The following is a 144179-nucleotide window of genomic DNA, read 5'->3' as shown; positions in this document are numbered from 1 at the left end:
GCTTTTGCTTCCATCCCCACTATCTTCTTCAGTTGTTTCTAAACTGCTTCTGGGAGCCCTTGTATTAGTATATGATAGAATATTGCTGGTGTTTTGTCCCATTGTTCTCTAGTTTCCATACGCCACTTCTCTTGAATTTCCTGGATATAATCAACAGGATCTTCGTTCTCACGCATCTTGCGTGAGGTAATTGCTCCTATGTCTGATGTGTCTGGGTACTGTACCCTCAGCGCTTGCCATAATGCATGTCTGCAGTTTGCGAATGGTGCCCCATCGTGTGATGTGTTTGTTATTGTGACCCCGGGGAAAGCTGCTCTCTTCCAGATGTCATCTGCTGCATCCCCCAATATTGATATTAGAAGGCCCTTTACATCCCCCACTGCCAGTTTCTGTCCTGCGGTGTGTTTTTCCATTTCATATATCCATTTTCCCGCACCTCCACTTAATGATGGGAGCCTGCACTTTATATTTTCCTTGTCTGCATGCTTCCAAGGGACGTATTGTGGTCTAACCCCTCCCCTCTCCAGAAGTGGCATTAAGTTGTGTCCTGTTTGGCCCCCTGGGTTCCACACAATCGAATCCGTGCACCCCTCCTCTTCTTCCCTGTCTTCTACATCGTCGATGGGGTCCATATTTCCCCTGCTCGTAACTGTTTCTCCGCCATCTCTTCCCCTTCTTTTATCATTTCCTTTATTTAATGTGGGCGTGTGTATTCGTTCTCCCTGCCTGCGTCCAGGGAGGTCTCTAAGCCTGCCTGCATAGGGTGTCAGTTCGTGGGGGAAAGGCGCGAGTTTAGGTGGGCATGTTGCATGTAATGAGCGTGAGGTAGTGGAGCATGTTGGACGGGATGGTGAGGGTGTCGCCGCACGTGTCTGCCTTTCCGCCATTCCTTGCTCTTCCTCCTCACTTCCCTCCAGTTCTTCCTTTCTCCTGCAGATCCATGGTGATTCCCTATTTGTCCGGGTGATGTATAATTTATCTAAGCTTTCCCTTTCACTGTTTCTTCCTTCCTTCTCCATTCCTTCTCCTTCCTCACTGCAAAAGTCATCCATTAATGGCAACCCCCAATCTGTCTTTTTCCCCCTAATAGTTACTGTTTTTAAGTCTATTAGATCCGCTCCTCCCTTTTCTTCTTTGCCAATTGCTCCCCTTTGTGCTGATGTTGTTGCTACTTCTGTGTCTCTGTATACATACCTCCTTACTTCCCTCTCCCCTCTCCTATTTTCTCTTTCCCCTTCGTTTTTCTCTGCTATTTCTCTACAATTTCCTCTTTCTTTTTCAATTCCTCCATTACTTCACTACTCATCTTTTCCATTATCCTTTCTTCTTCTTTCTTCCTTTCCCATCTCGCTCTTTCCCGCTCTAATATACCCTTTATCATCCTCCCTTCTTCGTATTTCCTTGTCGTTTCTGATAGTAATCTCCTCTTCCATATTTCCATTTCTTTTTCTTTCTCTTCTTCCTCTCTTTTCTTGTCACGCAGTGCTGCTCTGGATACCCTTTCTGCTACTGCCTTCACCCTTTCTGCTTCTCTCTTTTTCTCCTCAGTTCGTTCCCTCATTTTTTCCAACTCATTCTTGCTTTCTTTCCTTTCCCGTGCTCTCTCTCTTTCCTCTCTCTTTCCTCTCTCTCGAGCTGCTTGATCAGTGCATTCTGCTCATCCCTTAATTCTGCTAATCGTTCCTCCAAAATCTCTTCCTTTTGTCGTAACAGCTCTTCCCCCTTTCTTTTCCCCTCTTCACCTTTCCTTTCACTCTTCCTGGTGTTATCCTCGTCCATTTTCCTTACTACCTCCTCCTCTTCTTCTGTTAATGAACCTCGTAATTTTAATAATACCTGCGCAGCTACCCACTCATCCTGTCCTATTCCTGCGATCTGCTCTTCGCCAATCCCCCCATCCCCTGCGGGCATTTTCGTACCAGCTGATCCCGTCGTACTAGTCTGCTCCCTTCCCATGTGGCTACCTGTAGCTGTATATGGTGGCGGGCTGTATGCCGGGTTCGAGTACCCCTCAGCCGCCCTTAATTGAACCATGTCTCGTAGTTCTGTTAAAGGATATAACCCCCTTCCTCCTTTTTCACTACCTTCACTAGGGGTATATTGTCGCTCTGTTCCTTTTCTATTTCCTTTTCGTTTATGTTGTTACTCTTCTTTCCTCCCTCTTGTCCGTTCCCCGTGTTCTGTGTGCCTTCACTCTCTTTTTTCCCATTCTCTCCTTCCTCCTTAATCTTCTCCTCTTCCGTTGTTTCCCCCATAATGAACATTCCGTTTGGTCCTGGTCGGGACCCTTGGAACATCCTCCATAAGTTAAACACCTCCACGTGGTGTATCAACTTCTTCCCCTTGTATGTGTTATGTAGATGGGTTAATAGTGAATGTTGGGTATATGGATCGAAACTGCCATTAGGCGGCCATGGTGTCGTCATTTTGTTGTCCGTCCCCTGTGTCCATTCTATGCTATATTTGATCAGTTTCTCCCTATGGGGTGACAGTGTTTTACATATGTGCTGTAGCGGGGTAGTGAGGGTGTTCCCCCACCCTCCCGATCCTGTCCCGTATGACATAGTAGCTCTTCACTTGTTATCCTTCCCCTATTTGGTAGCGGTTATCTTGCTAACAGTATACGCTATACAGTCTTAGATCTTTACCTGGCCCTGTAATTTTGGGGACTTGTGATTGTCCGCTAAGGAAAAATAGTAAAATATAGCATTTGCATTTGTATATTCTTTTCTTTCTTTTCTTCCTTTACCAAACACCTTTACGGCCCCCTGCGGCCGAGGCGCACGTAGCCCCCTGCGGCTGCGTGCCCCGTGTGACGTTCTTATACAACCGTCCCACTTTCTTTTACCCCTCCTCCTCTTTCTTCACTTGCCGTGGCCGGCGTTCTCCGTGCGCAGCCACGTCCCCCTTTTCACCTTCCCCCCGATCAACTCGTTACCGTTTATCTCCGTCTCCACTCCCTTACCATAATTCTCTTCCCCCACCACTCTCCAAAAGAAAAAAAAAGCCTTGTGTTTGAGATATCCTATGAAAGCCCTACTGGTGACGTCACCGATCTCTTCAAAAACTACTGGTAAATTCTTTACATGTTTTTGAAAGTACGAAATACGCTTGCAATCTACCCCCATTAACCCCACAGCTGTCTTCCTGTCACGCCTGGAACAAGGTAATCAACAATATAATCGGACTGCGCACGCTGCGTCGCCTCGCGTGTGATACGCCCCTCGACAGGTGGGCTTAACCAGCCAATTATCTTCCGTATTAGGCAACCAGTTAGCTACCGCCTACAGGGAAACAACATCTATCTATCGAGTTTCCTGCTCGATCAATAGGGATCCTCATCTAGTCATTGATCAATAATCACCAAATCGTAGGAAGCCGCACTCACACACACACCCTTACACGTGGTCGCGACCTAGGCCAATCAGTGTCTACGAGCGGCCGCACGTGATGTTTTCGTGCTCCGCCCCCTCCTCTTCCGTAACGTAGCGGACTGCTCTCGCACTTGTCCAGCTACCATTCACTTCACCGTCAACACTAATTTATCAACCTTCGCCGCACAACTGTGTAACACCTCCGATTCCCGTATTCAATTCCTCCCCCCTCCCTCACAATTTCACATTGCTTGTTGTGCATGGCATACTCACCAATTTCTCTTGATGCGGGGCCGCTCGACTGTGTGCACCCCTCCAAGCGGCTCGCCACCTCCCCTCGTCTGGACCACGTACGTCTAGACACTCGCCAACCGCGGGCGGGATACTTCTCAACCGGCTCCCGAAGGCCAATATCCGGATTGCGCTGTCCGGTCTTCTCGCAGTTCCGCGATGGTCCCGTAGTCCTCAAAAGGGGGCAGCGGCAGAGGGGGCCGCGCCGCCGGGCGTCCTCGCAACCGGAGTACTCGGAAAAATAAAATAAAAGCAGATCTTAAACAGATCTCAGCGGTGTCTCCAACTTGTCGGGGGGAAATTCTCCCAGGGTCGGCTGGGCCGTCCGCGGACCTCCGGGCAGGGAGGCCACAACTCCTCCCGTGTATCCCAAAAGTGAGTATGAGGCACATGCAAGATTCTGCTATTTATTAAACAAAACAGCAGGGATGGGTCAAGGATCGTACGCGTCCGTCCTGACACTCTCTCTCCCATCGTGGGGCTCGCAGGCCCTTTTTACCTTAGTATGACGCGCTACTTGCGTCTCCTGGGAAAGTTAGCAAAAAAACCTATCGCCACTCTGGATTGGTTCCTCGAGTGGTAGCGTTAGTATAGCATACGTATAGAGAACGTTGTTAGTGGTTGAGGGTCAGTCAGGTGGTATACTTGGGTTGTCCCTTCAATTTGATACATGAAAATTGTTACATGAAGACCCCTGAGGATTGGCTAATGTTAATGGCGTCAGTGATAAGAGCCCCATGTTCTGATTGGTCCACTCGCGAGCCCCCCAGTCTGGGACCATCGCTGTTCCCAGCTCGCGGTGCACCTGTCATTTGCAACAATGTATCACTATGGGTATGTGCAGACAATGTGAGGATTCATTCATATGCTGGAAGGCAGACTACTCCCACCGCCGCAGATGTCCATTGAGTCGCTTAATTGTATCTGCCTGTGTCTTAAAACGTGGGATCCAGGCGCCTCCCTCCTCCTGGGCCTGGCACCCTGTCAGGTTCGGCTTGGTTACGTGAGGAGAGACCGTGGTTGAGGAAGAATTCTGCACATTTAATATTGCATTTTCCACTGTGGCCTGGCTTAATTTGCAGGTGTGACCTTGGCGTCGGCTTGCGGCATGCGAGTTTGCAACATTGTGCCCTTGACTGTCTGCTCTCGCCGGGCCCATTCTGCAGGGTCAGCAACTGTACTCTTGCTCGTTCAATGTTCATGGAGGCTCTTGCTTGCGGCCTACTTGGGCCTGGTGCATAGGTGGAGACGTTTGATGCACGGCACTTTAGGTTATGGTATCATATTGCTGTATCCCCAGTATCATGTCTTTGTTATATTTCTTATTGCAATGCATGGGTTTAGGAGAAGCGTGAGCAAGCATTTTAGATGAGTTCATTGTGCGTCTTGCGTTTCTCCATTTTGAAAAACCTATGTGAAAAATAATAAAGATGCGCGTCAGTGGGTGTGTCTGTCACCTACGTCATAGCACTGAATATGTTCTTCGTGTGGATTGGTGTGGGAGTGTCCAGAGTGCATGTTTGGACGGGTGTGCTGACCGTTGGCTAGGTCGTCATGGCATCTCTAACGATGTGTTCATTTACTGTTGAATGGTTCAGTCGAGTTCATCCATGCCGCAGGTGTCGGCATGGGCAGGGCAGGCTGGTGGGCACATCCGTATGTTCCTGTACCAGGGTATTAGGTCGTCTGGTAGATGGGCAAACTCCTCTCGTGGCGGGTGTCTGGGCCGCGATCCTCTAGGCCAGGGGTGTGAGGGGATTGGTGGGAGCCTTTTGTTCCATTCTCCCACTTCACAATCAGACCTAATGTTTTAAATACAGTCTATTATTTTTCCTAGTGTACGCCAAAACAGAAAGATACTCTCACTGTAAGTCTCACAAGAGACCCCAGCTCCACTTAGAGCCATTTGGGAAACAGGGCGGTGGGAGGGGTCATTGTCATTCTACAAAATTGACAAATTAGATAACATCCACAGGTTTGCAACAATTTTATCAAATGCATTATCACTTCGAGGCCAGCAAATATGGTCCAGACGTCTAACAAGTGTGGTCTAGAACTTAGAAGTGTGTTCAAATGCACTCTTTTGCCTCTGAGGTTGCCGGAATGCTGGTACCACTACACCTACCATAACAAGTGTTTTCCAACATTAAAGCATTATACTTTCTCAACCCATGTGTGCCCTTCCGCATCCATCCCACTACTTGCCTGTGCCAGCAGTTGCTGCAGCACCAAACATGTGACATGGAGCAGCAGCAGTGTGATGGGCTGGTGGTGGGCTGACCTAGGTCTAGCACTGAACTGGCGCAGGCCGCCCGCGCACTTCGGGCGGCGCCGCACGTCCGCATTGCGGGCGGCGCTGCGCCCGGCATTATGGGGCCAATATTTTTTGGGCACTGGCACTTATTTTTTTACAAATTAAGCACTGTCTATATGTATATCTATGTGTATCGATCTATGTATCTATTTAGGTCGGAATACAAATTAGGTCCACCAAAATTGTCTTGAGTCAGCCGAAGGAAGCTTTTTCCCCACTTGTTTATTCATGTTGCTCAAAAAAAGAGTTGAAAGGTGTCTGCCTGGCTAGAAGTTATCTGATTTCTTCATTTTATTTATTGAATTGTTTTTTAATAAAAGCACGGATGCAGGATTCGAACCTCTGTTGTTCTGCATTGCTTCTAAGACCAGCGCGTTGTCCCTGTGATATACTCTGTTCACAAGGTTTGGTGTTGCCATCATCAGGGGCGGCCATAGGGGCAACAGCACCCTGGGCGAATTGGTGCCCCCCCTTCCCCTGCGCGCCCCTGGTCAACAGGGGGCGGGGTCAGGAAGTACCACTTTTTTTTTTTAAAACCTTCTCGCTCCGGCGAGGATGTAATGATATGAATAGGGTGCATCAGCGCCCTGTTGTTGAATGCGCTCATCAGCCGCAGGCGCATTTGGTAACAGTGAGGCACCTGCCATGCCTTCTGCCACTATGCAGCTCGAGGGAGCCCTTGAAAGACTCCCCTGAGCTGGCGTGGCGGGGGGCTAATGGCGCCTTTTGTTGGTGAAGGCGCCCGCGGAGGAGGGGTGCATTTGGTGACAATGGGGTGCTGAGCACTCTATTGTCATTGAATGCGCCTGCCGCCGTGGGGGCATTTAATAGCAACAGCCGGCCTGCTGCGCCGTCTCAAGCTACGCCAGCTCGGGGGAGCCCTTGAAAGACTCCCCCGAGCTGGCATGGCAGGGGGTACCCAGGGGGTGTGGCGCCCCGGGCCATCGGCCGGCTCACACCCCCCACCCCCAAGGCTGGGCCTGGCCATCATGATAATCCAATATTTCTTTCAGAGCAGGTTTTTTTCCCACCTGCTATTTTCAGTATTGTTGAGTGACAAGGGAGAGTCTTTGTAAAATATTGACACGCTGTCAGTCAATCCGTGGCCAGAATTTCGACAGCGTGCTGCTGTCGCATTTCCCGTTTAGGGCTTCACTGCGCATGCTTGTCGCGTATAATCAGTATTCTACATCTGAGCAAAGCACCCCTCGCTTTCAACCTTTAAGGGTTCCATGTTGCGGTTCCCTGTTGCTAATCGCAGTGCGACTGTCATTCAGATTTCGTAATTTTCTGCGTCTGTGAGATGCGTCAGTGATCCGGGATGAAAAGGCTTTTCAATGCCAAGACACAGTAGCTTATTAGCTGCAACACCTGCAAAACCAAATGCCTCCCGACTAATCCTAGACTGACTGCCAGCCCTGTAATCATCACAACGTGCAATTTAAGTATTAACATTTCTGAAGCTTGCAAACAAAACACAATTGGGTTTCGTAATCAGACCACATGAAGGACTGGGGGAAGGCACACCCACACTACAGTCAAATTGTAAGGGGAATGGCACAACTAATCTGGAAGTCTGACAATTTGGAAGCACATGTTTCGTGTGTTCTATTTCCTAATAACTTGTCAACTGTTAAATACATGGGCTTTAGAAATCCTGGGCCAACATATCCGCCTATGAAACAAACAGCCTGGTTGTTGGCTATTTGGTGTAAAAAAAGGACTTGACAATTGTGTGGTTTGCCCAGGTAAGTGATTCGTGAGGTTTGGGCCGAATAATAAAGTCAGGGAACGTATGGTTTGATTTTGTCATCGATCCAGTGTAGGTAGAGCTTTAGGCAGTAGGTTGCACAGTAGTGGAGGAAATAGGCTTTAGTTGAGGGATAGGTAAAAAAATAAAATAGGATTTAGTTGTGGGATAGGTAAAAAATATAAAATAGGATTTAGTTGAGGGATAGGTACAGGTACAAAAAAAAACAAATAAGATTTAGTTGAGGGATAGGTAAAAAAACAAATAGGATTTAGTTGAGGGCTTGGTAAAAAAAAAAGCACTGGAACAACTACTCTGTGTGTCCCAGACATTTCTGCTGCCCTGAGCCAGCATACTTCCACCTAGCTCCCCTTCCTCCTGTAAAGAAGCTGCATGTGGCGGAAGACTCCAAAAGTGCCATGGTGTCTCTGAAATCCAGTCCGGTTAGACCCACCTGTCACTCATCACCACACCCAGGATTTTCCACCATTCGCCAAAGACTCGGACCCTGTTCCTGGCGGCTCTGGAAAATAGATCAGGGGAAACCAAGATGGTGCCCATCACAATGAGCTGGCATTCGTCTTGTCTCAGCGTGCATGAATGCGCCAGCGGATAGGACCCGGTGTTTTACCTAGAGGCTTCTCTGATATGGCCCAAGCTGAGATAGACACTTTCCTGCACTTGCGTGTACTCAATGTCACTAGGCCCAGTAAGATCATTGTTTTGTCCTCCCTTGTTCCCCTCCCTTGCCTCGTCGCGCTCTGAAACACTTGTGTATGAGCGCGATACAAATAAAATATCATATCATATACCCCGAAATTCCTGCTACAGATTGCATAAAAAGGAGTCACCTCCAATGCTCCCTGCTTCATTGGTGCTCTGGCAGCAGGATTGGTTTTGTGTCCCGTTGCCAGGACCTAGCTTTTCTTTCTCCCATGCTTACTAATTCTGCTGTCCAAATAACAGGCGATTGCTGGCAGGTGTTGCTTTGTCATGATTCTCTTATTCCAGTACCTTTTGGACCTCTGAGCAAGGTTGCTCTACCTTTTCTTAATTTTCTTGCATGCAAATTCAATCCACTTCTTGCCAGAGCATGATAGACGGCAAAGTCCATAATGGAAGCAACCATGGGGAATCAAGATGCTGGGCAATCTGGGGATGTATTGGATCCATTGAAGAACATGAGAAATTGCTCCTGGAGAATACTCAATTGAGACAAATGGAGCAAATGATTAAGACTCGAGTATAACAGGTTGCCGCACATCAATGTTCAGTGGCAGTCTCGGGTACACTTGTGTGCCATGATACATGTCCAAAAACCTATAAACCTTTGTGATTCAATACAAGATACAGTTTTTGATATATTGAGTCCATGCACTTGCCACAACCAGGCCAAGTTTGCATGTGTTCTTAGTTTAATCACTGGGGATGCAGCATTAATGGCGACGATCTACCGAGCATGGCATGTTGAGGGACTACAAACAGTTTTAACAAGAATTCAGGATCACATTTGTGGGAGGCTATCAACTTACACCCGAGATGCCGATCTTTTTGATCTGTTACAGGAAAGTGTGAACTTAAAGACCTATACCACCTGATTTTATTATATATCAGCTGGTTCCTCTTGGATTGAACTGGCAATGACCACCGAGTTCTAGAAATGGCTGGGAATGGACATCAAGAATACGTTATCCATTGTCGACATCTGTCACGCTCACCTGGTCTCCACGGGGGAGCGCTCGTGTTTGAACGATGATGTCTGCACTGGTGTTGCTCTGCTTAACGGAGGGTGCTAGCTCGTGTCTTCCCTTCGTTCTTGCCTCAGGAGATGTTCGTCTGCAAGTCGAAACAAGATTTTAGCCAATTGAATGGAGCTGGTTTTGGTTTTCCCCTCCTTCCGATTTTCCCTTCTCTTCCTCTGGCTCACCTTGGTTTTCTAATGGGCGAGCTCTCCGTCCTGCACACTCTGGCAGGGGCGTGGTTTCACAGTCTTTCCAGGATCTAGTTACTTCACTGATCCCATGGAGATTGCTGACGTGGAAAGGCCGGCGTAAACTGGTAAGTCTCTATTCCAATAACTCCTTGAAATAGCTGTCTTAAGTCTTTGCCCGAAATATCTAATGTTCGTTCTTGTCTTTCAGGTGCGGCTTTTATGCGGCTTTCGGATGATGGATGACTCTCCTGATGATGATGAGCAGGATTCCAGCTGGTAAATATAGCGCTGTGCGGGGCGCGCTAATTGTTCGCTGTATTTAGCTTTCCTTGCTGAATGCTACTAACCTGCTTTGTCTGTACTGTAGGTGTGTCGCAGTTCCAGGAAGATGATGGAAGAGCCGCTCGATGGGTTGAGTTGCGGCGCGATGCTGGAATGATGAAGAACTGCTCAATGGAGTTTCTAGAAGTGGCCGCTTTCAGGTGAGTAGCTACCCAGGAGGGTACCTTCAGTTCTGCTCTTCTCTAGATGCGGCGGTCCGTGGGTAAGTAGAAGGCGAGATGAGGATGTTCTTCAGGTAAGGCCTTCAATGCTTTTCTAACACCTGTTCTTCTCTTTTCTCAGGTGCCGATGGAAGGAAGACTCGGGACGCGCGTGGCAGAAGGGAAGCAAGAGCTGAGCTGACACTGTGAGCGTTACGCTGCAGGAGTGCAGAATAACGCGAAGCGTGTTCAGTTTGCTGGGTGCAGTTTAAATAGCCTTGCAAGCAGTCCCAGGAAAATAGTCCCCCTTAACCGTATCCTGTCTCCAGGTAAAGTAGTCCCAAGCCACATCCTGTACTGAATGGCTCAGCCTCTCATAGCCAAGTATATGGCCCATGTATTTAGCACCTACCATTAGCCTGGCGCCAGGACTGAGTCCAGGTGAGCCTAGCTGGGGCCTGGGAAGTCCCCAAGGAAGCCAAGGTCCGGTGGGCTCACCAGTTTCGGGGTTTTAGGAGCATGCACCATGACAACATCCCTGAAAGCCTCTTCAGGCAGGTAGATCTGGCTATGGGTGTGGACACCAGACTATGGGAATCTAAAGTTGAAAGAACAAGAGGGACAAAAAGGTTATGATCATGCAATTGACATTATCTTCATCAACCAAAGGAATTTCAGAGATTCATCAACTGCCCCCCGCCAGAATCGATGGAGCTTGAGTCCAGCCAAAGAACCCCATTAACTTCAGAAAAGTGGGAGAGCAAAGGAACAAGTGTCTGCATGCATTGTGGTAAAGTCAGATTCTTCATCTGGGAATGTGATTAAAAATACAGGGAAGCACCTTGATTCATTCTTGAATTGGGCCAGTGGATTGGGCCGGATAACCTTTAATATTCCCCTGCTTGCCAATTCCTCTAACAGTAGGGTCATGCCACCCTTATTTCTCCATTCAAAACCAGTAAAATGCCCAATCAAACTCCTTGTTATGTTAGACTCAGGGACTGCCAGCAACTTCACCAATGAGAATAATGCAGAAGATATGGGTATATATTTAATTCATGAAGATGACTCAGACACATTACATACTGTGGATTGATCATCAGTGTCTTCAGGGCCTAATATCTATAGGACAGAACATCTCAAGATGTAGTGGACACAACATTCTTGGTATATTTAGTTCAATGTTACAGCACCACCACAATTCAAGAATATTCTGGGGTCACCCTGGTTGACCATGGATAATCCTCAAGTAGATTGGACGGCATGCACCATGAGGTTGTCTTCCCCATTTAGTACTGACCATTGTATCACTTCTTCAGCAATGTATCATTAGACCAGGGTGGAAGCCATCTCCAGATCATTTATATCAACACCAAGCTTACCTATATAAAACCTAACAAAATACCATATGGATTTTCAGTAGGTGTTTGATGACAGAGGCAGTACAGTTACCACTACTTTGGGAACATGACTTTCCGATAGATCCATAACATGCAGGTATAATATCCTCTGGAAAGATATATTTACTTACCAAAAAAAGAGTAGGAAATCCTAAAACAATGATATTCAAGAAAGTCTAATAACAGGATTAACGCAAGTCCCCAAATGGGGGTTCCTCTCTTCTTTAAAGGAAAGAAGGGTAGAGGTAAAATGCCATTTCTGGACTACAGTGATCAGAATGCAAAATCTATGAAATCAGTAACTGCTTTGCCTCAACCCACCTGCGTTGGGCAAGGTAAGAAACACCACACACACTATATCTTTGCGGTGCATATAATCTGCTGAACATCCGAGAAGGTGATGAGTGGAACACCACTTTCAAGACACAACAGGAGCCCTTTTAATATCTAGTCATGGCATTTGGACCATGCAACACTGCTGCCACATTTCAAAGATGTGTAACCCAAATAGTTTAGGCCCATCAAGATTTTTTGCTGGTAATGTATCTGATAAACATATATATGAACTTTCTGGATGAAAAAACACAGGTTCAACATTCCAGAAGCAGCCTAAAAAGAGGTAGGGAACACCAGCTGCATGCCAAACCCCCTGAACGCCAATTTCACACCATATTTGTTGAGTATTTTAAGTATCTGCATTCAGCTGAAGGTGTTCACATGGACCCTAAGTAGATGGGAGTGATCTCAAAGTGTCCAAAAACAATTAGTGTTAATGAAGTACAAATATTTGTGGGTTTCATAAATTGTAATTGATTATTTATAACACGCTTAATACAAAGAGGTTTCTAAGCACGGACCGGGGATCTAACCTGTGTTGCCCCTGAGCTATCCTCCCGAGACAATAAACCTCTATAGACGTTTTATGACCCACTTTGCTCCACATGCGACTCCCATTACTAAATGTGTGAAACAAAATCTACTCTTCAGTTATACTATGGAGATATCATAAGCCTTTTAAGAGATCAAACAAGCCTTTGATCAAGCTACCATGCTTTAGCACCCAAATACAATCGGGACCAATTACCCAGAAGCAGATTGGGCTTACCAATAGGCGTGGTATTGTCACACCAACAAACTACTACACCTTGCCTTCTTTTCAGGAAAACTCAGCCTTGCCAAAATGAAGTACACCATACTTGAATAGGAATTCTTTGCGTAAAAGGAACCCTACAAGTCTGAAAGACACTGCCCTTCCGGTTGCATACAATCTAACAAGAAGAACCTTTGAACCATTTAGTATCTGAACCAGTGACTGTTGATGTGGTTGTTCATCTTTTTCAAGCTCCATTAATTATCACTTACATTCCTGGGTATAAACGTGACAGGAATGATGCATTATTAAGGAAGTATCCTTTCACTCAGAGACTGGAGGCCTCCCTAAAGTTTATACCGCAACAGATAACAGCTGTGCATTCAGACAAATTCATCACTAAAGTCTGCAGAAGCATAACTATAGGGAAAAGAAGAGTGTTCTCTTATGAGGAAAACAGTTGTTTGCTCAGACTGTAGAATTGCAAAAAAAGGTAATGAAGTTGACGATAAGGTACTGTGATGAATCAAGGGTATTCGTCCTTTCTCCCCACGGGGGAGCCCCCAAGGGCAAGGGAGGTGAGCCCGCTCCACAAGACCCTCCCTAGTGGTCTGGGCAAGTGGAACTTCAGTGGAAGAGACTCCCCCTTAGGGGATAAGGACTGCTGTTACTGTGAGGATATCCCTAAATCCTGCACCACAGCAGCTAGATGGGCCTACCTGCTATGAAGAATACTCTTAACATCTGGGTGTTTGGCTGAAGACCGTGCTGAAACAAATTATTCTGGAAAAGGAAAGGAACCTGTCTCTTTAAGTAGAGATGCATATTTAACTAGGACATGTAGGCTGAAGAGAGAGAGAGAGAGAGAGATAGAATCGCAAGCAGGTGAAGTACCCTGACATCATTATACCTTGGTGAGGTGTAGCCAAGGTGAGCCGCGGAGCCTGTGCCTTTCAAGCAAGCAGCAGACGTCAATCCGAAACGTGGGAGGCCCAGTGTTTGCGAGAACAGAGAAGCCATTGTGAGCCAGGAGAAGAGAAGCCCAGGTCTGGTGGTGGCGTGGACATGATGACCTCGTGGTGGCCAGTCTGCCAGGTGAACCACGCCGAAACCATCCCAGAAGGGAGTGTGCGAATCTTCCCCAGTGCCCGCTGCTGTAAACCGCAACAACGAGAGAGAGAAGGTCGAGAACAGGAAACCAGCGATATCAAGAAGCATGAAAACCAAAGCAGAAGGAGATGAACCAAGCGAGTGCTGAGCCCTACCATCCCAGTGACCATCCCAGTTAGACACATGAGCTACTGAACATAAAACCCTTTCACTGGTGTCAAAACACGATAAGGAGAATAACAAACCAGAAATAAAAATGATTACGAATACCATGGGAAGAGGGGAAAGTGCAACATGACTTTAGAAGTGAAGAGTGGAGAAAGCTAAAGATAAAGTCCAATAATTACGAATGGTAAATCAAAATATCCTATGAACAAGATAAGAGGAGAGACAATCAGAGTGAGAAACCCTAGGAGAAGGGAAAGGCTGCATTGGTAACAAGGCATACTCAAGCTAAGGAAGCATCGGTTACAAGGCTCAGAGAGGCCTACAAGTTTAGCCCAGAGTATAAGGAAGTGTATCAAGGAGAATTGTTAAAAACCTATCCCGAAGGAGGCAACAAAACCCTAAGAATGTTCTGAACGAATTAAAAGAACGTATCCAGGAGGTGTCAAGAGATTGTTGCAAGGAAAACATTGGATTAAAGAGGAGACATTTCTATAAGAAACCACCAAGAGAAGAGAGATATTCTCTTGGTCTCATTTAAGTTAGTTAACATAGTGGTAAGGTCAGTTAGTTAGTTTGGACTGTGGACACATTCATCTGGGACTTCCTGATGACCGACGACCACCTTTAGTTTATTTAGATAGGCATGGATACCCGCTAGCAGTAGGGAAAGATAGGCCTTATTCTTATAATTGTATTAAACCTCAGTTAAAATGTCCTTAATGTTTCCACCAACTTCCAACCCTCCACAGTACCCTACGTGCGATGTAGGGAATAAGGTAAAGAATGGAATTGATTCAAAGACACTGCTGGTTGTTGCCCTTGATAACCAATGCTTGAGTTATGTACAGAAATGTACCACCTGTGTCAGTATGAACAACTTCGAGAAAGTTATTAAAGGTATGTTAATGCCTCTACTGGACTCAGCCCAGTCATGCAGCCATATATCCATAGATCTGATATCAGACCTCCCTGATTCTCAATGATGTAAATGTATAACCATTGCAATAGATTACTACATTAAAGTAGCCCAGTTTATTCTTAGAAGTGGTTTATCCTCAGAGTTGACCCTGGCCTGCATGTTTATGGACCACATATACAAACCTCCTGGATTACTAACCAAAATAGTGTCTGAAATTGAGAGTTCCCTTGTAACCATGGAACCTACCTACTGTAATATTGTAATACTGCAATTGCCTGTGTAACTGTCTGCCTTTTCCTTGCCTGTTCCTATGTAACTTTGTATCCAAGCGAATATTCAGTAACAGCTCCACGATGCCTCAGGGCCGTTGCGTGCTTTATAAATTCAAATAAATAAATGAAATAAAAATAAATCATGGAAGCTAATTCATAGCCACATTTTGTATAGCTTTTTGTTCTCCACTATAATTGTAGTGATAGCTTGTTTTACCAGCCACTATGCTCAAACTAGCGGGCAAATCCAGTTTTGGATCCAATTTTGGAGTATTACCTCTGCTGCTTTCAACAGGGCAGATGGGAACAGTGGTTGCTTTGGTTGTCCATGGCTGAATTATCTTACAATAATAACCTACACTGGTTACTGGGGATGCCTCCCTTGTATTGTCAGCAAATGTATCTTAATGTATTGCCACCTGCTGCTGCCAATGAGCATATCATACAGATGCAAGAGGTGCAGAAAAAAGCTTAAGCATCTCTTCAACAAGTCAAGTGATGATGGAAGGCACACGCTGATAACCTTGATTTCCCACACCAGAATTTTAGATTAATCAACCTTAATGTGCCGGGAGGATAACTCGGGGGCAACACGCTTGTCTTGGAAGCAAGACAATGCGAAGAAACACAGGTTTTAACTCTGGCCTTGTGCTTAGAGACTAGACTCTGGTATTTGGCGCATTATAAAAGACTTAGTAATTTATGATATGGCTGGATGCAAGAAATCTGTCCATACATCCATTCAACAAAACGTTCTTCCCCAGCTATGCAGGGCCAGAGGATTCACACAATGCCTATTAACTACATTTCCTGAATGGAGAATCCATCCAGTGTTCGATGTATCACTTCTAGAATCCTGCCACATCCTGGCAACATCCCACAAGAGTAGGATAACATTCAAGGGATACGCCACACCTTACTCAAGGGGAAATTGCTGGAATACCTGTGGACCTTGGAGTACGCATGGGAATCAATGAGGAGTATCAACACACCTATTTTATTGGCATCATGCTACAAGCAGAACACTTCTCCACTCTGTTTTTCTATTTTGGGCAACTCGCACATTGGAGCTTGGAGGGTGTGGTGGTTTCACAGTACTGAACCATGGACCCACCAGCGGCCAGTGGGTGGCTTTGTGCCTTGGGCACCTCGGCTAGCACCAGCACTCGTCCACCAATCTCTGCTCTGGCAAAAGAAAGTTCTTGTAGCGCACTACTGAGACTTGGTTGTTATTTCTGCCATGGCTACAAATGTGACTGTCCAAACAACAGGTGGCTCTTGGAAGGCTTCTTCTATATAAAGAATACTCGTGTTCCAGTACCTTTTGGACCATTGAGCAAGTGCACTCTATCCTTAATTTCCTCAATACAATCCCTAGTCAAAAGAATGTTTCAGTTTGCTTCTTGCCAGGTTCCATCATTAGGATAGGCCATGTTAAATGACTCCTACTTGCCTTGCATGACACAGTGCTTAAGCCATTGTCAGATAAAGGAGACCAACAACACATAATAGAAAAGGAGTGTGGGAGCCCCTCTACTGAGAGTGAACATGATGAGGCCCGACTAGGCCGAAACACGTGTCTGGGGTTGCTGATGGTACTATGGTTCAGAGGGGAATTTTCTAGCATTTTGGTTCTGTACTGTCCTTGTGGGTGGGACCAGAATTCTATTCAAATGGATATTTCTCCTTTGTGAAGGGTGCAGTGAGCTAAAATGTAGCTGTAGACCCCTGTGAGTGGGAGATATTCGATAGAACAGGGTATTTGACCCATGTTCATTCTCAGTAGAGGGACTCCCACACGCTTGTTTAATTAACAACACAATAGTTTGCAGGTATATTCACTGGATGCAACTAGCTAGTGTGCCATCTTTTGTAGTCAGATAAAATACATTTTGTTTGCAAATGAAAAGTCTTAGAATACATTTTAGGAAAGAGTGTATTTGCTTTGTGGCCAGATCAAATACTTTTTGCTGGCATAGAAATTACTATTTGGAGGCAGAAGGAGATTATTGTTTGTGACTAACACAATGTGCTATATTTTTGCAGCCAGACAAACTTCTTGTGCGTTAAAAAGTTTCAAATCAAGCGTGTTGGATTCCTTTTTTATGAATTAAAAGCCTTCAAATTCTTTTTAGGCAAGAGCGCACATTTAGTGCCTGTAACACTTTTTGTGGCCAGACCGTACATTTGTTGCTCGCATAGAAAGGTCTTCACCTTCTTTGGAGGCCGGCATATATTATATCCAGTGGGCATAACTCAGTATGCTATCTCAATAACCACTTTGGCATAAAAGCATGCGCCATTGCTTGTCAGATTGAGGAGAAGAGCCTAATGTACGTTTGGAGGCAGCAGCAAGCAGGAGGTTAGATTTAGTGGCTATAACTCTGTGCAACATATTTGTGTCCTAACATCATTTACGTGTTGCTTGTGTGTGTGTGTGGAAAAACCTTAGAATTCTTTGACGTTAGATTATATTCAGTGGCTGTAACTGAGTGTGCTGTTTTTGGTGGCCAGACCCAGCACTTGCCTGTGCATAGACACGTCATATCCTTCTCTGGAGGCAGGAGGAGATTACATTAAAACCATTTGGAGGGGGGGGGGCATGCAGCTAGAGAGCAGCTGCTATTTGCATCCTGGAGGATGGATGTATGTGTGCTAAACTGAAGGCATCAGTGCTACATTCAGCAGCACCCGCTGTGCAAGAGATAGCAAGCAAATGCTCAGGTATTGTGGTCAGAGGAGGATCTTGAGCTCATTGTGTCAGGGGGAGAATGTAGAGAGGTGCATATTTCCTCTACTAATGGTTTACAAAAAAACATACACATTAAAACAAATCTTTAAAATAATATAGGTCATTCGAAATAATACAATATACATATATCCATTACTTGCATTCAGTTACAATCATAAATAAATGCACCTAAAGACATAATCAATGATACCTCTACATTTTAAAGTTCTATAGGAAAACCTCTCCATTGACATCTGCATTTTGTACAAAGTAACCCAAAAAAGGCCCTCTCGGTGCTTCAGTGCTCTTATAATTAAAAAAAGGAATGTTTTAATGGGTCTGTGCTATTCCGAGATTTACAAAAACCTATGGGCCTCATTACACGGACGGCGGTGGACCAAGGTGCTGTTAGCACCTTGGTCCATGCCGGTAAAATACCGGCACCGCCTTGGTGGAAAGGAGAATTACCGCCCTATTCCAAGGTTGGTGGGGTGGTAATTCCCCCTTCCCCCATTGCCCTTCCCTATTCCCATTTTTGCCCCATAGGGCATAATGGGAATGGGGAAGGTGCTAATTACCGCACCACAAATTGCGGTACCGTAATTAGCTCCATGGTCCCTTTGCGGGTTGGTTTTTAACGCCTGCAAAAAGCAGGCGTTAAATTCTCCAACCCGCAAAGGAACCTCGTAGTCGTACGTAATGAGGACCGGTGTCGGTTTGCACTCATGTGCCAATGGACCCCTCTCTGGTGCAATTTGTGTCATTTCCAAAATGGAGTGGAAATGTGAAGAGTGAAACATAGCACAACCGCCATTATTATCCATTTTTGTAAAATGTTAAATGCTGACCACAGATTATGCTTTGCAGGTTGCAATTCACAGTGGATTACTATGGTTCAAATGTTTGGTGGATTCCCTAGGAATCCTCTGGTTTTCCACCAGCATATAAATGGCTGCCTCCAAACTCGGGTCCGGGTTCCCTGAATGGGGAAATACCAGGCCATTCCGACTTTGGAGGGCCCGGTATTTCCCCATTCTGGGAACCCGGACCATCCCCATTCCCATTGAGCAAAGAGCTGGAACTAAATCAGGCCTCTCTGGGATGGGGATTTACCCGTGTTTCAGCCGCTTGCAATATCCCAGTAATACCAGCATTAACGGCGGGATACCAGCAAACTCATAATGAGTGCCAATGTCTGTTAATTATTTTGTTGGTCTTAATTGTCAAAAACGTGCTAGCCTTGGGAACAGGACAATGTTCTGAGATATGGCTTTGATATCCAGACAGACGCAACCCTACATCTTCAAAAGTCAATCGATTGACTATCCAATAGCACAGCGAGTAGAGCCTGCTGATGCAGGTTCGAATCCTGGCAAGGCCAAACTCAGCCTTTCATCCTTCCGAGCTCTATAATTGAGCACCACACACCGTGGGTAATGATAAGCAGCGCTCAGATACCATAGGGTTTGTAGCGCTATATAAATGCTAAATTATTATTATTATTATCACATGTGCATAATGTTATTAACGCTGCGTAGTACAGTACACCGCTTATAAGCTGGACGAAAATGGCATGAAACACTGTATGAAATCATAAAATTATTATCATAGATACAGTGTTTCTGTAAAACATTATGTTACGCTTTTCTAGTCAGGATCTGGTTGTCACCATAGAAAGAAACCGATTGCCATCTTATTGCGGTGCAGACATGCTTAAAGTCTCTGAATGTGATGTAGGCTACTCTCTTCAGGGACTGCAAGTGGTGGCTCCATGTACAAGCCGGCCAACACCTTGTGGCATCTGCTGTCGAAGTACACCAATCTAAAAGGAAAGTCATATGAATGCCTTGTCGATTATTCAGCCGCTTTTGATTCCGTCTGAATTGTGGGCGCATGGGGTAGATGGACATTTGCTCAGGCTATAAAGATATACATGGAGGAAACTAAACTAGAGTCAGAGTGAGTAGTGACAGTTACTGCAGCTCAAAGATTTCAATGAATGATGGATTGAAGAAGGGTAGTGATCTAGTGTCACTCTTATTTATTTATAGGGAGCAGTAACTGTAGGTCAAAGATTTCCAGGAATGATGGTTTGAAGAAGGGTAGCAAGCTAGTGTCACTCTTATTTATTGGGAGCAGTAACTGCAGGTGAAAGATTTCCATGAATGGTGGTTTGAAGAAGGGTAGCAAGCGAGTGTCCCTATTATTTATTTATTGGGAGCAGCAACTGCAGGTGAAAAATGTCCATGAATGATGGTTTGAAGAAGGGTAACGAAGTAGTGTCACTATTATTTATTGCCTACGTAGCTGATCTCCTGAGTTATTTCAGGAGACTGATGCATTGCTCCCACAAATCAAAAAGAAGTCAGAGATGAGTGCTGATGACGTCACTTACCTCTCTCAAACACCAATGGGATTAAACAAATTGATAAACTCTTTGGATGACTTTTCAAAGTGGAATGGGCTAATGATTAATGCTGAAAAATGAAAACCGTGTTTGGATGGGATAAAGTTAACAAAGTCAGTAAATGGCATTTAAATGGCATGACATCAGGCTGGGAGGATAGCTCAAGCGCAATGTGCTTCCCTTGGCAAAAGCAGGATGCTGGGCTCATGGGTTCGATGTCCTCACCTCGAATGGAGGAGGTGAGGTGAGAGAAATGGAGAAAAAGAAGTAGGATAGCAATGGACACGCAATGGGAAAAGGCAATACTGTTAGAGGGGAGGGGATACAACCTGCTTCTAAAGCAGAACATTTTCTGTAATGTCAGATTCTAATACATGTTCGACTGGTACTAGAGATGGGCAGTGCATGCTCATGGCTGCCTTTGGAGGTTTCTTCAACAAACCGAGTTTATGAAATGTCCAACCTTTTGCAGAGAGGATAACCTGGCAATTGCCAAGTCCAAGAACATAGAAGTAGCAGCACAGAGAAATGGCCGTGTAGAGGTGTGTCGCTTATGACACAAAACATATCAAGAAAATCTGTGAAATATGGACTCTTTTAGTAGATAAATTATCAATACAATGCTACAGTGTTCCACATCAACTGTTATTGACTGGCTTGGCAAGTGTTTTTTAATTTTATTTGCATGGCTTACCTCCAGGTTTGTAATTCTCCAAGGAAAATCACCCTTTGTGTCCTTAGAGAAGCGTCATCACAAATAAAGGGTGCTTACCTTTTACAGAACAACTTCATTCATTAGACATTCTAAAAGATAAAGGTTCTTCCATCAGATGCACCTGGACGCAACACTGACACACAGGTGTCAAAAGTCCTTTATTCTCAGGACAGGAAAAGACAATCCGCCTCATTATAAGTTGGGTGGTGTGGTAAAATGTGACAGTAATATTGTATGCCACCACATTACTGCACCGCGCAACTATGAGCTTGGTAGTAAGTTGGAGGATTCACCTCCAGCTAGGATCGGGAGGTAAATCTGCCCCCTTTCTGCCAAATTCCAGCGGAATTGTCGTCGGTGGAATTACCGTCACGGTAATTCTGGCGAAATCCCCAATGGAGTCCAATGGTAAATGGCGACTTACACTTCCACCATCACTTGTAATTCGGCGATAATACCGCCGGACCAAGTGGCAGTAATGGTATTACAGTTTGGTGGTATCTCAGCAGATTTACCGCCGAAATACCACAGAACTTGAAACGACCCCTAATGCTTGGAATAACTTTTACTCCCCTGCTTTAGAAGTGCAGACTGCATACAGCCATTTAATACGATTGAGAATAGCCGGGCAGATAGCACAGTGAGTAGAGTGCTCGCTTTGACATCTATGCAGAGCCTGCTGAAGCAGGTTCGAATCGGCAGGGCCAAACTCAGACTTTCGTCCATCCGGCTAAATGAGCACCAATAAGCAGCGCTCAGATACCTGAGGGTTCGTAGCGCTATATAAATGTTAAATTAATATGAAAGTGAATCATTGTTTTGGTGTGTTATGCTGTATTTTCAGAGCGGCAGCGTTGTATCGCGCTTCAGGGGCTAGTAAACAGGAAGGTGCTTCTTGGCTGTATCGCTTTAGCACACCTGAGATACCTGGTGCTATTGGAGGTTTGGGTTGACAGGGTAATGGAAGCTGCATCACAAGGTTGGACCATATCCTTCATATCGACGTCATTTGGCACATGGTGAAATGTAAACATGTTCCCCATTATGTACATTACATTGTAGTTTTCAGCTGCATTATAGAAAGACACTAACGGTGGTCGAAAAATAATGTAGTGTAATACACTACTGGTGCATTCTCTTTCATTTTGCACTTTGCTATAGCACTCACTTGTCTGTTTCCATCAGTATCGTGATGTTTCAGTCAATGAAATAATATTTGCGCTCTGTGCATTGTTTACACCATGTTAGCAAATAGCTATATAACACTGTGCTACCCAGAGACCACCAACAATATATATATATACTGGCTCAATTGAATCAACCTTTTGTTGCGCACCTGGCAGACTATGAGCCTCGTTACAAGTTTTTCAGTACCGGTAAGAGTGCTGGTAATTCCATGACCGGCACTTTTACCGCACTGCAAAACTACAAGTTTGCCGGTGGGGGTCACTGAATTACCTCCGGCTAAGAGCTAGCGGTAAATCAGGCCTCATGGGGATTTACCGCCCTTACCGGCACCTGTAATATCCCGGAAATTCCAACAAATCCGGCAGCAGATACGGTAGGTCAATTTGCCGTTATCCCACCAGAATTACCGCCCGCAAACTTGTGATGAGGCCCTATGTATTTTTCCGTCTTTCACCACTTTTTCAAAGAGGTGATGAGGTATTTGTTATGTTCATATTATGAGCAGCTGTTTTCAAGTCCAACACAAAAAAGTACTTTAGTGTCTGTACAACTGGGAATTGAGGGCACCGACACTGCGCGCTTGCCATCACATCCTGCCAGGAGATATCAAAACAAAAGCAAGGCTTGATTCCAGATCCAGAGCCTCGCAGAAAAGGTGCGAATTGGGAGACGCGCGAGTGATGCTCTAATCTGGGGCAAGGCGTAGGCTGCCTTGGCCTGTCATGCTGAACTGCCTTGTCTTGCTCTGCTGCGTTCAGATATAACCTCCGCCTGCCTCGCCTTCCTGTACCTGTCACTTCCAGTCTCGCCAGGCTCGCACGCTGTTCAGTCGATTAGAACTGCCGCAGCTTGCTGCCATCACAGAACGAAGGCAAACAGGGCTCTGTGTTTGTCAGAGCCAGCAAACAAAGAAAAGGGCATGACAGGAAGCGACATTACACTGTGAAAGGAGGGAAAGTGGAACGTCTGGCCAACCACGAGAATCTAATACGTCAAACCAAATAAGACAACAAAAAGGTTACAAAAGAAATCCTGCTGCTTTCAGTCACAAGGAGTTCAATCTACCATGGCCGGGTGTACACGTGCAAAGCAAAGGCTTATTCTGCATGTCTGTAAGCTCTTTACGTTTTGCATTACGTCGCTTTGTGTATAAATAAAGACACTGGAGATCATTTTAAATAAATGAGTAATTTGGTGGCGAAGAGCCGTTACTTGTTGACGTACACGTAGGCGACATGCGGCCGCCAAATTTACGGCATTTGCACAACGGAGTGCAAATGTGCAGGGCAAAAGATGGCATACTGTGCAAAGTGAGTAAGCGTTACCTGGAATGACCGCGACGCTCACAATTAAGCCCTGCCTGGACTAGCTCGGATGTTGGGCAGGATTTCATTTCGTATGTGCACACTGCTTACCATGCAACTTGTGATTCTGCTGCCTCTCTTCCTTACAAATGGCTCCAGCGTTTAAACTGGAACGTCTTTTTCATGCTGGCGCACATGCTGGAGATCCCTATAGGAGATCCATAGGGATCCATTGAAAAATGCAGCCTGCCGTGGCAGGAAGCGCTTACATTTACAAATAAACGCTGTCCGACATGCTTGTGGAAATAATACCCATCTATAAAAAGAGGGGGGTGACATGATCTTGGAAATTTTTGTAGCATTTCCTAATTGGATTCTGGGGTAATATTTATGCCAAACCGCTCCTTGTCCATCTGAATGATTTGATAGATGGAACCAACCAAATCAGTCATCTCCAATCAGGTTTCCAAACCAGCGTTGCACTGTGGACCAGGTATTCAGGTTACAGCTGCTTGTCCATCTGTGGAGGATGTATCGACCCCGAGATGGTATTCAACGAGGTCCACCACCGCAAGCGATAGTAAGCATTGATTAAACTTGACATCCTGCATCCGTTACTCTGTGTCATCTAGTCGCTTTATTGCAACAATGAGGCCGTAGTAACATGGGGTTGAGGGGTGGGGTGAGAACCACATCAGCGTTCAAAGTGGAGAAAGGTGAAAGACATGGGTGTGTGTTCTCGCACCAATGTTATTCAATCTTGATATCAATGGTGCCATTAGGGCTGTATTAAATGAGGCGACAGATGCTCCTACTCTCGGCAGGGACAAGGACCCAGTACTATTCTTTGCTGACGACACAGTGCTGATTTCACTGACCCCCGTAGTCCTTGCAAAACAAGTAGGAATCTTTACCTCATTTTGTGATACGACTGGATTGAGTCAAAACAAAAGCAATGGTTCTTAAGCAAGGCTTAACTAAATGCCCCACTTTTAAACCAAAGATCGAGGGTAATCTAATTGACCAAGTTTGCTCCTTTCATTATTTAGGCATTGGACGTGTTGACTCAGGCAATTGGTATAGACAGGTGGACAAGTCCAATGTTATACTGAGCAGGTATAGTGCTGTTCATGAGATCTCATGGGTTCCATGTGTTAATATCCCTGCAAAAATATCGCCATACAAAAATACTCTTCATAGTTTTGCGGTTATATTAGGGCATGGAACCTGCGGGGCACACACCTGCAACCCCTGTATTCTTTTAAAAGGAGCGGGGGACACCCCCGCAACCCCCGCTCCCAAAAAACCCTAATATTATCCACACTAATAATATCGCCTATGGCTGTTCCCGACGACCATATATACGGCGATATTTTTGTTGGGGATAATATCACCTGATACCATCTCACGCTAGTGGTGCCATTAAACCTGTACTCAACATCTGTAGACACCAGGCAGCAGTTTTTGGTGCCGGGATCTGGGGCAATTGCCCCATAAAATCCCTAGAGGTCACTGAAAATACCTTTATTAAAAATATTCTGGGTTTGCCCGAAAGTACACCCACAATCCAACTGCACGAGGAAATGGGTTTGAATTATATTGGTCACGAAACTGCAAGCAAACCAATCTTGTACTGGGTCCGCCCTGGAGAAGTACAGAGATGCCCTCTCAGTTTTCCTGGGGCAGGAAGGTGGCCGTAGCTTGCCATGATGCAATTATATAAAATCCTCTTTACTTAATCTAGGATTTTAAAACTACTTGACATCTCCAGAACTGACTAATAGTCAGTGCAAAACACTAATATCAACTGAAAATCGAAACAGGGCGATAGAGGGCAGTACTACCCAGAGCTATACTCTCCCGACTGCCGTTTCCTATTGGGCTTGCAAGCCATTGCTGGGCTATGAGGCACACCTGGAGTACTTAAAGCGGCACATACACTAAGACGTGACACTCTACCTTTAGGCACTCCTATGTTCAAATGGGGTCTTACGCCAACAGATTTCTGCCCACATTGCACTGGCACTAGTGAAACGGAAGGTCATTTTCTGTTGCTCTGCCCTACATATAAAAGGCTGAACACTCAGTATATGAAACCAAGACTGCACAGAGCCAGGACATGTTACCGCAGCAGTAGCTGCATGTAAAAGAATGGAAAACTGAGCATTTGTCCAGGCCGTGCTAACTTATGTATTCCCGGCATAGATCCTGAGAAATAAATCGTGTAATTAGGCCCGCCAATGATCCTAACATATTTTAAATAGAATTGATCTTTTATTGTGATGACAGATCACTTAATTGTTTAGTAATTGGGCGATTTATTATTATTACTCCATACTGTAGAAATGTGTTAATATATTCTTGTATTATTAATTGACAATTCTTACACATTTGATATGTATTTTATCATGTTTATTCAACTGAATATAATGTTTTACACATTTCTATTTGCACTTTATTACCTTCATTTAATTAAACATTGTAATGGTATTATTAAAACTCACTTTTATGGATTCCAAGATGGCGGCGATGCGGAGAGGACGTGCCTGAGTTCAGCTCCGTCCTCTCCTCTCCAGGCCGTCACAATAATGCACATCAGTTAGCCGGCACAGCAGGACGGAGAAAAAGCAACACCATCTGATAGCCTTGGAATGGCGGAAACAATATCCAGACAGACGCCAGTCCTTGAGCCAGGGAGAAGAGCCAGTCGCTGCCACAACCACAGCGTGGTCTGATCAGGAGCAGCAGTAATCAGGCCTAAAAAGCTTTGAAGAAACGGGCGGGAAGAGGCGCCACCTACACCTGTAACTGCCGACACTAGCGAGCAGACACCAGAGAGCTGGGCCAGCTAACCCCCGGAGAAAGCTCCAGCAGCAGACGATGCCGATGAGCAGGTAACCAAGGACACGGGAGCATGACACAACAACTCCAGCCGAGGCCTGCAGCCCCTCAACGGGACGCCATCGGAGTGCAACAGAGGCGGGCGACCCGACCAGCTGGGGCCCGACACCTACCAGCAGATCAAAGCGGACACACACCACGGATTGGGAGCCGAGCCGGAGGGGGCCACCTACCCGACTCGGACCCAGCCAACATCAAGGGGGAGCACAGGAAACAACCAGAGGGCCCCGGCGGACAGATGGACCCGCACAGAAAAGAAGGTACGCCACAACAGAGGTCCGGACTGGGGGGGAGGAAACAGAAGGGGCCATAATCCGAACAAGCTCAAGTTGAGCTCAGTAGACTCAATCTTCCCCCCAACACATATGAAGCGAGGACCAGGGGGGCGGTGTGAACCGGGCTCCCCACCGCCTACGCACTTCCCCCCCACGGACAGGAGGGAGATATCTCATAACAGAGAACCCCCACTTTTCAGCAACCCAGATATTAAAGGGGAAAACAGTCACGAAGGAAAGTGAAGATTGAGGAACGGGCCCGGCCGGGGGAGGGAACCACAAAGGGACCCAGAAGCCGGATGCCGCAACAAACCAAAGGCACTGGCATGCTATCTGGTGCCCCCAGACAACGCTAAAGAGGGGAAGTCTCATCCCATTGAAAAAAGAACCTAAATCCTCATATAACGCCTACAACACTCAGTGCTAACTTCACTGAAGACATTGGGAAAAGGAAATAAGCAGAGCCACCTGATAATCCTGACACATACAGGTCCAGGACTCACAGGAGGTTCCCGCCACCCAAGGGGATCAGAGAAAGGGGGAGGCAAACCTCCCCCCCAAAAAAAGGGGGCCATAAGAACTCAGAGCTTCACCAAGGGGAGGAGGACACATCGAGGTACAGGGCCACGTGGGAAAAATCATACCTGCATCTATGTCCAAATCTAGAGGAAAACTTGCACAAGCTACCCCTCAAATACCTCAAAAGAAGCAGGATCAGTGTCTGCTACAACTGTGGGGTACAGAAGTAGCGACCCCCTCGACCTCCACGAGGAAGAAAAATCAAGCGGCATATACAGCAAAAGAGGGAGCAGGAATTGAATCCGACAACATGGCAACTAGGGAAGACATGAAAACCTGGTTCAGGGAATTCCAATCACAGTTTATGGCAGCAATGCAATCCCAATTCAAGGCAATGAAAATGGACATGAGAACAGTGGTACAAGAACTCAAAACAGAGATATCTAACCTTGGGGAAAGGACGGACACCCGGGAAAAATAACGCAAAACCTTGACGAAGAAGCACAACAATATGCAGAGGCCCAGGAACAATTGCAGACACGGACCCACAACCTCGAGTTACAATGTGAGGACTTAGAAAACAGATCTAGAAGATCGAATATTAGAATCAAGAACATGCTGGAATCTGTGGAGGACAGAGATCTGAAAGATGCAGTCCAGCAAGTATTCAAGGACATCCTCGATGCAAAAGACTAAGTTGAGGTGGCAATAGATAGGGTGCATCGAGTGGGCCCAAAGAGTACAGGAGAACCAGAAATGAGACCCCGAGATGTCCTGGTTGCACTCACATCGTACCCCCAAAAGGAACAGATCCTGCGGAAAGCCCGTACAATCGATCATATCAAAATGAATGGCAAAGACATTCAACTACATCAAGACCTGGCACAATCCACACTGCAGAAACGCTGGGAAATGGGCCCAGTAGTAAAAGAGCTACTGTTAAAGCAGGTCAGATATAAATGGACATTCCCATTCGGACTCTTATTCATGTGGGAAGGGAAACAAAGGAGGGTCACGTCCTGTGAAGAAGGGAAACAGATATTGGGAATACAAGATCAAGATGAACCCAGAAAAGGAAGACCAAGAGAAAGGCCCGCCCAAAAAAGATCAGAATGGGAATGGAAGAGAAATGACAGAAGAGTGGAAGGGCCAAAGGAGAAGGACTGAAAAATTGAAGAAGAAACCGAACACCAAGTACCACAGAAGTTTCGAGAACATAAGCCTCTCCAACCTGCTCAAAAGACAGCAAAGGAAAGAAAGAAGCCAAAGCACCACGACCACAGGTGCGGTGGAGGGGAGGGAGGATAGCTGGAACACCACCTGGAATCTAGAGGGTTTTAGCACACTCTACACAAGGTTACCGTGGGCATGGCGCTGACGGCGCAATGCCCGAGCGGTCATAGGAACCAGAGCCCACCTCAGGGCAGTTGAGGGGTTGGGGGGGGGGAAGGGACAAGTTGGGGAACACATCATTGGGGAAGGGGATGAGGACTGGGAAGTACCATGAGCAATGGGGACCACAACGAGGCAGACTCTCAGATACACAAATCTCTAAAACACCATGGGGATAGAAATACTGACATATAATATCTGCAGGTTAAACTCCCCAGTAAAAAGAAAGAAAGTCAAGCATTTTGTAAGGCAAGGCAAATACGACATAATCATGCTCCAGGAAACACATATTAAAGGACAGGACAAGAATAGGATCAGACTGAGAGGGTACAACAAGATATCACAGGCCAATAATTCGGGAAAAAAAGCAGGGGTCATGATCACAGCCAAGGAATCCCTCAACATGCAGATAACGCACACTGAGGCGGATAAACAGGGGAGATACCTATTCACTAATGCAAAAATAGAAGAGTACACCATTACGCTGGCAGACTTATATGCTCCATATACGGGTCAGGAGAGCTTCCTTAAGGAAACCCTAGACAAATTGGAAAGATTTGCAAAGGGGAACATTATACTGGGAAAGGACCTGAATATTGCATGGGATCCCCAGCGGGATAGGTCAGGACCCAGACAACAGGGACAGGGCACGGCATCAAAAGCACTAAAACAAAGAATGTCCAACTTCGCGCTGGAAGATGTATGAAGGCACACAAATACTAACCAGCAAGGCTTCACATATTTCTCACACATCTACGGCACAATGTCAAGGTTTAACTATCTCTGGGCCTCGACAGGTATCCTGGGGAAAATTCGCAAGGTAGAAACAGGCTCCGTCTCACTATCTGACCACGCCCCTTTGTGGGCAGAAATTGCACTGATCCCAAGGGCTCTGAGACTATGGAACTGGTGAATCCCAGAGGAAATAATCAGGGACCCAGTGCTAGGGAATACCCTACGGGAACATATTGAAGAATACCTATTGTTCAATAACACACTCGAAATTTCCAAAGAAATACAATGGGAAGCCCTGAAGGCGGTCACCAGAGGACAGCTAATCGCACTTAAAACCCAAAGAGAGAAAAAGAAATCCGAATGGGAAAAAGAACCAGAAGCTAATATAACTAAAATCCAGGCCGAAATAATGCAGAAACCCACAAATAAGCTGCAAAGAGCACTGAGACATGTCCAGGGCCAACTAGACTCCCTTCGTACTAAAAAGCTGAACAACATCTGTTAAGGACAAAACACTGATACTACATAAAGGTGAATAAAGCGGACACACTACTGGCCAGACAACTCAAAGGGAAGACGCAGGACAGATCAGTGAAGGCGCTGGTGGATGAGAAAGGGCACAGGAAAACGCAAACTGCAGATATTGGGAGCATATTTGAGCAATTCTATCAGTGCCTTTACACTTCAGACCAACCTGACGAGAGTCGGCAAAATAATTATCTAGAAGGGGTAAAACTCCTGGTATTATCGGAAGCAGTGAGACAAATTATGGAAGAAGACATTACACTGGAGGATGTCCAAACAGCAACCAAAGAACTCCCCAGGAACAAGGCCCCTGGCCCAGATGGCTTCACCGCACAATTCTATAAGACATACAGAGACATAATAGCCCCGGTCCTCACAGCACTATACAACTCCTTCAAGGATAAAGGGAACATCGCCCAAACCATGAACGAAGCAAAGATGTTGGTGATACACAAACAAGGGAAAGACCCACAAATCGCAAGTTCATATTGACCGATAGCCCTCATAAACCAAGATGCTAAACTGTACACGAAAATATTATCCACTAAGCTACAACAAGTACTCCCAAAATTGATACATCAAGACGAATCCGGGTTTGCCCCAGAGAGACAAACACACAATAACATCAGGAGGGTCATCCATCTGGTAGAAAAAACAGGAATAACACAGACCCCAGCAATACTTCGGGCTTTGGACACAGAGAAAGTGTTTGACTGAGTAGAATGGTCGCTCCTCTTCCACACGCTGAGGAAAATGGGAGTAGGAGACAACTTCATAAGGATGGTAAAGGCAAATTACAATACCCCCAATATTAGAGTGGCTGTGAATGGAACCCATACCAACAAAATCAATATTGGAAGGGGAACGAAACAAGGATGCCCGCTGTCATCCCTACTATATGCATATTTTTCTGGAACCACTACTGACGCGAATAAGGGACAATCAAGAAATAAGAGGCATAGAAATGGCAGGACGTCTCCACAAAATCGCAGCCTACGCAGACAACATGCTGGTATCTCTCGGGGACCCAGAGACATCGCTCCCAACCCTAATGCGAGAGATTGAAACATTTAGCTGAGTGTCAGGATTAAAAATCAATAAACAAAAATCAGAAGTCCTAATATTGGCGGGAAACACCTTGCAAATTCTCAAGGCAGTGACGGACCTGCAGCTGAAAGTGGCTAATACAGGGATTAAGTACCTGGGTATCACCCTGACAGGGAAAATTCAAGACCTATATGCACAAAACTATCCCAAAATACTACAACAAATAAAACGTGATCTGACCAGATGGAATCCCCTGTCGATATCATGGTGGGGGAGGATTACGGCCAACAAAATGACCATCCTTCCAAAATTGTTATACCTACTTCAAGCCATACCGATGAGGATTCCACCAGCCTTCTTCAAAACCCTAACTAAAATCACCATGGTTTTCGTGTGGCAAGGGAAAACCCTGGGAATATCGTCAGTGGTGCTCACGGCTCCAAGGAACGAAGGAGGCTGTGCACTCCCACACTTCAAGAAATACTATGAAGCAGCACAGCTATGGGTACTGAAAGAATGGATTCCAGACAACTCCCAGAAAATATGGGTGGCACAAGACCGAGCAGTGGCGACAAACCCACCAGATATTTGCTCTGGCTAGGGAAGAAATATAGACATCCTAACACACAAATCAGTGAAATAATGAGGACTGCGCTAGGAATCTGGGACATGGCGACACAGAAAGGAACACTAACCAAAGACCCGGCCCCCTTCAGGCCCCTATTTAAAAACCCTGAATTCCCACCGGGAATGGAGAAAAACGCATTTCAGAAGTGGGAAGAGGCCGGATGTAAAATGGTAGGAGATATGTACCAGGATCAAAAGATAAGCTTGTTGGAGGATACCAAGACTCTGCTAAATCTGAACATCAGTGACAGATACAAATATGACCAACTGACCCATTGGTTAAACACGCCCAGAATCACAAAAGCTTCAACACGAGAGTTAACTCCTTTCGAACAATACATAATGACAAACACCGGAACAAAAAAGTTTGTGTCAAACACCTACAAATACATACATACATCGGGGGAAGAAATAAAATGGACATATATCAAAAGATGGGAAAAGACCCTACAGAAAACGATACCCAGAGGACACTGGGAATATATATGGCGAATTATACCAAAACTAACTAAGGCAATACAGACAAAAAAATGTGGATGAAAATCCTCTTACAATGGCATTATACACCAGAGAGACTCCATCATATTTTTCGTAACTCCCTGAAAAAAATGCTGGTGGGAATGTGGAGGGGAAGGGGACTGGCGACACGTCTGTTGGGATTGCCCGAACCTACATCAATACTGGGAGGAAATCCAATCACACATGAAACTTATGTTCCCAACAATGCAGACAATAGGTGAGGAAGTATGGCTGGGTGGACTGTGGGACCCCAAAGATAAACAACTAAGCAGAACACAGAAACAGAACTTCATGGGCCTACTGATAGGCACGTGGCTAGAAATAGCCCAAAAATTGAAACAAAAGAACCTGCCCCTAGCCCTCGACTGGCTAAGGAGGGTCTGGTCACATATAACCATGCATATAACCATGGAGAGACTAACATACAACATACAAGGACTCCATCAAAGATTTTGAGACGACTGGGGAGTAACACTTGAACACCTCCAGAGTGACTACATGGAGCAGTGGTGCCCACATAAAATAGGAATATTGGACATATTTAACTGACAAGGTGAAGAAAACCTCGGTCAGTACGGATGGCTCATTGAAGATCCCGGAGGAGGGAGAGGGGGCAGGGAGAGGGGAGTTGGAAGGGAATGTTATGAGTTACATGTTGTAAAACCAATAAAAACAGTTTAAAAAATAAAATTTAAAAACTCACTTTCATGGCTTTCTGCTGAATAAAGTACAGTAAACAAAGAATTGTAATTGTGAGCACTGCTTGCCATGCAAGGCAAGCAGCACTCACAATCGAAAGTAATCACTGCCAGGCATGCAAGGCAGAGTTTACTCACTTTGCACTGCGAAGTACAAATGTGACGGGCAAAAAGTCAACATACACACATGTTTGCTGCATTTTACCCTTTACATTTCCACCCCTCAGTGCAAATGACCAAAATGTAAAGGTGGGGACCCGCTTACGTTACAGTGTAAATGTAACTGGTCCTTGTCACCAAATTAAGGGGCACTTGAAAATGAGCCCCTGTATGTGTTTTTAGTTGTTCATTGTGACAAAAGCGTGCTATTAGATTCATGCCATCAGGCCACACCGTAGTGTACATGTAATCCATATTGCCTGCAATATACCCTTGCGCAGGGTGGTGTGACTTACAGATTGTGTAACACAGGGATATTGATGAAATATCAGGTGAAGTGGGTGTTTGCAACCAAAATGCGGAGGAGGTGAATGCAACCAAAATAGCATTCTATGCACTGGCAGGTATGCCAAACGTAATAGGTGCCCTTGACTGCACCCAAGAGAAGCTGGTAGTCCGGCATGCTGTGGTGGCAGTGTACTGCAACAGGAAGCTCTACCATTCCCTAAATGTCCAGATGGTGTGCGATGCAAGCAAAATCATAATGCATTGTTGTGCAAGATTCCCGGGCTCCACACATAATGCCATGGTGCTGTGCAACTCCACGCTTCCCCGCTATATGGCACAACATGCTGCACAACGTAGCTGGCTGCCCGGTAAAACTAACCACATGGTCATGAGAGGTGTTGATTGGGGGAGGACCACAAGCACAGGCAACCTGTCTGCTGGCTGGGCCATGAGGGGCTGTTAATTGGGAGGGGGAAACAAGCACAGGCAACCTGTCTGCTAGCTGGGCCATGGGCGGTGTTGATTGGGGGTTGTGGGGACCACAAGCACAGGCAACCTGTCTGCTGACTGGGCCATGAGGGGTGTTGATTGAGGGGGGACCATAAGCACAGGAAACATCATTAGACATGAACCACAGGTACAACAATGCACCACCCTGCAGTCAAAATACATGAACGCAGCAAAGTAAATCACGGGTCATGCTGCCATGCCTGAGCTACATCCAACTGCACACAGGGAAATCTCAGTCACTGCACCCACCCCACAGGTACACAACAGACCGGTCTACCTGTCCAAACACCGTAAGGGACACTTGAAAATGCAATGGGTCAAGCATGGAAACTATTGCAATCATCAATCAGTTTCCACCACTAACATATGATTGAGTGGTGCAGGACACATCCACAGTACCTCATTTCCACCATGCCAGTACCCATCCAGCCTTCTCATAGAAACGTTACCCTTCACCGGCGGGCCATACCACCAATGTGAATGTGCCTTAGTCATATGGGGGAAGGCGTTGATGGACATGTACATGGTGACATCAAGTAGTCAAATGCATGATTTGGAAACCACTGTGTATCATGAAGCACATCAGGCAAATGTGTCACTATGCACTGCACATGCATAGTCCATTTTCATTGGCAACATAAGCATCAGATGTAAGGACATCATAGACCTTTAGACCTCATTTGTGTGAGTGCTGTTTCTGATGGAAAGGTCCCGGAGACGTGAACGGCGCCCATACCCCCAACCATGGATCATCCCTAAGTACACTTATCTGGGTCTTTATTTAAGGAACATGTCAAGTGCAGTCATGAATGATCTGTTGCATGTAATCATGAACACTGTACAGGCAGACTGTACAGGCAGTGCTCACAAGGAATGACTGAATTAATCACAAGTACACTTTCTATTGCTCCCATGCAGGTGATGCTGGGCATCCCCAGAAGCTGTGGCTCCTGACCCCCATCAGGCAACCAGTCAACAGGCATGAAGAGGACTACAACCGTGCACATGTATGCACTCACGATTGAGCAGACTTTTGGGCTGTTGAAGGCCCGGTTTCGCTGCCTCAGCAGGTTAGGAGGGGCACTCATTTACGCGCCGGCGAAGGTGGGCAGGATAGTGTTGGAATGTGCCATGCTGCACAACATGTGCATCCGGCGCAACGTACCCCTGTTCCCTGACATGGACCTGATGCCACCTGAAGATGAGGATGGGGAAGATGCTGGAAATCTCCCGCAGCACAATGTGCATGAAGGACGTGCGACACACCAAGATTTGATTGCACAATACTTTTGCTGGACTAGGGAACACAAGGCACTAGGAATGGGGCATACTGGGCACTGGACAAAAATAAATTGACACACACTCAAGAAGCATTGTCCAGTCATGTGTTTTTCTTACTCACACCAGCTGTATTGATCAGATATTAACTTTGTACATAACACCATTACTTAACGTGCACCACTATCCCAACAAATTGACCCCACTACCCCCACCCCTACCCTACTGACTCCACTGCAACTTCACTACTACTCCCTCCCAAAATGCACCTTTGAGTATGACTACTCACGCCCCCTTTTTGGAGGAGGGGGTTGAGGGTCTGTGCGGTGTAAACATTGCATTGGGTGACGCACGGGGCTTGTCTGTGAGGAAATGGCCGTTGTTGTGCTCGATGATGGAGTGGGTTGGGGGTTAGTGTTCACATTCCTTTGCTCCTCCATAGAGGTCACCAACTCTGTGATGGCCTGGGCCATCACAGCCATCCGTTCCCGCATGTGCAGGGCCACGCGGTACATGGCCCGGCTGACCACCCTTGCATTATCCTGCAGGGCTTTCTGCATGGCCTGCCGTGTTGCTTTCCCGGCTGCCATTTACTGCCTCACCATGTCCGGCATAGCCTGCTGCCGCACCTCCATGCGTGGCAGCCACCCCTTCAGATCCCTAATGTGTTGTGCAGCAGGTGCAGGCACGGGAGGTCGGGTGTGTGGGCTTCCAGGGCCGTACACAGCTTCCTCCATGTTGCTGTCAGGGCCACTGTCCTCCACTGTGCTGTGGCCACCTGATCCATGTACTGGTGTGGCCTGAATGGGTGGTGGTGTTTCGGAGTCCTCGTGCTGGCTGTGGCCTGGGGGGTCAGGCACCTCCGCCTCACTGTGTAGGGCAGATTGAGCTGCCTCCCCCTGCTCACTCTCCACAGTAGAATGTGGCTCCTCCAGGTCACTGCCAATGGGGACTCAGGCCCTTCCACTTGAGGTGGCTCCTGTGCCCCAGATGTGGATGTTTTGCGGGGGGCCTTGGTGCCAGGAGTGCATCTTGGCTGGGTGTCCTTGCTGGCAGCTGTAAGTCTGGCCTGGGTGTCCTTGCTGGCAACAGTAGGAGCCTTGCTGGCAGCAGTAGGTATGGGCTGGAGGGGCCTTGCTGGCAGCAGTAGGTCTGGGCTGGGGGGCCTTGCTGGTGGTAGGTGGTTTCTGCTCGGCCTGCTGGCCAGCCTGTGTGTCCTCTTGGCTGGAGGGATGTGGCGTGGAAGCAGTGGCATGCTTCAATCCTGCCCTTGAGGTTGAAGGCTCCCGGCTGGAGGCGTTGTCTTCACCACCGCGCCGACGTGCAGTGGCTCTCTGGGATGTTGGGGCATGTTCACCCTTGCTGTCTGTTTCTGTGCCTGTGGGGGACAGTGAGGCAGGGCATTAGTCATGGGTCATCATACATCGATGCTAGTACATTCCGAGTCATGCGCATTCTCATGGACATGTTTGAGGGCCAGGCATGGTGCATACAGGAATGGGAGTGGGGCGTGCAGTGTCGGAGCATCCTTCTGGTGCAGCCATGTTATGCATGGTGTCTGTTGGATGGCCTACAGATGTCTAGTGGTTTGCGTGTTGTGGCCATTCCACAGGGGCTGTGTGCCATGTGGTATTCAATTGTGTTATTTATGTACTCACATTCAGTATGTAGATGCATTGATGTGTACACTACGCGTATGGACATGGTGGGTGTGTCAGGGTTGCAATTGGCAGTGGTGATGTGTACATCGTGCCATGAGATGGCACGGTGTTGAGGCCTGCATCTGTACAGTGATGTGTATGTGTGTGTGCGCATGCAGATGGTGTTTGTGTTGGCAATTGGGGACTCATGTGGGTTGTGTCAGTGGGGTTTGTTGTGTGTGTCTGTGGCAGGGACATAGTGGTTATGTCGGAGGTGGCTTTAGGTGCGAGGTGATGTGGCATGTATTTGCTCCCATCTACTTGCCATTTGGACTTGGCCATTGGCATTGGGGTTGAGGGTGTGTGGTGTGACTTTGGTATTACGGCAAGGAAAACTCACTATCATCATCCAATGTTGCGACACCCATCTCGGCTGTCCCGACGCCCTCAATGTCCATCATGTTAAGCACAGTGCTGCACGTCTCCTCCCATGGGGCAAGTTTGATTGGGGATGGCGGTCCATCTCCTGGCTACAGTCAGCAGAGAGGAGGTTGCAGTCCCGCAGACAGAGATCGTCCCACCGCTTCTGACAGTCGCAGATAGTCCGGGGTGTTGTTCCCACCACAGACACCTTGCAGGCCAGCTCCTCCCACACAGCTTTCTTGCGCAGTTGGGCTTCCCGGCGCAGGTCGGCACAGAACACGACATCCGCCTGTTCTACCAGGGTGTCGGCCAACATGTTCAGTACAATTTCGCGGAACCTTGGTTTACGGCGCCGGACGTTGCCTTGTCTGATTGCCATCTTCCTCAACTTGCTTCCTGGCTGATCTGTTCTCCGGTTCAGGGGCTGTGGACTGAGAATTGCAATGGATTGAGTTTTTGAAGATGGCCGCCGGTGCATTTCCCTTTCCGGCATGATGACGTTTCCGGTGCCGGTATTACTGGCATTGGGGTACCGGTAATTACAGCATCATCTGTGCCGGTGCCTGCGGCATCGTGGATGCCGGTATCGAGGGTTTGGGGGACGTTTAACGGCATGCCTGTGCTATCGTTACTGGCATGATGGAATGCGCGTGCACGCTGACTATGAATCTACCGTAGATTCCGGCAGCAGTGCTACATGGACACAGTAGCACCGGCATGCAGATAATTTCATTTTTTTACCGGCTAACTCGTAATGAGGCTTAATGTGCTTAGGTGCTTTGCCGGTAAGAATCATAACATCATCATCCTGAATAGAGGTTTTATGGATTTATTCTTTGTCTGGGTCTTTTATTTTTAGGTCTGGCTAGAGAACGATTTCACTCTCACACAGGGCCTTTGAAGGGGTATAATTTGGGGGACTTTTGTATCTATTGTCTGTTCTTTGGAGCAGCAAGTACCCCTAATTGGTCCTACTTCATAGCTCAAGCACTTAATTCCATTTCTTAGTGGTAGTACCTTTTAACCTCCCACTTAAACTTCATTTCCCCAATACTTAACTCTGGGATGTCCCCCACCTCTTCCCATAGGTACAAGAGATTATGGGGCATGCAATAACCATTCTTGAGCTGGGGGATATAGGGGTGACTGCCAACTGCAGACACATTTCAAGAAACTGATTTAGCATATATGCCTTCTCCAATCTTATCTTCCACGAGACCTATCTCCACCCCCAAATGACCACCTGACACCCAAATCTATGGGATGTGGAATGGTTTGTGCTGGAGATATTATTATTGTGTCTATGTCATGGCCAAAGGCCCCAGAACACAAAAACATTACCATCTAGTGATGGGGGCAATGGGTCACTTGACTGTCTTATGTCCCTTTGGCACCTATAAACACAGGGGCCCTGGCTGGGATCAGTCCTGGTGCCTTTGGCACCAGGCTCATATAGAGATGTGAGCAGGAACACTTTATTTCAGGGCAGGAGTGCTTTTACTTTATTTCAGTGCAGGAGTGCTATTACTTTACAAGAACTTTCCATGAGCTGAAAGCCTTTATTCCAGAGAACATCCTCATGTGTTGACTCATTGGGTGTGGCTCCCTAGGCCTGGTCTTCATGTGCTGACTCATCGGGTGCAGCAGGGTGTGGCAGGCAGGCTGAACCTGGTGGGCATGGCTTCAGAAGCTCAGCTATATAAGCTGCTCCATCATTAAGGCCGGTGCTTCGCATTACTGTGCACTTGCTTGCAACGTGACGCTCAACGCCGCTTGGACCAGTTTACTTACCTTTGAAACCAGGCGTTCTCCTGCATACTCACCTTCAGGAAACTGGTGCTTTATTGCTTCATATGTAGACTCATCTCCTGACATCCACTGATCTTGATCCCAACGCCGCAGCACCACACGCCACATCCACAAACTCAGACTCTGTGAAGAAGAAGAAAGACAAGGTTAGAACATCTGTCCTAGGGCCGCTCACCGAATTTGTACCCTGCACGCCCACTAGGTAACAAGTTACCAGCTACTGTACCTCTGCAGCTTCGTTCCTCATTCCCTCCGGCTGTCACCTCGAGCTCCGCAGCTTCTGCTGGGCCGGCAACATCACCTGCAAGGGAAGAAAGCAAAAGAGCAAACGTCAAAAGTGGACAGACATCAATACAAGACAATGAACTTTACAATACAACAAAAACAGATGAGGAAAGACGAAGGCAAACAGGAACACTTAGCTTAAGTATAGTGGCTTTGTCGCAGCCGGACTGGACTGCCACGTGCAAGGGACCAGTGAAGAAACTCCGTCCAGATCATACAAGCGCCCCTGCCAGAAGCAGCAGGACGGAGTGCTCACCAAAACTAATCAACAGGAGCAGTCCCGAACAGCATCACCTATTACCACCAGTCACCACATAAGTGGAGGTGGCGAAGTTGGACCCTTGCAACCTCACCCCTGGGAGGGCTGCAACCATTTCCCAACGTCTCCGCAGCAGAGACCAGGTGAGCGTAACAGTCTATGCTGGCCACTGGTATCAATAATAGTAATGATTTACATGCTCCCAGGTAGAGATCCCACATTAACCCCACCAATATGTTGTGAACAGAGTATAGCACAAGGGCAACGCGCTGGTCATGGAAGCAAGACCACGCAGGGCAACAGAGGTTCTAATCCCGGATCTGCGCTTCAAAACCAAACTCACGTACAGTATTAGGGGCGTTTATAAAAAAAAACAATAAAATAAATAAAGGAAGATGGTAGGAAGAATTACATTGTCCCAGCTAAGGCTTATCCTGTACCACAGAAAGCAGGTTACATTGAGCCATTGCATTCGCTCATTTGTGCCTGCTTGCCCACTCAGGATTACGATAGCCATGGTAATGTATAGCTCTTGCATTATTGAAGTGACCGTCGGGCACGTACAGTAATTATGTTGTACGTTGTGATCAGTTTGTATTGTCTTCCTCTTTGTTCTATGTTGTACCTCCAAATTCACAGCACTTGCCCATTCGGAATGTTCCAATGCCTATTAAGAATGTCAATTCTGTTTGCCCATCTACTCTCCTTCCCTGCGTTGCAGCGCATTGAAACACTTGTTAAGTGTATAGGCGCTATATAGATGGCCAATAAATAAGCAATACTCCCACCACTCTGCATAGAGCACATGTTGAGGGGAAGGAGTGCCATGCCAAATTAAGAGAGGTGGCTACGGTGGGGACATGTACTTACTGCAAGAACAGAGCAAAGGAAATCTAGTAGCCCTCATACTGCCGGGTCCGGAGCGCTATAGAAATAAATAAACATAAACATAGTAGTTTAGTCAGTTTTAACATTGATTTAAGACTTGCCCAGGCCTTAATTTAGCAACTTTCTGATGCTCTAGACACCTAGATAAGCTAAATCAAAATGACAAATTATTGCATCCTAGCGAAAGATCCGAATTTCTAGATAAAACAAAGAAAGACTCCCAAGAAGAGGAAGATGAGCCATGGACCATCCCAATGACCCTTGCTCCCAAAGTTGCCTATAACTCTAAGAATGTAGTGGTGGTGGTGGAGGTGGCTTGTCGCGCCTCAAGCATCCACTCACCTCAAGCATCCACTCACCTCAAGCATCCACTCTACTTCTCCCCGCTCTTCCTCACGCATCGGACCCCGCCCCACAGTACCATACCCTACTCAGCCACTCTATCTTACCCACTCTAAACCACCCCACTCTTCCTTGCAAGTTATAACTCACCCAGTGAACCCATCAATCTAGTCTAGCACCACTCTGGGGTACATCACCCATTATACCTCACCTAATTATCAATCAGCCTTGATGTGCTGTATGAAGAGACATGGAACCTATGAACCGCAGTAACATACTCGACAGTAATCGAACATAATGAAGGCATAACGCACTGCACCATTTGCATTTCTCAGAGCAGACTGGCACTGGCAATGTCCTCTTTCTGCAGCAGTGTGAATGGCTACACTTTGGGGGTGGGGACTCTATTTAAGGAAAACCCCATTATTTTGTAGCAGTATGCTGGAATATTTTAGCACATCACGGCATAGCAGATCATGGTGTGAAAAATATCAAAAACAGACTAAGAGAAATAGGGGGGAGAGGCCATCCGATTGGCAATGGTGTATGCTATACTCTGTCACTGATATTGTAACAGCATATACAGGTATCCAGGTTGCAGGCAGGATAACATGCGTTACTGTAAGTTTCAGTAGAAAGGAAGATAAAAACAGACGAGGGAGAGAGACCGTGGTGCTGCCACAGTAACATACTCTACAATAATAGAACAATTGGTAGACAGTACAGTACTTACTCGGCTGAATTGTTGAATATTAAGCACTGTGTTCTTCTGTGTCACCTACGAAGGTTTGGTGGGTGTCTTTCTTGGGCATCAGGGCCCATTTGTGCTTTGGGGTTGGTTGTGGCCTTCCAAGCTTTGAGGCGATTACAGTGAACTTTGCGCTGTAGGGCACGTGTCTTGTAAAGGTTTTTTTTTCATCATCTCAGAAATTCTGGATGTCTTGTAAAGGTTATTTGGTTCGATGGTAGGAGAATTTTACAGTACGAAGTGCATATTACCTTTTTTTTTATCGCATTCGTGACAGTGTGGGCCACAGTGGGATTCATATGCTAATTGTGACAGGCGCACCCCAGTACAAGCATGCAGGTGGCATGGAGCCTTCAGCAGGAGAAATTACTTACAAGTGAAGTTCTTTCTCAGTTAAATTCAACATGTGTTTTCGGATTACAGCATCCATTAAACACAAAGGCATCACATACACATAAAAACATTAACAATACACATTACACCACACTCTAAGAACACAGCATTACCATTATCAAAACACTCCACAGATATGAATACAAATACGGCGCAATAAGACCAATTTACTTAAAACGATTAAAACAATTTCTATTCATATAAAACCCGCTTTCTCAAGTACATAGCTCTTTTCAGATAGGACAGGAGAGCCCAGGCGGTCAGTGCTGATATTCTGCCATCAAGTGAAAAAGTAAAGCGGGCCTATATTAGCGGATATTGGTGAGCTTAACAACCCATGGACGTCATTTAGCGGTTGCAACTGCGGCCCCTGAGGTCTCCCTTGCTACCCCTGTGGTCTCCCTTGCTACCCTTAAAACAAAAATATTTACCAAACAAAATATATTTTTATTTACATTGAGGCTCATGGGCTGTTTCGGTTCTTGCAGTGCTTGTTGACGATTGGTCGAAAATGTCCTGCAAGCTGAGGCATGCGGTGCACCTAGACAACGAGCATTTGTTGCCGAAAAGAGTTAATGAAGAACTTTGGCCCAGCAAAGGCGTTGAGTCATCCGGCATCTCCGCGGTCTTCGGGGGCGGGATTCTCCTCGGTCGTCGGCAGTCTTGACTTTCTCAGGCAGGACAAAATCGCTCGACGATGATGAGCAAGGGAGTCCTTGGATCAAATGTCTTAGGCAAAGGAGCAATGCAGCTCCAGTCATCGGCGGCGGTCGTCGACGGTGATGGACGTCAGTGTCCGGGTGCTTCACTTCGTGATTCTGCGGCGGTCCCTGTCTCCAGTCGGCAGCCTTTCGAGGGTCTGACGTGCATGGAGTTCTGGCAAAAGAGCAGCGGGTGCATGATGGTCCCTTGTAGCTCGGGAAGAGGTCTCCGAGCCAGGTCCTCGCTTGGATCAGTTCCTTGACAGTCACTCAGCTTTCAGGTTACCGAAGAACAGCAGCAGCAAATCTTCTTCTTCCAGTGGGCTTCAAGATTAAGCATCAAGTATCAACTTCAGCTTTTGAACGATTTCCATCAGTGAGAGGCTCCCAGATATACTGTTGATTTCCCATTCACTCTGCTGGGTCACACTCAGGCAACCAATCATTCAGAAGGGCATTCAGGCAGTCAGCAGCCAATCAGGCTCACAGGGCATTCAGCCCATTCTTCTCCATCCAGACACTCACAACACAGAATGTGGATTCGGACAAGCACTCTGCCTTTCAGAACACCACACTGCATTCATACCAGTTTCAGGCAGGGCTGTCTCAGTCATTGAGTCAAACACCAGATACAAGACACCCACAACATGAAATGTGTATTCGTCAAATACTCCAGTCACCCAGGTCCCACCCCATTGGCATACCCGCAACATACAGTTATTGGGAAGGCTCCAGCCAGTCTGGCCTGGATTTCCCCACAATACCATATATGGAACTTCCACCCAACAGCCAGTCAGGGGAAAGGGACAGAGTCAGGGCTTCCCGGGACTTCGGGAATACAAGGTAACAGGCAATAGAAAGCAAGACGCCACAGGGGCCATCTTGTTTCCTATCAGGAATCAACTGATTCCAATGGCAGGGCCTGGGTATCCCAAAATGGAGGATACTCAGAGCACCTGACAAATTCAGCATGGAGCTGCCACCAGCCCATACCCTGCTCTATGGGCCACACACAGGTGCCCAAAAACATACTGTAGGGGTACAGTCATACTTCCACCCATGAGTGCCATAAGGGTATCCCAAGGGTCTGTTTACCAAACCAAAAAGAAGAGCCGCACCGCCAGGAGTCCCACATTAACTCCTTCCGGAAAACAAGATAGAACATACATGATGAAGCAATAAAGGACAAGGATAAGGAGGCCCTGTCCCTCCAATGCATTTCCAGCATCACAATAGGGTTGCGTGCTCATTTGCCCATAGGCAGAGCAAAAAAATACCTGGAGCAGTAGCCCATTGGAATTCTTCTCTCACAGATTCCTCAACAGATAGATATCCCTTCCAACATCAGCTGCTCGGAAAACATTTTGACATGGGGCGTAGTGCACCTGGACTCGGCAGTTGACCCCTCTTGACTCGAGGTAGCAGGTGTCGACTTCGGATGTGATGTTGGTTGTCATACATATACTGAGTCAAGACAGCCCGTACCTCAGAGGAAAGTGAGAGCCAAGTTAAGGTCCCAGTGTGGGGCATCAAAAAGAACAGGCAGTAAGTTATTCACAGGCCCTTCTTGAATTGGACCGTAACCATGATTGTAAAGAAGCATCATTGATCCATAGACCTTTTGAAAACAGACAAAGCCGCCAAGTATCCTTTGACTGTTGCAGCCTGAAGGCCTGATGAGGCCAGTGACAGAAGGAACGCCATCACTGCAGATAAGGTTAATCTCGCTTTCCCTGCACCACGCCTCAAATCTTCTCCACTTGCACACGTACAGCGATCTTGTTGATGGTCTGCGTTCAGCCAGCAGCACCTCAGTTACCTCCCCTGAGAGGTCCCAGTCATCATATCTCATCTTCTCAAGAGCCACGCATGTTGATTCAGAGACTTTGGGTTCAGGTGTAGTGCTTGACCTTTCAACTGGGATAGGAGATCTGGCGGTCGAGGCAACCAGGGAGGTGGGCAGATGACAAGTCCAGGAGATCTGAGTAACATGTTCTCCTTGCCCATTCCAGGGCAATCAAGATCCGGGTCTATTGAAACCTCTTCAACCTCCTGAGAACCTAAGGAATGACGTGAATCAGAGGTGAAGGCATAGTGGAGGTTGAAGTCCCACTCTTCTTGGAACGCCTCCCCCAGTACACCTCTCACCGGGAAATCCCTTGAGCAAAATTGTTTCTGCTAACTGTTGGATTCTGTGGCAAACAGATCCACCATCAGGATACCCCACTGAGCGAAGATCTCCTCTAGGACTTCATGGCACACTTTTCACTGCCTGCTCAGATCATCCACCAGTCCATTCTCCATCCCTATCAGATGTACTGCAGAGACCGAGATCTGATTCTCCAAAAGCTAGAACCACAGCTACATCGTCTCTCTGCAAAGGGGGAGGGAGCACACACCTCCCTGCTTGTTCACGTAGTGCATTGCCACTGGATTGTCCATCATATTCAGGACGTGTTTACATTTGAGAGAGGGCGTAAAAGCTTTCAGAGCCAACCTATTCGCTCACAGCTCTAACCTGTTGATGTGCCACTGGGTTTCTTTTGTTGAACAAAGGCCACTCACCTGCAAATACTAGCAGTGAGCGCCCCATCCCTTCAGAGACGCATCTGTGAGCACCTGAACTGGGACCACAGAGGCCAGAAAGGTTCCCCTGCCATTATGTTCTCGCTGCAGACCCACCAAGAGAGATCGCTGACCACCGACCTGGACATCTTTAGAATGTCCTTTAAGGTGCCAAAGTACTCGGGCCATTGACCTCGTAGCATCCCCTGCAGAAACCTTATTTGCAGTCTGGCCTCTGGTACTAAAAAAATGCAGGAAGCCATGAGGCCTAAGAAGTGGAGGAAGGACCACCTGGCAAGGTGGTGTGGCTCTGGAACATTTGAACCATCTGTCTGACATTGGCAACTCTCTCCTCGGGGGGATAGAGCCTTTCCACCCAACTGTCCAGGACCCCGTGGATGAACTGGAGCCTTTGTGTTGGTGTCGAGGTCAACCCAAAGGGGAGCACCTTGAACTGGTAGTGCGTGTCCCCTATGAAGAATCTCAGGAATTTCCTGTGCTTGAGGTGGATAGGCATGTGGAAATATGCGTCCTGGAGATCTAACGGAACCAGCCAATCCTGATGTCTTGAGAGGTATTACCCAAATTGTATGTTTAAAATTGTTCGAATGAACAATTGACCGAATTTAAAGGGTCACAATTGACCGAATTTAATGGGTCACAATTGACCTTTTCACAATTGACCAAATATATATACATATCGGTTTGGTAATATATATATATATATATGGAATAGGAGCTCCAGGAAGAACTGTGAGCCCTGCTTTAGAAGTACCTCCCAAGCAAAGAGAATCAGGCTGGTATTCCCGGTATTTCCTGGTACCCAGTAAAGGGGAAGGACTTCCTCATATCTTGGATCTTAGGGCCTTGAACAAGTCCCTGAGAAAAGACAAGTTCAAGATGGTGACGTTGAGAGAAATGTTCCACGCTCTCAGACGGTTGTATACGAATTGTTCGTTTTACAACTGTTCGAATGACAATTGACTTTTTCACAATTGACCGAATTGTGAAGGTCAATTGTACCATATATGTGGGGGGAAACCCCCCACAACCCCCCACCCAACGCCAAACCCCCCAACACCTAGGTTTCCCCCCACATATATGGTACAATTGACCTTCACAATTCGGTCAATTGTGAAAAAGTCAATTGTCATTCGAACAGTTGTAAAACGAACAATTCGTATACAACCGTCTGAGAGCGTGGAACATTTCTCTCAACGTCACCATCTTGAACTTGTCTTTTCTCAGGGACTTGCTCAAGGCCCTAAGATCCAAGATATGAGGAAGTCCTTCCCCTTTACTGGGTACCAGGAAATACCGGGAATACCAGCCTGATTCTCTTTGCTTGGGAGGTACTTCTAAAGCAGGGCTCACAGTTCTTCCTGGAGCTCCTATTCCATTTGCTGAGGAGGTGGGGGTGGTCTGTCCGGAGGCCTCTTTGGGAAAGGCAGACAGTAACCCCACTGGACGAGCTGAAGGGCCCATTCATTGGAGGTAATCTTCCGCCATTTGGGCCAGTACTCCCCTATCCATCCTCCAACCAGTGCAACATGAGGGGAGAACTCAAAGCGGCTTTTATGGTGGTGCCGAGTTAGCCACTGATGCTGCAATCTGCTGGCCCCAAGAGGCTCCCCTGCCCCTTGCGGTGCATGGGAAATGCCTCTGCCCTTGCCTTGGCTGCAGGAGCTGTGCTTTCCTGCCAAAGGGATATAATGTATGTACCCCCGTCCTCTAGAAGCAAAAGTAAATGCAGGTTTAGCTGGCTGCTGCACAGCTAGGTCCAGTGATTTTGTGGCAAGTTTTGAGTCCTTAAAATTTTCCAAGGACTCGTCGGCCTTCAGCCCAAACAGATTCTTGCCATCAAAGGCAACATCCAGCAACTTATTCTGGGCATTAGGCGAGAAGCCTGAATTATGGAGGTGCACGTGTCCCCTTAAAACAGTAGCTGACCCCATTTATCTTCCGACACAGTCAGCAACGTCCAGGCCCCTTTGCAAGGACTGCCCAGCCACCTCTTGTCCATCATCCACAATCCTTAAGAAGCCTTCATGCATATCCCCTTCGGGAATGTATTGAGAAGCTTTGGGGTCATACTGCCCAATAAAAACACGTTTTTGGCCAGAGCGTCAATTTTCTTACCTTCCCTATCAGTAGGGAGAATGAAAGTTGATGTGGACAGCCCAGGATTGAGCATGGCCACCTCGACCACCAGCCACTCATAGGATGAGTGGTGAGGTAAACTGGATCTCCCCTTGGCGGCCTATATTTATTTGTGAATTTGGAATTCACAGAGGGGAGGAGGTGGTACAAGGTCTATGCCACAAGGCGGCTGTTACGCTCGCCTGGTCTCTGTGGAGGCGTTGGGGCACGGTTGCAGCCGTCCCGGGTGTGAGGTCGCTCGGCTCTGACTTCGCCCTCTGCGCTTATGTGGTAACTGATGGTAATAGGTGATACTGCGCCTGCATGGAGAATAGGGGGCGTTAGTATGCCAGTTTGTGTGCCTGATCCCCTTCCAGACCCCTTCTCCCAAACCGTGGCACCTGTGGGATGTGCTGTCCCTGGAAAGCTCACCTGTTGATTAGTTCTGGCGAGCACTCCGTCCTGCTGCTTCTGGCAGGGGCGCGTGTATAATCTGGACTGAGTTCCTTCAGTGGTCCCTTGCACGTGGTAGTCCAGTCCTGTTGCGACTAAGCCACTATACTTCAGGTAAGTGTTCCCGTTTGCCTTTGTCTTTCCTCATCTGTTTTTGTTGTATTGTAAAGTTTGTTGTCTTGTACTGCTGTCCGTTCCACTTTTGATGTTTGCTCTTCCCTTGCAGGTGATGTTGCCAGCCCGGCAAAAGCTGTGGAGCTTGAGGCGGCGGCCGGAGGGAATGAGGAACGAAGCTGCAGCAGTACAGTAGTTGGTAAATTGTTAATTAGGGGGCGCGTGGGGTTCAAATGCGGCACGGCTCTATGACGGGTGTTCTAACCTTGTCTGTCGTCTTCTTCACATGGTCCGAGTTCATGGATGCAGAGTGCGGTGCAGCGGCATCAAGATCACTGGATGTCAGGAAATGAGTCTGCAGATGAAGCGATGAAGCACCTGTTTCCTTCAGGTGAGTATGCAGGAGAACGCCTGGTTTCAAAGGTAAGTAAACTGGCCCAAGCGGCGGTGAGCATCATGTTGCACGCAAGTGCACAGTAACGGAAGCACTGGCCTTAAGGATGAGGCAGCTTATATAGCTGAGCTTCTGAAGCCATGCCCACCAGGTTCAGCCTGCCTGCCACACCCTGCCACACCCGATGAGTCAGCACATGAAGACCAGGCCTAGGGAGCCACACCCGATGAGTCAGCACATGAGGATGTTCTCTGGAATACAGGCTTTCAGCTCATGGAAAGTTCTTGTAAAAAAAAAAGCACTCCTGCACTGAAATAAAGTAAAAGCATCCCTGCACTGAAATAAAGTGTTCCTGCTCACATCTCTATATGAGCCTGGCGCCGAAGGCGCCAGGACTGAGTTCAACCAGAGCCCCTGTGTTTATGGGTCCCAAAGGGACATAAGTGAGTCAAGTGACCCAATGGCTCCATCACTAGATGGTGTAGGTTTTGTGTTCTGGGGCCTGTGGCCATGACAGCAATCCCCCTCAAGGCCCCTCTCATGGGTGGTTTCCCCCCTGGCCCTAGTTTAGTGGGGTTATTGAGGTGGAACTGCCTGATTAATCGTGGAGCATGGGCCTTCTCACTGGGTTCCCAGGTCCGATCTTGGGGTCCATAACCTTTCCCGTCTATAAGGTAGTCTAACTTGGACTGGACCATCTTAGAGTCTAGAATCCTTTTAACTTCATCTTCTGCTTCTCCTTCAACTATTTTGGGATCCGGTGGAGTATCAATCCGCGTACCTGGTCTCAATGGTTTTCGGAGGGAGACACAAAACAACGGATGGATCCGCATGTGGGCCGTTAATTCTAATTTCATGACCGCAGGGTTGATAACAGCCTTGATAGTGTAGGGTCCCAGATATCTGGGACGGAACGCCTGTGGTCCTTTCAGGGGGATATTTTTGGATGCTAACCAAACCTTGTCTCCGACTTGGTAGTTGGGAGCTTCCCTTCGGTGTCGATCCGCAAACTGTTTCTGTTTCTCTTTGGCTCTGGCAAGATGCTCTGCTGTTTCCTTAAAAACCTGGGTGATGGTTGTGTGTAAGGTTGTTACAGCGGGCATTTCTAATGATTCGAGTCGGTCGAAAACGGATGTCATGGATGTCGACCGTACACCATGTAGAATGAGCTTTGTCCCGTACTGGTGTGAATGGAGTTGTTATATGCGTATTCTGCTAACCAAAATATGTCTTTCCAGGTATCCTCAGTTTGTTGCAGCATACACCTTATGTATTGCTCGAGGGTCGGGTAAGTCCGTTCCGTCTGGCCGTCGGTTTGGGGGTGATGGTTTGTAGATAACCAGAGGTCAATTTTGGCAATTTTACAACACCTTTTCCAGAATGCGGAGACAAACTGAGTTCCTAGGTCTGATATCAATATTGATGGGAACCCATTAACCGGACGATCTGATCTAAAAACTCGGTAGCCAGAGTAGAAGCAGTTGGGAGCCCTTTCAGGGGAATAAAGTGGGCCATTTTGGAAAACAGATCTACGATGACTAAGATGGTATTGTATCCGTTACAGGAGGGAAGGTCTGTAATACAATCCATTGATAGGGTATGCAAAGGTGCTGGGTGTACTTCTAAAGGACGTAGCAGACCTGCAGGACTTTGTTTTTGAGATTTGTGTTGTGCACAGGTGCCACAGGTTGCGATGAACTGGACAATGTCCTTTCACCAAGTTGGCAACCAGTAATTTGTGTTTATTTTAGCTTGGGTTTTGGCTATTCCCGGATGCCCTTCTACTAATGAATCGTGATAGTTTGCGATGATTTGATTCTGTAATTTCTTATCTGGATGTACAATCGTCCTTGGTAGTATGGTAGGTTGTCCACGATCGTATACCATTCTCCCTTCCCTAGCCCTTCCTGTTGCGCTGGTGGACTCATCAAGTGTTGCAGGTCAGATTTTAAGTTGTCTAGAGTGGTGGTTGCAGCAATCATGCCTTGGATTCGTCCTTCAGGGATGATGGCCACGGGGTCTGGTGTAGTGAATGCCTCTTCTCCCTCACTCATGCGAGACAGGGCGTCCGCTTTTCCAAAGCGTACTCCGGAGCTGTAGGTGATGACGAAAGTCGTATTCCGGAAAGAAGAGAGCCCAGCAGAGTTGGCGTGATGATTGCGCTTTAGCAGTCTTCAGATATTGTAGATTGCGACGATCCGTGACGACGGTGACTGTATGTCTAGCTCCAAGAAGATTACGACCCTGGCGCTAAGTGTTTAACGGCGCTGTAAAAGGCTGCGGTGCTGTCTACACCTGCCGTTAAAGTAGGGACCCGCAAAGGGACCTTGTGCTAAGTACGGTACCGCAATTTGCGGTACTGTACTTAGCGCCTTCCCCATTCTCATAGAGCCCTATGGGGCGAAAATGGGAATGGGGAAGGGCCATGGTTCAATGGGGAATTACCGCCCCGCCAACCTTGGAATGGGGTGGTAATTCCCCATTGAACCATGGCGGATCCATTACAACACCGGCACCAACCATGGTGCTAATAGCGCCATGGTTTAGCGCCGGTGTTGTAATGAGAGCTAATGTCTCCAGGCTTTGAACACTGCCTTAATCGCTAGCAGTTCTTTATCAGTGATTCATAATTCAATTCAGGGGCTGAAAACCTGCGAGACCAGAATGCCACAGGATGCAACTGACCTGTTTCGGGGTCTCGTTGTGACAGGACTGCTCCCATTGCTATGTTGGAGGCATCAGTTTCGACCACGTATGGTAGTTCTGGTCGAGGATGCCGTAGAATTTGTGCTGTGATAAATGCTTGTTTTAGCTCCTGGAAGGCTTTCTCTGCCTCTGCGGACCAAGTAAATGGTTTATTTTTCCGTAGTAAAGAGGTGATTGGGTGGACGATCAGGGAGAACCCGGGAATGAACCGGTGATAAAAGTTGGCGAACCAGAGTACACTCTGTACTCCCTTCATGGATGTCGGTGAGGGTCAGTTAAGGATAGCATCTACCTTGCATGTGTCCATTCGTAGGCCCCGTGGTGTGAGAATAAAGCCGAGGAATTCTACCTCTGTCACATGAAAGAAGCATTTCTCCAATTTGGCATATAGCCGGTGTTGCTGCAGTTTCTCCAAAACTGCCCGGACATGGTTTGTAAAACCAGATTGTATGGAGAAGCCTGGTTTGATATCATTAGAGAATCATTACCCATTTAGGGATCCAGTTATCCATCATACATTCTGATTAATAGTGACATAAAGTAGTGACATTAGACTATCCACATATTATGTAGCCATTTGCATTTGCTATAGAATGAGGCCTGTTATATTTGAAGTTCCTTGGCAGAGACATGTAAAGATATGTTGTTATAAGTATTATGTATGCATTAGAGACACGTATGAGTGTGCACTTAGAGTATGCATTGAGTCTGTATTATAGATAGTGCTTGGAACGAGTGAATGCGCTAGGCACTACATTAGAGAATAGAAAGCATGAGGCCTATGATTCTGAAGCCAATCCAATGAGGCAGAACAGAAGCACCGCAGCCTGTGAAAGTTGCTTTGAGTTACCCTGGAACGAGGAATGCGTAAACAGTTTGGCTGTTCAGACAGAGATAACGTGACTCTAGTCCGAGTGGAGAAGGGAAGCTGGCTTTATTATCAGCCTGCCTGGCTGGTGTTCGCAGACAGAGATGATGGGGCCCTGCAGGGAGTGCTTTGCCTCACAGAGAGAGACAGAAGAGAGGGATTTCAGTGGAGTGAATAGAGGAATATGGAGATGGATGGTATGGGGTAACACATAACACTGTTAGCATGTACAAGATAGGCTGAAATGTCACAATGACAAGAACACGCAGTGCATCACAGAGTTTTAGGCACTGCTCAGATTTAGAAATGCTGACAGATAGAGAGTGCATTTTGTTTTAGGGAGACATGTAACCATAGAGATTTATGTACGTCATTGAATAGTATATCCAGAGATGAGGCTTCATCCTGCTGCTTCTGGCAGGGGTGCTTGTATGATCTGGAGCAAGTTCCTTCACTGGTCCCTTGCACTTGGTAGTCCAGTCCTGTTGCGACTAAGCCACTATACTTCAGGTAAGTGTTCCTGTTTGCCTTCGTCTTTCCTCGTCTGTTTTTGTTGTATTGTAAAGTTTGTTGTCTTGTATTGCTGTTCGTGCCACTTTTGATGCTTGTTCTTTTGCTTTCTTCCCTTGCAGGTGATGTTGCAGGTGATGTTGCCGGCCTGGCAGAAGCTGCAGAGCTCGAGGCAGCAGCCGGAGGGAATGAGTAACGAAGCTGCATCGGTACAGTAGTGGGTAAATTGATAACTAGGGGGCGCGCGGGGTTCAAATGCGGCGCTGCCCGAGGACGGGTGTTCAAACCTGGTCTTTCTTCTTCTTCACATGGTCCGAGTTCGTGGATGTGGAGTGCAGTGCTGTGGCTTTGGGATCAAGATCACTGGATGACAGGAGATGAGCCTGGAGATGAAGCGATGAAGCACCGGTTTCCTGCAGGTGAGTATGTAGGAGAACGCCTGGTTTCAAAGGTAAGTAAACTGGTCCAAGCGGCAGTGAGCATCATGTTGCACGCGAGTGCACAGTAACGCAAAGCACCGGCCTTAAGGATGGAGCAGCTTATATAGCTGAGCTTCTGGAGCCACGCCCAACAGGTTCAGCCTGCCTGCCACACGCTGCCACACCCAATGAGTCAGCACATGAGGATGTTCTCTGGAATAATGGCTTTCAGCTCCTGGAAAGTTCTTGTAAAATAAAAGCACTCCTGCACTGAAATAAAGTAAAAGCACTCCTGCACTGAAAGAAAGTGTTTCTGCTCAAATCTCTATATGAGCCTGGCACCAAAGGCGCCAGGACTGAGTCCAGCCAGGGCCCCTGTATTTATGGGTCCCAAAGGCACATAAGTGAGTCAAGTGACCCATTGCCCCCATCACTAGATGGTGTGGTTTTTGTGTTCTGGGGCCTGTGACCATGACAGCAGCGATGGGATCAGCAATGACTATATTCCCCTCATGGGGGCCCCCTCATCCAGAACATCGGTCATATCATATCCTAACAAAGGTCTGGCTGGGGCACTCCAACCGTATTTTGGAACTTATATGACCATAAGGATGGGCTTGTTGGGTCTCCACATCAGGAAAGGTTTCCAGGCCACTTGCATACTGCCGCCCCTCTGTGAAAAAATCCTTACCTCCAGAGCTTGAATACGTGCGCTTGAGGCCAAATGGCTCTTGGTCATCATTGTCACTGAAAATTGTTGCCATCGTGCCCAAAAAACTGAGTTTAGGACTGGGGCGCGTATGACCGCTCGGGCTTTGGCACCGACAGACGAATGCCTGATGTTGTTGATAACGGCTTCATCATCCTGGCAACAGTCGGCTTGGGACCAGGGTCTCAGGGCACCACTGGAGTCTCTGGAGCTTTCAACTTTGAGGTGTTGGCCGTACCCAGAGCTGCTTTCTTAAACATGTCCAACATCTGCTCTTTAAAGACCTCCCACCCGGCCCTAGATATAGGCCATGAAGCTGACTTACCGCATTCTTCTTAAGAACTGGAATCATGCCTGCGTTGATGATGCTGCTTCTTTTTTATGGGAGGAGTAGGATGATGAATGGCTTGTTAGATATATTTTCTGGAGGAGTTACACCTAATTCTGTGCTATTTTGTTATGGTGGTAAATAGTGGTATTTTATTGTGGTATAGTATCTCTTGTGATAATTTGTTGGTAGATTCCCTTTTACAGTGGTAAGATTTTCTTCAGAATATAGTCTTAGAAATGTTCTTTTTCTACCAGGATTACTCACTGCACCAGACGCTGGACTTGGTACACTTAGTATGTAACAGTATTTCCACCCCTCAGCTTCTTATGTACAATACTGATGTATGCTCTAACAGCCAAAGTCAAAATATCTATCACATTATAAACAAATAATTATACACACGTCAGTCACTCCTACGACTCACTTATTAGGAAAAATCCTACTTCAGATGTTACCACATGTGGTAAAAATGAATTACCAACTATGGTAAAATAAGCCGGTCCCCTGTTGAACCTTTACATGCTAATAAAATGCAGTCATGTAATAAAAAGACAACCAGCTTGTTTCCAAATCTCTATATTTATATGTAATGTTGAAATTCAAAGCTATTAAGACAATTACATTATGCGATACAAACTACGTGTGCATAAGAATGCAAAACGCTTTTCATTAGAATGTTCGCACAGATTACCAGAACCAGCTGTGCAAAACTTACATCAGTGTGAATGCCTTCATGAACATTTGAAAACGCGTATGCATAAAATATTGATAAACACTGCATATGAAACAATCTGCTTCCCTATCTGACTGTTTGCTAGGCAAACTGAAACGTCCTCACTCTTGACCTATATTACATAGAGCTGATGGCGATAACTCTGTCCCAATTTGGCAGGGAACCCAGGGTCGCGCATATAAGCCCAGTGAACTGCCCTCAACTTGGGAGTCTGGCAGCCTGCCATCTTGCTGAAATTCCCTCTGAATAGCCCGTCTCAGCATTCAAAGATCCCAGGATGTCTGTATCAGGGTGTTTCTGAATGATTGACCGCCACACCCACTCATAGTCCCTTTTATAATTTCCCCCTATCATTCAAAAGAAATCCTTCCCCTCAAACAGTTTATACCACTGAACCCCACATGGTTTCACTGTTGGACAGCAATAAGATACATTTCTTTCCTTCGCTTCCTGATTCAACAACAGTGTTTTTTAGCAGGGCAGCATTTTCATCTTTGCAGCTTGCCACACAAGCTCCAACTTCACATTTAACCTAATCTAAAAGAGCATTTTCTAAATTCATTTTCAGGTTATTCTCATAAAGACCAATTTGCACTAATTGTTATTAATGACCTGTAACTCACATCCCCCCAGCTATTCAGAGCCCCCAGTTATTCCTACGTTTCCCTCCTTTTTTTACTGCTGTGATCAAAATGCATGTGTTGTTCCCAATTAAATCACCCATACCTGAAAATAAATTTGAATGGATCGATCCCCAATCTCTAGCAGTGGCGTATATTCGCATTCTAGCCCTTGCTGCCTCATGGATTCATTTAGACATACAAATACATCAGAATCTTTTATCTATTGTCCCTTTCTGTATTTTAATGCTATTGTAACTTGTCTAGTAAATGCAGGAATGGTAACATCCTTTCTCACCTGCAATTCAACTGCATAGGGTGCCAACTGGGTGCAATGATAAGCTTGTCTTTTGTCCTCAAATTCTGGTGCGTCCCCACCTAACCTGGACCAAACCTTTTGATTTAGATAGTGTAAAACCCAGTGCTTAATTTGTGGGGGTGGTTGCCGGCACTCTTTTTTGGGGACCAGAAAATGGCTGGGGCACGTGAAATTACTTTGTTTGTTCAGTTTCCAAAGTTCCAAGATCATAAATCATTCCGAGTCTGCTCTGCGGCTCTGCTTGCAGTTGCAGGCCTTGGCTGGCTGCTGGGCCTGGGAGTATAGCAACAAACAGCCAATGGAAACCAACATTCTGTTGTTACTATGCAGTATTTGATACATTCTGTATAGTAACACAGAATGTACAGTTTTCATTGGCTGTTCATCTGAGTCTCCAGCCAGTGAAATGACATGATGACATGTGGGGGTGGATCACGTGGGTCTGTTGTTGTTGCCGAGGCAGGCCACCTTCACCTCGCGAGGCACACCTGCTTTGTTAAGGCGTGGCGTGACTCATGAGGAAGGAAAGGCTGCCCCTGCACGTATGTCCCGTGCGCGGCATACTTGCAGGCAGCTTAAGAAGGCTTGGCTGGCTAGCTTAGTGTGCGGCGTAAATTCAACTCAACTCAGTAACGTAACAGTAAGTACTAAACCCCACACCCCCCTAACTTTAACTGCGGCCGGCCGGTGTGGCACGCTGTGGTGACTGGCGTGTGCAGGAGGCAGGCAGCTGCTTGCCTGCTCCGTTCGTCGTGTGCTCGCGGCCACCGCAGGCTCAGGATTTGACCCGAGCTGGCAGGCAGGCCGCAGCGCAATGCGAGCAGAGCGGTGTTATGGCTGCTGCTCTTAGCATAGTCCTAGCAGCGGGATGGTACGGCAGCTGGGTGTGTGTGAATGTTTTCTGGGCTTGCCGATGGGCCTACCCTGCTCAAAAGGTGGCTCGGCAGGCAGGAGCGACAAAGGGTTAAACATTAGTTACGCCCTGGGTGATGGTGAGGGGGCTGCGGGTGTTATTTGGATAACCCGTGACATCTGCTTTCCGGGGGAATTAATTAGGCTAGCGCGTTAGCCGCGTTAATTTAAAGCCATGGTGTGAATTGGCCGTACATGGGCAGTTGGGCATGGCTGGCGCAGCCGCGCATTGCATTTGATTATTTATGTTACTGTAAAGTTGATGGCTAGTTGCGCATGGGACATCAATAGCTTAACGTGTAGAGCATCAGTCTATCAAAAACCACATGCAGGGTTCGAGCTACCTATCATCAGGCATGTCGCATTTGGCCTCCGGGACGCACGCCTTTTCAGTGTTCTGCAAATGTTTTATAAAAGGTGCACCTGTGGGTTTAGCCCCTCTCCCCCCAAACATATGTATCTTGACAATGATATGTTGGCAGTTAAGCTCAGCTGCTCATTTTCTCCATGCTGCGCAGCCATTGCAGGAATAAACTTGGAATCAATTTTTTTTTTTTTTTTGCAGGCCGATCGCCATACTGGCTACTGGTGGCCATGAACAAGACGGGCGTTTTTAATTAAGCTCTCTAGCAAAAGGAAACAAATAATGTTGTCGGACTGCAGTCTAGCATTGCAAATTAATTAATATTAACGCATTAATATCCGTCACCTCGATTAAGGTAATATGGGAAATGGGCTCCATAACCGTAGTTTCTTTCGAATTCAATCGTGCATGGGGTTTGTTATTACAATCACTGTAGTGATGACTGGGACACTAAGTTACGATGTTTCATTCGGATGGCTTTGCGCCTGCTCTCATTTTTCATTCAGTGTTAAAGATCCCTTCTTTGGTAGGATTACACGCGCGGGGCAGAGAGGCATGTAGAGTTTGTTCCCCATAGGCGTCACTATGTCTTGGTGTGATTTATTCACGCTTGTTTTTCCCAGCTGGTGTGGGTGCCTAAGTGGGGGTGGGGAGCACGCCAGCATAGCACTAAGTGGATGGACACCAAGCCACACAAGTTTTAAGACCATTTAGCCATATGGATTACACCAAGGGGGTTATTGCCAGGAACTGGAATGAGAGGGGTTTATGTGCTGGGTTACAATACATGCATGGATTGTGATTTGCTTCGCTCGTTGTTCCATCCAATGCGGTGCACAGGAACAACAATTTTATTTGGCACAAGTTTTTGTGCTTAAGGGGCTTTGGCTGGTAAAATAGCTCAGTGAGTTGAGCGCCCGCTGTGCCAATAGGGACGTGCCATGTCTGTCATAGGTCCAAACAGGAATTGCTTTACGGGGTGGCCCAGTTATGGCAACAGCGTGTGTTTGTGATGAATTTAGTTTTAAGAGGTGGTTTTTATCACGGTCCGTGCTACCGACACTGCGAGGGAGGTATATAAAGGGTTTAATCAGCCAGAAACCTCCTATTTATTGTCTCGGTCTGCTTAGAGAGAGGGCGCACTCTGAAGGGGGACGGCAGTAGGGCTCCATGCCTACAAGTTAGGTGGCTACCCTACCGTTCACGTCATTATGCAAGCAAATATATACAAACAATAATAGCACTAAATGGCCATTCTGTGTTATTATACTCTTGTCAGGTGCCACTAATTCGACCAGGCCATTATTAAACATGGTGATGGTATATATCAGTGGTTCAGACGTTCATCTTGGTATGTGGCTTTCTTTTTAATGTGTGGTGGATGTGAGCCGGTATCAATGACGCATTAATATTTTTAGAAAAAATGAAAATGAAGCAGTTGAACATGTCACACATGTCCCCATCATCCACAATATTGCCTTGTGCACTGTGCAGTTTAGCACCAGTGGAGCAGAATAGCCAAAAAATGAAATGCAGCACCACATTCTTCATTTGTGAGTTTGTGACACTGGTGCAGTTGCCCCAATTTGGCCCCCTGCCGGTAATGATCAGAAAGGCCAGAAGGGGGGACTCAAATAGGCACCGGGACATAAAATGCCTTTTCAAACACAATGAACGATACATCAATAGCAACATTTACTTCATGGAACACCTAATAATGTTCAGTTTGTGCACTTTGGATGCCAGTGGCGTGTTTGAATAGTTAATCTGTATAATTCACCAATACATATAATGTATACCTTAATTCATAGCAACTGAGATTTTAGTTTGGGGAAAGTGCGTGTTTAATGTTGCTTTTTCATGCACACTGTGCAAGTGAAATTGGTCAATACTGCCGACAGTACGTTGCACTAACAGTAAGGGATGAAACATGCCCACGGTAGCATACAAAAGAGACCCCATTTTCCCTGTTGGACAAGGCCTTTGGGCATTACCTTATTGACATTTGGGACAGTTGAGTCTGAGGGCGGGGGTGAGGAGGAGCAGGCGTTGCTAAAGGGGGGATTGATTGAGGGGCTATAACCCCACTCTTTTGCCTCTGGCATTTTTTGGCACTCTTTTGCCTCTGGGGTTGCTGGAGTGCTGGAACCACTACACCTACCATAACAAGTGTTTCCAACTTTAAAGCATTATACTTTCTCAACCCATGTGTGCCCTTCCCCATCTATCCCACTACTAGCCTCTGCCAGCAGTTGCTCATGCAGCGCCAAACATGTGACATGAAGCAGCAGCAGTGTGATGGGCTGGTGGTGGGCCGATCTAGGTCTAGCACTGAACTGGTGTGGGCAGCGCGCCAGCGCCGCGCCCGCACTGCGGGCAGCGCCGCGCCCATTATTATGGGGCCAATATTTTTTGGGGACTGGCACTTATTTTTTTACAAATTAAGCACTGGTAAAACCATATGCATTCTGTGCATGACGTAATTTCCCAAATAAAATTTGTTTTGTGTCCCACTCATTGGACCAATTGTAATCTTTAACATGCATCTTCCTACGATCCTTTGGATTGACTCTGGATCGTCCAGACCAAAGATGTACCAGGCTCTTTGCCTGGTACATCATGCCATGCACAGTCAGGGTGCCGAATACCTGTGCGTTAAATGTGCCTGATATCTTCACGTGCGGTCCTTACGATCCGCCTCAGCAAGTCTGCTCTGCGTTCCTTCATTTCACCGCTCCCATATTGGAGATCAGGCTTTTTCGGTTGTTTCAGCTCAACTGTGGGATGCCCTCCCATTGACACTGAAAAGCTTGCCAAATCATTTGGCTTTTAGAATAGCTTTAAATACCTATCTGTTTTAGCTTACTTATCTGACGGTTGTGGATTACTGACCTCCCTCTCTCCAGGGCCATGATACCCTTAGGTGACCATGCGCTTAACAAATTCATATAACAACAAAGATGTGTTGATTCTTTATTCTGAATTTTAGGGTCTCCTCCCTGTCAACTATCTGCTGGAGTACTTTTTCATTCATTAAACTACTTTCATGTTCCAGTGCTAAAGTGGCTTCTATCATTTCAGAATCTGCATTTACATGCATACGGATCCATTATTGCCCATCTCCCATGTGTATTTCAGAAAGGGTTGAAATGTGTTTTTTGGTATTTATCTCTGGAGTGACATTTGGCTTGCATTTTTCTTCATTTAGATAAAAACGCAATTTGTTTTCATCTATTTTTGTTTGCCATTTTTTCTTGGGGTCCAGATAAATCTACAAAGACAGCTTCTCTTTCTCTCCCCGCATTTCACCCTAAAACATGAGAATGACAGTAACAATAGGCCCACAGCCATTCTGAAGATATACTTACACTGCACTTTCTGACTTTAGCCACAGCATGGCATTCTCGTACACTGTTGTTTTATGTCATCATTTTCTTAGGCCTCAATGGTTCTTTGGCTAGGGACCACAATACCCCATTCACCCCGTTAATGAGGGGGGACAACCTCTTCAGACAATTGGTCCATATGAGGAAAGGTATTTCACTGATCAATGTGATGAATACTTCCTATCCTATTCAATGCTTCCCCATCTTTATGTCAACCTCAGGGACACCTTCGATAGGTATTTCTTCACCATTGAAGTTGTGCAGAGGGCCTTCTTTTTGTCTCATCTTTATGCAAGTTTGTGGGATCTCCCTTCATTGATACTTTTTGCCAGTTCCTTTGACATTATTGTGGCCTGGGCACCCGTATCGATCATTGCAAATTCATTACATTTTTCTTCCACAGCGATAGGAGCATAGTATCTGTCTTCAACCTCCTCTAGCACACACAAAAAGTGTGAGTTTTTGCTGATTTCAGGACTCACGTTCCTTGGCTCCTTTGTACTCCTTGCTAAACACATGGGCATGTGAAATGATATGTTTCCCTTTTTGCCCACCTCATTTTGAATTTCTTTATCTATTTTCCTGGGGCATTTGGACTGTAGCCACTGACTTCCCCTCTGAATTGGGACTACCAGTGTTCACAGTGTTCATTTTTGACTGAATACTCTCAAAAGTGTCAAATGGCAGCCTGTCAATTTCTGGTACAGGACACTTAACTGTGTTTTGCATAGTGCCTGTCCTTTCTGCCTCTTGAAATATTTGTGGTTCAAAATATTCCTCAGGTGACTGACCTGCACCCTCCTTTTGAGCTACTGTTTCCTCTGCATGGACCTCAACAATATTTTGATTATCAAATGAGGATATTCTAATTACTGGTCCTGCCTCTTTGCTTTGTGTTTTATTTTCACATCGGATGCTCTTTTTATATCAATTTCTCTGTTCTTTAGGTTTTTCTTGTTCGCTTTCCCATTTTTGTTCTTCATCTTCACACACTTCAATAGTCTGATTCAACTCTAAATTGAACCACACTCCCTTTTTGTGTGTGTTGAAATTCCCTGTCTCACTTTCATTCATTTGTGTTCCTATTTTTGAATCAGCAGGCAATTCAGGACAGTTATACAAGCTGATTCATGAGCTTCTGTGTTTTTATCAGTGCAGGGGCTATTAAATAGTCACTTGTTGCCAGAACGCACACGATCACTCCTATGGCACTCAGCACCTTCACTTGGCGGTTGGTTTTGAACTACACATAGCCTTCCTATTTGTTCAGCCGAATTTTGTCTTGAGCCTCTAAGCATTGAAATCTGTCCATGTCTCTGGACTCTTCTCTTTGTTGTATAGACCAGCTTTGTCCCCTAACTATCCCCAGCGACCATTGGAGTTTAACTCTGCTGCTGGACCATAAGCTTGCCTCTCTCCGTATTTGGGAGCCTGAGAAAGGGACTGACATTGGCCCTTAACACCCTGTAGAGGGACTTACAGAAACTGGAAGCCAGAACACCGAAGGCCCTTGTTGTGAATGACAACCCGCTCCTATGACTGAAGCGCGCTCGACGCTGAGCAATCTAGCAGGACCCCTCGACGCTGCCCTTTGGTGTCCATTGTTCTCCGAACCGCCATCCTCTGTTCGCCGCCACACCGCATCAGCAAAAGCTTGTAATTTCCTCAACTTGAACTACAAAGTACTGCTGCCTTGCTCAAGCGGCCGTCTGATACACCAGCTTCTTCATCGCTGCTCCTATAAGTCGATCGACCCGACCCTGGTGTTCTCTGAACAGCAACCTCTGAGCATCTGCATAGAAACCACTTGCCTGTGCGTCCTGGTACATGCTCACTGACCCCCGACTTGACACCAGCTTGCCACTGAGTGATCGCCACTGCTGCATCCTTGACATGAGCAGACACTGCAATCAGTGCTCAGAAGCCTGGTTTGACACCATTGAACCACCAAGACATTTGCAAAGCTGCCCCCCTTGTCCATCTTTGGGCCCTAGAGACTGGTTAGGTCCTTTTGTGCTCACAAGTACATATCCTTTTTCAAGAACACTTACTTTTGCTTGCCTTTCACTCCTGATTAATTACCAGAGCGCTATATCTACTATCTTTGCTTATTCTGTGCTCGTTCCTTAGGTGTTGGTTTTGTGTAGTGTTTTTCTAGTTAGTTATTATTGTACATGGTGTGTCTAATTAAAGCATATATTTTTATAGAACCTTGATTGGACATTCCTTTATTTTGCACAATTATACTTTGCTGTTTGGGTTGCTACTGAATCACATTCACAGACCCCTTAAGAGTATAGCCTTCCTTCGGCCTGTGTTATCACAACAGGCGAAGACTGTGCCTGTTTTAACTTTATAATTGTGTTAGTTCTTGGTTTGAAGAAGTGGGTGTTTTCGCATCTACTCACCCTTATACTCCTGGGGGCAGGAGTCAATTTGTCAGTCTCTTCAGAGGATATCTAAGGGCAGACAATGCCCCTTTCCTGTTCCATATTGTCTGTGGCAAAAGTGTTTTGGCTGACACACTAAAGTATATTTTTACATCTTCAGTGGCAGTGCTTCCCTCAGCTGTCCTGTTGCTAGATGGCTAACATAAACATTGAAGGCTTTACCAAGACACTCTCAAAGGTTCAGGTTTGTAGGTATTTTCCAAAGCTGCAATCTTCAAGTCACACTGTCAACCCATGCACAATGGCCACGTCATCTTTACCCTAGCCCTCCCTCTTTAAAACATTCTTCCAGGCTTATATCTTGTGTAGGCTGTGAACCTGTTTAGCCAAACTTTGGTTGGTGCTTCTCTCACCCCTTCCACCCAACATGGACGTGGGCCCTATTGGTCCTGTTTTGTTTTTTGCTTCTCTCATCCCCTCCCGGGGTCTTTGGATTACCAACCTGGTCTGGTGTTGTGACTTGACTGTCGTGTAGTCAGGAGAGACCTCTGTCCATAAGTGCCGCACAGGGAGGAGCAAAAAGACTCCCTGTGCAACCCTTGAGGCCACAGGTGGGAGATCTTCTTCCTCCGGAACTGCAGACCCTCAGAAACCCTGGACCACTGCAAAGAAAGCACCGGTTAAGTTATGCGCCCAACAACAACCACTAGTCAATGCAATAACAAGTTGGAACAGTCTTACCCAGTGGAGCGGTGAGGTACTCCGGTATACCTATAGGGTTTTTCCGGGATTCTCCAGGACTCTCCCTATCAGGGAAGTATTGCCAGAAGGTCAAACGTACTTGAGATGGAACGGGCCCACCCGTTGTCAAAGTCCAGAACAAGGACAAGTGATCGTAGTGCCAGGGATAAAGAAGACGAAGTCCAAAAGCAGTCCGTGGTTCGTGACCGGTAATTCCAAAAGACAAAGCCAAGGAGATCCAATGGCAATTCTGTGAAGCAGTCCAAGGTCGGTATCCGGGTATTCAAGAAATCAGGTACCTAGCGCCGAACAGTGTCCAAGGATTTAAACAGCTGTGAAGTGCCGGTTGCACCGACGCGGCCGTTTAAATACTGGTGCTTCGCTCCCCATCTGGACACGTGACCCGCAGCCTCCGGTCACGTGATCTGCTGCCGCATGCGTGCGTACCTTCCTGGTCACGTGGCCAGCAGCCATGTCTTGGGAACGTGAAGCATTCCTGGAATGCGGAAGTGCGGCTGTACGAAGCCGATCCCTCAATCTCCATGGGAGACGCCACTGAAGCAGGCGCCGCAGCGGGCGGGTTGCAAAACGCTGGGGACCATGTGGTGGCAACCTAAATGAGGAGGATACCGGTAAATCCCAGAGCTGGACATGAGATCGGGAGGGGTTAGGCACCATAGAGGGGGGACTGGGAAACCTGTTGTGATCCTTACGAGTCGTGACAGAGCCCCCCCCAAAGGCCCACGACCCCGTGGGCAGGCAGGATTGTCCCGATGGAACCGGGCAACCAGACGGGGGGCGTGGACGTCCACGGCAGGAACCCAAGACCGCTCCTCAGGGCCATAGCCCGACCAGTCCACCAGATACTGAAGGGAACCCCTAAAGACCCGGGAACCCAGGACCGCAGAGCCCTCATACACATCAGGGGAGACCGGGGCCAGGGGGGCACGAAGCCGCGTGGGAGCAGGACAGGGTTTGAGAAGGGAAACATGGAAAACAGGGTGAATTCGCCAGGACCTCGGGAGAGCCAGCCGATAAGCCACAGGATTGAGAACCCGGGACACCAGATAAGGACCAACAAACCGAGGCAGGAGTTTCCTACACCCCACCAGCCGCAGATGCCGAGTGGACAGCCAGACGCGCGACCACACGGCATACAGCGGGGCCAACACCCGCCGTCTATCGGCCTGCGCCTTCATGGATGCCTGGGCCTCGAGGATATGGGTCAAGGTCTGGGCATGGACGGAGGCCAGGTCCCTGATACAGGCAGCTGCGGCTGGGTTAACAGTGGAGGACAAATCAGGGATGGGTAGGACACGGGGATGCTGACCGTAGAGTACATAAAAAGGGGAGAAACCAGTGGAAGAGTGGACAGCATTGTTATACATGCGAATTCCGCGAGATGCACCACTCGCAACCAAGACGCCTGTTGCTGCAGGGTCAAACAATGCAAGTAGTGCTCGAGGGTCTGATTAAGCCTCTCGGTTTGACCATCTGTTTCAGGGTGGTAAGCCGACGAGAAGCGTACCTCTATACCGAGCAGTTTGGCCATTGCACACCAAAAGCGTGATGTGAACTGAGAACCCCCATCCGAGACGATGACTGACGGGAGCCCACAGAGACAAAAGATGTGAACAAAGAAGAGCTTGGCCATGGCAGGGGCAGTGAGTATTCCTTTACAGGGAACAAAACGGGCCATCTTGGAAAACGAATCAATAACCACCCATAGAGTGTCAAAGCCCTGGACCCGAGGTAGATCCGTGATGAAGTCCATGGTCACGGTGTGCCAGGGCCTGGGGGGAACGGCAACGGGAGAAGGAGACCCACAGCACGACCCCTACGATGTTTGCACCATGCACAAATGGCGCATGTGTTAACGTAGCGCTCTACATCTTTCCTCATGGAAGGCCACCAGCACCATCGTTTGAGCAATGCCAAGGTACGAGATTGACCGGGGTGTCTGTGCACAGGGGCATCGTGGGACCATTCGAGCGCCATGTTGCGGGTATCTGTAGTGGGCAGGAACAACCTATCTGATACAAAGGGTAGGCCATCATGGTACACGGGATCCCATTCGGATAGCTGATCTGGGTGTAAGATAACCCACTTTCGTATAGCATCGAGCAAGGGCAAGGATGGGGTGCATAGACACACTACCTTGCCGCAGTCCAGGAGAGTGTCGGGGTAAACAGGTAAGGCCACGCCCCCAGGGGAACAAGACAGGGCGTCAGCCTTTCCGTGAGCTGAGCCAGAACGGTGTTTGATAACGAAATCGAAGGCAACAAAGACTAAGTGCCACCGGACCTGCCTGCTGTTGACACATTTCAGGGAGGCCAGATCTTGCAAGTTTTGATGGTCGGAATACACAGTGACCTGGTGCTTAGCACCCAATAGATGATGCCTCCACACACGAAAAGCATCCATGACTGCTAAGAGCTCCTTTTCAGTCAGCGTATAGTGGGATTCAGAGTCAGTGAACTTGCTGGAGTGAAAGGCCAGAGGGTGAAGTCGGCCAGAGGAGGGGCATATCTGTGACAAAACCGCGCCTAGAGCAAAGGAGGAAGCGTCGGCCTCCACGATGAAAGGCAACTCCGGGTCTGGATGCTGCAGAACGGGTGCGGTGGTAAATGCTGTTTTCAAGGCCTCGAAGGCTTGTTGATGTGTGTCCACCCATGAGAAAGGAGTGTGGGGCTGGTCAAAGAGGTGAGAGGAGCCACCAGAGAAGAAAACCCCGAAATAAAGCGCCTGTAAAAGTTAGCGAAGCCAAGAAAAGATTGCAGTGCTTTCAGGTTTTTTGGAACAGGCCAATCTAACACGGCCCGTACCTTGGAAGCGTTCATGGCCAGCCCCCCAGGAGTGATAGAGAAACCAAGGAACTCCACAGAGTCAGTATGGAACAGACACTTTTCTGGCTTGGCGAAGAGAGAGTGTGCCTGCAAGCGAGAGAGCACTTCTTTGTACGTGCTGTACATGTTCACTCAGGTTTCGAGAAAAGATCAGTATGTCGTCTAGATACACCACAACGAACACGTCCAGGATATCGGAGAATATGTCGTTCATGAACCTCTGGAACGTGGCTGGAGCGTTGCATAAACCGAAGGGCATTACTGTGTATTCATACAACCCGTAGCGAGTGCAAAAGGCGGTCTTCCACTCATCGCCAGGGCGTACACGAACCAGGTTGTAAGCCCTAAGCAGGTCCAATTTGGTGAAGATGGAGGCGTGGGAGAGACAGTCGAGCAGGGGCGTGATCAAGGGTATGGGATACCTATTTTTCACTGTGATGGCATTAATCCGTCTGTAGTCTACGCATGGACGTAGATCGCCCTCTTTTTTGGGAACAAAAAAAATGGGACTAGCAGCTGTAGAAGTGGAGGGGCGGATATGACCTAAGCGGAGGGCCTTTTGGATATATTCTTTCAAAACCACATCTTCAGCGGGGGAAAGGGAGTAGATCCGACCCGTGGGAATGACGCTGTCGGGTAGCAGATCTATCGGGCAATCGTATGGGTGGTGAGGCGGGAGTGCTTCCGATGAACCCCGATCGAATACCCCCGTGTAGTCTTGATACTGGGCCGGTGCAGATGCGGAAACCAGGCCAACTGTGTGGTGCTCTACCGGGGAACCCGAGGCTGTGGCGTCCCTGATGGTCAAGTGAGCAATGGAACCCAGAGCTTGAGCGGGTGTAGCGTCCCCGATGTTGGCGGGAAGGCAGAAATGCTGACATAGATCGGACTCGAAGTGTACTAAACCAGCCTTCCGGTCTATCTATGGGTTGTGCTCCTGGAGCCAGGGTATCCACAATATAAGACAGAACTGGGGCATCACGATGAGATCAAAGCTCAAGGTTTCGGTGTGGATTGACTGGATTGTCAAGAGCATCTGGGCCGTTTGTTGTTTGATAGGTCCGGATATCAAGGTGGTGCCGTCAACCGCATGTACCGGTTCGGGTAAGGGCCAGAGCGGTAGGAGCGGTAGGTTCAGGGAATGCGCAAGAGTGATGTCGATGTAGTTACCCGTGGCCCCGGAGTCTATGATGATGGTAACAGGGTGTGAGATTCCGGCCATGGGCTGGATAACTGTTTGTACATGGATCGGCCTGATGCGACCGAAAGCAGGTGTGGCGTTCGGGGTAAGACCAGAGGTGCTCGACCCAGCCCCCGTGTCTAGGGTCGAGCAGTCCGAAAACCCGAGAACTTGAGTTTTGGTCTGCGGGGACATTCCTTGACATAGTGCCCTGTGAGCCTGCAATAAAAACAGGCGTTGTCTGTTCTTCTACGCTCTCGCTCTGCTGGTGTGATTGGGCTCCGTATGCCCCCTTATCTGCATGGGTTCACGAGTGGTATTGGGGGTAGCTGAGGCACTGGGCAGTGGAGAAAAACCTGCCTCGGCTCTTCGTTCTGAACGCCGGGCGTCTACCTGTAAGGCTAAGTCCACTATGTCTTGGAATGTGGTGGGTAGCGAAGGAACAACAGCAAGAGCATCCTTCATGGCATTGCTCAGGCCCCTGTAGAACACAACTGACCTCTTGCTTTCGGGCCAGGATGTTTCTGCAACCAACTAAATGAATCTAGTAATATACTCGATCAAAGAGCCCTTCCCTTGCCCCAGGTCCAGGAGTTCTAAATCACAGGACTGTACTGTAGAGCGAGTGTCGAACACCCTTGACATTTCTGTAATCAACAGGTCGAAGTAATAAAGGGCAGGGTTGTCCTCTTCCAGGAGGGGATTGGCCCAAGCGGCAGCTGTACCAGCTAAGTGGGAGAGTGTAAAGGCAGCCTTAGTGTTGGAGTCTGGAAAAGCCCAGGGTCTGCACAGGAAGTGTAGTTTACACTGTTTCAAGGTGGTCCTGAATTTACTGGAGTCCCCATGAAACATTTCGGGAGCCACCAAGGGGAAGGGGGACGGTAGTAACACTGGTATGGGACCCTGGGATGGCGGGACAGGAGGAGGTGTGGGCTGTGAAGTCGATGGGATGTCCCCAAACTCAATATCGGCTGGCAAGGGGTATCTGGTGCTTTGGATGTGGTCCAGGTGCTGGTGTATGGCAGTGGTGGCTGTGGCCATATCAGCACGTAACACGGTTATGGCTTGTACCATAGCAGCCAGGGATTCATCTGCGGCCCCCTGCATGACTACACGACAGGTTGGCTTCAAGTCTGTTTTGACTTGACTGTCGTGTAGTCAGGAGAGACCTCTGTCCACAAGTGCCGCACAGGGAGGAACAAAAAGACTCCCTGTGCAACCCTTGAGGCCACAGGTGGGAGATCTTCTTCCTCCGGAACCGCAGACCCTCAGAAACCCTGGACCACTGCAAAGAAAGCACCGGTTAAGTTATGCGCCCAACAACAACCACTAGTCAATGCAATAACAAGTTGGAACAGTCTTACCCAGTGGAGCGGTGAGGTATTCCGGTATACCTATGGGGTTTTTCTGGGATTCTCCAGGACCCTCCCTATCAGGGAAGTATTGCCAGAAGGTCAAACGTACTTGAGATGGAACGGGCCCACCCGTTGTCAAAGTCCAGAACAAGGACAAGTGATCGTAGTGCCAGGAATAAAGAAGACGAAGTCCAAAAGCAGTCTGTGGTTTGTGACCGGTAATTCCAAAAGACAATGCCAAGGAGATCCAATTGCAATTCCGTGAAGCAGTCCAAGGTCGGTATCCGGGTATTCAAGAAATCAGGTACGTAGCGCCGAACAGTGTCCAAGGATTTAAACAGCTGTGAAACGCCGGTTGCACCGACGCGGCCGTTTAAATACTGGCGCTTCGCTCCCCATCTGGACACGTGACCCGCAGCCTCCGGTCACTTGATCTGCTGCCGCACGCGTGCGTACCTTCCGGGTCACGTGACCAGCAGCCATGTCTTGGGAACGTGAAGCATTCCTGGAATACGGAAGTGCGGCTGCACGAAGTCGATCCCTCAATCTCCATGGGAGATGCCACTGAAGCGGGCGCTGCAGCGGGCGGGTTGCAAAACGCTGGGGACCATGTGGTGGCAACCTAAATGAGGAGGATACCGGTAAATCCCGGAGCTGGACATGAGATCTGGAGGGGATAGGCACCATAGAGGGGGGACTGGGAAAACTCTGTGATCCTTACGAGTTGTGAGATCTGGGCTTTGGACCTGCTGAGCCCTGTTTTGGTTCTCGCTTCTCTCACCTCCTCCTGGGGTCCTTGTGATTATCAGTCCAGCTGGGGCATTGGGTTCCTCTAACTCTTCTTTGGCTCATCAGTTCTTCTCCACTCTCATGGTTGGATTCTCAGCCCTGTGTGAGCTTAGTTGTGGCCTCACAACCGCCCACCCACTCCTGGTATGATGCTGTGTAACTTTTCTCCAGTGGCGGTGCTCAGTATTAGAGGCAGTCTCTCTGGCCAGTGTGGACCCCCCGTTTTTCAACCTGGATCTGGTCTCTGTGGTCTGCCTTCTCACATTGATTCTTCCGTTCTGGCACTTCAGCATCAGAGAGGCAGGACATGGGCACATCTATTTTGGATTGGCTTTGCTTCGTTTCTCAGCAGCCATGGGCTCGCTGCCTTCGCTGACACTGAAGCGTCCCACGGGCTGCCTTGGGTCTCCACCCACCATAGCTGTTGCATTGCCTTCTGGTTCTGCACATCCTGCGAGGGAGAGACTCCCTCCTCTGCGTGACTGCGCATGCTGGCGTTTCTCATTCTCTGGCTGATTCTTTCTCTCTCTGTTGTCGTTCAGGTGTATTTAGGTGCCTCCCTAGGATGGAAGGGGGATTCCATTGGTTCTGGTTTTCACAAAGAGGTGGAAACAAATCCAGGTCAGAAACCAAGCCATCCACTTTAAACAGGCCCTGCACATGATTGCCCTGTTAAGTTTATATATAATCAACAAACACTTGGAACTTTGCAGAGAAGGGAGGTGGAATTAAATCCTTACTTGGGCATTTCTTGTCCCGGGTGTGGGGTGGCCGGTGTTACCCCCAGCGGGATCCCACTTGGTCTATCCCCTAGGGAGGGTATAGGGTAGCAAGCTCATCCCCTTTGTCCCAAAGAGGGTGCCCCCCCTTGGAAGAAGGGACAAATGCCCTGGATTCGTCACGCTTCACTCACCTTCTAACATCGCCACCTCATTTGCTACAACCACGTATTTCTGTCCATTCATCTTCAGGTTTTACCACATCTGTTACTACAACCACCTCCATTCACTCTCATCATCTGATGTTTCCACCTCTTTTACTACCAACACCTAATTCTGTTTCCTCTCCCCTCCTAATGCTTTCACCGCCTTTACTTTTGCCACCTCCTTCTCCCTCTCAGCTCTTATCACCTCTTCTTGCACTCCACTGTCACCACCTTTTCAGCCTGATCCACTCCTCAACATCCTCTTCTTCCCCACAGTCTCCAAATGTGAACCTCCTGCAAATCCAAACTGCCTCACTGGGGTGCTTGTTTTATATAGGACTCTATTTTCTGGATAAGGCTATGGGCGAAGGTCTGGTTGATAAGCAATTGTTTAAAGAGTGAGATTGGCTGTTGCTCATAACCTCACTCTAGTTGAGGCTGAGATGCTGGCCTAAATAATCTATCTCAACCTAGGTGGGGGCAGGGTGGGGGCAGGAGGCAGTGTGAGTGTGTTTTTTATTTTTACTCGGATAAGGTGGGCCCCTCCAAACAGCTCCCTGGGTTTTTTAATGATCTCTGATGGATTGTTGGGGTAGATTTACTGGGGAGGGGGTTGGTGGGTTCAAGAATACTAGCCCTGCAAAGCATCTTCTTGAAGGCCTTAATGGTGCAGGAGTTGTGTTCAGGGTCCCTGGCTCGGGGAAGGTATTTGATGTGTGCAGGTTGACTGACCCCCTCAAGCAACATGAACCATATAATATCAACCTTCGGATGCACTCCTTCTCATCTTATTCCACTCCCTGGCCCCACCGAGCTTCTCTCTCTGCAGCCTGCAGAGACGGGCAAGATACAGATTGGTGCCAAAACTTGGGTCCTCCAACCTGCTTTGTAAAGTCTGTGCTCTTAACCGAGAGTTTATATGCAGCAAAGGTGGCTGGTGATGGGTTTTTATGCCAATCATGTTTGGCTGACCTCTTGGTGTGTCTGAGGATGAGATTCACACAAACCCTTGTTGGCAACCAAGAATGCCTGGGACTTACGAATACGGATGGTGTGAGGTCCATGCCATGGGAAGAGAAACTGCACAGCCCAGGGAACAACATGTAGTGCCTGCAGCCACTGAGATCATTAGGCACGAGTATGCCAGTCATCAGGTCCACCCACACGAAATCAGACCCAAGCTCCAAGAGTGTATACCAAGAAGAAGAAAGGGGATAACTCCTCCACTGATGAGTGCGGTGACTAGCATTATGGGGTGGCGGCAGCAGTCAACATGGGATGCACGAAGAGGAAAGGAAAAATTCACCTAATATCATCCCTAGAACAGGGGAAACAACATCGAAGAAAAAGAGGAGGCCCAAATGTCTCATACACGTGCAAGGACAAAAACAGTCATGACGGTTGGCAAAGGAGCGTCTGTAAAAGTTATGCCAGAGGAGATGTTCAAGCAAATGCAACCTCAGCCAGAACTAAAAAGCACAGACACCTTCCCTTTTGTATGCATATGGCTGCAAGACACCACTACCGGTAGTGGGATGATTCTGGACGATGCTCAGCAGAGGAGACAAGGAGGTTCAGTACAAAGTATACGTCGTCAACGCAGGCATAGAATGCCTACTCAGCTGGGAGTCGGCAGAAGATCTTGGGCTGATAAAATGCATCTGTGATGTTACAGACTCCAACAACGTCAAAGATCTACTAGCGAACCAACCCAGCCTGCTCAAGGGCATAGGATGCCTGAAAGGAAAGCTAGTCAAACTACACATTGACACAAGTTGCGGCCTAGAGCAGTGTGACATAGAAGGATGCCGTTCCACATGCAAGACTTGGTAGCCAAAGAGCTGCATGAGCTGGAGAAAGAAGACATAGTACAGACAGTTTCAGGCCCCACATTGTGGATCTTGCTATGGTTGTCATCAAGAAACCAAAGCAACCAGGGAAAGTACAGATTTGTATCGACATGTGCCTGCCAAATGCTGCAATAATAAGGGAATGGCACATTACCCCGACCCTGGATGAAATTGTGATGGACTTCACTGGATCCCGCTTCTTCTCCAAACTAGATCTCAATGCTGGGTACCACTAGTTGAAATTGCACTGAGATTCACGGTACATTATGACCTTCTTGATGCACCTTGGCCTTAGATGATACAAGAGGTTGAGCTTCCGGATATCTTCAACAGCAGAACTGTTCCAACAGACAATCCAGAAAGGTGTCCAGTCAAAGGATCGAATGCAAAAGGTGAGAGTCAATAGGATCGAAAACAAAAGGTTCGATTTTTTTTTTTAATTATATATATTTTTTGGGGTTTCCGTTTAGGCAAAAAAAGTGTTTTTTACCACAAAAACGGGGATATACAAAAATAAATAAATAATTTTTTCGAACCTTTTGTTTTCGGTCCTTTTGACTCAAGCCTTTTGTCATTCGATCCTTTTGATTCGATACTTTGACCTATAACCATCCAGGAAGTCATCCAGGAGATCCCATGGGTACTCAACATCAGCAATGACATTCTCGTGCATGCCAGCAGTATAGAGGAGCACATATGCAGATTAGAAATGGCCCTCAACAGGTTAGAGGACGCAGGACTTACAATTCATAAAGAGAAATGTGAATTCCTGAAAGATGAATTGTATTTAATAGCAAGGGAGTATCGGCTGACCCTGTCAAGGTTGCAGACATTAAAGGAGCAACACCACCCACTACCTCTATAGAAGTGCAGAGTTTTCTCAGTATGGCTACATACAGTGGTAGGTTCATACCAAGCCTGGCTACCATATCAGAGCCCCTAAACAGACCAAGTCCAGCACCAAGTGGGACTGGAACACTCATTGCCAAGAGGCGTACAAGCAGATCAAGGAATCATTGTCGATGGTTACAACGATGGCCTACTATGACGCCACCCTGCAGAGCGAACTCTACGTGGATGTGAGCCTTGTCGGGATGGGGGCAATCTTGGTACAACCGTCACACACTGAAGTAAAGCCAATTGCATACGCATCTCCTGCTTTGACGCCCACCAAGCAGCGATATTCGCACATAGAGAAGGAAGTCATACCAGTTCTGTGATGCTGCAGACATTTCCACCTCTACCTCTACGACAGAAAGTACAAGGCATACACTGATCACAAGACATTATTGCCAATATTCACAGGCTCGTAACTGTATCCTCCAGCTAGAATTGAAAAATGGCTACTCAACCTCCAGCAGTATGATTTTGACCTACTATACCAAGTTGGAGCAGACAACCCGGCAGATTTTTTTGTCAAGGCACTCCAGAGCAATGACCCCAGTCTAAGTAAAGGAGTCCAGAGAGACAGAGGAGCATATCTGCCTAATTGTGAGCATGATGAAGCCCAGAGCCGTCACATCACAGACATCCTGGAAGCCAACCACGCTGACCTGCGCTGTGACATAGTGAAGAATGCAATACTTGCGGGCGAGAGGAAATCATTCCTCTGAAACACCCACAATCACACAGAGGCTACGAGAGACTTTCTGACAGGGATATTTGCAGTCCGCCAGGAGTTTTCCATAACAAGCAATGGTTTGATACTGCAAGGGGCACACATCCTCATTCCTACCAGCCTACAGGAGAGGATCATCACCATAACACACGAAGGACACCAGGGGATGGTCAGAACTAAGCCAAGGATACGACACAGGGTATGGTTTCCCCAGATAGATGCAAGAGTCGAGAGTATGATTTCGTCATGTCGCCCATGTCAAGTGACTAGCTCATCACTGATCGGCCGTAAGGGGCACAGCAAGGTGGGAGGCCATCAGTGTTGATTTCTGCTCAGTTCAGGAGGGGATGTACCTTTTAGTTACCATAGTTGATTACTCACGATACCCGGAAGTGGAGATCATACAATCAACTGCGGTGGAGGCTGTAATTCCTGCCCTGGAAAAGATCTGCGCAAAGCATGGACTACTGAATTATATCAAGAGTGACAATGGGAACCCCTTTCAAGGGAAAGAGCTAACCAAATACCTGAATGATCTGCAAATCCGCCACCACCACATCACCCCAAGATGGCCACAAGCTAATGCCGATGCAGAACAATCTATGAGGACAATAAATAAAGTACTGCGCATAGTGAAGACCCAGAACAGCCCATGGAAATTGGGATAAATCGGTTCCTGCAGAACTATTGGGTGATGCCACACAGCTCAACAGACACACCCCCGGCAGGTGTGATGTATGGAAACAATCCTGAACTCATCAATACTGCATCACCCAGCTAATGGGTGAAGAACCAAGACAGAGAGAGTACTCGCGCCAGGCGGTTGGCGGCAAACCAAAACATGAGCATCAAGCAATGAGCAAGACATTTGCGGCATCAGGTGGGGTGGGGGGCAGGTGTTGGTGTTAAGAAATGCATCAAAGTCGAAGCTTTCTACCCCATATGAGCTCATCCCATGGATGGTGTCCAGGAGAGAAGGGACAATGATAACAGCCACCCGAGGTTACGAGACAATTACGAAGAATGCGTCTTGGTTCATGCAGGGGGTGCCAGGCAAGATGTGGAAGGAAGTCCACGACCAGCCCTAAGTGGAAAATGATAATGTGACAACCACCATGATGCCACACCCAATGGGAGAGGCGGAGATGGCCCCGTACATAAAGACCAGGCAGAGATGAGTGAAGCGCCAACCAGCCCCGTCATTGACAACGAAGATGATGAGGGTGCAGAGATCAGACCACTACAGCGACACAGCCGTTACAATCTGAAGGTGGCCCTGAGGCTCCCAGGCAAGTGGACAGACTATGGCCCTGATTCATGGAATCGGGCACAGAAATGGCACAAGGGACGCGTGCCGAGAAGGACCCTGTGCGAGCCATGGCGCAGATAAAAAGTTGCACGGCACACGTATTCATGGATTCCAAGAGGCATTAGTATCCGTCGCGCAAGTAATAGCTAGCTTCGCGAGGAACGCCCCTGACATGCCTCCATGCACACCAAAAGCAAGTGAAAGGACTAACAGGATGCAAGCCTCTGCGCCATCCCTGGCCCTGTATCCAGCACCCCAGCGAAATAGCGCGACAACACCTCGCACCCCAGACAAATCACGTGCCCTCCCACGCAAGGCCAGGCCGTACCCCAGCCAAATCGCACAACAACACCTCACAAACCATGGCCACACCCCAGAAAAATCGTGTGCCCTCCCATGCAAGCCCAGGCCGAACCCCGGCGAAATTGCACGCCCCCTCATAAGTGTAAGCTACACCTGTTACAAAAACCTAAGCCCCCCCTACACCATCGGCACCCACCCTGTCCACATACCCCCCACTGCACATGGACCAGTCTAGTACACACACCATCCCCATACTCCCTCACCTGTGACACCCGCTGCAGGCAGCCCCCTCCTGAAGGGACACCCCACTGCAGGCAGCCCACTCATGAAAGGTCACCACCCCCAGGTCCCATCACCTGTGACACCCCCTGCAGGCAGCCCCCTCATGAAGGCACACCACCCCAAGGTCCCCTCACCTGTGACACGCCCTGAAGGCAGCCCACTTATGAAGGGACACCACCCGCAGGCCCTATCACCTGTGACACCCCCTGCATGCAGCCCACTTCTGAAGGGACACCCCACACCAGCACCCATCACCTGTGACGCCCCCCGCAGGCAGCACACTCATGAAGGGACACCACCCTCCAACCCCCCATCACCCATGGCAACCCCTTGCAGGCTGTACCCTGACATTGTGACACATCACTGCAACGATTGTGTTTTGTGCACCTGGACCGCCATGTCGTGACATCAGCCTGAATATCATCAGGAACATGTATCCTGCAAACAAAATATCAATGCATTCCCCAGAGCAACATCTATGAGTGTTGCATCTGTGCACACGCACTTCCTGGGCTTAACCATCCCCAACATACACATGTGACAAGTGAATGTTAAAGTGAGGTCCTGCTGACCATGCGACAGTGACATTTCATTAAGCCCCAGTGACCAATTGTTTGCTAATGACAGAAGCAATCATACCTACAATGTTTGGTACATCAACAAACCATGGTCAGGTGTGTCACAGCCTGAGCATTAATGAGCTGGTTAATTTTCAAAAAACCTTCTAACAATCAGATCACCGTTCCAGGCATGTGTGAAGGACGGGGCAGTGAGAGAGTGCATGACTCACATAGACTGGCGAATTGGACAGCCGCTGTGGAATGTTAAACAAAGCCACTACTCTATTACAGTGCAAGATGGTGACCAACACCTGAGCAAATTAATACTGCGGAAACACATGATGGTGAAGGTGAACGCACAACATGTGTGTCACACAGCATTAACTAAGTGATGTGCCCTGATGGTGAACATGTAACACTCCCACAGTCACCCCACCTCCCTCAACCCCAACCACAGTGAAGGCAAACACTGAGTGATACTGTACATCTGAAAGGAAATACCATTTGACAGTGCACACCCATCCGTCAACTTGACACACCAGCACTTGTACAGCCACATGTGGATAGTGCCCTCGCCAACCATCCCAGCAACAATACACAAGCATGTACGCAACCAGACACATGACTACCAATGGAGAGAAGCACGTCTCATAAATAGCCTACCATAGAGGCACACACCAAAAGGAACTGCAAGAAACAATACATTTTAGTAAATCTAAATTATAATATACACAAGTATTAACATCATACAGTTTAGAAAAATAATACTTTTCATTCATATAATTAAAAAATGTAAATGCTAAAAATGCAATGTACACGATAAAATAAAAATAAAATGTCCATCAAGTCTGGCTTAAAAAACTGAATACCTACACCTAAATAACTGTACAAACAAAAACTGGAGTATAGTCCTAATTGTCCACTCCAAAAAAAAAAAGAAATCAAAGGAAACTTACACCTACAGAACTATGTACATGGGCAGCGGGCTAGTCCATCTCCTATCTCACTCAAAATCTGGACCAGGGCATCATTGAGCACTGTGTCCATTTCTCCCAGGTGGGCCACCGTTGATTCCTGAAGGGCTTGCAGGGACTCCAACATGTTCCTCTACAGCTCCTCTGCCTCCCTGAAAGTTGCCTCCAGGATGGCCGCCCGCCATCTTGCCCGACACAGTGCAACCTCTGCCCTGGCCATTGTCACTCTCGCCTCCCAAGCCTGCTGCCTCTCTGCTCCAATAAGTTTCCCATAGAGCACGAACACAAAGACATTCTGGTTCTCAGGTCAACATTTGTGAGTAAAATAGCCTCCTCCTCAGAGCCTGCTGCTGCCATAACGCACACTGCCTGCTTCTTGTGGACACCCTCCAAGCTGATGACATTACCTGGGGGTGTCTGGCCCATGCTCAAATGCACCTTTTTCATCCAGCCATGAGTGATGGCCAGTCACACAATCACATCGTTGACACATACACATGAATACCATGCATGCACATGATGTTGCCAACACCACCTCAGCTATAACACTTGTCACACGGGCATGTCTTAGACACATCTAACAAAACACGTGCAAGTTGTGAAAGGCAGCAGTACAACACACAATGCAAATTTAATCTCATTTAAATGACACATGGTTCACTGCTCACATGTCGAGCACTATCTGGATCATGCACGCAGACATCCGTACAACAGGCATACTTGCTGTCAGCCTACGGTGGTCACTCCCAACATACAGGAACATTCCCATGCACTGCGGAGCCCAACAACACTCACCTGACGACTCCAGACGTTGCCATAACTCGCTGACCTGGGTGTGCAGCGCCAGGTAGAACTTTTCCACGACCTGCATGTCGGTGTTGTTGATCCAGCACCTGCTCCCCTTTCCGATGGCACCGGCCTGGAGCACAAGGAGGGCCTTGCTATGGGTCCTGGAATTTAGGTCCTCCCAGCGCTTGTGCATGTGTTTGAAGGTGTGGGATGCCACCCCCTCCACATTGATGGCATCCACAATCAAATTCCAGATAATTTTACGTCCTTCCTTGCCGCCTTGCTTCAGGCATTGAAGTGGGCATCATAATGTCCCAGGACCTGCTTCACCAGAATGTCAACTTCCTTGGCAGTGAAGTTGACAGCCCTCTGCCTCGCTGCCATGGGGTTGTCACTTACTTCAGAAGATGTTGGTTGAGACATGGCAACCCCCAAGGCATGTGTGGGTGGGCAAGGTGGTCCTGGGGCTGCGCTGTGGAGCAGTGGTGATGGAATGGCAAGTTGGGAGTCTGCTGAATCAGCTGAGGTGGTCACAGGGCCAAAGACAGGAGCACTGGCAATGGCTGGACAGGAGGCACGCAAAATGCAGGGCATGTGGTCAGCAGGCACACAGTGGGCAGGCAGCAGCAGATGGCTCGGTAGGAGACAGCTCCGGTCAGTAGGAGGCAGGTAAAAAGGCTTGTAGGCAGGATTGTGGGTCTTCCCTGTCTGTTGCGTGGGCAGCTGGAAACAGAGTGGCTGTTACTGTGCACATTCGAAATTAGCACAGACACGTGAAATCAGAGGAAAGGCCCTCAACGCGTAATTTATGTGACATGTGCTGGGCGCTGGCGTTCAGAATCGGGATAAATATGTGCGTAGAAGCAAATCCGACCATACGTGCAATTGGGAGTGGATGGACGAGTGCATTACAGAGAATTTTGGGGTGCAAAGCATTTTGTTCACTACTGTCACAGTACAAACTTCTTATTTTGGTGGGGGGGATTTGCCTCCTGGCACACGCACGTGTACTTTTCTTTTTTCAGAGTCTAACGGTGAGTCACGTACAGATTATTCATACTCTGGGTGCCCCTGTGTATTGTGTACCTCCATTATTACCATTACAGTAGCTTTCCGGGCTTTGCGTATGCATTTTTTGTGTTGCTAGTTGCCACAGCGTATCGTGTAACACTTTTTCTTTTTACGGGACGAGGTGTTGCATACACGCATTTTTGATTTTTGGGGTGCCTGTGTGCTACAGGTCCCATATATTTTTTCACCAGGGGTAATATTGAGTCTTGCTGGACCACATAAGTACGTTTTCCATCATGTACACTGTCCCTTCACTCCGACTGCCCAGGACAATTGCTTGGTGTGCCTTCCATTGTACAAGTCCATCTATGAAATGGGTAGGAAGGCCCCAAGAGGAAAAGGTGGCAGAGGTGGGCAGGGTCGAGGACGTGTAGCAGAATCTGCAGCCCCCCCTCCAGGGGTAGGGGAGGTGCAGAGAGAGCTGTGGTCCACCACCAACAGGGTCAGGGGCAGCTGCTGTTGTCCCCACCCAGGTTCAGGGACCTGCAGGGGCAGCTGTTGTTGTCCCGCCCAGGTTAAAGGCCTGCAGGGCCAGCTGCTGTCCCCATCACCCAGGGTCAGGGAGCTGCAGCGGTAGCTGTTGTCCCCCCAGGTACATGGACACGCAGGGGTAGATGCGGTCTGTCCCACAAAGGGTAAGGGACGTTCACGTAAAGCTCCTGTCCCCACCACCCAGGGTCAGGGACCGGCAGGGGCAGCTGCTGCTGTTCCCCCCCAGGTACAGGGACACGCAGGTACAGATGCTGTCTGTCCCTCAAAAGGGTAAGGAATGTCCAGGTAAAGCTCCTGTCCCCACCACCCAGGGTCAGGGACCTGCAGGGGCAGCTGCTGTTGTCCCCCCCAGGTACAGGGACACGCAGGTACAGATGCTGTCTGTCCCTCAAAAGGGTAAGGAATGTCCAGGTAAAGCTCCTGTCCCCACCACCCAGGGTCAGGGACCTGCAGGGGCAGCTGCTGCTGTTCCCCCCCCAGGTACAGGGACACGCTGGTACAGATGCTGTCTGTCCCTCAAAAGGGTAAGGAATGTCCAGGTAAAGCTCCTGTCCCCACCACCCAGGGTCAGGGACCTTCAGGGGCAGCAGCTGTCCCCACTACCCAGGATCAGGGAGCTGCAGTAGTAGCTGTTGTCACACCCCCCAGGTAGACGGACACACTGGGGCAGATGCTGTCCATCTCTCAAAGGGTAAGGGAAGTCCAGGTAAAGCTCTTGTCCCCACCACCCAGGTTATGGGACCTGCAGGGGCAGCTGCTGTCCCAGCATCAGTGGGCGATGCCATGGCCTAGGCCACTGGTGGTCCAGCATATGGTGCCCTGAGTGGTCCCAGCCACACATGGTCTGCACCACATGCCAATAAGGCAAAGCGTGCATTACATGAAGAGGCTCAAACCCAAAGCACGGCACAGGACACAACCACCACATCGAGGAAGAGGAGCTTCAATGATGATGATCCTCATGGACAACGTGGGCGCACACCACAGTGGCATGTGCTTGCAGACAAGGAGCACACTGACACCTGCTCAGCGTATGGTGCACTGGCAGCGAGTCACAGATGACAACAACATCTTATGAAATGAGAGGCGCACCGCTGCTCAGGTCATGAAGCGGTGGAATGACCTCCACCATTACACCAAACACAAGCTGGGTGCCAATCTCGCCTCTGCTCTGACAACTGGTTTGGGATCAACACAGGAGCAGGAGCTCCCACCATATGAAGAGGCCATGAGCCAGTTAATTCATGTGGATCAGGTGCAAAGCATGGGAGGCCTGCCAAATTATGAGGACACGTCTGGTGAGTCAGCAAGTGTGTGTATCCTGAGTATGTGTATGTAAATTAAACAAAGAAGTACGATTGTGTTGCACTTGTGCATGCATTTAAAGGACTGCCTTGGGTGAACCATGTCGTGGTGTGCTGACGCGTGCACAGTATACTGTAGAGTGCATACAACCCATGTGTCATACATCCAATGCACATGGCATTGTGACAGCAATCATCACCAACCGGCACACAGAATAAATATTTTCAACATGCCACTACAACGTTGCATCTGGTTAGTTGCATCAGTGATATTAGTGACTCTGCTCTGCTAGACAAGTGCTTGTCTGAAGCACGTGTTACACATCATGCACTGCATGTTGTAGATAGTCCATCAACACATGTACAGTGTGCCATGGGTGACATTGCATTTTTTAGCATTGTGCACATTACCGCTGCAGCTATGGCACTAACCCTGTTGTCAAATATGTGTCAGGATTCATGCCGGTTATCTGCCCGCACTCCATGGGTCCATGCCCTGGTCCCTACTTTGGTGACTGTCCCTTCTTCCTATCCCACAGTGCATGTCATTACTCTCTCCACATCACACACCTGGGACTCCAAACTCAGGCCATGTCCACATTGTGTGCACTCCCTGTGCCAGTTGTACACTGGTGTGCCATGTAATTGTAGTGGACTTGGCTGTGATTATGTGTGTACATGTTCACATGTACTATAATGGCATGTTGCATAGCCACATGATCATGCACATTTAGCATGTTTGTGCCATGGGACAGAATGTGCTTTCAGAGAAACATGCCTGTTGGCAATGTGTCCACTGGCTACATGGTCAATGACATGGAATGTTGTTGCAATTCTGCATACGCCATGGTCACATGGCTTCTTGTACATGGTGTGTGTATGCAATTCCTGGCATGGTAGCATGCACAACAATGTGTTGCAGGACAGCATTGTGATACTGATGTATATTGTGGACGCAATTTACTTGATTCTTCATGTCTTTATATGTCCTTGTGCAGGCAATAAGACACTAGATGCAGGGGGCGGAGGTAGAGGAGGAACATGAGTCTGAGGCACAACCAACCACCACTGGAGCACGTGGTGTGGCAGCCCATGAAAATCTACTGGTGCTACAGTCCATCCGGGTAATGTCTCAGTACGACACCAACTCCTATGAAACCTCCTATGAAACCAGTAGCTCTGGTGCTGAACTGGATGCCCAATCCTCTATGCTGTCGGAGGAGGGTGCACCAAGTGTTGGAGATGTTGTTGCCCATGAGTCTGCAGGGGGTCAGATTCCCTCACAGGTCCAGTCAGTGGTGTCACGTCCGTCTGTGGTGGTTACGGCTGCAAGGCCACGCTCCACAGTATTGGTTTCAGGTGCTGGGACAGATGTCCAAGGGAGGGATGCAGTCCTGCAACCACAGGCAATGGCATCACATCAAAGGCCATGCTCCCCTGGGTCAGGCAGGTGTGGGTACCGCACATGTGGTGGACGTGTGCAGGCTGGGGAGACAGTGTGGGAGCAGTCAATGTATAGTGTTGCACAACAACAGGGTGCTGCCTATGAGATGTTGGCTGAGGGCATGGATAGGGGGCCAATTCCATGATACCACCAGAAACATAGGTAGAGCACGAGCTGCAGGCATTGCGGTCCACATGCTGCTCACACAGGCTGCACATGGAGGCCAACAGCAGGAGTCGACGGGCCGATCTGAGGTCTCTGCGGGCATCCCTGCTTGCAGAAGGTTGGGCACACAGGGAAGCCCTGAGACAAAAGTTGTTGGCCCTCAGAGCTTCAATCCAAGTGCAAGAGGCAGCACACAGTACCAACAGGAGATGCAACTATTGAAGCAGACCATCTCAGAGGAAATCTGTGCATCCGTGAGGTGTTGCATGAGGACCTCCGAGGCTTCATGTTGCAGATGCATTCATCTGTGTCCCGGCTGGCCGCTGCCAGTGAAGACTAGGCCAGGGCACAACGTGGTCAACCTCCCTTACCACTACCACCTTCTGATTCTACCCAGGAAGGTTGCCATAGCAGAGACATGCCTCCCAATTCTAGATAGCCGTGCGGTCCATTAGCCCATGGAGGGAATTGTTTTTTTCAAAGTCCACCCATGTGGGAGTTGACATGCACCCTGCCCCCACCCCTGTCCAAGATGGACATTTGTATTCTTGCTTTTTTTTGTGTTCTTTTTTCACACACCCCTGGCCAGATGTTGGCTTAGCATCTTTTGTTTTGCCCTTTCATGGTTGTGTTATTTTCTCATTTTTATCTTGATTTCCCTTGTGGTGTGCCATTAACTCCTGAAGGACTACACACGTGCTGTGGTGTACATAGAGGCATGCCTAGTGCACTCAACTAGCATGTTTGCATGGTGGTACACAGGTAATTATAGGTTTGGTGTACCATTGCACATGTGTGCTGTGTCAATGGTACTTCACAATGGCTGGTTTAATGTGTTCTCCCATGTTGTTCCAGTAATCCGTGATGTGGTGGTGACTGCTGTCCCGGTGGAGACACCCTGGACCATTTCAAGTCCATGCTCCCCATGCCCTCCACTAGGGACTGTCCTTCCTGTACCTGATTAGGAAACACAGTTCCTGGTGAAGGTAATGTGGGATTGACACCTTGCCGGCACAGTCAGCGAGTAAGCTTTTGCACTGTCTTGCATGTTGAGTATGCATCATTGGTGTGCAAGTTTGCTGGCTGTCTTGGTTGTTTTATATGTCCTTTGCATGATGAGATGCCGGTATGGTAAGTTAAGTGGTGCTCATGTCGCTGTGTTACCTACCTATGTGTATTCCTCTATGGGTGCACCTACTGTGTACATCTTAAGACCAGGCAATGTACTCCTTAATCTGGTATTTCCTTGGGGTTCGTTCTCTCTCTCTCTTTCTCTCTCTCTCTCTCTCTCTCTCTCTCTCTCTGTTGTAGTATACTGTACTTCTGGACTAATCACTTTCAATTTCCATTCACACTGTGGCATCCTGTGTTGCTCCTGCACTGTGTGTTGTATACATATTTTCTTTCTGTGATCATGTCTGATCATGAATGTGAATGTTGTTTTTGCTGTTACTCTGCATTGTATTCAATTTAGGTGAAGCGTCTTCCGATGGTGTGCATTGTATGCAAGGCAGGTGAGTTCCATGGACAGGTAAGTGCATGACATTTGCTGACACTTCTGTGGTGTTTGCATGGGAGTGGGGCATTGTGTGTGTTCACTTTGGATTGACTTACCTTGCATTCAAACACTATTGCTTGAGAGGGGCATGATTCACACGAGGTTGATTCTAATGATGGCTATGGTCATGTTCATCAGATGTATTGCTGTGGCCACTGTTTACTGATTATGAGATGTTTTTCTTTCTATCTGTGTGGTGGGCTTTAATGGTTGTTTGGGAGTGTGTAGCATGGTCAACAGTTTGTGGACTATGTCAGGTGCAGATGTTTGCGCGGAGGTGTGCCTCATTCAAATGTTATCATGTCTAATGAGTGACACGTCAGATCCCTAGCAGGGTTTGTGGGATTAGGGTGGTTTGTCACATTTGGCATGTCCAAATTATGAATCAACTATTAGGGTGTGCTACAGCATTGTGAAGCCACAAACATGTTGCTATGTTTGATGTTCAGTGGGATATTTGGTCTAACAGCACATCAGGTTTTGTGTTGTTAGTGGGTTTTCTTTCCTTTCTCATGCATGGTGTATGCAGCTTCTAATGCATCTGAGTGCATGGTGGTGCTGCATTGGAATAGATGCAGTGTTAGACCATTGCTATGCGGTGACAATGAAGTCTGCATTGACCATGGTCTGGTGGTTAACAGTGTACTTTTTGCACGAATTAATCGTTGATCAATGTATCATTTTGCTTTGTGTTGTCTGCTTATGTCTTCCATTGAAGCTACATCGGTGTGCAGAAGTACTTTGTGACATCAAGCATGGTTCTGGCACCGGTGCAATAGGAGGGTGGCTCAATGATTGGCAAGACATCCACTGTATGTCCTGAAATAACTCCTTCACAGTACCTTTATGTGCTCGCAGCACATATGTCTTGCAAATACACATGACTGACTGAACAGACTTGTGACAGGCTCTTCAAACACAACCCTCCGCACCTCTGCACCCCCTGACACTCACCATCATCATTATTATTCATTCTCCTCATTCACTCATGTCTCCCCTGAAGTAGTCAACAAAGTTGACAAGTCAGTAAAGGTGTCATCCCTATTGGTGTATTGCTGCTCCTACAGAGCCATCATTGCCAATATTTCCTCTCTGTCAAATGCTCTTGGTGATCTATGCAAACTCTCCTTTCCTTGTGTTTAGTTTCCATCCTCCATCAGGCACTCACTTGTGTGCACCATCCTTACTATGACATATGCACAGCCTTCCTGACCACCAACATACTGGGGAATAGCTATATACACCTTCTGGGAGAAACTGCTTGCCAAGTTGGTCCACACACAAATGTACGCCCATTAGGGCATTCTTGGGGATGTACATGGACACCAGTGTGGATTGAAACTGTCCGAGGAAACAGACACTGCTCTATAGGGGTCACATTAATGAATGGTAGCATCCTCAATTCATAATGCCCTGCAGTCCTCATCATCCTTGATGTCTCATATGCTTTTCACACAGTGATGCATTCAATCGTCATTTTGATTCTCCATGAATGGACAGTGGACTTGCTTAGGTCATTCCACAAAAGGAATTCCATAGATGCCCCATACTGTGTCCTTTCTTCTACCCTACTTCCGTCACCGCCTGTGGCATCATGCCAGTGTCAATTCCTTTTCCATGCATCTGTGACATATACATTTGCCTGCTGCAACACATACTTGCACCATTGTCCAATTGATTCATGTGCTATGATGAGGACAGACTACTCTTCAGCACTGTTCCTAGTGACACACTTGCAGCCTTATTCACCATGTCTGCCTCACAGCCGTCCTGGACTGGTGCACTCCAAATGACTTTGGCTTGTGCGCTTTTTACAAAATTGCATGTCCAAATTGGATCCACTGCAGCCTACTTCTGGCTTAGACTCTGTCCTTCCTATGTGGGCTCACTCCCTGCCCACTCATCCCAAGGCAGGAATCTTGGATTCTTCTTTGACTACCCCCTTCCCTTACTGCCACATATTCATGAGATTGTCAAGGAGTCTGATTTCAGCTCCTGATGCACACAGTTAATGTACACTTCCACAACATCACGCAGAGGTGCAATGGTACACGTGTTATGGTACTCTTCATGCTACACTATTGCAACATCCGACTCATGAGTGTTCCTTGTTCTACCCTGCAACCCCTACAGCATACCCAGATTATGTATACGTGACTCGTCATTTGACTCAGGGCCAACGTCTCTCCTGCAATATAAATGCTTCTGAGGCTCACAGACTCTGCACGTATTACACTGTAATACCAGTATATCATCCACAGGGATGTCTGGGTCCCGGTACAGTCTTCAATGCTTCCTGATGATAAACTACCCTTCTGTACTCATGCATTCCTCAGGCAACAACTCCCTGTGTGTGAAGCACTTAGGTATTGGAAGGGATATGGTGGGTCCTTTTGCTATGCGTGATGCTTTCTGTGTAGTAGACTCACTCTCCTCCTGCACATTGAGCAAGTACTCTTTAAGGTCACATTGATCATGTAGTCCTTTCTTTTCTCCACTTCCATCTCCCACTCTATTCCGTACTATTGATGCAGTAGCGTGCATCATGTCCATGTGCCTTATGTGTCCTTGGTGCCCTGACTACCCCGACATCAATCAGCATAGACAAGTGACTAATCAATGTCATTAGTGTATTGATTTCTTGCCTTTTCTGCACAGGATGTTCTCTATGCACTCATCCAAAACGTTTGCCTTAATGACATCACCAGCACACTTGCATGTTGTAAACACTGACAAGGCATTGGGGCCTTGTCTCCCCTTCCAGTGATTATCATGATTTCTTGGAAGTATTGATTGCCTGATTGATATGTGTTAGTGAATGATTGTCTACATTCACCTGGTCCCAACCTGTTGTCCAGTGTGCCCTTGCTAACTTTTTGGGATATTGGATGTATGCCTGAGTAATGCGCAACACGTGTGTTCATTCGTAATGTGCTTCCATGACTGTGTGGAGTGCAATGTCCCGATAATGCGCAGGTGATGGTCTGCCTTATCCAGGCATTGGTATTGTTCGCAGGGTGTCCCATGTTTTGTTTTGGTTACATTTTTGGTATATGTGCTGTCTTCACAGTTTCATGTAGCATGTGGAGTGAAAAGAACATTCCTGGAACAAATTGATAAAAGATTGGAAAATTATGTCCAGCCACGCAACAAAGTGTTCACATAGATTCAATGTAGTGCCTGAGGGACTAGTGTGTCTTATGTTAGTGCTGTTATTAAAATTACAACGCACAATATACGCCTATAGGTGTGTAGGCGCGAAAAAGAAGTCATATCCATGTCCTGGGGAAAACTCACTATGATGGTATTACTCCATGCCACACAATGGTGTTCTTTATTCAAAACGACAGCCAAAGGCAGAAATCATAAGTCATGTTACTATTGCATACTATGCTCTACTATATTAAGGGTTTCCACTCAATTGATGAATTTAAACCATGTTTAATTGTATCAAGGTTATAAATCCAACGTTGTTGACATTTAGAGAACATTGGGAAAATACCCAATTTCTAATAACAAACATGTCATTGATGAGGACGGCAGTGTGTGAGAAATTGTTGGGTTTGAGTGTGTGTGTATTGTGTGTTTGGATTGCATGCAGTGTGCATGTTTGTGCATGTGTGCAGGGACACATGTTGATGGCAGCATTGGGACTTGTGGTTTGCATGTGTTGGATGTCACTTAGGGGTGCATGTGGCTCTTCTATTCATTCTTTTCATGTATGTGGTAAATTACCAATGTTTCTTGTGTTTCTTTGCAGATCCTTACATCAGGTAATGATGGCTATTTCATGAAAGACAATTTGACTGTCAACTGCATGCAGAGGGGAGAGGTAAGATCTCCTTTTATATTGATCATTACGTAATATTACACATTTCACCTGTATGTTAGTTATTCAGATCCACCACTGCAGAAGCCAACGACTACAGTGGGTATGGTGCACAGGGTTCACGGATCATGCTATGGCGTGGATGACCTCATTTCTTTCGGACCACTCATCTCAGGTGGGACTCAAAGCATTTTCTTTTTCTGTAGCACTTTCAAACTTTGGCATTCTGCAGGGATGTGAGCTCTCCCCCTGGTTCTTATACGTGCACATGGCTGCATTGTCACGTGTGATTAGCACTTTCACCTCTACCTTCCAGTGTAATGTGGTTGACACCAGACTTTCTTTCAGGCTACCCTCATCCACCTCATCTTCATCACTCATATCTGACTGTCTGTCCTCGATTCAGTCATGGTGTGCTACAAACACCCTGTGCCTTAACGCCAGCAGGACAGAGATAGTTTGTATTGGGAACCCTGCTGCAGCTTTACCACTTTCACTCTGGCCAGACTCTTTGGCCCTGCAGCCGCATCCACATACAAGGATACTAATCTTTGTGGTCCTGTTCAACTCCATTATCTCCTTCTCATGTCACATTTCAGATATCTCTCAGATACACCTCCTCAGTGGTTCAGTGCCTTTTCTCACTTTCCCCCAGCAGGTCACTGTCTCCATAGCCCTGGTTATCTCCAGGCTGGACTACTGCAACTCAACCCCCAGCTCCTAATCTACCCACTCTATGACATAACCACAAGACTTAACCTTGGCCTCAAGACCAGGGAGCACATCTGTCTGGCACTGAAATCCTTCCACTGGCTACCCAGGGCTGCAAGTGGCAAATGTGAGTAACACTGCATTGTCCACAAGCGTTTGTGGTGCCTGGGACCTACCTATCTGGAACGATTCATACCTAAATACTCTCCCTCCCAAACCCTCCTCTCATGTACCTCCAACCTTCTTCGAGTGAGCCAGTTCTCGAAGAAGAGATTGGGAGGAAGATCTTTATCCTCAGCAAGGGCCTCCCTCTGGAATGGCATCCTTGCTGCACTCCATATGGAGTCTCATCTCCTTAACTTTATGCAAGTCCTCAGGAGTTTACTCTTATACTCTTCCTTCTCTCTCCCTCTTTCCTGCTAAAGTATACCTCTGCTTCTCTCCTTCTCTCCCTCATTTTCTCCATAAAGCTCGATGACTGGCTGCTTGATGTACCTCAGGGTCTCACAGGTCCATGGCACCCCTGGCAGTGTTTGGCACACTTGCCTCAAGGACCTGCACTAGCCTCATCCTCACTGCACTTGTGGAATGGCCCTAGTGAGTTGCATCTCTGTGCACTTACCCCCGCCTCCACACAATGGATGCACTTGGTCCACCCCATACTTGTTCCTACCCTCCACCTGCCACTCCCCTGTAAATGTCTGTGCACTCACTGGTTCAGATTGCATCATGGCTGTAGATCATGTATGTTCCACCCTGTCCTCACTCCCTGCATGATGGCACATTGAGGCACTTGGTAAAAATTGTATAATCGTCATCCAACTGATTCACTGTTACATCCACTGTTAATAGTATACTATGCACTTACTAAGCCTGTATAGACTGTTATGGGTCTAGAAAATTAAGAGCTCTGAAGAATTGTTACGTTTCCTCTTGTTCCATCCATCATTGAGCGCTTTAAGACACTTGCCTTATGTATCAGCATTTATGTATCTCCTTTGACATTATATACCATACCACAGTCTGATGATCATTTTACATGACATAAGGGATGGTTTAGGTGACACAGAGGTTATTTGATGGATAGTTTGGCATGGTGGTAGTTACATACTCCCTCTTTAATATGTTTACTTGGCAACACACAATGAAAGGTCTTTAACTTCTAAGTGTTGCACACATGTAGCACTTCCAAGGGCACTTTCTCAGGGTGGTTTTGTGGTTACAGTGTATTGGCCCATTGTCATCAATGAATGGCACATGGGATGTATCAGGGTCATGTGCACGCCACAGGTGAGGGATTTATGGTGAAATAAAATTGCAGAAGCTGTGTATGTGCATTCTCTCCACGTGCACTTTCCCTAAACTTACAGAAGCGGCGGAACTGTGGGTGTGGATGGGGTGCCACCACCATGTCCACCTTGACGCCATGCCATGTTGCAACATTGTGCATGGCACATGCTGCAAAAATGATCCTGCAGAGTAGTGGTGGTGCATATATCAACACACCTACAGAGTGGTCAAGGGAGAATAGCCCCCAGTCCCTCTCACCTCCAACAGCACCCCCATGCACCACAGTGGCTGATGAGTAGCATGACACGATAGCACACATAGTATGGAGAGTGTTGTGTGTTAGTGGTTGTCCATGCATCAGGAGGCAACACTGCATACATGACTGAAGAGTGCATGCCACAGCTCCACAGCCACGGCCATGAACCACCTGACAGTCACATTACAAAGGCATAGCGAAATGAATGTTAAATACATGCTGCTAATTAACAAAGAGACAACATAAAAGGTGTGTTTAACAACAGAAAATTGTATTACTCACATGCACACAAAATGAAACATGGATGTAGGTAGGGAGAAATGTCCAAGGGCAAAACAGAAAATACTGCCACACAAATGATCTATTTACACAGGATGCGGCTCATTGCTCGTCCCTTCAGTTATCCAGGGCTGACTCACATTCCTCCTCTTCCTCTTGGAGGCGGGCCATTGCCTGGTCCTTGATGCCTTCCAGGCTATCCCTCATCCTCCTCTCCAGCAACTCTGGATCCCTGCAACCCTCTTCCAGGATCTGGACCCGCCTCTGTGGCCTCCTCTCTACTGCCTCTGCCCTGGCAACTTGTGCCTCCCAAGCACGCTCCCTCTCTGCGACCAGCAGCATCCTCAATTCCACCTGGACACACACCATGTCCCTTGAGCGGTTGTGCTCCTCCTGCCTTGTCACCGTTGACCTGTGTGCATCTTGGCTCCTCGATTGCAATTGGCCCAGGGAAGAGTGGCCCTGACCACTGCCATGGTGCAGCTGCCTGTTCTAGCATGCCCTACGCATGCACTGCCGCCATCTTGATTTTGTTTGATAGGGGGTACGGGGCCAGCACTGTCGTGCTGTGCCAGTTGGCCCACTGATGCCTGGTCCTGTGTAGGAGCCTGGTCAGGCACAGCCACCCTCTCCACTGGACATCCACCTCAGGTAGGGGCATTCCAACCACCACACAGGGTGCAGTGGGCACAACAGGAGCAGGTGGGCCGTGATGTGTACATTCAAGGAAGGCCCCCCGGAGGATGACTGGGGCACAGAAGGGCAGTGGAGGAGTGGGCAGCTGAACGTACTAGTGCACACAGACCACCGGAGAGCAGTGCACGTGCCAGCTGTGTCAGGGAGTTGCTCATAGAACCGTGATGATCTGAGAGTACCTCACGAATTTCCCTCACTTCATCATGGATCACGCCAACCCGTCGCATAATCCCAGCGAGCAGGAGTGCAAATGCTCTGGGGTGACCATCATAGCCCCAACGGGGGGCTCGGCCTGGGTGGAGGCATCCACGAGGTTGATCTGTGCTGCATCAGATGGATCAGGGACAGGAGGTTGGTCAGTGCCCTCCATGCTGCACTGCACATCCTCCTGTCCCTGTTCCAGGGTTGCAGTCTGAATCCCCTGCTGGATGTCTACACCCACCCCTGTGTGATGGCCTGCATCTTCCTCCTCCTCCATCACCACCTCCATCTCCCTTGATGACTCCTTAGAGCCTTCCTCCATGGATGGCCCCTCTGTCCCTGCACCTTGGACCATAGCCACTGGAGTCCCCTTCCAAGTCGACCTCCTGGGACGTCCCACCAGCAGCTGCACCCGATGAACCATGTACACCCCCAGTCAACTCACCATCAGAGGAGGCAGACTGAAGTCGGCCTGTCTGAGGAGTGCGCTTATGCCTGGCGGTCTTGTCCCTGCCATGATGCTCCACAACGAAGCCTCTGCCCTCTCCATGAGCTGCAGCAACTGTATGAACATAGGAGACAAAACATCGACATCAGTCATGTTTGACAAAGGATGTCAGGCATACAACAAATTAACATGGCACGTCAGTCATGTCAACTCCATGAACTGAGTCACACGCAATGCACACACGCAGGCATTTGAGCACCTGTGTCACATCCATCACATGTACATGTATGAATGCACTTCCAGTCCTACCACACATAGAATTGTACATCATGCATGTAACTCACATGGCCACAACCCATCCACTCCACTTCTGCCATATCCAAGCAACTCCACCATGCACATACACTGCATGTGCCCAAAAATAAGACATTGATGCACCATACACCAGTCGACACGCAATTGCTACTATGGTATGTCATACACAACTAATGTCTACCATTGCTATGAGACGCCAATCAGCTGCAACTCACATCTTCAACAAGCTCATCTCCCCCCCAATACCCCAGATGAAATAATCAAAGATGAAGCGTGGTGTGCCAGCATTCAATCGGCCACGCTACATAAAATTGACCTTCTCCAAAAGAAAATCAAAGACCATTGCAAAGCACTACCTAAACAGACAGGTACCAAGCTTTCTAACGCCTCACCCTCCTCGTCGAAGCCAACCATACCTGACTTCTCTTTCAGGGATGTCACTGAAACAGAAGTTATCAATCTACTAAAAAATCTCAAACCCTCCCCCTGCAAAGGCGATATCTGCCCACCTAAACTCGTCAAAGAATGCGCAGATTGCTTTGCGCCGCTCTTTACAGCTTTTATCAATGCGTCTTTTAAAACTGGCATTATCCCTGCTAACCTCAAAGAGGCATGGGTCCGGCCCCTCCTAAAAAAACCTACCCTCGACCCCCTACAACCCAACAACTACAGACCAATAACCACAGCGCCATTTCTCCAGAAATTACTGGACAAAGCCGCACATTGCCAAATCCAGCACTTTCTGGAAACCCACTCCATCCTTGGAACAAGGCAATCAGGCTTCCGGAAAGGACACGGCACAGAAACAGCCCTGGTGGACCTAAAAAATCAGATCGCCCAAATCATGGACAAGGGCAAGCCAGCTCTCTTGCTCCTCCTAGATCTCTCGGCTGCTTTCGATCTAGTCGATCACAAGACCCTCACCTCACACCTCACACACTCTGCCAACTTTTCTAAAGAATCAGCCCTATGGGTCACCTCCTTCCTAGAGGGTAGAGCCATGAAAGTCTTCTCGGACATCGCCAATGCCACTCCCACGACAATCCACTGCGGAGTCCCTCAAGGTTCCTGCACTGCTCCCACACTCTACAACCTGTTCACTAAACCTCTTTTTGACAAACTCGACTCCTACGGCATCACATACACGAATTACGCGGACAACACACAAGTACTTCTACCCCTCTCAGGGTCATACCACGACGACGCAAAGGCACTCCACTCAATCTACGCCATCATCCAGTCCTGGATGGCAGTAAACGGCCTATGCTTAAATGGAGACAAGACGGAAATCATGATATTGGGTCAACAGAACACCCTAGACAAACTGGACACACTGTACGCTAACCTCTCCATTGACAACTCCATCATCTCTGTCTACACAGTGGTAAAGACTCTGGGAGTATACATAGACTCCTCTCCATCTATGAACAGACAAGTCAGCGCTATCACCTCCTCATCTGCCCACACCACCAAACTCAAACGCCATCAAGCCTTACCTCTCCAAACCCAACTGCCTCTCCATAGCCAGAGCAACCATTGGAGCCAAACTGGACTATTGCAATGCCCTCCTAGCGGGCACATCAGCAAAAAACCTAAACAGACTCCAAGTCACACAGAACAATGCGCTTTGGGCTGCTCTCAGCATCCCAAGAAGAGAGCATATCTCCCATGCCAGACTTTCAGCCCAATGGCTACCGGTTAAAGAACGAATTACACTCAAAATACTCACTCTCACCCACAAATGCCTCTCTCTCTCCACCCCATCCTACCTATCAGAGACCATCTCCAAACCCTCCTCCGCCCACCCCACCAGAATGCAATACACCAACCTACTCTGCATCCTACGCATCAAAAAAGCCAAAGCCGGTGGCCTAAGCTTCCCCTACATTGCCGCCAAGCCCTGGAACGCTCTCCCTGCAGACATTAGGGCAGAAAACTCGCTCCCGATTTTTCATAGGAAACTGAAGACCTCTTTCCTTGCACAATAATGTGACCCATGTGAATCCATGTAAATACACTGCATTACTACTGTACAAACACCATATCTCCCACTGTAAATAATGTATTCCTTGTTAATTTTGCTTTATTGTATTGTATTATTTATAACCAAGATATGTCTGTAACAAGCGCCACGATGCCCCCGGGCTGACGTGCGCTCTACAAATCTGAATAAAATAAGAACACAAGACACAAAAAGGATGTGGCACATGCAAACATGCATACCACACATACTCCGCAGGGCATAATCCCACATGGGTACTCACCAGCGTCATCCAAACGTCTCTTCCAGGCCAAGTACGGGGAGTGGAATTCCGGGTAGAACCTTTCAAGTACCCACAGTTGTATCCGGGGGAAGCGGTGGCAGTCTGCACGGTGAACCTCCACAGTGTGTTCTGTCTCAAGGGCTGCTTACACCTTGATATGGCTGCAGGTCTTGAGATCATTCCAATGCATTGATGGCAGTCATGATGTCATCCCAGATCCTCCCAGCTGCGTCTCTGTGTTGTACAATTCACCATAGGCGTCCAGCACTCGATCCACCAGGATCCCAACTTCTATTTCGGTGAAGTTGGGTGCCCTCTGCTTCAATGTGGAGGTGCTGCCCTCACCAGATGATGCAGACATGGCACCCCCAAGGCAGGTATGGGCTTCCTGGGTCCTGAATGAGTGTTGTGGAGCAACAGTGGTCTTTGCAGAGGTGGAAGTGCCAGGTAGTATAGTGGAGGTGCTGGCAGGGCCAACACTGGATTGCAGGCAAGAGTGTGGCAGCTGGCACAAGGAAACAGTGCAAGTTGCAGGCAGGCACTCAGACCCGAGCATGCAGCAGCAGGACTGTGGTGAATGTGGCAAAGCAGGGCAAGAAGAGGCAAGTCTAGCAGTAGTGTACATTTTCTTTTTACGGAAGGCATCCAGGAGGTCTCACATATGCAATTTCCATTGCTTTGGGGTGCCTGTGCATTACGCACACCGTATTTTAGTCAACCGGGGTACTTATGAGACTTGATGGGCCACAGAAGTCCATTTTCCATCACGTACTCTGCCCCCTCACTCTTATTGACGAGGACAATAGCTTGGTGTGGCACATGAGTGGAAAAGCCCCAATATGCAAAGGTGGCAGAGGTGACATGTCCGGGACATGCAACGGGAGCTGCTGTGCCAGGCACAATGCTCCAGGGACGTGCTGTGTAAGCTGCTGTCCCAGACCCAAAGGGTAAGGGTCATTCAGATGTAGCAGCTGGCCCAGCCCCAGTGGGTGATGCCTTGCCCCAGGCCACTAGTGGTCCGGCATGTGTGGCCCAGAGTGGTTCCTGCCACACAGGGTCAACGCCAATGCCACGTGCCAAGAAGGCAAATATGGTTGTCTTGCGAGTTGGTGTTTGTATGTGTTGTTTGTCAGTGAGGGGTGCCTGTGTGTCTTCAGTTTTTTGGCCCATGTATGTGTTCCATGCACTATGTTTCAGTTTGTTCTTTGTCGGCAGATCCATCAGGGAATGATGTCTACTTAATGGGATGAAATTTGACTGTGAACTGCATGACAAGGGGACAGGTAAAATGTTGATTTATATTGATCGTTATGGGAGGTTGAAGACATTGTCAGTCAATACTGCACTTCTTTTGTACACCCCACAATAGGGACATGTTTATGCACACCATGCACAATCTGGGACATGTGTGCATGTATTGACAATCGTGCTTGTTGCACTTTGTGTACATGGGAATGGCTAAGGCCATGTATGACTTGCAGCTCAGGCATGCTTACGTATTTATGAATGCTTACACATTTGACCGGTATGTTACTTACTCAGATCCACCAGAGCACAAGGGGACCACTACAGTGGGTATGGTGCACAGTATCATAATCCTTTTAAATTACATATAGGATTTACTTCCAGAAACAGGGGTGAATTAATGGAATGGTTGTCATGGTGGTAGTGGGGGACACCCTCTTCAATGTGTTTCTTTTGGAAACACAATATGAAATGTGTTTTAGGTCTAAGGGATGCAAACAATGTAGCTCTTCCAAGGACACATTCCCAAGGTGGTTTGGTGGGCACAGTTGATTGGCCCTTTGTCATCATTGAATGGCACCTGGAATGTGGCAGGGCTGTGTGCACTCCACAGGGGATGGATTTTAGGTGACAAAAGTAGACGCCAGCTGGGTACGTGCCCTTTGCCCAGCCAATACGCAATTGGCGGGCCTGTGATGCACTGGGCCACCACGCTGTGTTGTAACATTGTGCAGGACACATGCTGCCACTATGATCCTGCACGCTACAGGTGGTGCATATAGCAACTCACCACCAGAGTGGTTAAGGGAGCGAAAATGTGACTTCAGCACTCTGAATGTGTGCTCCACTATGGCCTGAGTTGGACAGTGTTGTATCTTACCTGGGCAGGTGTGGTGGTGTTCCGTATTGGCGTCGTCATGTAGGTGCTCAGAGGGTGACCCCTGGAGAGGTGAGAATGTTTGTCATTGGTGTTGATTTGTCTGTGTTTAACCATGCATGCATGTGCAGGGCCATTTATACTCACCAATGAGCCCTGTGTTGCCATGCCTCACAGGGCCCAGTGTAGTGGTGACATTCTGAATATATAACTATCATGGGTGGATCCAAGATTGTTTGCATTGACAGAAGTAATGATGCCCTTGGCATCACATAGGACCTGAACATTCATGCAGTGCCAGTGTTTGCGGTTGCAATATATATGCTCTGGTGCCCTGGGTGGATGTAGAGCAACATGGCTGCAATCAATGGCACCGGGCACTTTAGGGAAGTGCGCCACCCTTTGAAAATCCTGCACCTCAGCCTACCTTTCAGCAGGTGTTCTGGGCATATTGATGCGTCAGCGGACTGAGGGTGTACAGTCATTATTGCGACCACCTGGTGTAGGCAGCGTGACTGAGTTGGCTGTGAAATGCCCCCAACTATAGCAGTGGTCCGATGGAATGAGCCAGTGGCCAAAAATGCAGTACAGTGAGCAAATTTTTCAAGAGGCTCAGTGCTAGGGAGAACATAGTGGGTGATGTAAGGTCATCTTTCCACTCTGTGACTAGGTCTAAGATGATATGAGGGGGAAATGTAAACCTGGCATAGACCTGGTCGTCAGGCATCCCAAAAAGTGTGGTCCTTGTGTGGAAAATCCAGGCCTTGGCCATCCTCCTCCTCCTGCGGTGTCCCACGATCACTGCTGCAACAAACGGTACATTCATTGTCGCAGTATACGTGCGTTTGTTGATCGTGTGTACTTTTTATTCATGTTCTGTGTGTGTGCGTTTACGCCTGCTATTGCATGGCGTTGCAGTTTTGCGATTTGCACATACTATTTCGTGTGCCGTCGATCCCTGTTTGAATCCATGAATACGGTTTATTCGCGCGTGTATGGGCGTTGCGATTGTTTGACTGTGTAACCTCCCTCGTAACGCCCACATTTTTGCTTGTTGTACCCCATTCCACATGTTCCGCCCCCTTTTTAGGTGGCTGCGCAGACCCGGACGGCCCATCATTTGGGTGCTTGCACAAGGCGTACATGCTGTCACATTTACATGTCACACTGGTGTGGATTCCTCGCAAGTCCCAGGTAAGCCCTACGTATTGGGGTTCCATGAATTGGCGAACATGCGCTTGCATGCGATTTCACGCGCAGGTCCCTGAATTTCCGCGCAATATATTCGATGAATCGGGCTCAATGTGTATTGATGATAGTAAAATTATGGACAATTTGAAAGTTGAAGTGTTTATGCATATTTTACATTAAAGAAAAAGAGGAATGCTATGTATGCGCCATGTCACAGCACACAGCGGGATGTGGCTCGTGAATAAAGAGTCAGGGGCCGGAACGTCCGGCAAGTCCAGAGCCACCAGTTATACTGGTCTGATGTGTGTTCTTTGGCTTTGGCCAGGTCCTGCAGCCTTCGACAAGGTATCAGAGCTCCTGTCCCTCACGGGGAGCTCCAACACGCAAACGTAACAATCACTTATCTGCCGTTGGCATATTAGAAAAGTTGTGCATCAAGACTTAAGTCAGACTGCCTCCTTATCTTTTCAGTCGGCAAAAGATTCCTTAGATTATTTTTACCTTACTGAAAGTAAGTGTTGAAATGTAAATTGATATGCCATTTGTACTGCTCTGTTGGCAGTCATGCTGGGAAGATAGCTCAGGAACTTGCGGCACTAGGTTCTGAGAACTGTAGGTGACAGGTTCAAATACTGCCAAAGCCGGCTCATCCTTTCTTCCTTCTGTGGGTGATAAATGAGTATCAACTGTGGTTGTATAAAAATGTATTTGTAAAACAGTTTGGTGAAAGCACTTTATAAATAAATAAATATTACCTATTTATGCCCAAGGCCCTATACAGGGGTAACTTGAGAAATGGCAACGATGCCTTTTCTGTGTAATTACTATAAATTGATTGAAGGATGCATGTTCATTTAAGCACACGCCACGCGCACAGTTCCTAGGAGTGCCTTTTTGGGAAATGGTAGCAAAGCCTTTTTTGACGGGGGGGTTTAAACAAATGGTGCACACACCTATCTGATCATGTCTTGGCAATGCTGGCCTACACATCACCAGGATGACACACTGTACAACTTGTTTAACCAGAGATTGTTGTGCCAATAATGCAGTGTGTGTTTGAAAGAAGATACCCGTTGAGACAACCCTACCAAATGTATCCCCAAAGTGATGACAACCTAAGGGAGGAACTACCGGAAGGAATATGAGAAATTGCAGAGAAAAGAAGCCAGTGACATCATACAAAGTATGCACGACATCCCGAGATACTGACTGAAGAGAATGTATAGACCCTAAAGAAACCAATGATGAAGTAAAGAATGAAGTAAACTTTTAAATACAAAGAAGAAGATTATACGTGCACAAAGTGCTGTAGAAAATCAACTGTTCAATAAATGTACAGACGCTGAAATGCAAGGTAGAATAAGTCATCATAGCAGCTGGCTATACCTAGTGAATAGAACGTTGGTGAAGCTGCCATTATATAGATGCTGGACATCGGTATCATTAATTTAGTAAGCAAGGACCCAAGAAGCGGGAAGGGAAAGCTGTGTCGCAGCAAGAATAAGCAAAATCATGGAGCTGCAAGACGAGGCTCTCTGGCCTGGAGTCAATATTGAAGCAGCCAAGGTCAGTTATCTAATCTGGAAATGAGCTAACGTGCAAAGGATGAATCATCCTGTGTTAAGGTGCAAAGAAAGAACACCAAGAGTGTCAAGTTTAATTCATTTAAAGAATTTAAAAGCTGCAAAATGGACCAAATCGTGGTCTCCTGTCACGTGAGCCCAGGATGAAAATAGAGTTCGAACTTGGAGTCCAAGAACACGATAGTGAGTGCTCTCGCTCCCATGTATTCTAAATACAAGGATACTTTGCAAGGCCAAGTTGAAAGACAGTCATCATGGCAGAAGGCATGAGAGATGCTGGGCCGAATGGGAGGTGGGATAGCATCATGCCCCTTCTCCTTCCACCTGGGTCTGGGCTTACGTGCTGCTAAGTGAACCAAATGTTCCAGACTTGGCTCAAGCATGCCAACCAATTGTATTAGTCCATATACTGAAGGACCTTATAGTTTGAAGACCAATGAGAAACTGTGTATCTAATGTTTCTGAAGATGACACGTTTTAGAGGTAGACATAAATTGTCCACCTGATAATGGACAGCCAATCACAATCCTAGTCCCTATAGAAAGTATACTTAGATGTTTCCCTTAGCCAATCCCGACCCTTCATAGCTTTTTTTCATTATTGGCACGTAGTATGACGTCACCTCTGACGTATTTTTGGTATAAAGTCTGTTTTGTGAAAAGATCTCTGAAAGAAACTGAGCGTACGTCCGTTGATGTTGTTGTAAACTCCATGTTTTACATAATTGTTAATAAAACAGTACTTTGCCATCTTCCTGAGTTGGTTCCGTTATTTGGACTCAGAATTAATCGGTGTGATCCCATCCATTACATATGCACATTCCTAAAGGGCCCCAAGTTCATTCTTTTATTTCATATCACAATGCCACATTTGCCTATGGTAACACTTGCTTCAGTGTTCCCCCACCATGGCCCCTCATGCACTTATACTTGCTCATGTTTTCTTGTTGCACATTGTCTTGCCAGCATTCAAATGTTCTGTTTGTCGGATATTTGAAATAGGATTGGACTTTTTCTGCATTCAACCACTTTGGTACATGGGTCATATTCGCAACCTTGTAACCTTTAATCACTTGCTTGCATGCACATCGGGATGGCAAAAGGTCCCCAACAACCTTGGGCAGACTCACCAGTCATTCACTGCATCTCCGACTCTTGGCATGCCTTTGCAATGAAGCATCTCTGATGGATTGGCTTCCCGTGCGATGTCGTTCCTTCAGCGCTTCCTGCAGCTAGGTGGTTACTCGCCTGCTTCCCTTTGTGGCCTGGACTGGAGAACGCTGCCTCCCGGCACAACCGTACTTCTAGGAGCTCTGCTGAAGCTCCCAGCATATTCTGCAGTCCCTCAGGTGTGCCTGCTGCCCCTCTCTGACCACGCCAGTAGATAAACCTCGCTTTCTTAAAGCTGATGACATTCTTCGGGCGTCCTCTTCCTTGCTGCTTTCCCCTGCACACTGTCTCCGTGTTTCATTGCTGCTGCCATTTTTAAATGCCATGCGCACATAAAGCCCAGTAGAACAACTGGCCTGCACCTTAAGCTTCAGGCTTCTCCTGGTCTGCATAGACTCCTTCCTCTTCTTAGTCTCAGTACTTGTGGCTTTATGGGAATTGAAGTCCATAGTGGTTACTGGACTTCTTGGATGTTGTTCAAATGTTTCACAAAAAACCTAATCAAAACCAGAAGACGTTATACATGCATTATGAATGACAGTCATGGACAGGGGTTTGACTTGAGGGATTCAAAGTCACGTTTTTCTGATCTTTACTATGGGAGGGAACTGTTAAGTGACAAAAAGCCATTAAAGACTTAGGTATTAGAGGGTCTTCATCAGAGAAAAGGTGGAAATACTGTGTCTCACCCAATGGTGTCGCCACCTCCCCCCGTTCATTGTCTCCTCCCATTTGGTCCTCCCTCATATAGGGTCAAGGTCAGGTAGTAGCTATGGAGCACTGGCTACATGGAAGGAGGTCAACGGAGGGGAATCAGTGATGAATCCACCAGGTTCATCACAAGTCAGTGTGGTCATTCTCTCCAGTCCTCATTAAAGAACTGGAAGTCTCAAAACTATTGATACTGGCGTCCAAGATATACCAGGCTGGCAGAGCAAAGCTTTTCAAACGTGTGGAACTTCAAACAAGGCCAGGTGTCTGCTTCACAGAGGACTCTCAAAACCCATGGAATTTCATGAGTGTCAGCATCTATGCCGGACATTATACAGACCGGCTGATAAGAGAAACAAATTGGTGTGTGTGTTGAATAATTCAATACTTTCATGCAAGGCTTGACTGAACAGAAATGGAATGAATATTTAACTGTTTGTTTTTCTGGAACCCACATTTTGAAGTTGATTCCAGTGAATTATTTCAAAACATTTCAATTTACTATGCAGGAAGAATAGATTAAAAGGTACAATCACAAATATGTTTGAGTGGATCATTTCCAATTCAAATGTATGGGATTGTGCAGTAGCTGTGGAAGTACACATTTTCATTGTTGGCTTTGTAAGCAAATAATAACCAACATTGACCAGACAGCCATGATATATAGGTTGCCAAGTTTTTATTTGGTGTGTATGTGTTCCAGATGTGGATGGACACTTAAGTTGTGACTAGAAGAATAAAAGGTATGCGGTGGGGCTGAATTTGCAAAGTTCTTGCTCTTTCCCTTTAAGTGCCAAGGACGAGTATACTCATCCTTTTTACATAGACTTCAAAAATAGCCTGGCACTTAATTAAAACAAAACCATAGGAATATTTACTAGATAATGAGTAGCTTCATAATGATGTACAAAAGTAAAAACACATTCAATCATCTTTAATTGTTATAGCCAAATGTAGCATTCCGCAATTGTTTGCTTCTCTTTGGTCATGTATCCACATACTTTTGTTCTGCCTGTTGGAAATAAGTATGAAAAATGGTTTAGCTCATTAATTACTTATCTTTTCTCACAAAGTATTTTCAGAATACTCCTTCATAATAAGCAACACCTCCTGATCAGTTTTCGACAACACCCCTGGTGGTATTAATAGCCTCATGAAGTTGGAAAATGTAGTTTATTGTGTGTAGGTTGCCCAGTTGTGCACACATATAGGCCCAGGTAAGTATTGCGCTATGCATGATTGTTTTTTTTCAGAGTGTGGCCCGCCACTTAACAATACTTTCATAGTTTAATATGTGCATGAACATTCCCAAGTAAAGGATATTGCAATCAGCGCCCAAAGGCTCCTTAGAATCTTTTGTATTATATTTGATAAGTATTAATCAGCAGCCGTGCATGTTTGTGTTTCCTATACACTGCAACTCTTAGCATCCTGTTATTTAGTTTTGCGGCATGTGTAAGTAGGGATATTTCCACAACAGAAATTAATGTAGATATCTATGAGGGTTTTCTGTTATTTTACTGTTAGTCTTCTTCCCTGTTCTTCCCTTTCCCACACTTCCTCTCCTCACCCGCTCCCCTGCATTCTTGTACGGCACTTTTACGCTCTGAATTATCCCATGACCTAGAAGGAACGTTATTGTTCGTCTTCTCCCTGTTCAACCCATCGTTTCACTTCCCCTCCTTCGTCTCCCCTTATTCCGTTACTGCACTTGCACGCTAGGAATTGCTACGGTTTGTCTTCTTCCCTGCTCATCCCAACGTACACTTCCCCTCCTCCCTCCCCTCTTTCTGTTCCTGCACTTGCATGCTCTGAATTGTCTCATGAACTAGTAGGAATGTTATTCTTGTCCTCTTCCCTGTCCCCACACCCTTCATCCTTCTCCCCCCCCCCCTTCATTCTTTAAGGCACTTTCACAATCCGAATGTCTCAAAACATAGTAGGCCCGTTTTGTTTTTTTTCTGGTACCCCCCTCCCTTCCCCTGTCTTGATGCACCCTGAAACACTATTTGGCTGGGCACATTATAAATACCCAATATGTCATGGTTGACATATATTTGCTGTTTATATCTTATTGTATTCATTGTGATAAATTATGTATAGTGTTAAAGGTTTACTTAACCAATATACTTTAGTAAAAATAAAAATAAATTATTTTGTAAAACGCATATAAATGTCACTGTTTCCATTCTTAGAGGGAGGTCTGAAAAACTTTGCTAATTAAAAATTGCCTTCTGCAAATGTGGGGATATTCATACTAAAGTTTTTTTATTTCCTCAAGCAAATTTGTTGAATGCTTCGAAATAATATTTTTATAAATACCCTGTACATCTTTGTTATCTAATATCACAGATTAGCCTCACATTTAATAAACCAACACACCGATGACATCCGTGACATCACAGGAAACTACAGAGTGAAATATCATAATGCTTTATTTCATGACATATATCTAACTAGTCTAAAGGTATACATTTCGTGTTCGTGAATAAAGATGTAATATACCTGGTCCGTATGGCATGAATTCTTGACTGAATGCAGAAAAGTATTTTTACAGAATCTGAAAAAAATGAAAGTACACCTTTTAGACAGTAGTTACTGTTCCGTATAAGTAACATTTGCATATGCGTTAGAAAGATCATACCGGCAAGCAATATGTACTCAAACCCTTCATTAACATTTCACAAGGTTGGGGTCTACTTTCTCCTCGGCTGAAAATACAGTTTCCTATATGGCAAGACAAACAAATGGATTTGAAAAAATATGCCCTCATTTAGTTTTCTGGTCATAGTCATTTATTTATTTATTTATTTATTCACATTTGTTTAGCGCACCGGCAGCCCAGTGGGCATCGTGGCGCTTCTTACAGGAAAAGAAAATGACTTATTTTACATACATTACAGTCATTACTTGGTTGCACGAGAAGAAAACAGAGGATATGCAGATGACTAGTTGTACATACATTGAAATATTATCATATTGTCATAGTTACACCTCTCACAATTTCTATTGAGTTCTTCGCCATGCTCTGAAAAACTGTAACATAGACCTACTGACATGCGACTACATCTATACGAACTACCTTTCAACCTAATCCTGAAAGATGAATTTACTACTTTGAGTACTCACATTAGTCAACTAGGTTTTAATGCAAAGGGTACCCATTTAAGGATTTGTTATTGTGTCTGTTGGGTAAGGATTATTTCTTTTTTTATTTATGTTTACTGTACACAACGTACATTTACAGAAACCACATGAAACATTATCTAGATCAAATCCGTAAAACAAAACACACCATAAAAAAAGAACCAAATATGACAAGGAATACAAAGGAACTGATTATTTACATGACTTGTACTAACATTTAGGGCCAATAGTTTCACCACTGATTCTATTTAAAACACTTCCAATAAAATTAGAATTCACACACTTTCATTAAGTCTCGAAGACCTTGCTGTGTTACATTGTCTATTTCTGTGAACATGTCCATTAGCATTTTAACCAGCGCTTACAATAGTGATAGTTGAGAGCTAGTCATTCGTCTGTGCCACAACTCAACTGTGAGGACTGTCGATGTTGAGGGTATAAATCTCCCAAAAAGGGCATAACATTACCAGATCGAACATTGTCTCAATTGAATCTGATCCACACATTCTGATGGTGCGTAGTTCCTGCACAACTCCCAATTTAGGACCTACTACTACAACATAGGGAGACAATTTAGCCTACATTTTAGGTACCAGTCACAATGTTTTGAACATGGACATTTTGCCAAATGAATTCTCAACTGATTTGATGGTAAATAACATAAATCTTTTCCTGCATACAGTTTTAATCGTGCAAGATCAGACATATCAGTACATCTATCCCATTTTTTTATTTTATTTTTAAGAGCGATTTCAGACTCTATTCCATTTATGTCCAACATGAAGCAGAAATTCCCAAATATTTTCTTTTGTTTTTTTCAGGAAGGGATTTGTGTCTGGCATCATTAGGTCTTTAAGGTAAAACCCAATTGAATGTACACCTAGTTGATCTAAACCATCCACTAGAGATAGAGTCCTGCTACCATACTGAGACCAGATCCAGCTCCAATCTAATGATACTTATTGGGTCAGGGTTTGGAAGATCTAAGATCTGTTTCCATATTTTCCCTTCCAGTGCATCGAAAAAACGTCCTGTCTTTCATGTTCATCAGTTCACACCGATACAGGACAATAGGGGAAACTTTAAATCTGTAGAGCTCAATCAATGGAACAAGGGAATGCAAACACAATTTACGTTTTGTTACTTTTAGCATTGATATGCATGACAAGATGTATTCCTCGATTTGAGCCACTTGTTTGTGTTGTTTTTTAACCATTATCTCAAACCCCAGGTAGCGAATGGAGTCAACTTGCAGCACAGTAACATTATTCAGCGTCCAACAGTACTGTTTGCTTTTTCTTCTACTGGTACTAACCATAACACACAATTTGTATGTATTCATTTCAAGAGAATTTGCTTTAAAGTAAGATTCAACCCCCAAAAGTTGCCTTTGGAGGCCTGCTGGGGTGTAATCCATTAGCAGGATTTTGTCTGCAAAACCGATACACCTCAACTTCAGCCCTGCCCATGTTGATACCAGGCCTCCCACTCTTCACTACTGTGCCACAAGTCTGCCAAGTATAGGTTAAATAGGGTGGGGGCCAACACACACCCCTGTCGGACCCCTTTTTTCAACTTCATCGTCGGCGACAGGTCTCCTAGAGTATTTAGCCTAACTCTTGTGGCATTATCCAAGTACAACAACTGCACCATTCTAAGAAGAGATGGCTCAATTCCCCACCCAGAAAGCTTGTCCCATAGCCTAGAGGTATCAGCATTTTCAAAAGCGGTGGCAGATCAATAACCACAGCATATAGGGTACGACCTGAATGTGGTCCAACATCTGACACCTTCAAGGCAAGAACGTTTTGTATTGTCCCCACCTCTTTCCGGTATCCTGCCTGTAAAGGGTAAATCGATGAGTTTTTCTGCCCAGGTCATTTATTCCTTAAACTTTATATTTGCGAACACCTTTGAAGATGAATCCAATAATTAAATGGGTCTGTAACTGGATGGTTCAGTTCTATTTCCTTTTTAAAGAAAATTGGAACAACAATTGAGTCAGCCCACGAAGACAGACAAATATTGTTTTGGATTACATCTGGGAACAGATGGAAGAGAATATCAGCCAAGAGTACCAGATTTTATTTGAAGATACCGTTCATAACCCCATAATGACCACTCCCTCTTGAAATCTTTAAATTACCAATCACAATCTCAATGTCTGTTCGATCAAAGACAATCGATTGAGACTGAGAGGTAGATTAGGGTATGTTCAGTTGACCCTACCTATTTACATCATATTTGTTAGAGAAAAACTTAAACCAGTACCCTTCACTCAATCCGGAGGCTTGTGTAGCTACTTGTGATTTGTTTTTGTTGTTAAAAGACCACCAAATAATTTGTGTTTCTTTTTGCAGAATCCCATACAAGATATCCTGGTTATCACCAATATCTTTTTGTATGTTATGTGATTTACACCAATTTCTATATTTTTGTTTTTGTACTTTTTTCATGTCTGCATTCTCTGCCCACATCAAATCTCTACATTTGAGCAGAGTCCTAATTTCCTTGTGCATTATAGATTTGGGCTTCTGAATCTCCCTATCATATTTTTCTCTATTAGGTTGGAAGGGGCTATGTAATTTGTTCGGTGGTGTATTTACTCTCGGTTTCTTCAATCGATCTAATAATTTGGGAACATATTCTGGGAGAGATTGCTCGCATTTCTCTCCACTACTCAGTGTACTCCATTTCAAAAATTTCAAATGAGCTTCTTTTGGATTGTGACAATATTGGGCCACCCTGTTTTCTTGGATCAAGACCACTAGTGATTTCTTTATTGGTGGCTCGCTGACTGCCTGAAGACCCTCTATAACGAGAGATATTTGCAACCTTCCATGATCACTCATCTTGGTTTTGATGATTTCCAATACACCTATTTCTTTAGCTCCAAGTTTCTAACAAAAAATGTAGTAAATCGCAGAGGCTGCAAAAACATTAAACCACGTTGGAGTGTCTCTAACAAGTCCTCCATTTAACAGGTTTGTTTGTATAAAGGGCCACCTTGATAGAAATGTCGACCAACTCCTCCCTAACTTAGCCTTCATTACCATATGAATTGTGGGTAAAATTCTCTTACCCCCATCTGGATCATCACAAACAAAATCATCAACTAAACATGGACAGTTGAAACCACCTGCTATAACAATACAGCAATGGAGATATTCAGATAACCAAGCAACCTAAATGTCTTCTACTTCATTCATAAAACGAGTAGAGCGCTCGCTTTGACATCTGTGCAGAGCCTGCTGGTGCAGGTTCGAATCTTGGCAGGGCCAAACTCAACCTTTCATCCTTCCAAGGTTGATAAATGAGCACCACACACTGTGGGTAATAATAAGCAGTGCTCAGATGTCTGAGGGCTCATAGCGCTATATAAATGGTACATTCGTTTTTTTTATTTAACCACTTTGTGGGTGATATTCAATGGGTTGAAGTAGATATTGATCACGAGGGCCAACAGAACACATGGGATTTCCCTTGTGTCCATGATCATCGAGACCAATATCGCCTCAGACTTAGTAGTGATTTCGCTTACAAACAAGGCTTTAGTTGCCCTTATCGCTGTTAAGATCCCTCCCATTGGTATCCATCTTAATCCATGTTTTGACGGCTTTACTATAATCAAAAAGCCTTGCAACACAGGCATCATCCTTAGCCATGTTTCCTGTAAAAGAATTAGGTCAAATCTTTCCCACTTCTCATTTATATTATCAGTTAGGAAATAATGATATCCTCTAGAATTCCATCTGAGGATGTGCCAAGTCTCATAAAAAGCCTGGTCTGCTTCGAGGTTCGGCAGGGAGGGCGGAGGCAAGCCAACCCCACTCGACCCTTCCTGATTGTCAATGGTTTCTCTTTGGTAGACCGTGTCGTCATGGCAGGTTACTTTGATTGTAGGTTTCACTTGATCACGCACCGTCTTTTCGGGTTGCCATGCGTGGTAACATTCGTAACCCTATAGAAGGATTTCTTCGTGTTGTTCTATTACCAATTTTTCCACCATTTTTTAATAGAAGTGCACCGCACAGTTCCTCAAATTGTCATAATCAAATAGGTGAACATACTTGAAATCTGCCGATGATATAGGCTGTAAATGTGGGATGGACATCAAGACATGGAGGAGTCTGCTTCTATTCAAAGAGACATTGCAGTCTCCTTCACAAATAGATATAAAGATAAGAAAGTACTCTATTGCTCGTCGAAACAGACCCCTATTGTTCATCTCTCGAGACCCAATTCATGACAGTGAGCATCCTCCTTGATTGCTTTGTTTGTCCTCGTCGTCACTCTGATTGTACTTAACAGGGTCTTTCCCTAGGGAACTATTCCCACTGATTTGGGGTGATTCAGGTGTCACACTTCTGACAGTCTTCATACTTGATATGTTCTTAGTAGTTGTTGTGCCCTCATTGTTCCTTCTACTTGCGTTCTGTGATATGTCTACTATCTGTGTTGCGTGACTTTTGTATTTGGTGCACGAGTTCTTTTTCCCTATTTGATCTTCCATCAGGGAGAGATCACTTTTTTCCTTTAGATTTTTGTAGACATAATTGTAGGGTTCCATCCACCATTGCCACTGCTGTTTTCTGACTTGCATCATCTATACATACGATTTCACATGAAGTCTTCTTTTGATTTATCCTTTGTCCAACAGAAGCAATATTACACAGAAACTTGCGAGAACCTTTATTCGAGATTTTTGATCTGCCTTTCATATTTTTGGTCTTTTTTTCCTTACTGCAAGGTTTCCTTTTTCTTTGTTTGACTACTGTCTCATCTGGTATTTGAGTTGATGTTACTTCAATCAGAGTGGTTTCTTTTAATTCCGTCTGTTCAAGGGGTAAAACTGATGAACCTAACATCTCGGCACTGCTACTACTATGTGGTTCTTCTGATAATGCTCCCTTCGTCAACAACAACTTTATCTCCTTCAAAGATTGAGTGTTCATTCGTACTTCATGGGCGATGGTGTCATGAATGATTGCAGGACCAAATATAAAGCTGCTAAGGACGTTGAGGCTCCATCCATTGATGCATTGCCGTCTGTTTCAATTCCATGAAGGGGAAGAGAGGTACGATCTTGTGTTGCAATGGAGTTGTCCATTTTACCTCCTTCTGGACATAATGTGTGAGGTATGCATCTCATTACGGAGTTCGACCTGAATTCTAAATAAGCCGAGAGATACACTTAGTCGATCTCGTAGGTTTTCAATTGCGTGTATTTCGTTTTCCAGGCTTAGACAGGCATCAAAAGTGTAAGTATTTGCTTGATTTTCCACCTGTGTTAGGACCTGTCCTGATACTTCACATTGTGAGATTTCTATGTTTTCGTTTGCCATTGATGTGTCATTTATTGTAGTGAGAGGATGGTCAGATATCATGCAACCATCCTTTGTTACTACACTGAAAAGTTTTGTTCGGTGCTTGGGAAAAACATGGTGACATTTTCCCGTTTCATCAATTCCTGGGAGGCTAGCTGACTCTCTTCCATATGCATAGGTGGCTTATGCAGAGAGAGACTGTATTTCCACTCTTCAGCATGTATCGCTGCGCTTTGCCTCTCATGTTCAGCTGCTAGCACCACAAAGAGAAATCTCAAGAAATTACCCCATAGTCTCCTCATCCTTTTAGTTCCACACCTTTACTGGTTTTATAATAAAGGCAAAGACAGTGTAGGAAGATGTTTGGTCCGTTACACCGGGGATTAAAGGGTCCACCCCCACAGTCTCCTCAACAGGTGTTTAATCCGTTGCACCAAGCATCAAAGGGTCTGACCCCACAGTCTCCTTGCACGTTTGATGCACCAATCTTTGCCTATTGATGAATGTATTTAAACCCAATCTATGTAACTGAGCATTTTAATTTGTATCACAGAGGATCAAAGGGTCTAGCCCCACAGTTTCCTTGTGCACTAGACTTTGTCAGTTAATATAGGTATTGCACCCTATGCATTAGATAAGGGAGCTTTGGCCCGTAACTAGTTGGAAGTCGTATTGCTTAACAGAGTCTCACACATGGAATAATGAACATACGCCAAGGTCAAAGCAGTGGTATGTTAGTTGCAGCAATGTTAGACTGACCACTTAAAAACAAAAACAAAGAGGTGATGGCTGGAAGGTTTAGAATGAATCTTAACCTCTGGCATTGATCTGGGCACCCCTCCAGACTACCGTTCTTCACCTGCCAAGCCATTACAGAAGGGGAAAGACCATATGCAAATCAGGCTTGGCTCCACCCCAAAAGGGGCAGTCCAGCCCGAACTGCTAGGTCACATCCCTTCTGCACAAGACCACAAGCATCCCCAAACATGTTTCACCCTTGTTGGGGCTCATCAGTGAGGAGTAGCTTAGGTCTCTAGGCCCAGCAGGCACTTCACCATGTTTCCTAGGCGCTGAGGGAAAGCAAAATCAGTGACGTTTGCTGCCTGGCCGTGCTGTGTCACCCGTCGCCTGCTCAGACTGCAGGACTGCCTCACTCATCCTCACTCTGCTCCGCGGACTTTGTGGCTTCTTAAAGTTTGACTCCGCCTTTTAGAAAATGACAGCAAAGACAGACTGCAACAAAAGGATTTTGGAAATGTTTAAATATGAAGACAAATAGTGCACTTTACACCAAAAAAGGTATTTTTTAAGTGGAGTTGTGATTTTTGAAAAATATTTCAACTCTTTCATTTTCAGATGGGATATGGCGTACCAGCGATGTGATAAGTAATGGTGTGTGATTACATAAGCAGCCTCTAGTTTCCAGTGATGTCATCATTGGTGTCATAAGCGGTTACATGCTGACTATGGCTTCAGTTTGGCCTGTTTGACCTCCTTGAGCCCGACACTTTTTTTTCCACACAGAACCCCCGCCATCATCATTCTGAAGCAGTACAAAGTCAGTGTGAGCACTTCACTAAAATACAAATACATTGCATGGATTTCTTTCCAAATTATAGTATACAGTTTTCATAAACTCCTGCTTCCTGGATATGGTGCTTTGATCAGCTGATGCCAGACTACATTTTTTCTCCAAACATATTTATCAGCAAAGACAATTGTACATCACAATATAACATTTTTTCACTGCCAAGTGTTGCATGTCACCCCTGTAAGGGGACATGGGATCGTCCAGTGTGTTTGTCTTGGTCACGTGGGGAACCACGTGACCAAGCTAATAAAAAGAACGAGCCGTTTCCGGGCTCGACAGTTGAGACCCAACTGACTCCGCGTGTGTTTGTGTTTGTGGGGGCACCATGCGGGTGCCCCACCACGTGTGCTGCGCCCAGGGAGGAGGCCCAGCTTGAGGACGGTGCCCCTGCCGGGCAACACCGTCCGGACGGTGCCCCTGCCGGGCAACGCCGTCCTTGTGTGTCCCCCAGCCATGTGAGGCGGGCTGGGGTGGCGACCCCGGCCTGGGTGCACCCAGAGCCAGGGCCGCGGTGAGCCGGCTGAAACCCGGCCCACGTGTGCGGAGCTCCGGTGATCCAGAGCGGGGTAGGCTGGACCCCCACCCGTCATCAAGCGGCGTGATCGCCGCATCTTTGTGTGTGCCGTCGGGTGCTACCCGACACCAGCATGGGGCTGCCCGGTGGACTGGATCAGCCCCCAACAATGGCGACGAGGAAGTCGTCCCCGTGTGCCTGGAAAGCGCATGTGGCGGCGGGCCCGTATACAACTGGGCCCTCAATGGAAGGCTGGCAGGCTGCCCGCCCGTCCCCCGACGGAGACGGAACAAGTCGGCGATGCGGGCCCATCTCCAACGGGGCCCGCCAAGAGGAGTTTGCGGCCGGGCCACAACAACGGGAGGTGGCCCCGAGAGGAGCAGCTGTTTGTTTCCCCGCAGGGAGGAGGATGTGCGACGGTGGCCGCGTGAGCTGCCCCCCCTCCCATCTGGGGGGAGGACTGGCCCAAGGAAGGGAGAGGTCCGCGGAATCGGCCGCATATCGGGGGAGGCCGTTTTTCCCCTCCCCCCAGAGATGGGAGTGACAGTGTCCTGCGGCGTCAGCCGCACAGAGAAGGAGGCGGGCCCAACACCAGCTGGGCCCGCAAGGAAAACATGGTGGGTGAGCGGCCCTCCCGTCCCCCGAGGGAGACGGAAGATGTTCGCGGCATAGTCCGCGTGGGTGGTTGCACCCCTCCCCCACCACCAACAGGAAGGGAATTGCCGGCATTCGGACCGGACCAGCACACGCGACGTCGCCCCGGATGGAGAGGTGAGCGGCCTCTTCCCCAGCATGCCAGCAGACCGCCCACCACAGCGCAGCTGCCCCTATCGGCCCGCGATAGAGGAAGACATGAGGCGGGCCCAAAACCAGCTGGGCCCGCGGGGGAAAAAAAAAAAAGGGACAGTGAGGCCTGCGGCGCACAGGAGGCAACAACAATGGTTGCTTCCTTCCAGCCACATGGGCTATTTACCCCCAGCCTACCAGCATCCCTCAAGGGGGCCTGGAGTGTCCCAGCCCCAAGACAAGGAGAGGGGGGTAAAGAACCCTGGAACCCCAGCATATCCTGTCTCCCCCAAGGCAGGTAGAGGCATTCACCACTCAGCCCCGGGGTAGCGGCTCCCTAACGGAGTGCTCGTGCGCCCTCAAATGAAGACCAGCCAACAGGGCCATGCAGAGGAAGGCCCCTGGCTGCCCCCGGTCTGCCTGAGCCGGGCAGGCCCACACAGGGTACCAACACCCGGAGCCAGGCATCAGCGTCTCTCAACGGAGCAACCCACCACCCGCTACCGGTGTTGTCTCGACACCTGCCCCACCAGGGATAGGAAGTGGAAGGAGGGGCCGGCCGCCAACGTGCCAGCAGCGCATCACCGGCGCCCCCAGATTATGCATCACCGGCGCCCCCAGACTATGGACATGGCCGATGTGGCCCCTGGGCCTCCCCAGGTGCGGCTTTGCCGGTTTTTGTGTGCGACTGTGTTGTGACTGTCCTAGACGAACTCTGGTGAGGATGCGAGCTGGTTTTCCGGTGACTCCATGACTGCGGAAGATGGACATCATAATTTGACATTCCTCCGAAGACTGTGAACCCGCGAACACAGACTTGCTTAAAATGGCCCAGTTGGTGGGCAATATAGTGTGGTGCACACCTGTAGACGTGAAGTGCTTTATGTTGTGCCAGTAGTTCTCAGTAGTGTTCTTTAGTGACATGAGAGCCACTCACCCAGGTTAATAAAGGGTATGCAAAGTAGTAGAGTGGCTCAAGTAGTGGGAGGGGTGGTTATGTTGGGACTTGGGGTGTTGTTTTGTTGTTATAAAAAAGGAGGAGTGTTGCATGTCACCCCTGTAAGGGGACATGGGATCGTCCAGTGTGTTGGTCTTGGTGACGTGGGGAACCACGTGACCAAGCTAATAAAAAGAACAAGCCGTTTCCGGGCTCGTCAGTCGAGACCCAACTGACTCCGCGTGTGTTTGTGTTTGTGGGGGCACCATGCGGGTGCCCCACCACGTGTGCTGGGCCCAGGGAGGAGGCCCAGCTTGAGGACGGTGCCCCTGCCGGGCAACGCCGTCCGGACAGTGCCCCTGCCAGGCAATGCCGTCCTTGTGTGTCCCCCAGCCATGTGAGGAGGGCTGGGGTGGCGACCCCGGCCTGGGTGCACCCAGAGCCGGGGCCGCGGTGAGCTGGCTGAAACCCGGCCCACGTGTGCGGAGCTCCGGTGATCCGGAGCGGGGTGGGCTGGACCTCCACCCGTCATCAAGCGGCGTGATCGCCGCATCTTTGTGTGTGCAGTCGGGTGCTACCCGACACCAGCATGGGGCTGCCCGGTGGACCGGAGCAGCCCCCAACACCAAGTATCTCATTTTTTATTGTCTAAATTTTGGTATCCTAGCTGTGAAACGATTAATTGCATTTTAGCCTGCAGTTTGAAGCACAAAATGTCATTCTTGAAAAGAAAGAAAAAAAATCGGGGCGTTTGAAAGTTTTCCGAGGTCCTTACTTCTATTGCAGAGGAGCCTCGATTTCAAAACTACGTCCATGTAAAAGCACCAACAACATTGAATAGGTTGGACTTCGAACAGGGATTAAATAAACAGTAGTTTGGCTTGTGAACGTCCGAGCATTTTAAATGCACTTCGATTCGCCTTCAGTTTACGGTCGTGACAACTTGGTTGGTAACATCTGAAGCAGGTTTTCCCTCTGAAATGAATACTCGTCTCACAGCAGACGAGCGCAAGGCATGCACCTCGGCCATGCAAATAGAACAGTCGTCGCTGCCCATGAAGGCAGTAATGTTGCCTATCAATGATGGACTGCCTTCTTTACCTCTCCCCCCTTCCAACTCATGACAGTCTCCTGCTGGTTTCTTATCCTCCACAGTTCTTTCCCAGGCATGCTGAACATCTCCGCCGCGTGCCCTATAAATAAAAGGGGCGTTCCCGGCTGCGTCAGTTAGACGAGGGAGCCCGAGCCTGAAGCATGTCTCCGCTGTGAGTCTCTGATGCTGGGGATCCGGGGGCTCACAGAATATCACTGCGGGGGACAGGGATTCCCCCACAACAGTGGCAACGAGGCCAAGGACAAGCCCGGACCCGGCGGTGATCTAAGGTTATAATTTTGCACACGAACTAGGGAAGGAATCCTCTAATTCCATGCCTGGGGGAGGGTGCAGCCCACGGGGCGGCGGCCATTTTGTCCCTCACATCGTGGATGCTTCACGGTGCTCCGGAGGGGCCTGTGAGTGCCGTCCAGGCACAATTTTTGCACACATGAGTAGCGGACTGCTATTTCTCCATGGACATACCTGGAAATTCAACATTTTTTGCAATTTTCTAGGTGTAAATCACTGAGTGAAGGTGAGGCACTGGAGGGAGACTGGCTAGTCTGAGACATCTACCCTAGGTCTCCCTGGCTTAATTTTTGGACACTCCTCAGTGGTCTAGCAGGATTGGTGAATTGCCACTGGACATCTGCCCTCACTGGAATATTCTGGTGGGTGCTGTGAGCACTGGTGAAGAACTGGTGGGGAGTTTTGAAGATCAAGGAGGCCTGTAAGGCTGTACTCCTGGTGTGAAAGGTGGAAGAATCAAGCTGGGTGAGTTGCGGCCCCTATGCAATACAGAAGGGGTGCTCATGCGCTTGACCCATGAGTGATCCAGCGAACCAGGACAGGGCGCAGGCAGCTGCACAACAGCAAGGAGTGCTCCCACCTCCAACTCCAGCAATGGCCTAGATGAGGGCCCCGGCGGCCCTTCCACCCATAGCAGAGTTTGATATGTCTGGTCCCCCATCCAGCCTAGGGCCTAGGTGGAGGTGATGAGTTGATCGCCTTGACATGTACTTTCGGGCAATAATGGAAACCAGTGATGACAGCAAGCTGGCCATGTTATTGTATGCTGCAGGACTGGCTGTACATGAGATTTTTGACTCCCTCCAGCCTGCAAATGGTACCTATGCCGCAGCAAAGACCGCCCTGCACAATTACTTCCTTCCCCTGGCCAATGAGGACTACGAGCGGTTCGTCATGCTATCCACTCGATTGAAAGAAGATGAAACTCTCGACACCTTCTATAGCCATCTCAGGAAGCTGTCAGTGGCATGCGCATGGGACAACCCCGACGACATGGTCAGAAACTAGCTCATCCAAGGGTGCTCCTCAGGAAAACTGAGGAGACAGGTGCTGAGAGAACCAGGGATCACCCTTCCTCGCATCTTGGAGCTGGGCCGCTGCCAGGAGATATCCGAGGTACGTGCATCAAGGATAGAAGCGGGTTCCCGCACGGCTAAGTCAGAGGAGGTCTGCGCTGTGGGGCATGGCAGCAGGGATGCCCAGAGACTGGCTGGAAACTTCTGCGACAGGGGCTGAAAGCCGGGAGAGGCATGCCAGAAGTGTGGGTAAGACCTGCCCCACCCGGGTGAATGACCAGCAGCAGGGAAGCCGAGCGGGCGGTGCGCCGTGACAGACCACTTTGTGAAGGTTTGCAGAGCTTCCTTGTCAGTGATGGTGCCCAAGGGCCCAGTGCGGTCTGGGTTCTTCAGACAGTCTTGCCCTCCCAATGTCGCCCAGGTAGACCAAGGGGAGGAAGGCACCCAACCTGACGAGGAGGAGGAGGAAGAGGAAAACATCTTCTTCGTGTCAAGTATTGATGCCCTCCAGTCCAAGGCCGAAGACAACCGAGGTGCATCGTGGCAGTCAATGACTCAAGTGTCGGTGCTGGTGGACACAGGGGTATCGGTCAATGTCAAGGCCCGTGAACATTATGATGCCATGCCCTGTCCACCCCAAACTGTCTACCCCAAAGCCTCGCATTTTCAAGTTTAGGGGCTCACAACCCATTCCCCTGGACGGTGCATTTGTGGATCAAGTGAGGCATGGAAGCTCAAAGATCAAAGCACGATTCTATGTGACGCCCGTCAGCACCAACACCTTACTAAGCTGTGTGGCAGCTGAAGCCCTCAGAATGGTGAGCTTCACGTACTCCGTATATGTGGAGGACATACAAACTCTGTTGGAGAAATATGCAGGACTGTTCCAAGGGATTGGACGCATGGCTGGTGACCCGGTGAAGCTGCACATCGATGAGTCTGTGCAGCCCATTGCCCTCAAGCACCGCAGGGTGCCCTTCAACTTGAGGGAGTTGGTGGACAAGGAGTTGGACAATTTGGTAAACCTCGACATCATCAAGAAGGTGGAAGGTCTGACGCCCTGGGTGTCCCCAATTGTGGTTGCCAAGAAACCTAAGCAACCCGATTCGGTAAGAATCTGTGTGGACATGAGGCTCCCCAATAAGGCAATCAGGAGGGAGCGCCATCTCACACCAACAATTGACGATATTATTGCTGAGTTACAAGGGGCTTTCTTCTTTATGAAGCTTGATCTTAGGGCTGGATACCACTAATTCCTCTTGCATCCAGAGTCGATATACATTACAACTTTCACGACTCACCGGGGCTATACCGGTACAAGCAACTCAGTTTCGGCGTATCCTCCGCGGCTGCAGTCTTTCAAAATATTATCAGAGGTGCACTGGCGGACCTAGAGGGCGTGCTGAACATCAGCGACGACATCCTGGTGTTCGCCAGGTCAGAAGTGGACCACCTGCAGAGACTTGCCAAGACATTTGAGAGACCTCAATCCTTGGGCCCGACGCTCCACCGTGAAAAATGTGAGTTGATATCTGCACAAACACCAAATTCTGGTAACCATTCACTTAATTAGCATGCACTGTCAAATGCAAATGTGTGCTTCTAGGGGAAATGAAAAATAAGACTAGAAGTGTTGAAAATATTTGACCAATGAAAGAATTAAGCTGATAATCATCAGAACATGTTACAAAAGCAGTGTCATACCCCTACACTGGCCAAAACTATACACCTACACCAGAGTCAGACAACAGGCAGAAGAATTGGAGACTTAGGAAAATCAATTAATGGGTCAATTTAAAAAGGACATCCCGTAGATCCGTTAGTGATAAACAGGAGATTAGATAGGAGCTACGCCAGGGCTAATAAAAAGGAGAACATACGTGTGAGACCGATGGCAGGGGAGGAGAAAAGGAGGTGGAAGAGAAAACAAAGCTAGAATTTACCACCAACAGCCTTTTTAGAGAAAAACAGGGGAGTAGAGCATGACTGCGAAGAACCACGACAGAAAACCAAAACAGAAATTGTCAATGGTGGCAATTAACATCTCCTCCAACGCACACAGAAATTGAGAAGTAGAAAAGGGCTTTGGCTACTTGATGACAAATGAGCATGAACCATTCAACTTTAGAGGGGAATTCAATGGTTTGCTCATAAAGATCCATGTGAAAGAATGTTTCACTCCCACATACACTGAAAGATCCAACACAATAGTAGCTTTAAGAACAGTCTGAGATTTTTAAGTAACTAGTGAAAACATTGGGTAGAATTCAAGAGCATTCGAGAGGAGAGTCCTTAAAGACATAAATGCTTTCCAATAGCAGAACACTGGTTCCATGTATTTCATCGAGAGTAATTACTTTATGGTAATTTACTACGAAGTAATTACTTTAAAATTTTACTTTGAATTACGTTTTTATTTTGTGAGGGTCCCCCATACTTTCCTTCTTTACCACCTCTCCCAGAAACCATCCCCACCCTATGTTATCCCTTAACCCTTAAATAGTCATATTTGTCGAAGTAATTACTTCGTAGTAAATTACCACAAAGTAATTACTGTTGATGAATGAATGGGATTCCCACTCAGACATTCCAAGATGTCGGCAAGGTTGGACACTGATGTTTGAATGCATTATCTGCAAATGGGCTCCATCTTTTAAGCAGATAGGTGGGTAAGAACTGTTTACCTATTTCCTTGGACCGAAGTATATATGAAAAGGGAAGAGTAGACAGATCAATAACACACAATGCTATACTCGCATCATAGTCGATCCAACAGAGTGCCACCAAGAGACCATGATGCCAGGAGTAAAGGCAGAAGAAAAAGTAGGATGGTTGTACCACCAGGAAACTAAATGTTCTACTCAAAAAGGCACACGTGCAGCAATCTTTCCCATGCTCATGAAAGTGCACAAAGAGATAACCAACCCACCAGGGTGTCCCATTGTCTTTGGCCTAGGATCAATGTTGACCCACTGCTTAAATGTGCAGATTTATTTAACAGCACAGCCCAGAGGTGAAATGTTACAAGAATTATACTATTCACATTAGATTATGGAGAATGACCCTGCTACATGGCTGTCGGTATTTTTTTATATTGAATCGTTATATACACAGATCCCCATTAGGCTGCTTTAGGAATCATGAGAACCCACTTCCTTACATCCATCCAGAAATAGAAGAACATTCGATATAATTTACTGTATGTGTACCAACCCCACTTTCATGGAATCCGTTTATAATTTTTTGTTTTGAGATTTGGTGAAAATCTGTTCCATCAGCTAGAAGATACTGGGCCTCATTCCGAGATTGGAGGAAGCCATGGCGCTATTTGCGGCATGGCTGCCTCCAATACCGGGTCCGGCACCGGTCTGGTTCAATGGGGACTTACCGGTGAATTCCGACCCTGGAGGGACCGGTAAGTCCCCATTTTACAAACCATTCCCCATTCCCATCGAGCCCCCATAGGGCTCGATGGGAATGGGGAAGTAGCTAATAACAGTACCGCAATTTGCGATACTGTTATTAGCGCCCTGGTACCTTAGTGGAACCCGTAAAGGACGTGTGGTCAGACCACACGTTCGTTGAGGCTCCCGCTAAGGAACCTCGGAATTGGGCGGTAAGCGATTACCGGCACCGGTCTCCTTACCGGTACCTGATATCCCTTACTGCCCAACTTGTAATGACCCCCACTGTCATGTGGGCCACCATTGCCCTTAACATAACCAAACAAGTTGAACATTTGGAAGAACATATGATTTACTCTGTAAATAACATTTCCAATCAGCATATTGTATTGTGGCTGTTCTTCATGTATATTTTCCTTATATGGAAAAGGACTGAGGAAGAGGCCATGCTTTTTAAATGGTGGCTGAATCAAAAGGATTCCTTGAAGTTCACTAGTTCTGTGGACCACACTCTGATCAATTTTCTGGATGTTAAGATGCAGGCAGCTGATGGAAGTCTGAAGGTGTGGCTGTATAAAACCCCACAGATAGCCATCCATTACTCAGATAGCTTAAATCCAATGTCTTCGCGTGCAAGTTTTTCGCCTGGGCAATTGTCATGGTTGAGGAGAAACAGCACAGAGAGCAGGGACTATGGAGTGGAGTCAAGGAATGTAACTGACAACCCCAAAACAATGTTTATCCTAAGAAGATATTCAGGAGAGTATGTAAAAGGGTCACCAACAGTAACAGGGAAGTGACACCAGTCTTCTGGTCTGCCCGCCTTTTGCAGAAGAAGTAGTAGTGGTCGTCAGCGAAGACGTTGACAGAATCGTCGATGGGGTGGTAACAGAAGTAGTTTACTATGCAGTCATGGGCGTTGATGATGATGTCCTTGCTGGTTGAGACACTGATGCCGATGACATCGCTGAGGGAGCCAGCAAATGGGCAATTTTGGATCTCTCCTTCGTCGCCTTGTCCGCCAATGGTAAGCAGAGTTTGGAAGGAGTCAAGTACTTTCTCTTAGAGGGAGCGTCCCTCACTTGTAGGCTCACCTTGGATGTGGTCGGTGATGGTGACCTCGTCCTTCCCAAACCGGACCTGCAGCAGTGGCGAACCGAGTGGGATCAGTGGCATCCGCCCTTGCCTTCTTTTGAACCCCTGAGGGCGGGGTGTCCTCAAAGAACCTCAACCTCTTTCCTGAGGGAGTATGTTCATGAGACTGGACGGTCCTGGGGGAAGCATGACCATGCCCAGAGGCCAAGTCAGAGGCTTTACCCGATTTCAACCATGCTGCCAGCCTGCTGTAGCGATCCTTCTTGGTCTTTTTCTAAAAACCACGGCAGACCGTGTATTCCTCCTCATCGTGGTCTGAATGCTGGCAATACAGACATTTATGGTGTCGATCCTCCACATACACGTTCCTTAGTCCACATTTCACGCAGAGTTTGAAGAGGCACCACCTCTCCTCGGTCATGGTGGAAAGGTGTGAGGTAGGCTCAAGCCCGGGCCCTCTCGAAATTTGAAATATTAGGAAAAAGCTTGGAGAGCACTAAGAGGGACTCCCAACACTGAAGAGTGCAATAAAATTCTGGAGATGGCTACCAGGGGTGGAGCTTAGGGAGAGGACTGGCATTGGATGTTGACAGTACGACCCAGAGAACATTGATTGGTTTAGAGGAGAAATACATTTTTAAAGCTGGAGTGAAACTGTTTTTATTTTACTGAGGATTCCCAGCCTGACGACAGGGAATATTCATGAGCATCCATACCAGACCCCATGCTGAGAACCACTATTATATTGTGAACTATTGCAGAATCATCCTGTTAAAGACACTGGTATGGTGCCAAGTATTGAAGTGGCAGAAACACTATTGTATTGTTGTGAACTATTACAGAATCATCCTGACAAAGACACTGTTGTTGATCCCAATGAAATAAGGGATTATTCTTGTATCCTGAGAAGAAGTTGTATTGAACTCCTTATCACAAGTGGAAACAGGAGAACCTTGTTGCACACCAACAGTTCCCAATGTTCAAGTTGAAACAAAAAGATTTTTATTGTTGGAACTGTGTTGCAAGACAGGATTTCCTCATTCTTCTTTTTGGTACTATTGAATAAGAACCTGTTTGAGTCTGGGGTCTGGGGAAGAAGAATTCATCCAGGAGAAACAGTTATCAGGCTGTGAACTTAACTGTTATTTCTGTTTTATTGGAACAGCCATATGTTAACTTGTTATGTTTGTTATAGGTTTAAGTGTGAGGGACTGGGACCTTTTGGAAGAGTGTTTTCTTTAGTTTATTTTGCTAGGCAGGGAAATCCTCATCATGGTAGCAACAGTGAGGCATTTATCCAACCTTTTGAGTTAATAGAGTGGCATCATTTGAAAAACCTTCACAAAGTTGTCCGCCTCACATTTCTGACCCCTCACAATTCCAATAAAAACAAATGTGCTTACCATACAACTCGATAAACCCAAAGCTCAACCCACATTTATAGAATAAAGTGCAGCTATAAAAACGTCATAAAGACCACTTTCATATTAGGCAATGGGTAGAACAGGGTCTTGCCTACCAAATCCTCAGGAGCTCTAGAGTACAGCCTAATTAAGCCAGAACACCTTCAGCGATCCCTTCCTGCTTTTAGGCATCTAAGACAATTTCCAGGTTTGCTGGAGCGTATGCAAGGTCCCATTGAACCCTGTGTGTTTCCGAGCTCCAATCACGTATCATATCAATCCAGACCTCTAGCTCCTCCAAGATGCATTTCTGACACCTTGCTTTCACAGTTACTTTCTTAATGGTTTGACAACTTTTCCGTTCACTTGCCGATTCTAAGCTTTCTTGTCGATTTTTAATGTCTCAATATTATCCTAGTTCTTAAGCTTTAGGTTTCTTTACTCAAGCTCAAAAAATAGCATAGAATTATTACACTTACACACGTTCCATTAATTTCTAAAGGCAGATGCCAGGCCAAGGAACACAATTACAAATACCTTAGGGTTGCACTTCATGGCAGAACCTCAAAAGCCGGGCTCTTCAGCCTGCCGCTTGCCACATGTTTTGGAGTATGGCTCCCATGCTCCCTCACCATTGCCTATGCTGGCTAGGACTGATGGAAGATGTAGTACAACACATTTCAGGTTCCCGAATCCTGCCTTAAAACCTTCAAGCTTGACAAAGGACTAGCAAGCGCCCCTTCTCCCTATCTCGGGAGGATAGCTCAGGGGCAACGTGCTCGCCTTGGAAGCAAGACAACACGGAACAACACAGGCTCGATCCCCGGGTCTGCGCTTAGAAACCTCTGGGTATTAAGCATGTTATAAATAACCTATCACATCATATCTTTTATTCATAGGATGGCTAGGGGCAGTGTCCATGGTGAGCACCTATCTACTGCCACACCAGAACTCCTGATGCCACGGGTGGTGGTGAGTGCAGATGGGGTGTGTCTCCATATATTTGCATTACTGTCTTCCCAAAATGTAGAGGACAAGAGAACCAGCACATCAATTTTGCCCACCACTTGTAAGGAACCAGATATACAGCCAAACCTGTTTCAGAACTTAGCTTGGCCAGGAGATGAATTGCTGCACAGCGTCAATCACACTCTGAAGTGGAGGTCAGGATGCAAGCATTGCGTACCTGCAAGAGAATCTACGCAATGACAAAAACTCAAACCTTGAGATCTTGAAAATCAATGTATACAATGATTTTATGGTGTATAAAAACAATGATGGACTTCTAGGAACATAATTGACCAATCTCCAGGGAGAGTATGTGGAGAATGCATAGCTTTTGAATGACATTAGTTACTTGTGATTGATAATGTGTGCCTGGTCTTCATGTTCAGAGACGCTATAAGCTTTAGTGGATATGTGCTAATTGATGGATTTCTTCAAATAACAGCAAACGGGACCTCATTGTCAGTTTCCCTACAGCTGTGTCTTTTAAGGTACGATTCCAGTATAGGTCATCATCATAGCCGCCCAGAGTCTCTATTTCCTGCAGTGGAGCTTGCTGTGTAGGGCCTGGTTGTGGAACTGGCCACTCAAACCTATATGGTGGCAATGCCCCATTTGCAGGCATCCTGGATACCACCTTCACCCTCCGAGTGCACCAGCATGCTGCAGCATGCTTCATCACAGGGAACGCAGCCACATCAGCCCAGTCTGAGGGAGCCGCGCCAGCTACCCCCTCAAGCATGCATCATGCCCTGGACCGCCAGCTTCACCTCTTCAATGATCCCTGAGGGAGTCGCATGCATCACCCCTACACTTTTCTCCCATGCACTGGCATTGAAGGGAACCAATTAAAGGAATAAAGTGCAGCGTCACTACCTGCACTCTCCCAGCTATGTTCACCTCCCAATTGGCGTCAACAGCACAAGTGGGGAAGTGGGGACGGACAGGGTGGGTGCAACTACAATGTAACTCGGCTTTCTGGTGCTTCCCTAGTTTCACCAACCGCCCTGCTCATGCTGGCAATTGCAGCTATGGCAGGTGGTCAGGGGCAAGGGGGAGTTCACCTTCCTCCTGTTGCTCACGCCACTTTTGGCTGGGTCTGTGTGGGAATAAACCCTGCACATCACAACTTTGTACTGAAAGGGGCTTATTGTTTTCCCTTGAAATGACATAATGGAAAGAGAAGAGTGACTCAAAGAAAAGCTTTTTTCTTTGCAAGTTAACACTGATCACACCAATCTAGTGCTGCTCAAAGACACAGATGTGGCACGTTACAGCTAGAAACGCAACATAGTGTGTAGACTGCCCAATGCATGCCACAGTACATATGGCTTTGCCTCCGTCTGGGTGGCACTTTTAGAGGAGTCAAAACCAAAAAGGGGTGTATGATAGCTTTCTTAAGAACAACAGCAACCCCAGTCATTTGCCCGTGCTGTGCTGCTTATATTTGAATAGATAGGCTAGGGGCGACTGCACTTTCCATCATGTAGTCAAGGATGTTGGTATTTTTGTAAAGGCTTGGTCATTTCATGGGGTTTGCCCGAGAGGACCTTAATGTGGGGTCACATTGCATCAGAATCAGATTGATCAGAACCTGCCCTGCTGCCTTTGAAGACATGGTTTTTATCTCCATATAAATAGAAAAGTACAAGTCATTCCAGCCAAGAGATAACGCGAGTACATGTAGCACTATTGTACCTGGCACTAGTCATGTTCCCTTTCACTGACATTCATGAACACAGGCCATTGGGCAGATTCACCCAGCAAAGCTGCCAGACACTGTGTGAGGCCATATGGTGACGTCAGGTCACATGAGATTTAGGCATACTTTGCCTAGTAGACATTTTCAGGATCCCTTTTCTGTGACCTATGTTTAAATCGTCGTTTGCATTCTTCTGGTATCTTCATGTTTTACTTTGTTCACAAAGCAAACTTTGTACAACAATTCGCAGGCATTCATTTTGTTCAACTTGCGGGTAGATGGCGGTCCAGCTAGCATCCATTTCTGTGGTCTTACATTCTCTGAGAAGCCTTTTCATATATAATTTTACAGTTTCCATAATGCTTGGCAGAGACAGGGCTGTGTGCTCCCTCCACCCCCCAATCTCTATGTAGCGGATATCTTTGAATATCTGTCTCCCAGGTCGTTTGTTAGCCCTAAATTGGGCCATTTCCATATCATTATAATTCGTTATTTATAACGCGCTTAATTCCTGGAGGTTTCTAAGCGTGGACCCGGGGATCGAACCCGTGGTGCTAGGCGTCAAATACCCAGAGGTTTCTAGGCTGGACTCGGGGGTCGAACCTGTGGTGCTTCAAGTCGTCTTGTTTATAAGGCGAACGTGTTGCTCCTGAGCTATCCTCTCGATTGTACGCAGACGACTTTCTGCTGTTGGATAATACCAGGATTGGATTTCAGAGACTGTTGAGAGCATTCTCAGAATATGCGGCAGAAAATGGCTTAAAAGCATGGGCGTAATTTTAGGGGGGTACGGGGGTGTTTGTCCCCCCCAACTTTCATGGCACACTATTTTGTCCCCATTCATTTGAATGGGGCACCTTTTCTTCAGAGGTAATGTTCCCCCCAACATTTTCAGCAAAGTTTCTCCACTGCTTAAAAGTAAATCCAAACAAATTGAAAATGTTGGCGTTTTCCAGGAGCGGAAAGCAGTCACAGTATTCATGGCTCTTTGAAAGAGTTGCGGTCAAATGCGGCGCTGGGTGGTCTATTTGGGATTCCGTGTTACTGCTTGCAGTATCAGTAATATTCCGACTGATACTGGTGCCATAAATAATGAAATGCCTCCCCGATCGATACCTGTGCATCTTCCCGAGCAACAGCAGTCCCCCGGCAAAGGCCCTTTTGGCTGTTTTGGACCCAAAAAAGTTCATCATTGCCCTAGGGAGAGACACCAAGAATGCATGTCAACTCAATCGGTCTACGTTGATGGCGCCGAAATTCCATCCCCAAGAATCCTGAATTCGGGAGATTTTGAATTCGTGGAACCACTCCGGCGTCAGCACCCGAAGGCAACTAAGGTACATTGCTGTTTGCCGGAGACAGCAGCTCTTATAGAGCTCCAACAATCACCTATACTGCACCTGGGCTATGGATTGGACCCAATAAGAATAAGTGCAAAACTGGCACAGTGACCGGGAACCTTGAGGATGCCCAAGGCTGGCGCAGCACATGATTACCCAAAATGCCCCCCCCCCAGTGAAATGTCACCGCACTTAGTTGGAACAACAGGGGATTCGGCCGCTGGTATCAACATGGTGGGACACGCAAGTGTCGTACAGCAGGTGAAATCTTTGCTCTGCAGGAGACTTTGGTCACTTTTGATGTAGCATTAGATGGCTATGTACTATTTCAAACTCCTGCTTTCAAGGGAGATCACGGAGGTCCAGCTGGTGGGCTCATGATTGGAGTCAAGAATGATCTTAACCCTAGGCCAATTGCATTGGGGCCCCCAGGTGGTTACACACTAGCAGTAGAAATGACTAATTGTTGAGGGCACACACCCACTAAACATGCCGGTTGTTAACATGATCCTCCAGGTCCAGATGTTGCTGAGGGCCTGTTTGAGGAATTCGATTCTATTTTGACTGTTTGGTGCACCAACTCAAGTGGCAATGCAGTACTTTTATGTGGTGACTGGAATGCCAGATGTGCTTATCGAGAAGGGGGAGGTACATTTGAAAATGTGTTCGAACGATGCACCATGAAAAACGGAAGATCCATTAATAATGGTAGGCAGTGGCTAGGCTTCCTGGGTGATTGGGATCTTACGCTGCTTAATTGACGCACCAAGGGGGATCAGCCCAGAAGTGTTACCCGGACCATGGGCTCTAAAGAGGCTACTTTGGATTACATGGCCAGGTAATCCCAGATTGTTGGAACGTGTGGCATCATTCAAAGTGACCCCAAATTATAACAGTGATCATGCAATCCTTTTGTTAGACATTAAAGCCTTCGGGGACCCTAAAAAAAGGTTATGTATGGGGAGGCTTTGGCCAACCACACAGGAAACCAGATTAGTTGGAGTCAACAAAAGATCACCAGGATGTGCGCCACTGCCTTTCCCAGTGGTATGGTAGACCGCATTAGCCTCAGAGGTAAAGACCCGACGGCCATTGAACTTTGGATACACGATTTGGCCCATTCTATCGGTCAATCTATGGTAACTCCAGCCATGAGCAGTAATGACAGGTCTAATAAGCCATTTGATATAAATATACATGAAGGCAAACGCAGGATGCATCGTGACGTTAGAGCGCTTTCGCACAAGGCCAGTGCCGTGGTTGTGTATCCCAGGTACAGCCAGCCATGAAGACATCAGAGTCAAATTTTCATGTGTGGGTAAAACAATACTGCCTGTCTTAAGGCAGAACTGCTTGGCAGCGATTTGTTCAGTCAATGATAACACAAGACGGCCAAGATATCTGGAAGATCGGGGTGACAAACTGGTTAAGACCTTAAACCCCATCTCTGATGCTGAATGGGTGGTGGTACATGTTACTGAAAAATGTTATACTACCAAAACTGTTGCTACAGTGGTTAATTCCTCCGGCCCATGGCCCTTGCCTATGAGCCATCGAAATTTTATGGATGCCATTGCCAAGTTTAAGCCCTCTAGGGCCCCGGTACTGAATGATCTCACCAGCATAGTAGTAGAGCTTTGGCCATACTAGCTTCATGGCAGCAGTCGGTCCTTATCCCAGTTCATAAAAAAGGTGATCAGACCATAATTACCAACTACCGTCTGCTGTCCATGCTGGATGTGACGGGCAACATTTTCAACTCTATGGTGTTAAGAGAATTACAGACATGGGCATTAAATAATAAAGTCCTTAATCTAGCGCAGACCGGTTCTCATCCGGGATCAGGCACTTCACACAATCAGTCCTGGACCATTTCATTCAGACAACACAGAGCGAAGGGACATTACTCTGTGCGTCGCCTTTGTTGATTTTAGAAGTGAGGTGAAACAGGTTAATAGGGACATTTTATGGGCTATGCTCCAGGCCTTACATTTCCCTGACTGGATTATACACATCCTGGTTCTTCTTCATAGCAAAAAAGTGCCAAAGTACGGTTGGACCAAGGGGGTTGCGTCACGGAACCTATTCCCATTAATATGGGAGTAAAACAGGGGTGTGTCACGGCCCCCCTACCATATCATCTGTACATATCGGATCTCCTCCCCCATCTGTTTGGCGTAGCTAACTGCCCACCGAAGATAGGTGAATTCCCTGGGGTGGGTATGTTGTCCTGCTTGACCACATTTAAGGGCATGAAGATCTTGCTCAATGAGCTCTACAATTATGCCCACGAATTAGGGTTGACTATAGATCTCGAAATGACCAGCGTTATGCTGCTTACCAGGAACATGGTCAACAGAAGTAGGATGGACACTCTGATTGGTGCCATCGATTATATTGTGTCCTATCCTTACTTGGCCCTGGAGACTAGTACACGTGATGACTATGAGCTGATAAAGAGCAATAAAATCAGAAGGGCCAAGCAGCTAATGCTTCAGGCGCGTAAGTTTGCTGGAGGACATGCAGGTTTCTCCCTACCCGGGGTTATCCTGTTGTATAAGCAATGCTTTGTTCCATCGCTGTTGTACAGCCTTGAGGCACTTGCTATGCAGGATTTTTCATGGTTAAATAAATTGGAGGGACTCTTCTGGCGTGCTATGTTGGGTCTGGGCCCCCTCTTGCTCGATGGAATACCTGCACCTCGAACTAGGCCTCACATCATTGGGGGGCATGGCGAGCCGGGCAAGAGGCTGCTTCTAAAGACTCAATTCAGCCAGGTCTGTGAGCCATTAGCAGCAGTAGGCAGGAACCACAAATGGGAAAAAGTATATAAGGGCCCCAACTTTGGGACACTTAATGAGAAGCTATTTGAAGAGATAAGCTGGTGCCCCAATTTAGCGAAAGGCACAACTTATATCCACTTAATAAGTGGGATTGGTGTAGGAATTACACTCATTTGGCAAAATTAAAAGGATATTAAGCAGTGTCTTACGTGGTCCATCAGTATCGGAAAACACAACCCTACTTGCAGCTATGCCTTGATCCAGCTATAAGGACTTTTATGCTAAAACTGCGTACAAACCAACTACTGGTATGATCAATAACAGGACCATGTTTGGTCCTTCCTGGCCGAGAATAGATACTGCTGTATTTGCGGCGTCATAGATAAACCAGAAACAGCCAGGCATGTGCTCACGCGAGATATATACAACTACATTCCAGGGATCCTTGTCCATATTTGTGAGGGGATCCTCACAGACTCCTTCTGGGATTACTGCTTAAATGCAGATTCCACTGCCATGCAAATTGATCTGCTATGTGTGTGGCATCATGTGCAAACTTTGTGGTTGATTAAGGCGGCTTATTTCCTGACTTCCCTATCTAAACAACTATGAGGGAATTAAAACATTACACAAACGATATGGATGAGATGTATGGCACGACTGCAGCAGTGAATTGATAATGGAATGTCAGAGGTGAGAATGGTCAGAAGACCTGTGAGAAGTTCGGTGGTCCGTAGCTGGTTAGTGTATAATAAACTGACGATTGTGTAATCTATGCAGGTGACTGCCTGGTCCGAAGGATTATTTGTCTGCGAGTCTGTGGATGGAGTCAATGATCTCCCCTTATGATAGCCTATGTGTAATTACCTACCTACATTTTAGGACTTTGATGAATATTTTCAGTTTATAACGCCTTAACGCGTACATTTTTTAGGTTTTCATAATGTGAAGATTGTGAATTTTAATGTATTGAACTGCATTGTAATATGAGCATTATGCTAGCATATTTCGATATATGGATATACTGATGATATTGAAACCGGATAATGGATCCAAATCTGAATTTGATTAGCCACATATCCGTCTATATATATATATACTAAAAAAAACTTTGTTAGAGAGATGCTATGGTTAAGTTGCACTACTAAAAACCTGTCAAATTCAATAAAAAAACTTTATAAACGTGACATTATGGTTCAAAGTAAAACCGAAAACCCCCTGAAATTCGCCAGTTATGGTGGGCTAAGCAACCATAACTGCCCGCACCACTGTGCACTGCTAACACTAACACCCGGCACATCAAAGATGACATCATCAAAGATGAGTTTTTTAGTGAATTTGACAGGTTTTTAGTAGCGCAACTTAACCATAACGTCCCTCTAACAAAGTTTTTCTTAGTGAATTTTACGGGTTTTTAGTAGGCCAACTTAACCATACTGTCCCTTTTGCAAAGTTTTTTTGCTAAAGATGATCGATGTATAGTAGTGCCACGTAACCATAATGTAAAGTAACTTCTGACTTATTTAAACACCTTTGGAGAATACCACTTGACAATATGCTGGTGTACAGCACGTAACGTGTCCCAGAATCCGTAAACACTGAACAGTAAGATGTTTGCCTTGTTGACAATGTGGAAACAGATTTTATATTAATGTAGGAACGTCCACCTGCAACATTTGCCTTGCACAGCGCCAACACGTATTGGTAGTCAGCCATTAAGAATGTAGTACACATTACATACCTTTAGCAAAAGTTGTAGTTATCTGAAAATGTCATCAGCTAAGGCCATCCCTCCTCCCCAAGAAACATAAACTACTGTAATGAAGGAACATGACAAACACTGCCCCAACCTTAGAAATAACAAACGCACAATATTTTTGCACCGGCCACCCACCCCCCATATCACTGTTTGATGCATCTTTCCTCATTTCTGTTCGCAAATGGCCTTATTAGCTATCCTACCAAAAAAGAAAGCCATCCGTTAAAGTAAATGTTGGGTTAAGAACCACCTTTCACAGTGTAAAAATATATTTTTTAAAAATTGCATACACTCCATGTACTTTATATTTCTTAGTAAAGGGCATAGACGCAATAAGATTTGTCAGTAATAGTATAGATGTGCAAAGCATTAACGTGTGCTACGTAAAAAAAATCCTTTTTCAAGATGGCCACCATTGAAAGGAAAGGCGGTTGTTCCATACATGGCCCCTCTTCACTTTCCATGGCAGCAAGCAAAAAGCAAACGTATGTGCCGAGATGCAGAAGCTGTACATAAACATACAGCGATTACAAAACAAAATCCTTTTTCAAGATGGCCACCATAGAAAGGGAAAGCTGTTGTTCCATACATTGCCCCTCTTCGCTTTCCATGACAGCCTCCAAAAGCAACAATACCTGCCGTGATGCAGAACCTGTAAATAAACATACAGCGACGTATAATGTGGTACCTTACATTTCGAAATGATACGTGAACGTTTTAGAATTTGTAAAGTACTTTTATTTAACAAACAACTGTCAGAGACCAATGGACTAATCCCATTTCCAATTAAATTGTAACAATGGTTGTAAGGGCGACATTGAAAATGTTCGTGGTGAGACACACGCAGTTATTTTTGCATACACAAAGTATGCATTTCTGTTAAAGCACCTGCTTTGTTTGCACAGGTATTTCCAAGACAGCGCCATGACCGTTGCCTTACACCACCATAAATGATGTTATGTCACTCCTAATGGCTAGTTCAGCGTAGGGACAGAGAGGGCCTGGCCGGTCATCCCATAACATTATAATGGACAGGCAGCCAGTCACGAGCTATGTGGGCAAGCATAACATTTGAAAGAAGAAGAAATAATGGTCAACAAGGGTGACTCTAGTCATAGCCTGCAAACGCGAACAATGTGCCCTCTCTGTTATTGGAGGAAAATTACAACTGCGCGAAAAGATAATATTTCAGTTACATTTTCACAATTAGTGTTTGGTAATATAAAATTAAAACGCGGGTCAGTGTAGAGTTGTCAAAATGAAACTTACATGATCTTGACAGCCTCCATTGTTTTTGGCAAAGTCAGACAGCAATGTGTTCGCATCAAAGAATCTTTGTGAACTGATATTTCATGTTCCTTACAAACGTTTTTAAAACATAACCTTATCAAATGGTATTTTTTTCCAAGCTTTCATTCCTTGCATAGCTTTTGAAGTTTCCCTTTCGCTCAAGGTCAAAAAAACAATAGCCCTTTATGGATTGACTTGGATGCATGGGCCTACTGAACTCGCAACCAAAAAAGCAAATCAACTGACCTTCACTCAGAAGGCAAATACATTCTCACTTTGCAACACATATGACAATCCAATCATGAGAACCGCTACTCCCATATGCCTCCAGAACCACTGTTTCCATCAAACACTCCAGGTGGCGGCCTCAGATTTCAAAACGTAGGACGCCAGTCCGAATTCAATATTAATATGAAAACATTGTAACACAGATGCAGGCATTGGTCGCCGTACATTGAGCACAAACTTCCACTTTACTGTATGAATTTGGTGGCAAGAAAACACCACTTTTTGAGTTTGCGCTGCCACATTCCATCCCAACCTAATTAAAGCTCACCTTCGGAAACAGTATTTCATAAGTATAACAAGTGCATTGGTGTCTTGTTTTGTATGTGTCACTGGCGATGTCCGTGTAAACAAAACATGAACAAAAGATGGCAGAGGCAGCGAAGAAATCTGATGCACTTCATGCTGTTGCACAACCAATCAGAGAAAGCGCCACATATCCGCGAACATGACGCTACGGATTAGCCAATCGATTTCTTGTCCGCGGAGCGAACAGGGAAGTGTGACCGCAGAGCGGACATAGATATCACAAATTTTTTCAGACCAACTTTTTTATTGTTTTAAAGAAAACTACTGGACGAATTTTCACCAAATTCACAAAAGCATGCTTTTGGGACCAAGCCGCTGCTCCTGCTGCAAATTTGGTGAAAATCCCAAAAAAATCCATCCAGCGGTTTGGGCTGCAGGCGTGCGCAAAGTTTTCTACCGTGGACGTGTTATTAATATATATATATATATATATATATATATATATATATATATTCAGTAAGAAAACTTAGTTCAAGGGATGTTATGGTTTAGTTGCGCTACTAAAAACCTATGAAATTCAGTAAAAAAACTTTGTTAAAGCGACGTTATGGTCCCAACTAAAAACGAAAAAACCCCTGAAATCTGCCAGTTATGGTAAGCTAAGTGTAGTATCGTGCATCACTTGTATCACCGTAGCAGCGGGGAGCCAGGCACGCACGAGATATGAGGACTTCACACAGAATGTGACGTGTGCCTGTGACGGAGGAGAACGCGGCGATTCAAACATCAACGCCGGTATTTGCCAGCCGGTGGGGCCTGATGTAGACACTTACTGATGCCCTTTACAATAAATATATAAATCATAATTCTTACCGTGTTCACATATTAATAGGCGTCCGTGACACTACAAGTGGCGACGAGGATTCGGGCTCCACCGCCTCCTGAGGATCCGCGCGTCTGTGGTAGCTGTTCCTGCAATCATCCTCTCCAGAGGCCGTTCCGCTCCACCTCTCCGAGCGTTGCAGCGGCCACACTGCATGATCCCCGGTATCTGAGTAGCAACTCGCTTTCTACAGAGGCCCCTCCGCTTCCGGCCACAGCAAGTAAGTCTCCGCCACATATTGTTTCCGGATTGTAGCTCCGCCTCATTAAAGCCAGCCTATCTCAACTGTTCAATTTGACCGTAATACACGGTATAGAGGAGCACTAGGGGAAGTTTAATAACACATTTATGGAAAGCAAGGTATAGAGGAGCAGGGAAGGGGAATACATGTTTTAAGTGCAGAAATATATGTCTGAACATATACTTACTACAAATCTGAAGGAGGGCACCTCTCATTAGGTGCCTATTTAATGTTTCAAAGCACACAACAAGATAATACCGAAAATCATTATCAGTTCACACTGATGATGCATGGATTTGTGCTGCTGCAGTGAAAAAGCACAACAGAACTGAACTGCATTGTTCAATAAACAATAAGTTTTGCAATTATAGTCTGCCATGGCATTCAGTGGTGTTCCACCCCCCCATGTTCTTCCTGTCAGACGTAGGGGAACCGTCAATTCCATGGAAGAGGTGGATTAAAGCCTTCGAGCACTACTTGGGGGTGGTGTGTAGCCAGAACTGCAGCGTAGAAAAAAGAAAGTCACTTTTGATGTACTGCCTAGGACCAGCTGGGCAAGAAAAATATGAAGACTTACCTGAACTATTGCCAGAAGAAAGTGCAGATTTGAATGAATATGAATGCTCAGTGAAAAAGATGAGCAAACATTATGAAAAAAATTGAGCACTATCCTTGAACGTTACACGTTTGGGAAAAGAGTTCAAGAAGAAGGTGAAAGTGTTGAACAGTACATAACTATCTTGAGGAAATTGGCCAGGACCTGCAAATTCAATGCTCAGCTGGACGAGAGATTACGTGATCAATTTATGCTGGAATGCAGGAGCAGCAAGCTGAGGGAAAAGCTGTGGGCTGAAGATGATCCACCCCTCGATATAGTTTTGAGAATAGCCAAAGAAGTTGAACATACTGAGAAATGTGTTCAAGAACTAGAGAACAGAATGCAGTCTGTTGAAGTCAAGCATGACGTCACAAAGAGCAATTGCACCATGAACGCTAACAAAAATAATGAATCAATAGCCCAAGTGATAGATGTAGCCAGTGGAAAGAACAAGTGGGACAAAACTCGAAAACCATCGTGGAATGAGGATAGAAAAAGCAAAGGAGTACCCAAGATACGTGCGAGAAGGAGGAGTTCTCCTTCACGAAGACAAAGAAGAAGTCCAAGAAGGAGGAGTACTGGCAAATGCTTTAGATGTGATGGTAGGGATCATTGGACGGATAATCCTGAATGCCCAGCTTTGAAGATCATATGCGGCAAATGCAAAAGCAAGGGGCATTATGCTAGATGCTGTAGAGCACACAATACCTTCATGAATTGGATCGGCGATGATAATGGCAGCGATGATGGTGATGATGAGTATGTATTTGTTATATTGGATGAAGAACATGAAGAGGAAATGGAAAGTCCTAAGGCTATGGTGTGTGTAGATGGAGTGAATATGCACATGATGATTGATTCTGGTGCCAAATACACCTTGATACCGCAAGAGATGTGGGATAAAAGGAGACATGAATATTTACATGAAGCAGGCATAAGGCCGAGAGCCTATGGTGGAATTAAAATTGATGTTATCGGATGGTTTTGGGGTGCACTTAAGTTTAAAGATAAGAGGGCCAATGGGAAAATCTACATTACAAGAGCTGGTAGAATTCCCTTATTAAGTTGGACTCATCAAAGTAAACTTAGAGTGAAGTTAGATTCCAGTGCCGATGAATCGGTGATGAACATTGACAATGAAAAGTCAGGAGAACACGTGAGGATGAGTGAGACAAAGAAGAATGAAGAAGTGATGAAGTGTTTTCAAGGATGAGATTGGATGTTTGCGAGGGTACTCACATAAAATCATGATGAAACCTGATTGTGTTCCAGTAGCACAGAAGCTTCGCAGCATTCCTCTATCTATGAGAGAAGAAGTAAAAAAAGAAATAAAGAGCCTAGAAGAACAGGGTGTCATAGAAAGTATTGACGCCAGCGAATGGGTATCTCCATTAGTTGTCCTGAGGAAGAAATCGGGGAAACTGAGAATAGGTGTTGACATGCGGGAGCTGAATAAATGTGTAATTCCTGACAGACACCCACTCCCTAACATCCAAGAAATAGTTTCCACCATTGGTCCATCGAAGCATTTCTCCACTCTTGATTTGACCTCAGCATACCATCAAGTAAAATTACATAAAGAATCCAGGTGCATGACAGCATTTATCACACCAGATGGACTATATCAATATAAGAGATTGCCGTTTGGGCTCATATCAGTTGCAGCTGTCTTTCAGAAGATCATGCATAAACTGTTTGCAGAAGACCAGGGTGTTATATGTTTCCAAGATGACATACTAGTACAGGCTATTGATCAAAGGACACATGATGAGAGGCTGCAATATGTGTGCAAGAGACTACATGAAGCAGGAATGACTTTAAGTAAAGAAAAATGCAAGATTGATTGTTGCGAAATTGAATACTTAGGACATACTATATCGGCTGAAGGAGTACGACCAAAGAAACAACCATTAGATGCTATAGAGCATATGCCAAGACCCAAATCGAAGGAGGAAGTGCGTACCTTCATTGGCATGGCCGAGTACTACTCTAAATTCATGCGTGATTTTGCCATGCACACCATTCCACTCCGAGAACTTTTGAAGAGGAAGTCCTTTGCATGGGATACGGAATGTGAAGAGGAATTTGGGTGGATAAAACATGAGTTGAATAAAGCACTGTCATTGAGGAATTTCAAGAGCAGAGAGAAAACCGTCATCACAACAGATGCCAGCAATGTAGGTCTTGGTGCAGTCGTTACACAAGAGATTGATGGCAAGGAGAGATTGATAGCTTTTGCATCTAGACTGTTGAAAGGGGCGGAAAAAAGTATGCAGCCATTGAAAAGGAAACGTTGGCTATCAAATGGGCTGCGGAAAAGTTACAAAATTTAATTTGGGGTGCAGAAGTAGAGTTCCGAACGGACCACAAGCCATTGGTCCACGTCATAATGAACAAAGGTTTGGACAATGTTTCAAATCGCATAAAAAGATGGGTCATACTCCTGCAAGAATACAACTGTGTAGTGAAGTATGTACCAGGCACGAAAAACTGTGCTGCTGACTGTCTTTCAAGACTCACTAATGTTTCTGAGATAGATGATGAGGAAGATATGAAATCTGAAGTTGTACTTAATATTGAAGATCTATCCATATCGGAGAAGGAATGGGAAGAGGCAGAGGAATCAGACATTTCATTCAGAAAATTGAGACACATCATATTAAGTGATACTCCGTTGGTCAAAACCAAGTATGAAGAAAATGGGCTATTAGAATTTTGGAAAGTTGCAAATGAACTCAAGGTGGAGAATGATAGAATTATGAGAAATGACAGAATCATTCCACCCACAAGTCTGCACCAAAGGATCATTGCGTTGGGCTATGAGGGTCATCAGGGTGTTGTGAAGACAAAGAGAAGGATACGTGATGAATTTTGGTAGCCAGGATATGACCTGCAAATCGAGAGAATTATACGTGATTGTATCCTTTGTAAAGAGAGTGACAGAGGATGTATGAATGAGAAATACCCCATGGTAGTTACAGACCTCCCAAGTAATGTATGGAGTGACCTGGGGATGGATATTTTAGGTCCAATTTGCAGTGAGGGTAAGCAACAATGTTGTCTAGTAATCATTGATCTGTTGACTAGGTGGGTTGAAGTCATGATCAAGCCATGCATGACTGCCAAAATGGTAGTTGAATTTCTAGCAGAAGTCTGTGGAAGGGAAGGCTTGCCAAAAAGTATATTAACGGAAATGGAGTCCAGTTCCGTTCGAAAGAAATGCAAAAGTTTTGTGCAGAAAATGCCCATTATGCACAAAAGAAGTGCTATATACCACCCGCAGACCAATGGGGTGGTCGAACGCTTTAACAGGGTGCTCAAGGATGCAGTGAGATGGGCTTGGCCAAATGGTGTGAGGTGGGAAGAAGCTGTCAGACAAAAGATTAATGCTCATCGTTTCACAACACACTGTACTACAGGTTTGTCGCTGTTTGAAATGAGTAGGGGCCGGAAGGCCAACACTAAGTTGACACCATCCTGGATGAAAAGAATGACTGTGATAAAGAAAGATTTTGGAGATGTGTGTGACAACATCAGAACTATGCAATTGAAGAACAAGAAAGCCCATGATAGGTCCATAGGCAGTAATGGGAAAAAAATCACCATTAATGGTTGGAGGTTTGGTGAGGATTAAGCTTCCACCTGTCTTGAGAAATGGTCCGTGCAAGTGGTCAAAACATGTCGGAGTGGTTGAAGTGTTTAAGCATGCAGTGAGGGTTGAGGATGGAAGAGTTTGGAATATGGAGAGAGTATGTGTATGGGATGTACCTAAAGTGAATGTGCCAAAACATGATGGTCATGAAAGAGTCAATGGTAATGGTGGTCCTAGTGATGTGGAAGAATGTTGTAGGGATGTAGTGAATAAGAAGAACTTACAAGATGTTTCCTTGCCAAATCCTAAAACAGATATCTCACGCAGATCAAGCAGAGGGAGAGTCATTCGTGATCCCCGTGGGTTGACAGACTTTGTATGGGAACATTAAACCAACGAAAGACTTTCTATATGTTGAACATTAAATTTGTGTTATCAGATAAGTTAAGAAGGGGAGATGTGTAGTATCGTGCATCACTTGTATCACCGGAACCGCGGGGAGCCAGGCACGCACGAGATATGAGGACGTCACACAGAATGTGACGTGTGCCTGTGACGGAGGAGAATGCGGCGATTCAAACATCAACGCCGGTATGTGCCAGCTGATGGGGCCTGATGTAGACACTTATTGATGCCCTTTACAATAAATATATAAATCATAATTCTTACTGTGTCCACATATTAATAGGCGTCCGTGACACTACACTAAGCAACCATAACTAGCGCCACCACCATGCATTGCTAAGACTAACACTCAGGACATCAAAGATGACATCACAAATATTATTGATGACATCACATATCTGGCTCCCTCTTTTTTCCTTTAGTGATACATCTTAGCCAGTGATACTTAGGAACAAAAAAATCAAAAAGTCCTATATTTGTAGACTTATAAATATGTTCTTAAAGTAATTCATTTGGGGTTCACTCACAGCATATGAAACATATACATAGGGAAAATACACACTTAAAAGATACAAATGCTTTCTGTGTGTGAAGACAATCAGTAAGGTTATCAACAATTTCTTATTGTTCTGCTGTTTTTTTATTACTGTACTTTCTCTGGATATGCTCAGATTTGTATTCACATTGCTTTCTTTATGGTGCAGTCACATCATGTGATAGTTATACATAGGAAGTAGTAGGTTTGAAGCAGAACAACCATTTCTGTGCATAAAGATAATCAGATAGGTTATGAACACTTTCTGGTTCTACTGCTGCTTTTTTGCGTACTTCATTTCCCCTGTATATACTCATATTTGTATGTGTTGTGTCTTTGTGTTTTGTATGTAATCATTAAATTATATAGGAAGTGGGTTTCATTAGCTACTTATTACATGTTGCACAGTACACAAAAGAAAAAGAAATCATTTATCATTTCACTATTCAACATGGGAAGATTATGAATATTGCACCTCCATCATGTATGCTGGACACAATGCTTATGTTTATACATGAGTAGCTTTTTATACTGTACAGATCTTCATAATAGAAAGCTATTTATATCAATTCAATGCTTAATGCACTACATAGCTCATGACATGTATTCCAATGATCCTTGACACTTTTTTTTGTCAACATTATAATAAGAATCCCTTGTACAGATTTTTCATGAAAAGTACATGCACAAGTGATGTCATCAATGATATTTGTGATGTCATCTTTGATGTCCTGGGAGTTATTCTTAGCAATGCACGGTGGTGGCGCGAGTTATGGTTGATTAGCTTCCCATAGCTGGGGAATTTCAGGGGTATTTCGGTTTTACTTGGAACCATAACGTCCCTTTAACGTCCGTTTTTTTTACTGAATTTCATAGGTTATCGTTAGCACAACTTAACCATAATGTCCCTTTACCAAAGTTTTTTTACTGAATTTCATAGGTTATTAGAAGCACAACTTAACCATAACGTCCCTTTAACAAAGTTTTTTTACTGAATTTCATAGGTTTTTAGTAACGCAACTTAACCATAACATCCCTTTATCAAAGTTTTTTTTTACTGAATATACATATACATAGTGTGAATTTGATAGATGTTTACTAGGATTCCCTTACTTTATATACATGTAACATAGAACATGCCGAACCCCCTGCTAGTGATTTTGATGTCCGTGGACTGTGCGTATGTGCACGGATGGACGCGGACAACATCAACACTACCCAAAAACTCAGGGGGTATCTTAGATTGTTCTATCATGCCATATAAACACTGAGCACGTTCAAACAGCAGCACATAAACACATTATATGTAATAATAAATAAAAGTGCAACCTATATATGTAACACATCAACCATCCATTTAAATACCATATGTACTAAAATGGAATATACCAAAACAAAAAAGATATGCTTCCAACATAATTACCTCACAGAAACTGCACAGCTAGGAGCAACAGCATACCTACACAACAGTAGGAACACAACTTACCAGAAACTAGTAATTAAACTTAATTTTTCTGATATATTTCTAAACTTTCTGTATTTGGTACACTAAAAGTAATATATTTTGTTTACACAGAAATGTCCAGTACTTTGGAATGGCTTGAAGAAAATTTCCCATGTGAGGAAATGTCTGAAGACAGTGATACTAATGGTATGATACTAATGGTATACACTTCTCTATATAAGCAAATTAATAATCATTACTTTATGTGTACTTAACATATATATATTTTTTAACAGACCATACAAACATTGAAAATAATACTGCAAAAGAGACATTAGAAAATATTCTACAGCGCATGGAACGAAAAATGGATATGCTCATGGAAAATTTCAATCTTTTGAAACATTTTGTAGAGGACAACATAAAAGAAAAAATTAAATATCATTGTCCCACATACACCTGTTCCCCCCCTCCATGTCCCAGTGAACTATCCCCTCACCACCAAGAAAAACGTTATGAGACTTCCATCCCTTCATCCCCTCCCATCGATCCTCTCCAAACCCCTAATTCCCCTGTATCTATGTCAGTTTCTGCTTCCCCCTCTCATTCAGAAATGTTATATTTGTATATAAAAATAAAATAGTATATGTGTTGTTACTTCATTACTTTGTGTCTTATTTTTTTTTAAAAAAGGTAGTTATGGTGTCCGCGGACAGCGCCGGTGTCCGGAATGTTTGCAATTAACCAAAATGGGGGTGTCCTGAGGACACTATACCTGTCCGTACTGTCCGCAGGCAAAATGAAACTGTTCTTAGAACACACCAGGTGTCCGGAATGACCGCAATTAACCAAAATGGAGGTGTCCTAAGGACACTATACCTGTCAGTACAGTCCGCAAGCAAGATGGAACTGTTCTTAGAACACATTCGGTGTCTGGAATGTCCACAATTAACCAAAATGGAGGTGACCTAATGACACTATACCTGTCCGTACTGTCTGTAGAACATGTACACACATGCGCATCACACCCATAAGTCCTACGAACATCGCGCCTGTCTGTAACTGTCCATCTCACATGTGTCACACTTTTAATTAGTTTGAGAACCCGAACACTGTCAGTAGAACACCCGCCGCATGCGCACAACCGTTTCCACGCATTTGGTGTCCTGCAGACACCCGTCTCATTCGCGGACGTGTTCACGACGTGATCATGTGACCGCACCCACGCTGAGCGTTTGTCCTGATTTGCGGACACTGTCTGTCTCCCTGAACATTTTAAAAGTATTTTTTTAGACAATCCAAACTATTTTACAGTAAAAATTCACCATTGCACATGTCCCAGGCAATGACTCTGGCTTTCTACATAGTTTTTGGAACTTTTTGAGCCTTTTTGGGGTGTTCGATCTTTCTGCGGACAGCACGGCTGTCCGGGGAGCACACCCCTGCAACCCTATAAAAGGCCACATCCCAGAGCTCATCCTCATTGTGCTTCTGGCTACCAGACAGCCTTGTCTATATTAGCTTTTGCTAATCTTCCTGATTTTGCTGCTCTTGCTGCTTTCCATCAGACCTGATGGCATCTATCCTTGCTGGTGCTCCAGCTGGTGCTACTAGTGCCTCAGCACCACCCCACCCCCTCCAACACCTCCCCAAGGGCTTGCAGAGGGGAACAGATGTAAGGATGTAGAGGAGGAGGATGAAGAGGATGAGGTAGTGGAAGTCCCTACTACCAGCACTCGCCGTGAGTCTTGAGTGTGGCTGTTGTTTACCATTCATGGTGACATACCAAAAGCACGTGCAAACAAGGTCATCTGCAACTAGTGCAAAATGGTGCTGAGTCGTGGGAGGCCTGGTTCGTACAGCTTTGGTACGACATCCATGAAGCGACACCTAAGGTCGTTCCACGGTGGGGCCGTTCGCCAGGTTGTACCTTGTGATAAACGTAATAGGTTGAGTTCCTCTACATCATCCTCTGTTTCCGCTCCTGTCACTACAAGAGACACTACTATGGGACAGCACATCCCTCCAGCTGCCTCACAGGCCATCCATGATGCTGTTGACCCTTACCTTTTGAGGGTCACAATATTGTGTATTTACTGCGACGCAGTACTCTGCAGGGGGGAGAGTCTTTGGAGTGCTTTCGAGGCTGCGGTCACGGAGTATGAGAAGGTCTGCTACCTACCTAAACAAGGCCCACCCTACATCTTCCTCTCTCCACCTGCCCTTTCTCATCCCCGTGGTTGGTGTCCCTTCCTTACCCTCCTTTCCCCTCCTCTCCTAGTGTGTCATGTGTAAAAAACCAAGAAAATATAAAACAACAAAAAAAACCCGAAAAGAAAGGCTCTTTTCAGAGCCACCTTTCACAGTTTAAAAATAGAAGTGGCAAATAAATGGAGCAGGGCCCTGTGCATATTTTAGAATTCTTTGGACAGTTCACAGACATCTAAAATTTTAGGGTGATGCCCTATCATAACCATTGAACTTTTCTCTGGGAGGAAGTGGTGGCTCTGAAAAGAGCCTTTTGGTGGTCTTTTTTTGTGTTTGAAAAACTTCAAATGGTCAACATCTTCTGCAAAATGGATGGCTGTAACTCCAAAAAAGGTTGCAATGCATTTTGTACACTTCTCAGAGAAATCTGATTGCCAGCATAAGTAAGATGGTCTCCATCTCTGCGGAAAATGTATGTGCTACGAAACATAATATTTTCACTGTGAAAAGAGGACATGTCAACATCTCTTAAAAAGGCACAAACAGCCTTATTGACATTGGGCCCTGCTTTCGCCATTTGTGGACCAAATGAAGAAGAACGCAGCCACATTTGTCTCTGCGCAATACGAGAAAAAAATTACTTGAGAATTTGGAAACATGTCCATGACCTTCCCAAGTCCTTCTTTCATTGCAAATTGCAAAGAAATTCCAGACACATGTCCTAAACTGTTCCCTCCACAATGAATTATAATTATGTCTGGAGGATGCTGTGTCTCCAAAGTAGCACAGAGACGTACCAAGTCCAGCCACTTCATTCCACTCACTCCATGCCAATGCAGCTACTCCACAGCGTTCTGCATGCACCTCCAACGAATGTATCCATGAGTCTCCCAAAATCCAGATAATCTTTTTTCTGAAACACACAGCCATAGCCATCTGTTCTTCTCTGAGAAAAAAGACTTTCTGACAAAATCTCTCCTTACACAACACATCCATTAAACTTTATTGACCAATCCCTTGCTCTTCTCATTCGCATGCCTCTCCACCCCAAAATCCTCGTATGTAATACGCAATGTCCACGAACTACCACCATGTCTGCAGACATATGGAAAATCTGAGCGTGGTGAATGTAAATTTAAATAGTGTGCCCCATTTCCCCTTTGAGGTTGGCTCTGAAAAGAGCATTTTTATTGGTTTTTTTGCAGATGCTTGACAGACACCTGTTATTTTGTATTTTTCTTTCTTTTTATTTTCTTACTTTACTCCTAAAATCTTCACATAACCTTCTCCAAAGCAACTCTCACATTCCAGAACAGCATGGCATTTCCCATACAAGATAAAGAAATGCCACCTTCTTTCAAATAAACAGCATTACTGGAATCAATATTCTCATAATTACAGAAGAACATAGCAGCTCTAAGCATGAAAGCATGCCTCAGTTGATTGCATACCTAGCAATGTTTTGCTGAGGACAAAAAACAGAACTATTGTCCCATGTTGCCCTAGGTACTAATCCAGAAAAAATAAGATTGGCATTTGGAAGGATGTTCATTACTGCTTGAAGCAAGTGTTCCAAATCCAGGTACTAATCCAGAAAAAATAAGATTGGCATTTGGAAGGATGTTCATTACTGCTTGAAGCAAGTGTTCCAAATCTGTCAACAAAGTAGGGGCACTGACATAACCCAAATGGAAAGCACCACAGTGAAAAACTACCACATGGGGACTGTTCATCCTGCCCATATCTTCACAAACTTATACAATTCCCTGTACATTGCAATCAGGCACAGTGCTCCACACCACCTCCACTCCTTTAACATCAAAATTGTTTGCCACATGCCTGCAATGAGCATACTGCTGTAAACCATGCACAAACATATCTCCAAGCACCAACACCCCAACTTTCTCCACCTCTGCCATCTTCACTACACACAGTCTCTTTCAAGACACATCCACAACCTCTACACCTGATTGGGTAATCCCTACAGTCCCCTCACCATGCTGGATTTGCTGGAAAACCCTGGATGTGGCACACCCTGTCCATGGACAGCCGCAGTGTCCGCAGACCGCGTAACTCTTAGACAGCCTTTCTACCCATTCCACTTCACTCTCTGTGCCATTCCCTCATTGCATACAGCTAAGCAGTCACACAACCATCCACCAATCACATCCAAGACCTCTACATCTAACTCCATCATCAGAGTTCAGCACTTCAAATGTAATGTTGATCACTCTGAGTACAAGTCTCATATCATTGGAAAGCACCTACTACAAA

This window comes from Ambystoma mexicanum, chromosome 11 (assembly GCF_040938575.1).
Source record: "Ambystoma mexicanum isolate Mex_15411 chromosome 11, UKY_AmexF1_1, whole genome shotgun sequence".
Taxonomy (NCBI): Eukaryota; Metazoa; Chordata; class Amphibia; order Caudata; family Ambystomatidae; genus Ambystoma; species Ambystoma mexicanum.
This window is presented reverse-complemented; position numbering follows the sequence as displayed.